Below are 144,179 nucleotides of genomic sequence, written 5' to 3'. Positions count from 1 at the left end.
TGCATCAAATGGCTGTGACAATGTAAACCTGCTCATGTGGGATTCATTTAACCAATTTAGAGAACAAATTAGAATAAAAGGGTGTCTTGCATATCCAATTGTTATGGAGGTCCAAGGCAGGGGGGAGAAATAGCTGTGAAAAATGCTCTTTCAGCAGCAGAAAAGGCAAGGTTACACTGGGTACAAAGAAGCCCCACAGAATACAAGGCTTGAGGATGCTCCACCACCATGCAGGAGGGTTATTATTTCCAAACCCAGCATCATTGATCTTCAAATTCTACCTTCTCCAATGACTTTTTAAATCTCTTTTTTTGCAGATATTTTTTTCCCCCAGTAGGATTAGCATACACATATTGTGGAAATGTTTCAATAGAGAAGCAAACTGCACCATTGTGGGACAGAGAGGATTTAAGCTGGGAGCGAGCAGCATTCCTTGGCAGAGCTTACCCATATCCACTGCAGACTGGAAAGCTGGAAGCACCCAACGTCCAAGGCAAATGGGGACTCTTCCTGCCCCAGTGCAGCCTTGCACCCAAATTAGCAAAATGTCATGGCTTAATATTCCCAAGTAATTTCTATTTTTCCGTCTTCAAAAAAAAGTCCTTCCTCCCATTCTGCTGTTCCTTTCTCAGGTCCTTGAGCCACTGCTCGTGCTGGGACTGAAAAGGCAGCTGAGGGAAAGAATTCAGCAAGCAACATGATGAAGGAACAAAAAGGGAGATTTTATTCCCATTCTTTATAAATATTGGCAATTAAAAAAAAAATAGTAAAAATTAAAGCATAGTGATGGGAATATGTATTTGAGGAGACACAGGCACCACAGTGAGGAGATTTTGTTTTTATCTCTTCTCTTTAATACCTTTCATAGTTTATTGAATGTAATCAAGCAATATGAAGTCAATTAAGGGCTTATAAAGAAGGGACAGTTCCCCTGTCTTCAGAAGTGATCGACCATCTCGCAAAATTATTTTAAAAACTTAGGTACTTTAGCAAGTCCTAAACAGAAACAGATATTTAAATTTAGGCCTGTGCTTAAAGCAGATTGCTTTGCCAGGGTCCAACATCAGAATCAAAAATCAGAAAAATAATTCAAATGCATATACACATTTGGATTCATATTCAGATTAATTAATTTCAACTGCTTTTTATAGGTTTAAATGGTAAAGAAAAAGAAGGAATACTGCTTGCCCAAGCAGATACAAAGATTAAATATATCAAGTCCAGAATCTACAAATAAAAAATAGACTCCTTTCCAGAAGTTACAGTAAGTTCTTCAACATATTTAGAGGCAGGTATTGGGAAGTAAGACTACATCAGTTATAGTCACTGTTAATTTCAAAGGACAAATACATGTGATTTTACTTCTGCACATACTATTGCAATTGTATTATTTATTTAATTAGTATTAAAATATAAGCTAATTATAACCAATTCAGTTCCTTAGCATGTGTCTACACTTCAGCCTGCTGCCCTGTGTAAATATGAGCCAGTTTGCCTGCCAAGAACAGTCTGTCTACTTCAGCCAAGAAGTGGGGCAAATAAGCTCTACTGGTACAGGTAGGCACTTTCCAGGCTCCAACCTGGCTTGCTTATAACAACTTTAGATTTTACTATATCGCACTGTTGCTGGCAGTGTTGACATACCCTCATTTTAATAACTCTGCGGACAGCAAGAAGCCATCAGCAAAACACACCGTGGTTCTCAAAAACAGCTTCAGAGCTGTGAGCTGCTAGTGAATAGCAGTCTCTGTGAGAGCAGCATGATTTATAATCGGTGTACAGAGCCCCTGTGATTAATATTCATGCTACATATCCCAGAATAAATAGGAGATGCCAGTCTGATCCAAAGCCCTCTGAAATTGATGGAAACCTTTCCATTGACTGCAATGGGCTCTGGGTCAAGCCCCAAGCGTCCAAGTGTGTTTATACCTCTTAAAAAAAGAAGGAATTCATTCTCCACATGTTTCAGTCCCTCACATTTATTGTCAGTGAACCTCTGGCAAAAGAATGCCTTCCTCTGCAATGGGACTCTCGCTGAAGCCAGTAGGAGCTATAAATACAGAGACTGAGGACATAATCTCAATGTAAAACCAATAACAAATTGGAAAGAAACTTGATTTTGAAACCACACAAGACGAAATTTAGTGAGAAAGCAAATCTGTCTTCGTAAGAAATACAAAAATAACTCAGGTTTTGTATGCCTGCAGGTTAAGAAGGAAATTTTCAATGAGGCACATTGAACCTTCGTAATATACATTAAAAAAACCACTCATGTAGATCTAATACCATTATAACCATCTTCCTTAACACTGTAATTATAGCCTCCAAGGGTAAGTACACGAATGGTAAATTAAATATGGCCATTTAAATTATTTTATGCAAAGCAAAGATTTTTTTTACTTATTAAAGGAATTTAATACTACTTACAGGTGTCCTTGTTAAATGCAGATTGACAATGAAGTTAAAGAATCAAACCTCATTTATTTTTATGCTACTTTATAAATTTTCTGAAGTCCAAGTCCTCTCACAATAGCATACAGTAATTGGATTAAAACTACTTTCAAATACTTTCCACCACATCTTTTACATGAAACCTTGCAAAACCCACAATGTCTACATAATCACTTTACAGTGATTATCAAAAAAACACTATGGAATTAAATAAAAGTGGATTGATATGGATCCTCCTCCACAAACAATAAAATCCTAGCACCATACAAAATATCATGATTTAAAAACTGAGTGCTGGCTCTCCTTCTCTCTCTTTCTTTCATTTTAATAATCAAACAAATTATTTTCCAAAGCACGACTGTTAATATGCAGATTGGTTTCCAGAGTAGTTTTCAATAATAATTTTTTTTCTTGCATTTTGCTTCAAGAAGAAAAATATGAAGTAAAAAAAAAAAAAAAAGAAAAAGAAAAAGGAAAAAGATACGGGAAATAAAGTCCTAAGGTCAATTAACAGTGAGTCCCCACGGAGGCAAAAGTGGACATTTCGCGACGGATGGTGCTGAAAGGGGAGAGCTCCAGTTCTGTGGTGTATTCATTGTCATTGTCATCACTTGTCACTGTTGAAGACTTCTGGATGCATTCATCACAGCAGCAACAGCAACACTCCATAAAGGCCCGGCTGAAAGGTTTACAGAGACAGAAAAGGAGAACTGGGGTAACACAGGACTTAAAGAACAAAAGGAACTGACTAATGAGATGGAGGAGGTCCATAGTCTGCCGAGAGACCCCTGTGGACATGTAGGCAGTCACAATGTTGCAAATGTTTTCAGGAATGATGCAAAACCCATATAAAATGGTCAAAGCCACCACTGTGCAGTTCATCTGACTTTCCAGCTGAATTTGTCGCTTGTTCCCCCTTGTGCAAGCCTTTTCTGCCCTCCTGATTTTCCTCGCTGTTACCAGCGAGCACGTAATAGTGAAAAGGGTAGGCAAACAAAAATAGCAGCCAAAATACCACCAGAGTCTTGCTCCATCGTAAGTAAGAGCTAACACGTAGATGGTGTCAGGTAGCGCGGTGGATATCTTCACCACGCATCGCTCCCCTGGTGGGCTGCCGCTGTATTCGGGGTCCTCCTTTGCCAGCTGGCGCAGCACAACCTCCGGCAGGGCCAGCAGCAGCGCGCCCACCCAGATGACGGCCAGCTTGGCAGTCGTCGAGGTGCAGTTTTCTATCATCTCGTAATACATCTGCACATTGGTGGCGGCACGAAATCTGTCGATGCAGAGGGCGCACAGTGTGAATGTGGTGACTCCGAGAGAGGCTACCTGGGGAGGAGAAAAGGGAATGCAAGTTATACAGGTGCTGTCTGGGGGGGCGGAAAAAAAAAAAGAAACAAGGGAAAAAAAAGGACAGCTATAAGGGTACAATCCATTATTCAGTGGAGAGTGGGAAAACTTCATCTCCTTCCAAAGTCTCCTGGTCCACTGTTGATGGCAGTCGTCTTAGAGATGGAAGATGAAGACCTGAACTCACTCAGGCTGAAGAGGGAATTAATTTATTTTACATTGGATGAAGGCTCTTAACATTGAGCTGTTCTCTGGAAGAGGTTTATACTCTTTCACAGTTAGAGAGCTCAATTTGTACTCTGAAACACCAGTCAATTCTAGCCCCTTGACTGACAAAGGCAAACCTAGTTTAGGGGTATCAGTGTAGGAGACAGTTAAGCACCATGATGCTGAGCACCATCAAAAAAAGCATCACAGACAGAACTTAGCTTCCAGTGTTTGCTGAACTATCATCCAGCATGCATCTCAAAAGAGTACGTCCTGTTTTTCTGCCCACAAATATTTATTTCAGCTTGGTGTCATCCTCTCCTGGAGGCCCATGCAAGCATCTGTGCAATTCTGAGTGGAAAAAAAACTGAGGAACTGACCAATATGTAAAACTAAACCCCTTCCCCCCTGCCATTTTTCTAAGGGGTGTTTTTCAGAAAGATCAGTTCCACCACAGGGGTTGGAATTTAAAGTCAAAAGGGGAGGAATGGGAGAGTCTTCCTTCAGCAGAAGTATGAACTTATGCCCATATCACATGTTCATCAAGCATGCAGGGATCGTAACATCAAAACTTTCCATATCTACAAAAATTAGGAACCTTGTGGATTAGGCATCTACTGAATGGAGCAGGGTTTTTTGTGGACTTAGACTTTTAAGTGAAATTTTGATGGTATGTAGGCACATAAAGTCATCCCATACCGTGAGTTCAAAGAGACTGTATCTGCAATCTTCAGACTTCCAGTGCCTGTGCAAAACCAACCTTCCCTATAATAATTAAGCTTTAATAATCTATCTTCAACATTTCATTTAGAAAAGAATCACAGGAAAATCTAGGCTTAATTTCACAGGAAACATCCTGTGGAAGAGTGTACTGCAGGCCAGGAGAAATGGCAGAAGTTTAGTTGTTTAAATTATTTAAAGATGGATTGGACAGACCTCTCAATTGTATACTGTAAGGAGCAAGTACAGAGCAATGCATATGTTCTCTAGCTTTAATAACCATCATTCTATGCATGACCAGAAATCTTGTACTGTCATGAAACATAATTTCCTATCATTTTATCCTGTTTATAATTAAATTTCCTAAAAAGAAATTTGCAAGAAGACTATATACATTTTGGCCTAATCCTATTTCCAATAAATTCAACTTCAATTCAAATTCAAAGCAGAACTCCCATTAACTTCAATTGGAGAAAGATTAGGTGCCCTGTTGCATTCTAATTCATTTATTTTCTTGGGTTTGCATGCTTGTGTTATGCTGAAAATGTGTTGATGAAAAAGAAACGAAACTGTTAAATAATATTCCTAATAAATGTAAAGAATGCTTACTTTTATCATGAATAAACCACATGTCTGCGCAATTAACTGGGAAATCTAGGGTAATATTAGGCAGTTCACTATAATTTTGCTTACCCAAATTTGATGTGCAATGAGATATTTAAATTTCATATAGGTAGATTTAAAAAAAAAAAAACTTTCTGATTTCCACCATAATTTTGAAATATTCTGGTTTATGCATCTCTTGTAAAGAGTTCTGCAAAGATAGATAGTACAATAATGCACAATTATATAAATGTATCATTAATTTTGGCCTTCAATATTTAATGGCCATATCAGATTGCTAAAATTGAATATCACTGAAAAATATTAGGCACTTGGGATTAGAGCTGTCAGGCATTGGCTTAGTTGGAGAATTCTTTGAAGCAGCTTCCTAAAAGATGGAATGAGTGAGATGCAATCTCTTACTAATTAACTTGCAGGAATATTTAATGATGACAAAACAGTACTGTAAACATTTTTAATAGGCAAACCTATTGATTTAGGAAGTTAAACTGTCTGACAAGATTCAAAGAAAGCTTGGTAAATACAGCAAAAAATAAAAACAATTTAAGAAAAATTACAGTTACAGGGAAATCTTAATGAACAGTGATAAACTTAGCTAATGAAAGATAATTTTCATCTACCACTGCTGGGAGTCAGGTTTTTAAATTCAAGACTACAGACTTGGTTTCTAAAACATTTAAATGTGTGTGCAGTCTTCAGATTCCTTAGAGTGACAGCAAAACCTGTAGCTAGAACATCCAACACGAATAACAAAAGGGTCAGGACTCCGCTCTCTACACTTACAGGAGACAGGGAAATAACTGAGATTCAGGAATGAATAGGGATTGAAATAAAAATCGGCAGAACAGAAGAAAATCTGAGGTTTTGTACCTTAACATTTTCCCTCTCAGCTCTTACGTGAGCCTCTCCCCCCACCCCCAACGCACACGCTTTTATTGCCCTAGCATTTCATTGCAAACAGACTGGTATACAGTGGCTAAGACATTAAAACTCTGCAGCTGTTAAGGCTGGACTAATGAAAGAAGACATGCCTACCATGAACAAACATAACCTACGGGGTTCCTGTCACATTAATTGACCAACAACTTGGAGGTTTAAGACAGTGAAACAGAGCAAGAGGAAACAACTAAGAACAGTGGAAGTCAGCTTTGAAAACTCTCCCGTGGATTTACTGATGAAACAAGCTAAACAAAGCTAGTGTTTCTCTGGAACAGGCAACGGTTTCCTATTTTCTGAAGATTAACAGAGTTAGTGATGCCATGGAAAAGCTTGCAAAAAACAAACACACACTCCCAAGCAGATGAACAGCGATTCACTCCAGCTGACTTGCTCAAAGGCAGTACAGCAATTTAAGGGTCTGATTACTTACCCCACATTGCAGGCTATGAGTAATAGCCAGCAAAATCAGTGGGTGCTGCTCACAACCTATGTGGGTGAGAACTGGGACGTGCATTCTGCATGTTCACGCAAATTCAGTTTAGGGGTGTTTCTTCATACCAGTCATACTAATAATTAGGGTTAAGCTGAAAACGTGGAAGAAGCCAGAGAAGTTTCCTTTTTAATCTGTTACATTCCCCTGAAATAACCACAGAATGAAGACAATTCATTCGATGGGGAGTAGGTAAAGGACAAATTAACAAATCCTAAAGTTGTGCAAAGCTGCATGGAGTTTAATTGTGCTCTTCTTCTTGTAACAGCTGAGTTTCTGATATGCTGATTATGCTGCTGTGGTTTTAATTCCAACAACCTGGCAGGAAATGAGGCAAGGCAAGGGAGAGTCAGGCTCAGTAGTTTTTGATCGTCACTTAGTTGATTTATTTCCATATGGTCCCTATGAAGATTCTCCTTCAGTCTCTAGACATTCAGGATGACACTAGTTTACACCTTTCTCTTACTGATGATATCAGAAAAGTCCCCAAGTTTCTAACTGAATGACCATGGATCTGCTTTGAGGAGGTGGTGACATAACCCCTGCTTTGAGGAGGTGCCCACACTATTTGGGCAGAGAACCGCTGTTGAAGGGATCACCAGCTACAGCATACACGCACAAAAGAAGACATTATTGTTACAAGAGAGTCTCTTAATACTGTTGCTCCTTTAAAAGCAGTGACAGGGATGTTAGTGGGCACTGTGATGCTCCTTTGAGACACTGCAAAACCTTTGGTCATTAGCTCACCAGCTATTAGTCAACTCTGTCAAAACTCATTTGGGGAACTGAGGCCAGAGAGAACAATGGTAAACTCATAAAATGCTCAGCTTAATTGCATCAGTTCTCTCCATCCCTCCAACATACCCATTCCCCTTTCACAAACTTTAACAATTACCCAAATGTTCCCAGGCCTTCCCTGGCCTGTCCTACTTCTTCTCCTGGCTGTGGTCCCACAGCTCTTGGCCCTGGCCTCTAGGAGCAGAGCCTCTGGCTGACCAGGAAAGCAGTGCAGATGTAGTACAGTGAGCAGTGCCAGTGGAAATAAGACTCTGAATTCTCTCTCTCACTAATATCTGCTTGACTAGACAAAGGTAATGAAACCAAAACCAGAAACGAGATCAGAAAAGGTGACTTGGGTGAAAAGGTCAATGAAGACCAAATCCTGTGAGTGAATATAAAAGAGAGGTTGGGTCACTCAATCCAGTAAGAAGACGACCAAGAAGTGATACTGCTGCTATCTACAAATAAGTCTATCTTGACACATAAAAGTTAGTTAAGCTGAAGGACAGTGAATATAACAGAATGGGAATCAACCAGCCATGAGCAACTTGAGGCTGGAAATGAGAGGGACCGTTAATCATCTCAGGCATCATGTTCTCAAACATGCCTTCTGATGGAGAAGTGAGGGGAAACAATGTAGACTGAGTTTATACGGAACAAGGTAAAATAAAGGACTTATAAGAAGTGGCTGCTTCTCCCAGCTAAAGCTGGATTTTCTAAGATGAAACATATTTTATGTTGATAACACAGAGTTTCTTAAACTACATAGCACTCTTCCTTCCTTTGTTACAAGGGAGGATGGGTACTTGAAACATTTTCCAGTTGTAATAGGAAAGCTGAACTACAGAAAAGGTTGGTGACTACCAGCCAAGCCACCTCTGAGCTCTCAGTGACACCCTGTAGACTCTTTATGTCCATTCCTGTTATATCACATAAACGACTATTTTTTTTCCCCCAAGCCATTATAGTCTATCATCTTATTATGGCTGTTCTATATCCACATCAAATTTCATAGCTTTAGAGCATGTTAATACAACACACCATGGTGGCTCTTGCAGACTTGTCAGTTTTGTCTAAGATAAATAAACAAAGTTAGTAGACTGCAATACTTTTTTTGTGCTACTCTACACTTACAGTACAGAGTCTGTTAATAAGACTGGACTACTGCAAAATAAAAGGGCATCCCAATGCAAACAATTATTTAATTGTTTAAGTTTATCTAGATTTCTGGTTTCTGTTCTTTCAATTAAAAGAAAACACCAACCCCCAAATGAAAACCCGACAGTCATTACTATAAAAGAACAAAAATAAATGAATATAATATCTCTATATTTCTTACACGAAGTGCTATTAAACATTAATGGTTTTATGCTTTAAAATAGGTAAGGGTCACTCAGTTAAAACAGTACTGTGGTGCGGCAGAAGTAATTCAGTAGCTAAGGAGTACTGGGGCCAGGGTACCTCTCTGACATTAGCAATTAGCTTAAGCATCCTGGATGAAAATCTAGTCACCTTAATTATCTAAAAGAAAGACGGTAATTCTGGAAACTACTATCATGGAAATGTCCTACACACGTGGAACAATGGATACAATATGGATGTTTCCTTTGTAGTACTATCAACATTCGTATCAGGGAGACAGAGCACCTGTGCTTTGTGTGTTTCTTATCCTTCTGTATATCCTAAGAGTAATAGGGTTCAGAATCAGAATCTACTTCCAAGAGCTGCTCCTGAATTCTGTTGGAAGCGAAAGCCAATCAGACCGTCAGGGCACTGGAAATACTCATTAGTACACCACATGCTTATCCAGAGGGTTGGAAAAATCGCAAACCACAGAAGTGTTTAATTTTTTTCATTTTCCTGTTTGCAATCTACCATGCTACCATATAAGTAAATTTAATTTACTTTTTTTTTTTTTAAATAAATAAATGAGTGCCATTCTCCACTGAGGATCAAATTCTCATCATGCTACACAAGGGACTCCTGCACTAATTCTTAATATTAGCAGCATGGAACTGCTGCTAAAAATCTGCCTCTTCCTCCTTTGCAGGAAAAATTCTGTCATATGGACAAATGACGTCCCAGTGCTCAGAGCAGAGTCAATGATGCCGGGATAGCAGATGCTGCCTTTTTCTCTCCACACGTATGTAACTTAAATATTACTGACACAAGTTTAAACCTAGTCTGACACAAGTTCATTTCCATGCTGAAACACCACAGGCAAAGTTTAAGCCAAAAGCAAATTTTTCTGGATAACTTATAAGCCCCTAAGGACAGGGTTTGCAGAGAAAAGAAAGACTGGCACAACAGCCAACATGGCAGCTACTACCATCATGCCATTAATACCTAAAGGGCAGATATATTAACACTTCTGTTTTAAATAATTATTTATTGCATGATAAGTGCTGAAGATATTCTGCTCAGTAAAAGACACATGTAGCCATTGCCCTAGAAAACTCTCAGTATGAAGCTTTGAAACTGCAAACCTCTCTGAGGATCTTTGTCTATGACCCAGAGGACTTACTGGAGGTTCAGGAGCCTAACTCTGACTAGAGTCAAAGAAGAGACATAAAGAAGACACTGCACAACAAAAGACACAGAAAAGACAGGTAATACACAGGTTTTATAAACTCCCATAAAAAATGTATTTGCTTCCCTAAAGTGAAACTTAAAATAAAGATCTCTTCTGACAGGTTTGGAACAGGCAGAGAACGGCCACTTTCTCTGCGCCTCTCACTTGCCTCTACCAAGCAAAAGAGAGAAATGGGAAAAAGCGTCACCGCAAATTGCCCTGGAGGGTCAGCTCCAGGAAAAGAGAGCAATTTGTATTCCAGGCCAAATCAATCCTTATGCTTTCTACTAAGAATACCAATTGTGATAGCTTCCCTGAGCTGGAAGTTACCCACCAGAAACAGGAGTGATGCCACAAATTGATTGCCAAAAGTACATGCAGAGACCGGGCATCAGATTTCAGAGGCTTTCACTATCATCCTGCTCCAGAGTCAAGCCAGTGCCTGTCATATGCATGATGTGGTCCAGATGAGGACACCACAAACTTTGTCTTTCTCTTCTTTGTGGGGGGTATGAAAAAGGCAGAGGGGCTCACGTTTATTAGCACTCAGCAGGGCTGAGTACCATCACTGGCCTCAGCAACTTCTTGCTCTGCACTGGACTGCACAAGACGATAAATCAGCCTCTGCAAACCCTCGTTCTAGGCACTTCCCCAGTTCTAAATCCTGACTCCACTCTAAGTAGCTTGTCTCAATCTGCCAGCATAGAAAATGCTGTTTACTTCCAACAACCTCTCTAACTCCTCAAGCTTCTAGAGTAACCTCCAAGAGCAGAACACACATAACTCAAGCAAGCTTCCTTTTAAAGCCCAAAAGATAGTTTCTAGTCCTAGTTGACACAATCCATTTGTCATCTTGAGCAAGCTGCAACTTGCTTAACCTCTTCACTATTGGCTTCCAGCATTAAAATAAAAAAATAAATATAACAGGCCTGTGAAGTAGCATTTTTAACAGATGTGAAATATATAGCAGCACAGTAAAACTACTGATTTTGTCTACATCCGCACTTCCTTCTATTGAGGCCTAGCATAAATCTGTAAGTAGGGGAACTGGAACTATAGTGTTCTGTACTCCTTTTTTTTTCCCTAGTCCTTTTGCTGAAAAGACCAAACTGTGATACAATATATGGCTGAAATGACTGCTTAATGTACTTGGTCACTGCAGATCTTTATTAGGTATGGGAAAACTGCCCTTTATACTGTGGAGACTTTCCACTGCTGGAAGCTCAACATTTACCTATACAAATGTGCTTGAAGATATCATAAAACATTTTCCCCAGACTCTGTGCATGTGTGTTATCACTGGCAACAGATGCTTTGTTGAAATTATGCACAATACCCATTAAACAGCACAAATAAAAACCAATTGTCCACAAGAGGGTAAACTAAGAAAACTCCAGGTTCCTCACTGGGATCACCTGAAACCTTCAAACACAATACAAAGCATGCTTAAGTTATGTTAAAATATTGTGATCATTGTATCACTTGCTCTGGATAATCAGACATCCCCTGTTCCTTAGTTCTGAAAGTACAAGCTGATATGACAAAGGGCTCAGTCCAATAAGGGTCTTTGATGCTTGAAAGTGAGATATTTCTGGATCTACAACTCTGGGTGAGGCACGTAGCTCCCTACACAGCATATGAGAACTGGTGTGCAAAAAAAGAGATGTAAAGCATGGAACAGAGAGACACTTAAAAAAACAAAACGCTGGGCTGCCTTACGGAAAACACGGACAACAGCTTAAAATTTGTCCATCTTCAGGAAGATGCTTCTATTTGTATCCCAGGAAGGTCTGGAAACCTCTCCTGAAGACAGCTGTCTACAGCTTTCCTCTCAAGGAGCTCAGAAGACTTCATCCTTCTCCCATTGTGTGAGAAGGGGATGAGCCCACCCAGGTGAGTTACAACGAGAGAGAAGACAGTGTTGTTCAGCTGTCAGATGAGCGCACTGCTGTGAACAATCCTTGACAGAGCATGGAGGAGCAGCTGCTCATGGGGCAGATTTCATGATTTCATCTGCATCGCTCCTGGTGACGTCAGTGTCACTGTATAACGCCTGTGAGGTTAGAACAACACTTGGAAAGTGGTGAACCTCTGCTCTAACTGCCTTCTCCATCTCAGCAGGGTCAAATCCTGATTTGCAGGACAGTGTCCTTCTTGCCAAGCTTGAGGCGAGCTGTGGAGAGTCACAGTCCACCAGTGGTGTTCAATATCTGCCACTCATGGCTACAGTTTAAAGAGGGGGAAATCCAGCCTTTTACTTACTACTCCCAGGGTGCCTAACATACTTTACATACATGAGCAGTGTATTTAACAACTACTGAATGAAAAATATACGACTCTGGGAGCAACACAGAACCCCAAGGCTATATCTTTTTAGATCTCTATCTTAGATATAAATTAATTAAATTTCCTCAGGGACAAGGAGAATGCTTCACTTTTAGACCCCAGTAATAATTAAGCCTAATACAGGCACCATGCTACTGGTCCATCATGACTGGATTGGTGCCAGTTCTTGAACTTCAACTCTAGACATCTACAGAACTTTAAAGTAAAAAATAAGGTGTCACTAAAGTATAAAGGGGGGATAGCAGGAGTTGAATGTTTTTCAAGATTACAGTTTTGAATTCCAGCAACTACATTTTGGCTAAATTACTTTCAGTTTGACAAACTCTTTAGTGCTCAAATCTGCACAGCATAAGCAACTAATTTTGAAGAACAGCATGGCCATGCAAATCATTTCAATTACTGATCTTTAATTAGAACCAACATTACAAAGAATTATTTCTATTTTGTATGTGGATGCACCAAAAAAAGGGTTAGGAAGCATGAAATGTCACTATAGGAAAGTCTTGAAAACACTTAAACTACACTACCTACTTTAACTGAAACAGTTATACTTTAAGTGAAACAGTACTACTTATTTTCTTGGTTAACAAAGTAGCCCCAGAACCCAATTCAGAAATTTTAAAAGCTCCTACTACTATCAGTTTCTCAAGAAATGTATATTTACTCCTTCATGTCTTCTTCAATGCAAACCCATTAACTGTACCCTGAGTGTTTCAAATGTAGTGGTATACTACTGGCCTTGAATTCATCTAAGCGTAGTACAGCTCCACCCTTTGTCCAATACCACCAGTAATAAAGTGTATCACATATGAAAGAAGTAGTGACAATTTAGTGGCACATCTTTCTAAACACTTCCTTAAAAATATCAGTTGACAGTTAATTACGCATTACTATGTACTAATGTGCTGTTGAAACTGATATTCTGCGTATTATTAACAAGTTGGGTTTTGTTTGTGGAGGGGGTGGGTTTTAGTTGTTTTTTTTTTCCTAATATCTCATTCTTAGGACAAGAGAATCAACAGTTATTTCTTCAGCTTTCAGTTACAGAATAATGTTGAACATAAGGTTTTGGGAATACAGCTGAGCCAGCCAGAATTACAGGTTACCACCCTACCAACAAGCCTCAGTGTTCAGTTCCAGTAAATAAATAAAGCGGACAACCTGAACGCTGCCGGCAGGACTCGGGCCAGCTGGCTGAGAGCTTCTTTGACAGAGCCTCTGAACAACTGCCAAGAAGCTGCGATTTAAATGGAGCTGTTTGGTTTTGTTTTTTTTTTTTTTAAGATAAGCTAAATAACTAAGTGTAAGATTTGAACGCTGAAGTATAAATTAAGAGTACATACATCCCATTGATGGTCCTTTTTATAATCACCTTCTTACAACCTCTCCCCAGTCACCCCCTCCATCCACTTTCCTGACTCACTTCACTTTAGGAAAACAACAAACATAAACAAAAAAACTTGAAATCTAATTCTGAGAGGATTCTTTGCCTTTCAGGATCACAAGGAGCAAGGAAAGTTTGGCAGAACTGGCGCGAGTAGAAGGGAGAGCTAGACGCGCTCAGCCTGAGGCTACAGAAATCCCGATGCTGCCGGACCTGACGCGGCCGCAACCTCCTCCTGCCACTGCGGGGCCGGGCCGGGCCCGCTCTGCCCCGGGGGTGCCGGGGAAACCCAGCCCACGCCGCACCTGGGCATCCCCGGGCCGGCAGCAATGAGAGGCCAAGGCCGGCGGCGGAGAAGGGACGGGAGGGGAGCTCGGGGGCCAGCGTCCCTCGGGCGCGCATTCCTACCCACCGCCGTTACCTCGATGTACGGGACGATTTTGCAGGAGAAGTCTTCTAGGAGCCACTTCTTGGTGAGCTCCTGGAAGATGACCAGCGGCAGGCAGAAGAAGACGATGAGGAAGTCCCAGAAGGCCAGGTTGGCCAGCAGGGAGTTGGAGATGCTCCGCATGTAGTAGTTGTGGCAGACGATGCACATCACTGCCATGTTGCCCATGATGCCGATGCCGAAGATCACCACGGAGAGGCACATGACGGCGTAGGCGCCGTACGACTCCTCGGTCAGCGGGTAGAAGGGGTTGCGGAGGCGGGCGCGGCGCCCCGTGGCGTTGCCGCGGCCCCCGGCGCTGCCCTCGCCACCGGCCGAGCCGTTCAGCGGCAGCCAGCGGGGGCCGCCCGCCGCGCCCCTCCCCGCCGCCGCGCCGGCTCCGCGCTCGCTGCTCCGCGCCCGCCGCCGCCCGGCCCCCGCCGCCCCGCGGGAAGGGCAGCTGCCGCCCGGCCCCGCCGCTCCGCCGGGCGCGGCCTCGGCCCCGCGGGGAAGGGCTCCGCGCCCGGGGAGAGCCGCGGCCGCCCGCCGGCCCGGAGCGAGGGGCGTCGGGGCTGGCGGCGAGCGGGCGCGCTGCGGGGGCGCCGGCAGCCCGGCGGCCGCGGCGGGGGCCAGCGCACAGGCGGCCCAAGCACCCAGCACCTGGCAGAGCAGGGCGAGGGGAGCGCAGAGGGGCTGCATGGCCGGGAGGCGGCGGGGCTCGCCCGCTCCCCTTCAGAGGTGGCGGCCGCCCCGCTCGGCGGGGCTGGGAGCGGGAGACATGCCCGCCCGGCCCCCGCGGACAGCCTGCCTCGCCGGGGCGGGGGCAGCCGCGACGCCGCTGCCGCCGGAGCGCGGCTCCCGCTGCCGCCGGGGTCCGCCGCGGGAAGCGGGCGGCGCTGGGAGCGCGGCGAGCGGAGCGGCGGGGAGATTCTTCCTGCCGCCTCCCGGGGCAGACCCGGAAAGTTGTGCCACCGTCCTCGACGCGCTGAGTTAATGTAGCAAGTGCGGCGCCGGGAGGACCCCCCTCCGGCGCTCCGCCCTTTCCCGGGACCGCTGCCTCCTCCCCAGCTGCCGCACCGGCCTCGTGCTGCCTACTGACATCCTCCCGCCGCTGCGGGCAGTTGGTGGCTTTATTGGTGAGGAAAGGTCCCCTGTGGAAAACGCTTCCCCGCTCCGGATAATCGCAAACACTAATTCCTCCTCTCCGGCAACCTTGGAGGAAGCAGGTTGCTGCGCGCAGCTTAGGGTGTTTAAGAGCTTTGCAAAACTCTTGCTGGGATTAATTACCGCGCCGCCTAAGCGCTCGCACCGCGGCGGAGAGCGCTGAGAACGGCCGGGGCGGCGAAGTTGCTGCCGGCGCCGGGCGGGCGCAGCGCGGGGACCGACCCCTCGGGGCTGCTCCTGCCTCCCGAGCCGCCCGGGCAGGCGGGGGCTGGGCGGGGAGCAGCGAGGCGCTCTGCGGCGGGCTCCGCTCCTGCTCCCGGCTCCCCGCGGCTCCGGCCCTGCTCAGCCCGGTGCAGCTCGGCTCGGCTCGGCTCCGCCGCGGCTCCCGGGGCCGCGACAGGGAGGCGGGCGAGGAGCGCGGCGGCCCGCAGTGCGCAAGCGCCGCCCGGCGGCGCCGCGGGGCCGAGCCCCCGCCCGGCCGAGGCCCAGGCGCCGCCCGCCCGCCCGCCCGCCGCGGGAGCCGGGCGGCGGGGTGCGGGGAGGGTGCGGGGGCCAGGCGAGCGCTGCCCTCCCCGCCCGCCCTCCTGCAGCCTCTCCCTAGGGGGATGCGCCGGCAGAAGCCGCTTCCCCGCTGCCGGCGCCCTCGCAGCCCGGGGCCCGCCGCCCCCGGGCGTCCCTGCAGCCTGCCGGCTCTCCCCATGCTGCTGCCAGCGCCCCGCTCTCACGGTCTGGCTGCCTCCCTCGGCTCGCAGGCGGCGGGGGGCCCGGGGGAGCGATGGGCGAGCCAAGCGCCTTGCTCCGGTGCGGGGAGTCTCGCACCCCGGCACGAATCCCGGGCGATGGGAGCAGAGGGAGAGAGGCGATGGGGGAAGCTGCCGGTATCTGGGTGGAAGACGGAGAGGTTTTACCAGCCCGTGAGGGCACCTTGCTGTAGGGGTCAGAGGGCACAGCTGGGGGGAGAAAGGGCTGTTCCCATATGAGAGCGCAAAATGAAGCACAAGGGTGCCGGTAAAGGAGATGGTGTTCAAAACATCACCCCCGCAGCTGAACAGCATCAGAAGCGCCTCCACAGACTTTCAGTGCCTGAAGAGGCATGTCTACGTTTCTTTTCTGTTTTGAACATTTGTGTATGGTTTTATTTATTGGCTTTGTACAGTCGGATAAACTTCACAGCTCTTTCTCCTTGTTTCTCTGATTTTTATTTAGTTCAGGTGACTTCTTAGCTTGCCAAATTTGGGTACAATAAATATTTCACTGTAAGTAGCCTTAAGGATTCTCTGTCGCCCTTGTTTCCATTTTTAAGAGTTTTAGTGTAGCTTATTCCCAACAGGTTTAAAAGTTTTAAACTTTTCCCATAAAGCAGTTTGAGAAGCATTCTTCCCCCCTCCTCAAACTTAATCCATTTGATGTAAAGATCCGAAATTTAGTCAAAACTACCAGAGCTGCCTGTTTTAGAGATTGAAATCAGGACTGTTGGTCTAATAGTCCTGTAAATTCTTTTCTTGTGGGCCAGTTTTTAAAGTCTTGAGATCCCAAGTACATGGGATGTGCTTGCAGGTTGGGGCCCTGTCTTTTTTGTATTAATGATCAACAAGGAAAACCATGTAAATCTACAGTAATAGAAAATACGCATCACATACACGCATAAAACCAATCTATCAGCTGCAATAACAAAGACAAGATTAGTACCACTTTTTCTCAGTGGAATTGAATCAAGCTGTAGTGTCAAAAGGATCCTTCCATATGAATGGTTAATTATTGTTTATATGTAAAAACACAGCTGCACAAATTCACCTAGAGGGCGGAAAGGTAGGCTTTACATGAAGGTACTCGCTAGGCTGACCTTGCCAACAACAGAGAGAGAAAAGTGCCTTCCTGAGGTCACTTATCTGATATTAATGTCCAACGTGTGTGGTATAAATTGCTGTCTGGAGGTGCCGGTCGCACACGTCTACCCTGGAAGGAGCTTAGGAAATTATTTTGGATGAAAAATGTGACCTTTCAATGGCTAAAACCAGTGAGTCCTGCCCCATTCAGATCTAAGTGTAGCAGCATTCCCCTGGCTGTGACTGTTACCCAGAAAACACACAAACAGGACAAACGGAAAGCTTTTCCTTTTCCTGAAACCGTTCTCTCACACGTGTCAGTCAGGTGTGATTGTGGGAACCTTAAGGCGTTTCTAAGCTTATGAGAACAAGTGTAGTAAGTTAGGCACTGCTGTGTTGAATGTCCCTTAATGTAAGTCAAGCCATTTTATTCTCCTTCTTCCTTAGCAATACAGCTGTCAACTCACGGAGTTAAATGATCAAGCAAATTTTAAGATTTCCTAATGAATAATAAGTTTTATCTAATAAAGATATCTATGAATGAAAAAACCCAACAAAACCTACCAGGAAAAGAAGAGAATGGTAAATATATTTAACCTTTTTTTCCTTATATTTTTCTCTCATTTGTTTCTTCTGAGCTCAGCTGGTGTATAAAAGGAGTTAATGATGATAATGAGCTTACATTTACTGCGCCTTTCTTCCTGAAGAGTCCCAAAGGGCATTACAAACAGATATGATAAATTCACTGCTTGTTCTTAAAGGATACTGAGGAATATTGCTTCTGGCTTTTATATGGAAGGAGCAGACAGCAGTCAGCAGACATATTGCCCTTCTGTATACTTCTGCAAGAAATATGGATCATGAAGAAGAAGGTTAAGCAGTGTTTGGTTTACGTCACTGATCCTTTAATGGTGAGATAAGAACCAAGTCGTGCATAGGTTTTCCAGTGTCAGCATTCCACCTGCTTTATAATAGAGAAAATTAATTTCCAAACAGAAAAATTCTCGTAAATCGTTATTCTCTGCTTACATTTTGTCACTTTTGTCTTACTTCATTAAGTATTTGGCTTGTTACAAAGAACAGCACATGCAAAAAAAAATGGATTTTGTAGCTTGTAGCCATATAACCACCCTGCCTGGAATGGAGGAGGTTGTTGTATTTATATAGGCATGATGGAAGTGTTCTTCTGGGCTTTTGTCTTGTTGAAACATTTACATCAAAAGGAATCAGAGGAATGATATTTCCTAGAGGTTTCTTATCTCACCGAGATGTAGTTTTGTGTAGAGTTAGGTGTATCTGCCCCTCATCATAATTACTTAATTCTGCCAGTCTAAAAAGGCCCTCTTTAAAAAGGCAGGCTTTAAAACCAGTTAATTTGCCGTTATGATAGTCCCCTGCTTACTGTTGCTGCCTTGTTAGATGCTAAAAGTTAGTGTCTGAAGGTTGCGTTTTCCCCGTTTCTTTGGTCTCAAATATTTAATTGAAATTTTGCTGCAGTCCATATAGTTTCTGAGTTGATTTTTTGGGGGGGAGAGGGAGGGTTTTTTTTGGGGGGTAGTGCTTATGTCCTGTGTCTTTCAAATAATTTTGGTACTTCTTATGATAAGATCTTCCTTTAGGATAAAGCTCCTACTCTGTCAGATTCTGATAGAGCCTCCAGTTCAGTCAGGCTTTCACAACTCATAGTGTGCTTCTCTTTGAAAGGAGCTGTACATGTTTTGACAGTCTTTCTACTAATTCACGCATCAGCCTAGAAATAGTCTCACAAACCACAAGCAAACATTTATATTTATAACACATTAAAAAAAAAGAAGAAAAGTGTTTTTCTTTGGTAGATGAGGGAACTAAAATTCAGAGATGTTTTTGCAGCCAAGATCTATAAAAGGAAAACCAATAAACATGTTCCTACATGAAAAAAAATATAAAATTATGGAATTTGAAAGGTTTCCAAATGCATTCATTCTTTTTTTGTTGGTGTTCTATGACATTTCAACTATGATAACGAAATCAATAGGCTTTCAATGCCTGCAGTTTGGTTTTTTGATGTCTCCAATATTCATTATCTGAATAAGTGATACTCTTAGCCTGAATACATTACTGTGTTGCAGCAAGAAGGGATTATTGCTGTCCTTTTTACCTCTCCTCCGGGATCATATTCAACAGTTCATCAATGAAGAAGAAAAAGAGTATATTTTCCAAAATAACTTCTGTTCTTTTTTGGTTTTAAACTACGGTGTGCTCAGCTACCATATACTCCGCTCTCCTTCCTCATTTAGGCAAATGTAATATGACAACTTTTTTCCTATAGAAAAAAGACTGATTTATTTACGCTGTCATCTTACGTCTCACTGGGTTTTGATGTGTATTATCTTGTCATAAAGATCTGAGTTCAGAGAGAACAAAATTTCTGTGATGTGGTATCATTGAGGTTTTTATTTCAGACTGACCAAAATCCCCTAATCAATGGAAGGACTTTTGTTGTGGAATTCAGTTGCTTATATGGCTGGGTCAGGCTCTGTACTAATAAATAAGTGTTGAAAAGTTTGAAATTGAAATTCAAAAAGGAATTCAAAGTTTAATGGTAATATTGGGAATTTCTTGTAATTACTATTCTGATTCTGCATTTATTGACATCCATTAGGAAAGCTTATGATGACTCCTGAGTATAGATTGCTATTCCTGTCTAGTTTCACATTTTAAATGGTAATACTTTTCCTTTTAACTTTCTCTTTTGCTGAAGTTTGAGTTCTGTTTAAAAGGATAAGCATCAGTGCTCGTATCACATAGTCCAAATAGATTTGTTGTTTAGGTTATCGCTGTTTTGAAAGATAAGTACCAGCAACCCTTCTATTACTATTAATAATAAAAAGACAAGTGATCTGTATTACATGGAAAACTAAAATGTGGTTGATACTTACATTGATGCTATTCTGTCCTAATTTATCCAAAAGGCAGAATGATATATAGACTATGTAACAACATCGATTGTTGGAGAGAAGTCATCGATACTTTTTTTAAGGTGAATTAGTTGGGGAATAAGTTATATTTATATCATGTGGAGCTGTGGGAAAGAGTATCTATCATTAGTGAGTATCCTTGATAGACCACAGATTAAGACAATGAGGGTGAAGCCGCATGAGTCATGTCCATCCACATCAAACCATTTTTCCTGGTTTCAGCTGGGACAGAGTTAATTTTCGTCTTGGTAGCCGGTATGGGGCTGTGTTTTGGGTTTAGGATGAGAACAATGTCGATGATACACTGATGCTTTGGTTCTTGCTAAGTAGTGCTAAGCTGTTGCTAAATAGGTGCTAAGTGGCGCTCACACTGGTCAAGGACTTCTCAGCTTCCCATGCTCTGCCAGGTGCACAAAAAGCTGGGAGGGGGCACAGCCGGGGGGGGGGGGGTGGGGGTGTGCTGACCCAGACTGGCCAAAGGGCTATTCCATACCGTATGCTGTCATGCTCAGTATATAAGCTGGGGGAAGAAGAAGGAAGGGGGGGACGGGACATTGGGTATGATAGCGTTTGTCTTCCCAAGTAACCGTTACGCGTGATGGAGCCCTGCTTTCCTGGGGATGACTGAACACCTGCCTGCCCATGGGAAGTAGTGAATGAATTCCTTGCTTTGCTTTGTTTGCGTGCACGGGTTTTTTTCTTTGCCTATTTAACTGTTCTAATTTATTTTACTTCAATTATTAAACTGTTCTTATCTCAACCGACGAGTTTTCTCCCTTTTACCCTTCCGATTCTCTTCCCCCATTCCACTGGTGGGGAGTGAGCAAGCGGCTGCGTGGTGTTTAGTTGCTGGCTGGGGTTAAACCACGACACCATTCTATTTCAGTCTCTCATATTAGCATCATCCCTTTTACCTGTGATCATCTTCACAAGTTTTTGTGCAGAAAGTGCTCAAACAGACAAAAGGTCTCAATAATCTACAATACTAGATGAGAGATGCAAAGGCTTTTTTTCTTTGTGTGGCTATGAAATTCAGATGAGGAAAAAATAATAAAACCTTTCCTTTTTAAAAGTTTATCCAAGATTTTTGCTCTGTAATCGGTAAGAAATGTAGAAGGGCAATAAGAGTCTTATGGACACAGGTTACACCTTTACAAACTTTTAAAATGGTAGCTGGTGTCAGCTTTCAACCTAACAGTGATTTTGCTAAAGTGTCCACCATGGTGAAATGCTTTTGATCATTGCATTTCAGAGAATTCTTAGATACTTTTTTGTTTGTGGTTTGGTTGTTTGGTGGTTTGGTTGTGGGGTTTTTGTTTGGTTGGTTTGTTTTTTTGCTAGCTGCTTTATACATAATATTTTTTCTGATATTTACCAGAGTCCTTTTACTTTCCCCATGCAGAAAAATGGCCTTGGTCCTTCTCTCTTTCTTGATCTCCAAGTTTGACTATTTCAGCTCATTTGGATTGGAGCCATAAACCCTAAAAAGCACAAACTAGTATTCAGAGTTTCAAGTCAGTCTGCCATTGTGATACAGATAATCACCAGGAACATTGCTCCAGTTAGTCACTACTTGCCCTAGTTTGTTATTTAATGCAAAACTGAAGTTCAGGGGAAATTAAGACCTGAAATGTGGTGACTTCTAAATTGTGGTCAATGAAGTAAGGAAGATCTGTGAGGCCATAGCAGAGGTTTCACAGCTGGTGTGGAGAATCTGATGGAAGAATGAAAGCTCCACCAGTTTCCAGTTGAAACTGCTGAGAAATTCCAACGAGTTGGCAGTAGTTCATAGATCCAAAAGGTTTTGGAAGCACTGCTGTCCTTGGGATGGCCCAGCATAGAAGCACCTTCTCCCACCCCACCTGCAGCCCTACCCAGATTGGGCGATAACATATATCTCAGAGCGGCAGAGGCAGTTGAATGATATCTCAGTTGTTGGTTTTAAGCAGCCAGTGATGCAATAAAGAGAAACGAAGAAAATGAGGGGAAAAGAAGCTGACAAAGACTCTGTGAAGGACAAAGAGGGAGAGGAGTCAAGAAGGCTGACAGAAAAAGAGTCATGAGTGAGGAAGAAGGGATTGTCTTGAGAGAATATGAGGAAAAGAAGAACAGCTTAAGGACTAAAATGGAGAGGGAGAGCCTATGGCTGCCTCATGAGGCTGCCTCATCCCTTGAAAGCATGGAGCAGACAACTTTAGATTATTTGTCCCTAGCCCCTGTTGTTATCTCCCAGTATTGTGGTCTCCGTCTCTCCCTCCTGTGTGCATCTCAAGGTTTTTCTCTAGTTTGGAATGCTAGAATGTATTTAATTGTAAACACTTAAAACCCTACGTTTCCTCCATGCATAGAGGATTTTCTTCCTTCCTGTGCCGCATTACTAAATATGCAACCCAACCATACATTAGCTTTTGTGTCCAGTGAAGTGCACTCCAAACCCTCATGTATGCTGCTCTTCATTCCGAAGGGTAAGTGTAGGCCATTGCTTTGCCTATACAAGACATTTGTTTTTCTACTGTGGGCCGTCCCTTCTCCAATGCAGTAGCTTACTGCTGTCTTTTTACTTTTTTTTTTTTTTTTTTAAAGTTAGACCTTAGTTTGTTATTTGCTGTGACTTTAACATTACTCCAACTGTAGTTTCATCTGCAGAGCTCATTTACATGCTGTTTACCTTTTCTTCCAGCTTATTAATGAAGTTATTAAAACAAGAAACAACTTTATACCTTGTAGTAGACCCACTGCATACTTCCGCACAACTTGGTGCAATCCGCTGCCATTTCTCATCAGCCAGTGTTTGTGATCCTTCAACCTGTTTTCAATTTACATGACATGCTTACGTCCAAAGCAATTTGAATTCATTTTGGGAGATTTAGTGAGACACTGTATTAAATCCTTTATTAAAATCATGCTGTGTATCTTTCATCCAGGATTTCTGCAGTTCTATCAAAAAAGCAATCACGTTTCCTTGGCACAACGAGTTCCTTATGAACCCATGCTGCTTATTGCTTATCTTTCCATTATCCTTTGAATGTTTAGAGGAGTGTTTTGGGGTTGGTTTTTTTTTCCGTTTATTTTCTTTTTCCCCTCAGCAATCGTTCTGTTCTTTTGCATTACAGAATATGCTTGAAATTAGACTCCCTGTTTAATAAACCACTCTTCTTCCCTTTATTGATGTTTGAGGCTATACTTGCTATGCTATATGACTTTTCAGAAATAATTTTTGAGGGCTTAGTATTTTCAGTGTGTACTCAGGGATGCCTTTAACCTGGAATAATTGACTGGATACAACTGTTTTTCTTACTTGTGTGCTACCAATAGCAATTTTTTATTTCTTGTTTTCTGTCAAACCTTCTGCTTTCAATAAGAACAAATAATAAATACATGTATCTGGAAATCATGAGCTTTTCCCACCTCTCTCCTACCAAAGTACCCCTACTTTTGGACTACGTTTGCGTTTATTTTATATCTTCTAACAATCCCCTTTAGTATCATTAACTTGTTCTTGGCTTTATCCTGAAAGCCATTGAGCACGTCGACCATGGTCTAACAAAATTGTAAGAATATATTTACTTTTCATCACTGAAGTCATTATGCAGCTTTTTTGGGGAATATTCCTACATTCAGGTTAAACACAAGATTTTATACTTTGCTGTTGCTCATACAAGTCGTCTTCTACGGTTCATCTTTTCCCTGAATACTAGCCCACTCTGTATATTTTGTTTGCTTTCTTCATCATAAGTAAATACATCACCGTGGGGAGAAGAGTTATTTAAAACTATGTGATATATTTCATACACATTCTCCCTTTCGTGTCATCTTTGTTCTCAGTTAGGCACAGATCCAGAGTGTGTTAAAGTTGGTGAGAATATTCCAATTCACTGCAATGAATTTGGATCACACCCTTAGTTGTCAAATCTCATATTTTGTTTTACTTTGGGGTCCTCTTTTCTATTTTTTTGTTTTGTTTTGTTTTTTCCTTCTCTTTCATTTTTTTTCCCTCTTTCCCACTTCTGTATGCCATGATAAATTGATAGCTTCTGAAGGTTAACAATGAATAGGGAGATCTACTAACTGCAGCCCACCAGCTGGAAGGTTATTTTTTGTGCACTTCCATGTTATGCCCTTGTGAGGGACATATCTGTTACTTCTTTTAGATGTAGCTTGATTTTCCGTATTAGCATAATTTTCCGTATTTCTTTTAAAGGCTGAAATTTTTGCCTCTTAGAGCATTGTTCCAGTTTGCCAGCATCTCTTAATGAGGACGTAGTATAAAGTCACTGCTAATGTCAGCAGGTCATTGAGGAGAAGAGGCAGTCAGGGATGCCAGCTCTTCTGTCACTGGTCTTATGAATCACAGATGTCCTGGACCACACAAGGCTTCTGAGGGCGTAGGTAAAAGCTGCTTGTGGTCATGTTGTATTAGGCTGTGCTTTTTTTCTACCTAAATAGGATCAACACTCATGTCTGTTTAGGTGGAAACCTCAGCTTGCTGCATGAGTTGGTATATGCTTCCCTTGAAATCATCAGTGAATACCCTAATTTAAGCAAGCACCATTGTTACCAGAATGTCTCTGTCAAATGAAATACCATGAGGAGGCACTTGTTAGCCGTGCCCATTAATAAATTCCAGGATGCTTTTTACCAGACTGGGGATATCTTGACATTGGGCGTGCAGTCATTGCCCGTACCAGAAATTTCTTCACTTGAGTGGTGGGTGAATGACTTGTACAGTGGGACAAATTTTTGGCTGTGGCTGTTCTTTGCTAATCAGGCCAGCAAAGATACAGGGACAGAGTTAAAGTAAATTGCCTTTTAGCTACTTTGATTCTAAAGCTTCTAAAAACTGCTCTGGGTTTCAGGGATGCTCACAGAAATAGTTCTCTGGACTGTTATCTGCAGCCCTCTTTCCTCCTGAGGGGTGTCACAGAGCCATCCTAGATGGCGTTTGGCAATCAGCAATTTTCTTAAATCAGGAAAGTCTGACTCTCCTTGTTTTAGCTGCTTTTTAGTATGTGTACTTGTAATGGATGCACTCAACCCCTTAACCAAACTAGTGGTAGTTTGGTACAGGCTCCAAAGGAGGCAAAGGCCTGAGCCATAGCCGGGCCAAGAACTCCTCTAGTTTCAGTCTGTTCTCTGAAAACCCACAAAGAAGCAGAGTGACACAGTGAGCATCGAGGCGTATGAGCTTGGAACACTGATCATGCAATTAACACATGAATAACGGGTGGCTTTTCCAAGACCCATTTATCAAGGAACAGAGAAAGTTGTGAGTACAAGGAGTCTCCTGCATACCTTTTCCATTGCACGTAATTTGACTATGATCCAACCACTTTATCCCATAAATATGACAGCCAAAATGAGCCTTTTTTGAACTATCCCTGCCAGGCAGTGTGGCTGCATGGTGGTGATCTCCCCTTAAGCTGAGACACCTCTCAAGGTTGCTCCTCAAGGCAGAGAGACCTTATACCAACGACAGATCTTTGGTAAGTGACTGATACTGCGCATAACCTGGTAGCACGGTAACTGATTTTGTCTTGGTAACTTTGATTGCAAGTTGAATTGATGCTAATGAAACATTACATAAATTTTGCATATATAATCCCTTCAACATAAACCATTGACCAAGTGTGAGACTAGGTTTGGACCTAGCTGCACCTAGACTCCTTTCTGAGGAGGAGTTTAGAAAGCAAGGGGGTCCACTCTGAACCTCATGACTCAATGGGAGGGTCCTCCTTTACCCTTTTGCATCCCTGGTCTCTCTGTGAATCACCCTAACTCGAGTGCAACTCAATTTTCCTTTGTGTGTTTCTTCCATACAGTAATTAATAAGGCAAACCTTGCCATCAAACTTATTGAATCTTGGCAAACCCCTGTTAAACTTTGTTAAATTCCATCGAATTCATTGGACTCTGTCAAATTATTATCTTACCTCAATAAAACATATTGCTGCTTCTCTCTTTTGAGTGAGGTGCATTCCACTCATTCGTGACAAATTGGCATAGTCAGCAGGATCCTAAATCAGGATTCATGACAGTACTTCATAGCATAGAGTCCAGAAATAAAAGGCCAAGGATCCAGTTTGGTCTCTGTAAAGAGCTTTCGAAATGCATTATTGACCTCTCAGAGAATTTAATTCTGTGGGAGCCTGAAAAACAGAGAAAGCTACATGTTCTCCAGAAGGAAAAAATATATATCACTGTCTGGAAGAGGTGTTTAAAATTGTTTTAAAAAATAATAATTCAAAATCCACCAAATACTTTGTAATTCCTTTTTAAATAACTATGGTTTGAAAGAAAGCTAATGGCATTTATTTTTCTCTCTCTATTTTTACTTACAGGCTGGAAGTTAAGAATTATTATAGTCTAATTCATGAAATGAATGTTATCTGTTTTGATATGCTTATTTTTTTTGCTCTTAGCAGCCACTGTCAAACTGTATTTCATTTGGGTGCTGGCAAAATGTTAGTTTACTGTAGAGTGAAACACATATGCATTTCATGTGAAACTCATATGCATCATATAGCCTGAGCCTGGCTAAATTGTACCTCGCTGTGAGCTAAGGTTTCTGTCACGTCCCCTCCACTGTTACAAAGGTAAGGGACAGCAAGAGTGATTTATGTGAAGAATTTTAAAACTATATTTAATTAATATTTTAAATAGGAAAGGGCTGTGCTTTTATGTTCGTGAAGATCCTTCATTCTGTTATTGAGACTGAGCCTCTCCGAAAAGCACTCATAATTTAGCTCAGGTCACCCACTTGAGCATTGCTTAAAATGAGGGGCTGCTCTTTCTAACCACTTGCAGGGAAGTCTTTAGCTGGAGCCAGGAAACAGAGCGCAACCCAAGCTGCCAGCTTGTTAGCACGAGAATCCTGCCTTCATTGAAGTCTTTGGATTAATGACTTCAGACAGACAGATGCAAGACTCTGAGGCCATGTGTGGGGGAAGGGGTTTCTTGTCAGAGGGCCCTGGAGTGTTCTTGGTGGTGAGAGTAGCTTTATTCCCTGAAAAATACAGGGTCGTGACTGAGCAACTGTGAAGGAAGGCTGGCAAAATGGAAGGAAAAATATAAATATTGCAGGTATCTTTGTGCTGGGAAGTAATGCACAGCAGCTACTCTGAGTCCATCCAAGAAAGCCCCATGCTTTCTTTATATTCGCTGTATACATCTTAAGCTAAAATCAGTTCCCAGCATCTGAATACAGTAATGTTACCAATGCATCGTTGCTAATGGAAGTGATCTGAGTTTCCCATGAGCCATCACTGCAGGAGAACTGATTTCTTTGGGGTAGAAGGTTTTATAAAACACCAGATCTGTCATAGCAAATCCATCAAGATTATTCCCTGCACACTAGCTTTCTTGCTATGCTATCAAAAATAAATAATATCAAATAAAATCTAAACATCTTCATCAAGCACTTATAAATTAGGGGATACCCTCTGGGGCACAAGTCACAGTATGTGCATTTTACAATAAAATATTTACATATTCTGTGACATCTGTATAGTACAAGAGAATATAATCTTGAGTAGCATTTGGAATGCAGTTGTGCACATAGAAGAGCAAACAGAAATGTTACACAGTATTTCATAGAGTGCTTAGAAAATTATTATGGGAATATAAAAATACATAACACTGATATCCCAAAATCCATGTAATAGATTTTTTGTACAGATTGCGTAGTCCAATTTAATATTAATTACATTTTTATAATACCGTATGTTGTAAATGCACATATGCACACATACTGTTCCACACAAACACATGCTCTGTCATACACTTACTGAAGTGTATGTCACACTTTCTGTTTTGTGTTGTATGTTAATGTTAAAGCCAAGAAAGTAGAGGCATATTTTCAGTCTAAATTCATAACACTGGGAATGGATAAATGGGAACAGATGTGATGTAGAAGGAATTTTATTCTGGGGGGCTGTCATAACAGAATTAATCTATCCAGCTGACTTCATATTCAATGGTAGAAACTTTCAACAGTGGGTGGTATATGAGCACAGAGGCACACCAGTTTAGAGCTCAGTGAGTAGCTCTTAAATATAGCCAAAGTAAAGCCTGGTGAAAGATTTAGAAATAATAAGCAGCAGCTGATGCAAAAAACTTGCTGGGTGGACATAATGTGTCACAATAGCCCATCACATTGAGATAATGTACAGCTGCAATGACGTCAACTGCCCTATCAAGAGTCCTGTGATGGGGTCTTGGAATAATGCAACTGAATAAAAATAATAAAAAAGGCTCTGTTAGCATACGCAGTATGGTGACATGCTGGGGACTTTTGGCACCCTCTTGAGGTGTGTGACCTCTGCCAAGAACACGGATCTTCTCAGGTTTGGGGATGAGTGACTCCTGATGCATTCAGTTAACAGTATCTTTCAAAATTTCCCATGGAGCAGGCCCTGCAGCTCCAAGGCCAAAAAAATATATTTTGCATCATCAGCATAATGGTAATATTCTGTCCTGTGTTTAGTAATGATCTCACCAAGAGACTTTGTATTTACAACATGGGAAATGGGAAAGGAAGAGAGCCTTGAAGGGTGCCACATTTCAAATTCCTTTACTCTGACACATAATTACCCAGCAGAGTCAGTTATCTGCCCTTTTTTAGACAGCTGGAAAAGGAAGGATGCTCTTATGGGTAAGACCTAGGGAGATACAAGCTCAATAGCTGGCTCTGAGAGAGCTCTTTTAGTGTGCCCTTGAGCAAGTGCTTAAACTGGCCACTATTTGGTACCCCTTATTTACAAGAGGATCACTATTTCTGGTCTTCTAATTGTCTTGATATGTCTAGGCCCTTGGAGATGTGACTGGGTTACAGCAAAACACCTATAAAGTGTCAAACACACGATGTTCCAATGCTGTTTGGACCTGTGTGCACTACCAAGCTGCAAATAATGAACAATGAATAAGACTACTGAAGAACAGCTTTAGAAACACCAGCCATTTCCTCTGGTTGCCAAAAAGAAATATTATGGATTAGAAATATTATTTATTTAAAAATTCCAGGAAAATCTAAACAATACTAAACGTTTTTGGGGACAGAACAAGTAATGACACCTATAATTAATGCTGCCCTTCAATTTAATTCCAGAGTTTTTTCATTTTCCTAGAAATTGGCAAAACTGAGTAGTATTATTTGCTTATGGCTGAATTTTTAGGCTATTTTATTTGAAAGTTTCTGGGTAGAGTATTAAGGAAGCAATCTATTGTTTTGATCACTATGAAATGCTGACACCTGTTTCCTTTGGAAGCTTTCAAGCAGAAGCTTGAAATGTATTGCAGAAGGGCAGAGAAAAAGGTTCCCTTTCATTATTTCCCTGAAATGTTATTCCACTCGAGCTGTGTTTTTTCTCTGCTAGATGCCTGGTGCGCATCCTGTTTTCACTGCAGATGCTCCAGCACTATGACCAAGCCATACACATGCCAGCACCAGTGTTTGTGCACTGAACATTCACCATCCCAAGGGAACAGCACCAAATCAGGACTTTGTAATTGCTCATCCCAATTGCTGGTGCTATGGAGATGTATCTGGCTGCAGAGACAGTGAAAAAAAAGGAGGGAAATTCCTTCATCTACCATTCATGTTCTTACTAATCTCCCTGCTCTAACCAGAGATCAGAAAAGAATCAGAAAAGAATCTCAGCATTGGAAAAGAAAGGAAGGAAGGCAGGAGTTTTGCACAGGAGGCACCTAAGGGGTGGGGAGCTGAGTGGAAGGGGAAAGGGGTGGGGATGAGGTTGAGGGAGTGGCAACACCTGAGTCTGGAAAAAGGGGAAATGGGGCAGGAGACTGGGAGCTGACAGATGAAAGAGGAGATGGAGAAGGCCTGAATGGGGTGGGAAGAGGCTGGGCAAAAAACTCTAGAATCTGGAGCTGAGCTCAGGAATCCCAAATTTCAGCAGCCCTTTGCGGTCCAAAACATTGCTTTTAAACCTCCTTTTAGTGGAAAAGCTTTACAGAGGATAATGGTCTTCTCTTACTGCCACCCACCCATCAAAGGCCAGAGAGTAGTATCTCCTATCAAGGGTCCATCAGGGGAATCCCTGCTCCCTACTCTGAGCATTTTAGTGTCTTAAAAATACTGTGAACAGTATTCAGAGAATTTATAAGTTGCACGCTCAGAAAATATTTGAATGAAGGCTGCTTCCCCGTCACCTACTGCCTGTGCATTATTGGGATGGTTAATGTGTTTACAGAATGGGGAGCAAAACTAACCTGGCTTATTTTGCTAGCAGCCTTCCATGTTTCTCAAACTCTCTGACCTAGAGATTTGAAAAGACTCTTTCCAAATTGGATGTAAACTTAAATGTGCACTTCCAGAAAGAGCAAACTACCTAAACGATGACTGCCCATGCATGGGTCTACTTGGCCATATATTCCAACAGTCCATTTCTTACGGTAGGTCACTTCTGGAGCTTAGAAGAAGAACCTTTCTAGAAGAGACCCACTTTGGGTATGAAGCTAGTTTATAGCACTCACATAGTCTTGCTAAAATTTACAAAACTTTCCCTGGCAACAGCCACACATGTTCATATATTTCAGACTTTTGAAGCAACATTTGAAGTGAACTTGTCTTTCAAGGATGAGCAAGATGGAGCCGAGTTTAGGATACCTAGCTTCAGCCATGTTTCGGTCAGGCAAGGGCAACATTTCTGATCAGGAAATGATGGGATGTAAATTTTTAGGCTTGCTGTTCAACTGATTTCGCTTCAGCTTTCCAGACTTTCTCACAGAGACAGACCATGCAGATCTGAAACGCCAAGGGAGCCTGAGATAAAGATCTGAGCAATGCAGGAGACAAGCTTGAACAAAAGGCACGTGTCATAGTTAACAAGAAAAATTGTTACAACACACACAGTATGGTGTAGCACAAATGCAAAATGTAGTGGAGAGGCAAACACACCTATGCGGAATGGGAATATGTTCAGAAAGAAGGTATGGTGGTGTAATTTATCTCTTGCCACTCACAGACAGGCAAATCATCAGAAGATGGCAAAGAAGTGGGGCCACGACATCACTTTCAGTCACCAACACAGGAGAAGGGAGCTGGAACACCAGGCATAGAAGAGAAGTAAGAAAAGAAAAGAAAAATCTGCTGCAATCCCATGCAAAACTTATACCAAACCACAGAAGTCAAATAGGAGCTCCAAAGTCTTAATGCATCCTGTGCCTCTGTGGTGACTCTGCATCCTCACTCTCTATTTAGGTCTCTGAATTGCTCAAGAAAGGGACAAGTATTTATGTTAAAAATGTTCACACAGTAATTGCTCCACTTAGAAATGATTCCAGCCAAAAATATTGGTTGCAGCCCTCGACAGGTACAGAAGTATTCCAGAAGCAAATCTTTTGTTGTTTTGGATTATTTACTATCAGTGTGTCAGTGGCAAGAGTCTGGGCTGGGCTTCTGCTGCACAAGAGGAAGGAGAGGAGCAAGAAGAGTTCTTGCCCCGAGAGCTTGTGGGCCGTAAATACCTGCTGCAAGCAGGCAGCGACAGATCCCCCAGGAGCGACTGGCAGCTGTCTCCAAGCACCAGGTATCCCTAGAGGATCTCAGCAGTGCTGAGGGTCTGCTCTCAGTAAAGCTGTGCACACGCTGCAGAGGCAGCCTGGGCTCTTCTCTCTTGCTGGTGTAAGGGCAGGACCTTAAGGCACTGTAGGCTCATGGCAGGCCTGCTTTTGGAGTCCTCCCCTCGCACACACACACACGCACACACACACACACACAGACACATGCTGTCTTGGGTATCCTGCCCCTGATGTACCGTCAGGAAATTACTCTGTGTGTCTGCTGGCAACAATAGCAGAAGTATCAGTCACCAAAGATAGGGGAGGCGGGGATGCAGGTGAAATCAGAAGAGGTGATGCCAGTGAGTACTGCAGCACTGGTAATGTGCAGGCTGTTCTGCATACCCTGCTGAAACTGTGAAGGCTCAATTGGTGGCTTCTCCCTCAAAGCTCCTCTAACCCCATACCTGCTGCATACAGTCAATACACACTGAAATGGCTTGTGAGTCATGTGAAATACAAGATCTTGCCCCTTCTGAGCAAAACGTCTCTCCATCTTAGCCGTATATGCTGCTAAAGATCCTCTAAAGATCTTTTTCTTGAGTCTCTGTGATTGGTATTCACAAAGTGAAAGAGAGGGGAGTGGTCTTGGCTGTCAGCATGAAGGAGAAGCAGCAGGACCTTGGCTGGAACGAGAGGTATTTAAAAATCTGAATGCTAACACCTCCTACAGCACTTCCCTGAAACAGTAGGCTGGATAAAATAATGGGAGCCCTGCTAGTATTTTACAGACCAGCCTGTTAAATGAGTGACCACCCTATCAATCTAACATATTATTGTGTCTGAGTACCGCTTTTTGATACGTTTCTATTCACATGTTCTAGAGTGCCTTTTATATCAGACTATCATGGACTAATAATAGCTTGGTAGATTATCAGAGCAAGCAGACAACAATTGAGAAAATTATTGGTGCCTATTAATATGAGAATACTTACTATTATGCTAATTGTGTATTCACAAGAGCCAGAGGGCAAATATTCGTTACCTTCACATAACAAAGTGTTTCAGCTGATGTTATTACTGATTAAATTTAAATTCATGCTTTTCAGAACACTTGTGCTTTTTTACTTTTGTGCTTGACAGCAAATTTCTAAAAATATATTTGTGATGCATCCTGGTACCAACTGTGCAGGGTTTGCAGTAATTTGTTATCCTAGAGAGTCATTGTCAAGTTGGACAACCCAGCTTGGTGTGGCAGGACTTATAGGAATGGTAACGTCATTTTATTAACATGCGCCCTAGTGCTTTATTTTTTAAGGACACTGCTGACCACACACAAATACACACACACAGCTATGAATGCTGCATGGTGGGATCTTGTCCTAAGCTGCCATGGTGGGATACCAGTAAAATATCCTCTGGGAGAATATCTCTGAGCTGGGGACTGGAGAAAGACCTTCCAAAAATCTCATTCTCCAGCAATGAAGTGGGTTAAATATGACTGTGTCCAGCAGATATTTGTGTAGTACATTTCTAAAATTCTCCAGCAAAGATCTCCCAGCCTTTGTGGGAACAGCCTCAGAAAACACAGGATTTTTACTTTACATTGAGATGTCAAAGTAACCTTTCTGGATTGCTTAAAAGTAAAGACCACATAAGGAGAACAGTCCTGAGAGAACATAATACACCTGCAGAAAACTCTTTCCACCCTACATGCATTTTTTTCTGAGGCTACAATAAGTTGAAAAGAGAGGACCTCTCTCTTAACAAGCAATCAAGGATATTCAAGGGCTACTGGAAGATGCTCCTGGAAGATGCTCCTACTTGCTGATCATGCTGTTGAATTTTCTACCTGACATGATTTGGCATGATTGAAAAAAGAAGTAAAGAAAAGAAGTCTGACATAAAATTGCTATTAAAATGTGAAAGGGCGGGGGGGCAACACATTCTTCTCTTTCCCTGGGATCACAGCAATTAATTCACAAGGGTTTTTTAAATCCCACAGCAGCTTAGTCAGAATGAGAGTGAGAGTTTTTAGCCATTTCTGCTGAGATGTGCTTTAAAAAGAGAAATGATGTTTCATGCGATACTTTGGCAGTTCTAAAAAAATACACTCACCTCATTGCAAGACTGATGAAGTTTGAGTACCATTAGCAATAACCATCTCTGAATATCCTCTAAGGATGCTACTGTTATTACCATTGAAAACTCAGCAATCCTGCTGTAGCAGCATAAAAATTAAACTGATGAACTGCAACTTAAGTATTTAACAATAAGATATCAAGTGAACTATTCAAATATGCTGCAGCTTAGCAATTCATAGCTGTAACAGAGAATGCAACAACAAGTATTAGAAGGATTAGTGAGAAGCATGCAGTGTGAATGCTGGGGAGGGCATAATGGATGGCAGAAGAAATGAAGCAGCAAAGATAGGTAATTACTGAAGGGACAAGAGATTTCAGTAGCTCTGAAGTTGACAGGTAGTAAAGCATTAAATGTCTGATCCAAACCGATTGAAGTTGATGATACTGTAGTAGGAGCAGCCAATTTTTCTGTTATATTCTAATGGTTAAGGTGCTTGGCCAGGAAGATGACTGTTTTCAGACCAATGCAGCTTTCTTTTTCTTTTGTATAGTCAGGAATGTAGGTGTTACAGGAGCAAAAAGGAAAGAAGAAAGAGCGGCTGCAGAACTGACGCTCATCTTTTGCATAACAGGTTAGTGACTGGTACCTTCCACGGGTGAACAACAACCTACATTCATTCCGTTCCCTCCTTGGAGTCATTCAGACACCTATCTCCTGCCTACTTCTCATCCTAGGGCTAGGAATTTCCTGGGAAGCAAGTGAACACAGCCCCCACCTCTGCTCCCCAGGGCATTTCTGCATGCTACATTACCTACTCACTGAGAAGTAATGCCGAGCAGCCAAGTGAAAACCTATGTGTAGAACCTGCTGGTGACCGAGCCGTAGTCGAGCAGCTTGCTGCCTATCCATCTACTAGCAGGAGAAAGCACCTCTTGAGCATTATTGGCAACAGAAATCTTAATGTGGATGGAAAAGGAAAATTATTTGGGATGAAGTGTATGAGATACTTTGTCAGCTGCACTCCAAAATGGGGACCTGAAATCCTGGCAGTCCAGAAACCCTGGGAACGATGGAGCTCTGCCAAGCTCCTGGTGTTCTCCTGAGGACCTGAAGGCTCCATTCAAAGATTCAGGTATTTGTTTCTGGCTTGTACTCAGGCCAGTACCTCTTCCCTGTAAATGTGCATTTTCCAGATCTGGGAAAACACGCAAAAACAAGAAAAGGATTTGACTGATCAGACACTTGATCTAACACTAGCTTGTTGTTGATGTTATTTTTCATTGCTTCCAGGCTATTTTTCCTGTTTTTACTCAGGCAAATAACCATGAGTGAAATCAGAGTCAAGCTGTTCAAGTTTAGCCAAAAGGATGAGGTCTTGCAATCATATTTAGTTATTTGTCCAGCTTGTGGAACCCCAAAATTGATGTATGCATATGATTATTTATCATATTGCTGTTATTGCTTTGACTGACAGGAGGGAATAAATAGAACTTCATACTGAGATCAAATAAAAAGGGTCCAGACATATGTATTAGAAGGCTTTTAAGCTCCTGAAGCTCCTTTTTCTGAGCCAGTAAAAACTACAATACAAAAGTAAAATGCAGAGGAGTTTGTTACAGTATATTTGTCATAAAACTGAGTGAATTACAGCAATACTTGCAGAAAAATACTATACCAAGAATGGCACATAAATATCACTTTTAAAATGCAAATATTGATCGTGAATCTGTCTTATAAGAATATAACCATTTTTTTTTTCTCAGTAAAGGCCTTAAAATGTAAGGCTATATCAAAATTATTTGTATATAGGTAGTAAATAGTATTAGGTGGTGAACAACATTAGGTTCCAAGGCAGAAGCAAGGGGCAGCTATTTTTCTAGCCTGAAGAACCTCTCTGTGTAATAATGAGCACAATTCTCATTTTTTCTTCAACAGCAATGTCTTCAATATAGACACAAATTGAGCTTTAAAGAGAATTTTGCAGGCAATTTATACTGGTGTTTGTAGCTGGTTTTGCAGGAGGAGAATTTGCACAGAAATTTAAAGTCTATTAACATCCGTAAGTACAATTGCCCGAGAGAGAAACAGGATAGAGAAGAAGAAGATGCCATTCAAAATTATGACAATCTAAAAATTGTTCTTTCTCCATGTTGCATAACAACCATCAGTCAGTATGAAAGTGAATCTGTTCTTCATTACAACTCTTTTCCTCCAATTTGTGTCCAAGTTGTCTTGCTGAGATAAACTGGTGGGCTTCTGGCACTCACATTTCCCCTTTGGAAGCTAAAGAGGAAAAAAAAAAAATTTAAAAAAATTTAAAATTACATTAACTTTACAGAGCAAAGATGAGAACAGAGGAAGTTACATTTCAGCCCTACTAGTTTCAACAGTGTCTCCCTAATTTGAAATTGCAGTGGTTCCATGAACTTGAGTCACGTTTGCTTTATTCGCTTGACCTTTTGTATGAAGAGGCAGGTGTGAGGGAATATTCAGTCCCCTGTGAGCATGTTATACTAATGAACACAATCTTGGGAAGGGAAGGCAGGGGTGTGGGGGATGCTATAAACCCTAAGAAGTTATTTTCCGTTCCCTTGCCTCCCATCCAGAGGGTGTTCAGTGCTTTTCAGAAAGTGTTTAGCCGATACAATCTATCCTATTGTGTTTTTCAATTTACAGTGCAAGTGATTGACTGATGTTGCTAGTTAATGTAGTGAATATGTTTCTGTATATGTTTCATCTGTGTGGTTTAGGCTGTGTTGAAATCGCATCAATTTGCAGTGTTAACTGTTATGGAGCATAAATAGAGCCTGCACGGAAATTTGAATTGGGAACTAAATGAAAGGAGGCAGAGATAATTCCAGCTGTCACTATCAATATTTCCAAATGTTTTTTTTTTCTAATGCATACTTCTCTCATTTTAAATTCTAGTTTGGAGCTACATATTGATAAAACAGGAAACCATTTTTGACTCAGATTTTGCTCCCCCAGGTACCACACAGGTGGATGAACTGATGTACACACACACAAAGCACAACGAGCATTGCCCACATTCTGACTTGCACAGAAGGCACTTGCTGTCTGCCCTGCAAGAAACACCTGCAGTTTGCTCAGAGAGTTGTGTGCTACTGATACTACAGATAAAGACATTACCAGTATACAGACTGCTTCTCCTTCAGCGTTTTGTGGCTTTCCAACTCATAGTTTAAGGGCCCTTAGTGCAGCCTCCCTGTTGGGACTGACTGGCTGAGAAGGCACAAAGCTGGCATGGAAATCTTTTGCCAGATGCCAACAAATAGCCAGGATTTGGTAGAAGAATTATATTTATTTTAACATTCTATTTCATTTATACTGGCAAAAAAAGATTGTGGCATTAACACCATCAAATGTGTGCAGACACATTTGCCAATAAACAGATCAGAAGGCTCAGCTAAGTATTCCTTCCTCCCTAGATGAGGCGGGGATGTAGAGGCAAAGCAAGTGGCTGGAACATGCTGTTAGGCTGAAGATCTGCGGGAAAGAGCATTTCCTCTGTTCTTATCATGTCTATATATCTGTTTTAATCTTGGAGACAGAACAAAACAATATATGTTTCACAGGCCTCCCTAGCCTATCCTGCATAGCTGCACTTGCTGTGTGTTTCTCTTTAGCACACTGAATGATTTTACACATCCACATCCCAAAATATGTAGGGAATAGCTCCCTCCCCTGCAAAATAGAAGGCATTGCTGCAAGCCATAGAGGACCAATCTTGTACCTATTCCTTAAGTGTTAAAGGGAAAATCAGCCTGTTTAATTGGATTGCAGTGGTAAACTATGCTTGCTGATCCATTTGTACAGTATTTCCTGCATTAAGGATGTGCAATTTGTGAATTATAATCAGACATCTAGGTTGTAGATTCATGTAAATTCATTTATGCATATAATCAGAGTCTTTAAGAAACACAATAGAAACAGCTCATTAAGGAAATTCTTCCCTAAGAATAAACAAACTTCGCATCTCTTAGACTTCTCTTCTCTGGTTGGAGGGCTTATATGTTCTTCCAATAAAAAGAAGATAAAAGAAGCATCTGTTTCATAGTCAGCATGTAGACAGCATAATAGTGTAAGAATACAAATACTACAAGAACTGCAGATGCGGGGTCAGTCCATCTACCATAATATCTTATCTGAAAAAATAGTTGATGTCCAATGCTTCAAGAACAGTGTAAGACTAGCATATACAGAAAGCAATCTTTTACTAAAAAAACCCCAAACACCAAAAAACCGCACACCCATCAAGGCCTGATGCTTTAGAGTTAATTTTCATGAATTCTAACACGTCATGTGTTTGCAAGAAAACATATGAAGCAGTTTAACAGATTATGCACCCTCTGTAAGAGGTATGGCCTAAGAAGTAAATTAATGGGTTTACCAAAGATGAGAAACCTTTCAGATATAGATAATATTTTCTGCTTGCATTTGCTTAACTGGTGTTTGGAAATATCCATACTAATTGGGACCCCTGGGTGCAACAGCAATACAAATAATAAATACAATGTGAGCATTGATCAAAGTCTCCCTCTTCCCCTAGTGCTAAGATTAGAAGTATGAAATTGCAAGAAACACTAGAATGGATTTAAAAAAAAATGTAAATAATATCTACAATAATAAACATCTATGTTGTTATCCAGCAAATTTGTAGAGGTATTTTAATGCTCAGCAAAAGGTGCCAAGGCAGATTCAGACCAGCAGCTGTGAGGAGGCTATTTTCAGAGGTTTGCTGGTCAGAATCTGGCAATTCTTTTTCTATCTGTCTCTTAGGTCACAACATATTTCCACATCTGTTTTTTTAAGGTACATCTGATCTTGGACTGCTGCTGATGTTAATAAACATAGCATGAAGAGTCCATTTCTCTTCCCACACACTTCATTACGCTGTAAGTAGCCCACAGCTAAACTCAGGTCCCTACCATGAGGTCTGAGGTGGCCAAGAAAGAGTTTGTAAGGTACTAGCCAACCGCTTACCTAAAACTATTCTAGTTCAGTTGTATTCTTGATCCAGGCTTAGTCCCTCATATCAGAGACCTTCCCAGAATTAGGAAATTAAATGAGAAGACTATAATCTTGAGCGTACTCTGCTGATACCTAGGGAATTTTTGCCATTACCTTCAAATAACACCAGGATTAAGATCCTAAACAGCCAGAGCTCTGGTGTAAATGCCTGCTCACCCCAGAATCAAAACGGTCCCCTTCTGGTGTAGAGTGGGTGGAAGGAGTGAGACACATGGATTTTGAAACTGAACAAAGAAGTTTATATGTTGACCTTTGTTAGAAATTAGTATGATATTATAAGTTTGCGAGATCCTATGTATTTTGCAGGCCCACAGTCGTGGGAAACCTGCTGAAGAGTACATTATTTTTACTCCCACTAACATGTTTCTTTTGATTCTGAAAGTATGATTGTAAAGAAGCATTTCTTTACCTTTAGAAATGTAAATGCTGGCTCTCAAAACATCCTCCTCAGAGTTACACAAGTGGGAGTTGAGTCTTCTTTATTGAAAACAACTAATAAATGCTAATTTCAGACCTTTTTGCTTGATTTTCTAAAGAGAATCTTCACAGTGTTTATACACATCATTCTCAACATATGCTTAATAACAAATAATGAGCAACCCACTACTACTAAAAAAGTAGATCCAGACATATGCTATTTTAATAAGAAGCCAGTAAAACTGTCTGTCAAATATGAATGTCAGTCATTTTCCAGCATCTGATCTGCAAAATACCAAGTCATGTTTACAGCAAGAGCAAACTGCTAAGCTGCTTAGTTTTGACCATGATATATGGCACAAGAATCCTTGTGTAATCCTCACTCTTGCAATTGGTAAAACATATACATTTATGGAGAAGTTGGCAGAAGGAAATTAACTATTTTAAGAACAATAAAAAGACGGTGATGAGCTAACAGGTTTCATGTTCTCATTTCCATGAGAACTGGCCACTAGGCAGGGTTCAGGATATAAAGCACTTTAGGTCTCCACCTGTCACTGCTGACATGTAATATTCTCTGACTTTTCTTTGCTTCCTGACAAATCTTCCCAGGTGACAAAGATGCAATAGGAATTAAGCTCTGATCACAGTCATTACCAAATTATTACCGGAATAAAAGAAGTAAACCTGGCAGAATTAGTAATATGGAGTTCTTGATGCACTTTTCTTTGTTTCTTTTTCTTTTTTCATCTAGCAAATATTTGAAACCCCACAATTACTTTTTGGTGTTGTTGGTACTATTTTGGTGGGTTGCACATCATATTTCTGGAGTCTAATTATTCAGCCACAATGAAAGGCATAACCTTACTGAGACTGATTATGCTGTCCCAGTTTCTTTCAAATGACACACTGGCCCATAGCTGAGGACAGTATGTAAATATATAAATATATATATAGCTTCCAGTGCTGCATATCTGTTCTTTCAAAGATACCCCTATAGCAAAGACAAACTGGTGAGAATAGTTACTGACACAACAAGCCAAATCCATTTTATGATACAAAGGAATGCTTTTTTAAGAAGATTGAATAGATGGATGGCCATTTAGTTTATTAACTGTTGAGTATATACACTATAGTCCTGTAAAAAAAAAGACAGTAATATCTCATTAAGAAAATTATCTTCTTTTCCATTATAAGGCCGAATGGTAAACTATAATGGAATATGCTGAGACTTATGAGGAGCAGCTGAGGCCACTTGGTTTGTTCACCTTGGAGAAGAGAAGGCTGAGGGGTGACCTCATCACAGTCTACAACTTCCTCAAGGAGGGCAGCGGAGGGAAAGGTGCTGATCTCCTCTCTCTGGTGACCAGCGATAGGACATGAGGAAATGGAATAAAGCTGCATCTGGGGAAGTTCAGATTGGACATTAGGAAAAGGTTCTTCACTGAGAGGGTGGTCAGTCACTGAAAGAGGCTCCCCAGGGAAGTGGTCATGGCACCAAGCCTGTCAGAGTTCAAGGAGCGTCCGGATGATGCTCTTTTAGTCATATGGTTTAGTTTTAGGTAGTCCTGTGAAGAGCAGGGAGTTGGACTCAATGATCCTTATGGGTCCCTTCAAACTCGAGGTATTCTATGATTCTGTGATTGTAAGCAATGTGAGTTAAAGGAACAGTTGGAACACTCATCACAAAATTACAAGGGGAACTGTAAACTCTCAGACTTTTTCAGTTTTCCTCCAGACGTAATTGAAGACAATTTCAAGTCAATTAACTGTAAAAATCTGTTAACATATAGCCCTGTCTCTCCATCTAACAAAAGCTGAGGAAGAGTGTAAGAAACAGCACTGATGAATAATGTCTTTTGATGTGCCTTAGTGGTTTAGGGATGTCCTGTGCCAGGGACTTCATATTTCTAATTAGTCAAGAATAGCCTGGAAGTAGGAACTGCTAAGCAATTAACTGTGGGCATAAATCCCATCAGGAATTATGCACAGGCAAACTTTTGGTGAAATCCAGCCCTTCTTGAAATTGAAAGCAAACTACACTTATTGATTTCAGCAGCATCAGCAATGTATTGACCGCATCATTTACCAGTTCATCAGCCATTTTGTCCTCTATTTGTTTGCTTTTCTCATCCTTAATGCATCCAGTATGAAATTCACCTCCCATTTCATGCTAGAAAGATGGCATGACCAGTGGCTTTTTCAATTCACAAGAGAAAAATTTTGAGAGTTTCAACTGATGGCCTAAAACCATGGCTAAATTCATCTAGTGTCTCCTGCAGTGAGGTGGTGTGGTTGCAGTGGGTAACACCAGCCTTGGCTGCAAAGCAATCTTCATTGCTTGTGGCCTTTGAAACTGAAAAAAAGTTAAAAATGAAAGGAACAGGGTGAACTTAAGGACAATGTCACCTCCGGTGTGTTGCCTGAGAACTCATTCCCTGTGACCGCATAGACCTTGTGCTGGGAATAAAAGGGCCGGTGGGCTTGTGTCATGACTGCATTCAACTAAAAGTTGTTGTCTTCTAGTTGTTTTGTTGATGGCAACATCCAGAAAGTCCCCAAATGTTTAAAGAAAAAGTGAAATGTGTTATAGATTTTTCACAGTCTTTACACTAAAAAGAGTTATGTGCAACATTAAGCTTAAATTGATTTTCAGTGTTTGAGCACTAGCCTAGACAGTGGGTCTAATTAGTATCTGCAGTTATTTAAATAACAGTATTGAATGCCTGGGTTGCAATGGTTCCCGTCTTGGTTTAGAATTATGTTTTGTTATGGAAACTTTTCCTGTGCTTCTAGAGAGATGAACTTACTGGGGAAATTTAAACACTGACCAGAATTTGCTTTTGTTATTTAAGCTGTGATAGGTTTGCCCAAGTACTCGCTTAGAAACAAACAATGAAAACAAGCTGAGCCACAGAGAAACCTGGCTGCCAAAAATCACATCTCATGGGAACCATAAATCTATATTTATAAAGGGCTTAAATTTGCCATGAACCTTTATTAGTAAACTTGGTCTTTGGATGTCTTTTCCACCAGCTTTGTGCAAAGCAGGCAGAAAACTGGCCTGAGTGGTACCTGTGGATCATCAGGAAATGCAAATCCACTATAGGCTAAATCACAACACCTTTCTTCATCCTCTGCAGAGAAGGTATTTTGGGACAGAAAAACTGCTAAGATGGGGCCTGGGAGGGCTGTGGGTCACTACTTTATGTACACCCAAGAAAACAGTCCCATGGGAGCTGGCACATGTTAAATGAACCAGTCGAATCAGAGAGGAAAGACACCTGTCTCACCCTGTGTTGCACTCCTTAGCTGTGCTGAGTGTTATTTGGCCACTAGTTACATTTAGAAAAAAATTGTGCGTGGCTATTATATGCTCATTTCCTTTCAGAGTGAGGAAACAAGACAGATTTATAACTAAATACGTATGACAGACTTCTCACCTAATCCTTCAGCTTCTGAGTACCCTCGGTTCCCATTGAGGGCATGTGAAGTACAGGAGTGATAGCACCTTGCAAATGCATGCAAGACAGTGTATTCAGGGGTTGCAAGTTCAACAGAAAGTGACGGAGCTTCGGTACAGGGGTAACAGCAGGGATGTCACATATTTTCCTTATGTTGTGGTTACATTTACTTTCTGAACGAGCCATATTTAGATTGTTTTTTCTGTCCACAAATTATTATGGAATTATAATGGTAAAAAAGTGTAATTTCAGCTTATATGCTTGAAGTGATGTTCCTCTAATTTGCAATCACTTAATTAAGGTCTGACATGGCTCAGCTATTCTTTACACTTATAGTGGTTGGCCATCTGGGCTTCACTAATAAATAAGCACTTTAATGGCTGAACTACTTAATAAACTTTCAGTGAGAGAAGAGGGAAATGAAGTCAATTCTTTCATTATGAAAATATGCTGTGCCATCTAATTGTTCAAAAGCAGATGTCACTCAAATTCAATTAAGCTGTTTAATGACCTGCATGCTTATTACTAACTTGACTGAAGGTTTGACACAGTTAAAGTAGATACAAATGGCTGGTAAGATTTTAGCTTCTCACAGTTCTGCTTTTTGCTACTTCCCCAAAATATCCACTTCAATCTGTGTTTTTTTCTTATGATACATGGCAAATTTGCACTGTCTGGTCTGAAATCAGGGTTTATGCAAATTGTTAACAAACATATTTTTCTTATTTTCACTTCCAAATGTGTAGTTTTGGTCTCACAAAGAATGTGTCAAGTGATTCAGATGTGAGGCAATCATGAATGTTGTTGGTTAGATAGACAGCAAAGCTCCCCAAGCAAGATCTTTGTTTAGTGATTTAGCTTTTTTTTTTGTAGTGACAGATTGGGAGAGATATTAAGGCTGCTTTTTCTCTGTAAACAATTTCTTATAATATGCCAAGTTTTAGAACATGTTAATGAAATCTATATATAAGTTACTCCTGGATTATTAAGAAAAAGACATGCAGTATTCACTGATTATTAAAATGTTATTCAGCACTTCAATTTTTATAATGTGCTTCCCTCTTCCTTGTTTCCCTCATCCTCCTGACTTTTTTAATTAACTAATTATTGCTTAGTACTTATTAGTTACACAAAATTCAGAATGGATTATCTCCATTACAAACTTAAATCCATGTTGCAGAATTCATGGCCACATATGCATTGTGAGGTGGCTCACCCAGTCTTTCCTGACAGAAATATGAAGTTGTGTTGATTGGATGTAGGTCATCCTGGCTATGCAGTGGTATAGACTGAAAGAAATTCTACAGATGCTGTGCCTCCCACAACAGCATGTACATGCTAACTGTTGCCATGCTGCAATGCATAACTTAACCTCACAGTATTCACTGTCCAAGTCCTTTTCTTGACCTTGCCATGGGCAGTAAGGTCAGTTACAGCTGGGCAAAGCAAACATTTGTAGGAAAGGTCTAGGCATAGCTAGTCCTGCCTGGGGGTGGGAGAAGGACTAGACGGCCTTTTCAGACATTCAGCTCAGGTCAAGGCTCTCTTGATTTCCAGACTCCATGATGGGAAGCAGATAACCTGGGAGCCCTGGAGGCCCAGAGCCAGCCCTAGAGCAATAGACCCTGGAAAACAAGGCTCTTCAGCATCTGGTACTGCCAGGCAGCTGGGAAGCCTCCAGCTGAGCATTGTCTGTGTTCCAGCAGAAGGGTTTGAATGGGATGCGTTTCTGCAAAATATTTGCGTTTAGACTTAGTTGTCATTTTCCATTTTACAAAGGAATTTTTAGCCTGTTTGTGCCACATCACAGCCCACGTTTTTGCCAGGTCAACAACCCACAGCAGTACTTCTTCTGTCCATTTCACTATCCTTGTGGGAATATGGGACTACCTGGAAAGCACTGCTCCACCCTCTAATTCTTAAATGTGTCCATGTGTTTCAGAAAATAGCCAAAGGTACTCTTTGAGTAAGGGCTTTGCCACATGGATTTTGAGGCCACTGAGATTGGTTTTCTTTTTAACTGTCTGTAAACAGTTTGGACTGGAACTCACCTCATTTGTGCTTTCCCATGTTCAGAAGTCATCTGTCTGTGTTAGGAAGTAGGTACGTTTATTTCCCTATCAATGTAGTAAAAGCAAACTTGTAATTGTGAGGACTTTACAGTTCAGACATGGATAAAACTTGTGATGTGGAAAATGTTTTAAGTTGCCCTGGAGGAAAATACAGATTTTTTAATTGAGAAACATAAAAAAGCATAGCCAAACCCAACTCACTTGACAACCAAGTACCAGAGATTTGCTAGAAACCCTTCTGAACAGCTAGAAAATGCAAAAAAAATCAAGAGCAACAAATCCAGTGACTCCATCACTGTATGACATTTTCTTTCACCTTCTCACCTCTGTGGCTACAGTCATCAGCTGCAATTCACAAGCTTTTTTGGAAGGTGAATCACAAGCACGTAAAATATAATGTTCTCTTTTCCTTCATCCCCTCTGTTTTCTCTATTTTGTACAGTTTGTACTTCAGTGAGCGTCTCTGACGTTTAGCCAATACAATCCTACTGGATTATTCTAGGACACAGATGCTCCTTAAGAAAGTTGCTTTTCTTTCATTGGTTATGTTTTCCTTATATGTACTCATCTGGGTAAAGTCTGACTTATATGGACTCATCTGGGTGAAATCTCACTCTGCCTACTTCAGAGTTCAACGTAACAAGGGTCTTTTCCTAGGGCAAGGCTACCCACATCTTAAAAAAGAAGATTTTATTATTTTATTTTTATTATGCTCTCTACACTAAGTACTGTAATTATTCAACAGATGAATCAGTCTTTCACTTGGGATATTTCATAGGAAAAGGTAAATGTGTCCTGCCAGTGCTCAGAGCTGGATGAAATCCACGTTGGCATGGTTAGTACAGTTCTGAGGTTGGTCTGATAATTCGCTGTACTAACATATTCCTGTGGCTTTTGGCCAGCTCAGAGTGAAGGTGGTGTATAGCCTGTGAGGCACTGTAAAATACTGTGTTTTTTCAGTCTGAAGGGAAGGACTGATATTATCTAAGAATATTATTTTTGAAAACCACTCTGAAATTAACAGAAACAATTTTCAAACTTGAACAGATCTGCAAGCTTCCTCAGATCCAACAGATTTTAAGAACTAACCAGGAGTTAAAACAGAAAATAAGTACAAATACTTTGTGGTACACTACCCAAGGATTGCCCTGTTTACTTGGTCTTTCTAGCAGTGGTTACATGTCACTATATGCGCATAAGCAAATCCAGTTTAAGAAGTTACCTCCACCATTTCTGTTACTTTTTCCCACTCCTTCTTAGTTCTGGTAACCCAACTTTTTGTGTGACTGTTTCCACAGCTGCACTTGTGCAATAACATAGACTAAAGTGATCACTTTCTAACATTTCTTTTTAAGGAAATTTTGTTTTAGGCCAAGACATTTAAAAATTGTTTGGAGAGCTGCCATGCTCAAATCCAGAGGAGATGATAAACTTTTGGAGAGGGGATGTAGGAGAACGCAGCTGGGTACAAATATAAATCTGGAAGCGGATTTGCTGCCAATAAAATAGCAGCTTGTATGGAGAGAAAGCTGCTTCCTCCTAACTAGTATTTCACTGTAATTTAAAAATTGAAAATTCTCAGTTAAGCTCTCTTTTTATCAGGTTTTGATGGGGAAATTCTCAAAATTCAGAAAGGATTTGCAGAACAGGACAGTAAGGAAGAGCTGCCAGGCTCCTAATGGCCTCTGGAAGCAAGAAATAATTCAGCAGATTCTGCTGATGAATGAACCCATGACTTATTAAAGATGAAACCTCTTTATCTGCATATTGCCAGGACAACCCTACCTAAATAAGAGTAGGTAAGGAAAAAAAAGTCACATTTTCTCTTCAAAAATGAAGGAAAGTGCACAGATCTTCTAAATGCTATTTTGTCTTTCACTGTGCAGCAAAGGAGGGAAGCAGAAGAGGTAGAAAGAAAGAAGATTCAATATGAAGAAGCTAGAAGTCAGAGGGTAAGGACTAGGCTCAGTAAAGAACTTCAGCCCCTCAGGATCAGCCCTGTATAAACACTTGCATTCCCACAATCTCAACTCAAAATGACTTGTGGGAGGTGCAGCGCTTGCAGCCAGCTGGTGAAAGCCAGATTATACGTGACCTCCTGCTCTCCTAGTGCAGGACCAAGAGGGTCCTAATCTCTGCTCTCTGGACTGTTTCTGGCTTTTATGTAATAGTTGTTCAATATAGATGCATGCATAGTACTAAACTCCTTATTGAACTTAGCTGTAAAATATTTGTTTTCCGGCCTGCAGGTTAACATCTGAATACCAATGTTTTCTCTGACATTCAGTATCAGGATGTTGAGGGAGTCTCTAGCACAGCTTTGCTTTTGGCCTACAAGAGGACTCCCTTTTTGTATTGACCAAATTTTCTCATTATATTGGCGATGATTTTCAGAAGACTGTTCTTAAGGTATATTATATATATCTTAAGACACTGTAGAAATTAATTCAGCAATTTCAGTGCTGAATCTCTTGTGGACATCTGTCATCATCAGAAGAAACACCTTAGCTGGTTATGATGTCATGAATGAGCAGCTGGGATGGTAGTAAAAGGTTTGCTGTAGGTTAAAACATTCTTTGATTTTGAAAAGTGACTGTAAAACTGGAATCTTGAAGCTGTCTGTGTACTGGGAGAGGACTTTAGGAGCACAGATGGCTTTGCAGGTAGCTGCTAAAGCCACTCCAGGACATGGAGTTACCGTGCGATAGCAAGGACTATGCAAGCAGAGTATTTTCCTGCATGTTATCCTCCAACACTTACATTCTTCTCCCTACCCCCAAAATTAGATAGATAGATAGATAGATAGACAGACAGACAGACAGACAGATAACAAAGAAAAGAAAATATCTAAACTCTGTAGTTGGGAAGCAAAAGCAAGATGAATATAAAGCAGCACAGGAATTGCTCCCTCAGTTTGCAGTGAGACAACCTGAAATAACAGTCCTGAGACACGTGAGCTGCACTCATCTTCACTATGACAAGATAATGAGAGCAATTTGTGGTCATCCTCTTAATGACTTTACTGTTGATCAAATCACAGTAAAAGGAGAAATCATGTTGCAAAGATTTGCACAGTACACTGTGAATGGCAAATCTTTCCGGCAGCAAGAGGCGGCAAATCTGAGCTTTTTCCAGGAGCTCTGGAGAGCCAACCATTAGTACTATTTCTCCTATAATGGCCTCTGGCTTGACACAGTTTCATAGGTGACTTAATTGCTTAAGAACTAAGACAGTAATGCTGCCAAAATGGATGATTGCTCCCTGCAGCTACATAGATAGTTTCTACATCTTTTCCTTCCTTTTCTCTCTCCCTGCAAAGATTAGTTTTGAGCTACATCAGGGAGCTGATGAGCCAGATCATGCAACTTTAATACTACCAGCATGAAGGAGGGCTTTGGGAACTTATGACCAGAGACAAATGCAGGACTCATCTTTTTGGTGGCATCATGCGAAGCCTGCTGACACACAGAGCCTTCCATGGAGATGTTAGAGAGGGCAGCAATTGTTTTCAGGATCCAGTGGTGATATTTCAGGATATCAGTGGTGGTGTCTGAGAGCAAAGCAGCAAGCAGGATTCACAGAAACCAGATGAAATTCGGAGGACCTACCATCTAGCATTAAGTATCAGCTAAGCGCTATCAGTGTGTGATCTGTGAAGCTGCTCTGTCCTTCCCAGACAGGGAAGTGACTGCTGCACTTCCACAAAATGAGCTCTTAAAGTACGGCAGCATTTTAGAAGGCAGGCAGGTAAACCGGACACAGAGGCAGCTCCACAGAACTTCGTATCAAGCCAAGGCTGTCAGCTCCTCTTGCATTCAGGTGCACCAATCCATCCATGTTCTTTGTTACAGATGGAGCAATTTTAAATGAATTCCTGGAGGAGCACTAAACTTACTAAATGTATACACACAAGCTCCTTTTTCTCAAAAAGGTAGAATGTAATGGATAGCTTATTTGTTAAAGGGATAAATCTGTTTGTAAGAGGAATTCTTTTCCGTGTACCAAACATGCACATAATAAACTGGAGGGTTTAAGATACAGTAATTGCTTCCTATATTGGAATTCTTTTCCGTGTACCAAACCAACACATAATAAACTAGAGGGTTTGAGATATAATAATTGCTTCCTCTATTGGAAAGAATTGAGCTCTAGCCTTTTGCCAATGAAATATGTTTCAAAGTTCTTTTGCCTGTATTGGTATAATAACTATACTTACTTTCCCATGATGGTTTTTGTAACTGTGCCACTCTAACAAGATTAACAATCATAATCATGAAAGCTTTTCTGTGTGTTCACATAAAGTTTTGTTTTTAAGGCCAAATGTCTAATTAGCAATCAGCTGGAGCAGTCTGAAGCCAACAGTAAATCTTTGCTATGAAGTGCAATGTGTTTAGGTCTTCATTCCGTTATCTAGAAAGAGCCATACACTGGGGAATCTGATTCACATAGTTCAACCTATCTGTAGTACAACTGCTTTGAAATTGCCATAATTACACAAGGGATGAATACGGCTCATTGAGTTTAAGAAAGCAACAGGAGGACTCATCTCCATATTTCCAAAGATAAAATGTTAAAGATAGTGATCACTCATCAGCATTCAAAGAAGGGCTATGTCAATCTCAACGCAGACTCTAAGAGTGCTGGCTTAAAAAGATGTTTAATTTGCTTGAAAATGAAAACCAGCACTAGATATACTGGGCAAATTTTCAAAAATTGATTCCTGCCTCACTTGGATGTGCAAAAAGAATGATCATGAAGTTGTAAAGATTCAGTTCTTAGCTACTTTTCATATCCACACAGCATTATGCACAATATCAAGACTGGTGTATAATCTCAGAAGGTAGGAGCTTTTTCTCTTTCTTTTAGAAGTATTAAGTGATGAACTTTAATCAGACTTGGTTTTCTCCATATACAATAGTTTTCCTACTATAGTTTCAACACGGAGGAAAGATCTATTTCATACTTTGTGCATGAGTTGCTTTGAGTCTGTTTCCTTAGGAAAAGGAATAATTCACTAATGTTTCAGAGCTCTGAATGAAAGTCTCTAACAAAGTCATCGGGCAAAACCCTTGCCAGCTTTTCAAGACAAGCTGAACAGCTCTCAAAAAAGTGCTTTTGAAAACCTAGTTACTTTCTCAAGTGGGAGATGAGCAGTATTTGAAACCTTGACCTGTAACAAAGCTAAGAAAGGAAACTAAATCTGTTGTACTTGGTGGACTTTAAATGGAATGACACCCCTCCGGGAAAATGGTCATGATGAGCTGGCCTGTAGCTGCTATGCGTTTGTTAATTATACTGTTATCCTGACATCCTTTCTTTTTACATCCTCCCCATTCATCTGTTTCATTTATGTGTTGCATCTGATCATAAATATGCACAATCTACAACAAGGACTATCTTTATATGCCGGTCTGTGAGGGGCATAACACACATGATTCCCAACTCTGGCTGTGGTCCCTGGCTTGACTGGCTTAAAAATGGTGTGTATTAGTCAGATGTTTTCTGTCCATGGAGATCAAATAGCAAATACTTCAGATGCATTTCTAACAAGATAACATGATTGCTCAGGCTAAGGTCTTACTCTTTTAAATAAATTACAGTGAAATATGGTTGCTATTGTGATCGCCTAAAGGCAATTTTTCTGACTAATCCTTGTTCCCTTTCAGCTTGTTGTGTCAGAATTTATTTTTTCATTCCTGTTCTGTGTTTGAATCTCACTTGATGGTCTCAGCTAAGTTTGAAGTATGACCACAGTGAATTAAAGTGCTCCTCTATCACTATGCTGATGCTGGTAAAAAAAAAGGCAAGTAAAAATCTTACCAAACAGTATTATATCTAACACATTTTTTCATTCAGAGCTGTCATTGTTTACTTCAGATACTAGCAATTACTTCAGATACTGGGGGATAGTTTCATCTGACTGCTTGTTTCATTCATCTGTCCTGAATGAATATCTGAATTTACTGGTACACCTTGAAGCTTCTTCAGTTTCACAATGCTCTTTGCGTCTCAAGTGGCTGCAAAAGATAACAGCTGAATAAATAGACTGAACTGTCCAGATGATAGCCACTGCCTCAAGAAATACTGCATAGGTTTTTACTTTGGATTTTGCCTAAGTGGACACATGGGTAGCCAAATGAATGAGCCTATGGCAAAACTTACAAAAAAGTAAGTACAAAAAAAGTACTTGTTGGACAGTACTGCAGAACTCACAAAAGGCTTACTGGGATTGCATCTATGCTTGTCTCTTCTCTTCTCTACAGCCAGCTTTCAGTCATCATCCTCAATTTGTGTATCTTTAAAGTGGGTTTCCCTTTGAAAGCATCTTTATGCAACCAGAATAATAAGGGTAAACAAGAAAAGCTTAAACATCCTCCAGATATATGCCAAAGAGATTCCCATTACAGAATAAAAGGAAGAACAAAAGGCTCACGCTAGAGGGTTTGTCATGAAGATCTTATTTACACGAAAAGTATTTTTTATACAATATCTGCAAATAAAAATAAAATCCAGATTAAGAGAAATCTGTGGAGACTTTCCCCAATTCCTTCTTTTACATGTTTATATATGAAACATTTTCTCTTAGTGAGTACGTACACCTCTGGGGCTGCAGTAGTTCCAGTACCATTAAAAGAAGAGATGTGATAATCATTTGCTCAATTATCTGAAGCCCTTTCCATTCACTTGCATGTTGCTTACTACTAGATGAGTTAATAGTGCCACCGCTTGAAGTACAGCTGGGTAGAATGGCAACAAATTGTCTGATTTCTAAGTGGTTGATTTAGCCTTAAAAATATCACTCTGGTTCTGCACTGTACAAGACAGATGGGTTATTTGTACAATCAGGCCTTAAGTGTTAAGTTCTTCTCTTGATTAAAATGCCCAAGTCCTCTATTGCTGACTACCATTTAAGTTGTGTGTATCTAATACAGGGAAGGATATACCCTTAAGTGTTTAATAATGTGTTTTTCAGATAGCTGGGGACAGGAGGGTAGAACACTGCACATTTCTGTCCCACATTATTTCTGCTCTTAATTTGGGAAATCGAGCCATTTATGGATCATAACCAAGCTTACTCGTGTTTACCAAAACCTCACATCTCATCAAGAGCCTGGCTCTGCTCCATCAGTGAACAGGCCAGAATTTTTGGATTAACAACTTTCCACATTATTTATTATGCTGTCAATTTTCATGCTGTTCTCTAATGAAAATCAGGACACCCCAGCCACCAAAGGCAAGACATCAGTGTCCTCGTGTGCATGAGACTTGCTCCTGTGCCTGCAGAGCTCAGACGCTGTGCTGGGTACAGGTGCCCAGCTGCTGGCAGCGGGGCTGCAGGGAGGCCTCTGTGAGGAGAGGCCGTGGCTGCCCCGTGCCGGACACAACGGGTTCCAGCCGGCTCCAACCGACCCAGGCCAGGGCACTGCTGAGCCCCTTGGCCATGCTGGTGGCACCTCTGGGAAAGTGTAAAATGCTACAACAACAATGAGGAGTGAGGGAAAAAAGTGTGAGAAACAGCCCTGCAAGCACCAAGATGAGAGAAGGAGGGGAAGAAGGTGCTCCAGGCGCTGGAGCAGAGATTCTCCTGCAGCCTGTGGAGGAGACCATGGTGGAGCAGGCTCCTGACAGGAACTGCAGCCCTTGGGAAGGACCCACACTGCAGCAGGTTTATCCCAAAGGACTGCAGCCACTCTGGAGCAGGGGGTAAGTGTGAGGAGGAAGGAGCAGCAGAGAGGAGCTGTTATGGACTGACCACAACCCCCATTCGCCATCTGCCTGTGCCACTCGGGAGGGGAGGAGGTTGAGGAGCCAGGAATGGAAGAGTGAAGTTGAGCCTGGGAAGAAGAGGATGGGGTGAAGGTGTTTTAGTTTTTGTCTTTGTTTCTCACCATCCAACTCTATTTTTAACTGGCAATAAATTAATTTTCCCCAAGTCTCTTTTGCCCATGGTAAGTGATCTCCCTGTCTTTATCTTGATCCATGAGCTTTTCCATCTTTTTTTCTCCCCTGTCCTGCTGAAGAGGGGGAGAGAGCAGCTGGGTGGGCCTCATGCAGCCAGCCAAAGTCAACCCACTGCAGCCAGGCAGGGAAATGGGATCTCCCATCCTGTTTCACTGTGACATCAGCACAGGTGTAAAGGTGTGGAAATTCATACAGATGCACAATTGGGGACTGTCGTGGTTTAACCCCAGCTGGCAACTAAGCACCACACAGCCGCTCGCTCACTCCCTCCTGGTGGGATGGGGGAAAGAATTGGAAGGGTAAAAGTTAGAAAACTCATGGGTTGAGATAAAGACAGTTTAATAGGTAAAGCAAAAGCCGTGCACGCAAGCAAAGCAAAACAAGGAATTCATTCACTACTTCCCATCAGCAGGCAGGTGTTCAACCATGTCCAGGAAAGCCGGGCTCCATCACGCCTAACAGTTACTTGGGAAGACAAAATGCCCTAAGTCCACGTGTCCCCTCTTTCCTTCTTCTTCCCCCAGCTTTATATGCTGAGCATGACGTCATATGGTATGGAATACCCCTTTGGTCAGTTGGGGTCAGCTGTCCCAGCTGTGTCCCCTCCCAGTTACTTGTGCACCCCCAGCCTACTCGCTGGTGGGGTGGTGTGAGAAGCGGAAAAGGCCTTGACTCTGTAAGCACTGCTCAGCAATAACGAAAACATCCCTGTATTATCAACACCGTTTCCAGCACAAATCCAAAACATAGCCCCATACTAGCTATTATGAAGAAATATAACTCTTTTCCAGCCAAAACCAGCACAGGTACTCTGCAAAGGTGAATAAATTTCTCCCTAATTTGGTTAAAAAAAAGCCTCGTCTTCAGAGTAGGGAGGCTGGGCAATCAGGAAATTCACTCTGATAAAACCTCACTGTATAAATCAAATAGCTCCATCTCTCATTTTCACCCGTCTCTCCAGTCTCCATTGAGCAATAGCACCAGTCAGACTGCTGTCCTATTTTCAGGTGCCTTTGCATTTGCTGTCAGTACTATGCCTCTATGCCTTATGCACCACTCCAACTACAAGAAGTCTGAGAAGCTTTGATAGTGGGTTTATGTTTGGTTGTTTTTTGGGGGGGGTTGGAGGGTTTTTTGGGTTTTATTTTTTTTAAATTTTAACTAAAAAGGGTAACTACAGTGTTGTGTGAGACAGTGGAGAAGTACCTATTCTTTCAGCCAGGACATCACTGTGGGAGACAGGAAGCACTGGTCCATTCCTGGCTTGAAATAAATTTGTTAAGAAAATACAATTAAGTCATAACATTTGGGCCTAAGTTTCACTTGTCTGCAGTGAGAACGCTGCATGTAGCCCATCCCCCCACTCCAGTCTGCAATGAAATATGGTGGGATGCTAGGTGGGCTTATTGAAAATATATCTATTACCACTGATCCCATCTGTTATGGAACCTAGCTCTCTACAGTCTTCTAAAAAAATAGGCTTATCAACACTCAGACAGTGCCAATTGGCAATTGTTTTCCTCTACTCCTTATGCAAAGATTAGAAACGTTATTTTTTAACCAAGGAAATTGGTCAAAAGTAATTTTTTAACCAAGAAATTTCTTTTACAACCAAATAAACCCTGGAAGTAAGCACAAATTGAAATTGAGGAATTAAGGGCTGTGTTACCACAGTACCACCTGGCATTACACACACTTGTCCATGTGTGTTTTGCAACTGTGCAGACACAACTATTGTAAACTGCTATTTAATCTGCTGCTGCTATTTCAAACTTGTCAGTGTTCTCCTTTTGATCAAGACCAACTGTTGCATTTTTTAATATTCAGCCTTCGTGAATGAATTTGAGGAAAAACAGGGCAGTACTGGTATGGTCTATGAAAAGCAATGGTGTTTTGCACTGAGGAGGTGCCAGTTCTTTTGGGGTCAATAAGAAAGGCACTGACACTCAAAGCTGGTTAGATGATTTATTAAGAATGGCAATTATAGAAAAGGTGACAGCAATCTACTTATACCCCTCTTGAAGCTGGGAAGTGCAGCTGTCACAGAATCAGACGAGCCCCTCCTCATGGGTCACGGCATGCTGCACGGCATTCTGGTCCATGGTAGGATTTGCCAGCTTTGTGCTCACTGGCACTTTTAGGTAGAGACTCATCAGTCACTGACAGCTGTCAAGTTTGGAATCTGGACTCAGCTTTGACGAGTCCCTTGAACAGTGCACTCCAATACTCTTATCTCAATAAAGGTATGGTTCCCAAAGAGGTGCATATATTATTTGAAGTGCACAAGGTAAGGCACTATACATAGAATTATGATCGAATACATATTGAATACATGCAAATTGGTTACTTATGCATTTATTACGTATACCTTGATTAATTATGCTATTGTATAAAGCAGTAGCATGGTATCCATGGTACAGAGGCACACACGTGAGTAATCATGGATTACTCTGTTGGTAAGCACTCACAGGCTATTCAGAGTGCACCTGTGTACATGAGAAGGCAGCAAGCACACATATCTCTAACTCCTCATACAATAGTCTTCCAGCTGCCTCACTACAGGTAGGAGAGACTGCATGGAGAAGTTGTTAATGAAAATTAGTGACATTTCTTATCACCTGATATGTTCAGGATAGCCTCCTAGATCCCAAAGCAATGACAGTCTCCAAGCAATGGTGTTTCTATGATGACATAGATGGTTAGACTTCAGTTCCAGTAAAATAAGCTGGAAAATCCAAAGGTAGCTTGGACTGTATTGGGAACCTAAGTATACCGACTATGAGGAGAAATGCCTAAAGAATGAAACACCCAAGGAAGACAAGTTGGACTTCAATAAAAAAAAAAAGTGCTTCTCAATACAGTGCCTCTTCTGAGGTCTCTGCTTATAGTTTCATTATGCTTTTAATCAGATTAAGTTTTCATTTATTATTTGGTTTAAGTTTCAGACCAGAATTCTTTACCAAAGCTGAATTACCAAAAGCAGAATATATCACTGTCACATTTTTACTTGTGTCAGTTTCAATTGGAATTGATTTCCAATTCTGATTTGCTCTTGACAGGACTATTTGGTTCAGCTCTATGCTTTCCTGACGCACATTAGCCACTGACCTCAATATTTAAAATGAGGCATGCGTATTTTTGCCATAGCCACTAAGAAATGAGTTAAGAATTCCCTGCCCTATCACATCAGATCAGCCACCTCTTTACCCAGATTGAAAAGCAGGCCAAAGACATTCACATTTTTCCAGGCCTTACCAAAGAGCTAAATGAGCTTTGAAAACTATTGCTATTTTTACAATGCCTTGGTAAGCTTGCTGTGAAAAGGTATAATTACAAGGTATCATTGAGTAATATAGTCCTCGCCAGAAAAAATGATCTGATGTGAGCAGGCCCTGGCACTTGAAGTGCAAGAATGCATCTAACTAATGACGAATATTGTAATTTCGCCAAGTTTTTTTTCACATGTTCAGTTTTTAAAGGAAAACCAAACTGACCTCTCTCAGTTCAGACAGAAACAATTTCCAGTAAGTGGATCCAGAGGAATTAAACTTGTTTAGAAACATAATTGTGAATTAGTAGCCTAGTTAATCACTTATGTACACATTGGAATAATATTCAAAAGGTTATTCATTATCAAACCATATAGATCATGGCATTCAACAGATTTGTATCAAGATTTTCAAGTTACGATACCTGATTTTTACAAGTGCACTGTTAGATATTTAAGGGGCACTCCTCATTCCTAAGTGTCCTTTCATGTGTAACTTCTGATCTTTCCCATCCCTTCAAAGGAAGATTTTCAAGCTTTTTTTGCTGCTTTTTGTCGGAAGAAGGACCCAAGCATCAGCACATTGCTAAAATGCATTGACTGACCTGTAGGGGAAAAGCAATTCCTCACCTTTCTCCTTACTTTTAACGCTAGTTGGTTTACCCTCAACAAAACACAGCAAACAGTAGAAGCATCAAGCAGTCGTCTCTCTTCAAGAAAACTGTAGCTTTATGTGCAGTGAGACCTTATGTACATCACTATATGTACCAGGGTACCTATGCACGATGAGAAACCAAAGGGCATGTCAAGATGACCTTTGACATCTCTTTATACTGTGGGTTTATGTCAAACTCAGTCACTGCAACTGCTTCATTTTTTTACGGGATTTTGCACCTTTAGCATAGCAAATGGGGATAGGAAAAGAGTATCCTTCAAGATGGAGTATCATATTAATGTATGCCAGAATAATAGCATTAAACACTGCTGTCTGGTACAAGCCCCTTACCCACCCCCCTGTTAAAAACAATAAAACCCCTCTGGTAATACACATCCCACCTGTGACTGATCGTATTTGTCATTTGAAACATTGCTTCAGAGGGGCTTTGAGTTGCTTAAGGGGTCATTTGTAGACAGAAGAAGAAAGAAATAGTCTGTACTTAAATCTGTCTGATCAGCAGATTTCAGTGTTCAGTTTTGCTGCTCTTTTAGTCATAAAATTCAAGCAGCATTTCTAAACTGCCATCATTCAGACATTTCCTTTCAGCGAAGTAACACCTCCATAATTCAAAGTTACCTGAAAGCCAGTCTTCAAAATGACAGTTAAATACGGACTCAGTTATAAAGATGTAGTTTGTACTTCACAAAACTATTTTTTTAATAGTGGTAGTCCACAGGCTGTACACACACAGGAGAAGGTACAGAACAAATTCATGCTCAAAGCTTTGCATGTAATAGAACAGTTATGAGACAAAAAAATTCATTTTTTCCTCTCTGGCACATATTTCCACATTAAGCATATTTCTTCCTAGTTTACTTGCAAAAATTGAAATTAAAACAAGTATCTACTAAATGTAGATTTATTCCCGGACTTTCAATTTGCTTGGTTTATGCAGACAAACGATAACATTGCAGCAATTTTATGGAGGTACCTCTGTATGCACATATCGGAGTTGTAGCAGGAAACAAGAAGGAAAACCACATTAGAGCACTGTTCTGGGGTCACGTCCATCCATAGCTTTACCACAAATATGAACGCACTAATTATAACATAATTCTGCTATACATTTTTCAAGCACTTTGGATCTGGTAATCCTTCATCAGACGGCTGTTTCCACAAACTAAGGTTCTTACTGGGAATTTCATGTATAGGAAATGCTGTGAACAGGAGCTGCAGCAAGCTGTCTCATAAAGACTCTGCTATCACTTCTTGCCTTTGCTAGTGTCCTCTGAAACGGTTCTTCCCTTCTCTCTCCATCTCCTGCTGAATTTCCTTGTTTCCAATTTTAAATATTCACTGTTCAGTACACTTGGAATAATGCTTATTTGAAGTAAATTCTTATTTGAATTTTTTTCTCCTCCACTGAAGAAAATTTTCTGCAGTGTTCCCATTCCATCTGAAGAACTTGAACATATGCATTTGCTTAATTTTTTCACACCTGCATTTCAATATTTGGTCTTGCCCCTTATTGCGGTGCCCCAGTTTCCTGCCAGTTTCATGAATGAATGCAATGGCTTTGGCCAAACGTGAATAAATTCTTGTGAAGTAAAACACTGCGGTATTGAAAAACTAAGCACTCATCCTTGTTAACACAATCAACTCTCTTCCTTCTGTTGCAAACCTCAGCTTGTTAGCCTGTGGGCTCTACTGTCTTTTTACAATCCCACTTCCTGCTGCGCAGTAGCCAAAGGACTACTATTAAGCAAAGCATTTGTCTGTAAATCGCTGGATCCCATAACAGCAAAAGCTGACGAGAAAGTTCAATCACCACTCAACAGCAGGTCACCTACCAGGAACGCCTCCTTGTTTCTGCAATACGAGTTATTTATTTACGTGCTGTCTTTCCAATTGGAGTTTCCAGAGTGTGAAGCATCCAAGAGCTTACATTCAACTGACTTTAGAGACTTCCAACCGTAAATGTTTAAAACCCCTTAAAACAAGGACTTCAGGGAGCCCAATCATACAGCCATTCCTGAAAATACTATTCCACGTTTATTTTGTTTCCTGTTGTTCGTTTTTCTTTCTGAAAACTTTTTTTTTTTTTAATTACAGTTTTACCGTTTTTATGCACTCACGTGTGAAACTGGAGGGTGGGATGGGCTCATGCTCCCTTATTATTCTTTTATACTTTATTTTCCATCATAGCTCCTCTTTTACAATCAGATATTCTTTGCCCTTGCCTGTGATGTTGCTGTATGCTATATACTTCACATTCCATGCATACTTACCATTTAGCCCACATTTCTAATAAGATGCTGATGTTTTGATGCAGTTAGCCAGTAGCATGCTGGGATGTATGCGGGTGGAGAAGATGAGACATCAGGAAGACACGCCTGGAGTTTTCATTGGTTCTGAGTGTATCAACGTTAAACTGGTCTACTATTGGTTCAACTTCTGAGTTCCTTTAAATACATTACGATCTATTTCAGTAATTTTTGTAAACTATTAAAATAGACATTTGACCTTTTATTACTGTTTTAGAAACTTAAATCACATACTTGGTTAAAAAACTGACCAGGAGAAACATGACTTTTGTTTCTGTTAAGGAGGTTGCTGGTAATGGTTGTCATGGAAGTACACCTAAACTAACCCAAACGAAGGACAAGCTCGGACGACTTTATTTCACAAAACAGCCAAAACCACACAACAGAAACCAATGAGAAAGAGGGGTAAACTGAAATCAATCAACGCTCCGGTAACACTGAACACATAACAGGCTCGGGGTGTCAGTTGGGGTATTGTTATTGCACGTCAATACACACGAGAATGATGATCCAAAGTGTGCGCACACGCTCACTCACAAGGAGGGGTTCATGGAGGGGACAGAGTGTACCGCTCACAATGGCTAGAAGTCATTGCTGCCCGAGATGCTCAGCTTTCAGAAACCGGAGTCTGTTGGTGCTCTAAGTTCAGGACACAGCAATCTCAAGATTTCCATCCATCAGTCAGCTATTCACAGGCCTCAGCACTGACCAGGATGAGTAATTAAAGGTCAGAGTCCCATCCCAGTGACTTCCATTGCTCCATATAAAGGCTACTAATGAGACACAAACATTCTCAACTGTCTGTGCACTAATTCCTTTCTATACGGTGATCTTTAGTGTTGTCAAATACATAATTTTTCACTACTAATTACAATTATTTCTATGAATTATATTTAGAAAGAGAATTAACCATGTATGTTTCAATCTAACAAACTATACAAACATTCATTTGGAGCATTTTCTTGGATGAAGGCTACTGACGACAAAGTTTTCACAGTCTCATGAACACGGAACTAAGAGTCAAATACAAAAAACCCTCAATATGTGGAAAAATCTTTATTAAACATTTTAATACAATATTATACAGTGGAAAAATCAAGAGATGTATATGCAGAGTTTTCTGGCAGGGATCTCAGACAGGGGATATGGTGAAATTGATTTAGTTTACACTGAAGTTCAAAACATAGTCTTATCTATTACATTATGAAGACTTATTTAGAAAAAATATAGAATATCAATATCTATCAGAGTTGTTAACAAAGATGTAAAAATAAAAACATTTCCTTCCAGTGTTTTCATACACTATGTACAAGAAAAGTAAAAAAGATTGCCTTCAATTTAACCCCTAACTTCTGAAATCACTTGGATATGGCCAGTGTGTAAAGCTTTATAATATCCATTTAATAACTTGCTATGACTATTTTTCGCTTATGTGTTTATTCACGGACTCAGGCAAGCTTTCATAAGCCAGTACTGCTCTTTGGTAAACTGCTTGTTCAATTCCAAAGGGTTTTTTTCCCTATTTTTTAAAGGAAATATCCACAAACCACTTCTACTATTGGTTCTTCCTATGCACCAATCAATACAGAACATAGTTTCCTGGTTTATGACATACAAACTCAGCATAATTTTTTAGAGTACCAGAAAATTATCAGACAATATTTAGATGAAATTGTAAATGACAAATTGCATAATCTACTAAACAGCCCTGAAAAATTAAAAAATAAAATGTCATCTACTATCAAAATAATAATCTACTTACAAGTATTCCATCTTGCTTCTGAACTCCCTTAAAAAACAGCTGTTGTAAATATTAAGTAATTTTGCTCTGATGGAAAGCATTTGATTTGACAGGAATTTCTACATTAATTATCGTTGGAGAAATATGTCTTGAATTTGTCCTACGTACTTCTGAATGCAAAATAAGACCACCGTGTAATTCTTCTAGTCCAGCAGTATTTTCAAGCCATGATACCACCAGTTCAGTTCTGTATCTCTAAATTTAGTCATACAATCTGATTACGTAAGACAGAAAAGGCAGATCGGGGCAGTGTAATCCGACAGTACATTTATCCAGATACATGAGAGTCTTTGAAAACACAGACCCAGCTAATAAGCGTGCTAACAACTTTTGTACCCAATTGGGCCACCTTATAAATCATTATGATCTAGCAAATGTCAATATTTATTTTACAATTTTACACTACCTTACTTTCATGGCTTGACTTTAACTTTAGTGATAATCATTACATGCTCACATTCAGAACTCCATGAAAATCTATAGTAACTGGTACACATAGCAGTTACCTTAGTATGATTAACAGGAAGAGTTCTGTCTACATGTACATATCAGTGCAAAATCAAAGAAATCTCTAAAAATGGCCAACCTCTATCAAACTGGCTTTCTGAGAACAATAATATATGCTTGCATAAAGTAGTCTGACAAAGTTTACTGATGACCTCCTTTTCCCTATCTCTGCTGAGAGATAGGGAAAATTATTTTAATACAGAAATTAACAAAGCAGCATAATTCTGACTATATTTCTAAGCAAAACTCACCAGTTTAGAGTAACCTCATCACTGCCTTTTTGAAGGAGAGATGGATACTAGATTGCTTCCATCAGCCTGAGCCAAGCAGCCTCCAGTGAAAAGCTTAGCACCTCTACTTGCACTCAGACCACAAGGCTGTATGCCAGGAAAGTAGTAAATACATCAAAGCATAATTCACATTAATATACAAACTAAAACTTCATACATACGGGCTGAATTCCTAAGAAAGAAAACCCCCAAAATTGGATTCTTACTGGATTACTTCCTATTAGCAACACATCACTATACAACATCTTCAGCAACTGTAGTGTCAAAAATTTGGTAATAAACTTGATGTTTCATCGCATCTCTGACATTATAGGACTTGATGAAGCATTCCAGCCATGGCAAATCATCTACAAACAAAACCCAAATTATTATTTAATATTCATTTCTAACTTTTATAGGAGAGAAGTATAACTTAAGCAGGATCTTAACTAGGATATCTAAATGTATACAATAGTTAATAGGAAGAAAAATGAATTACTAATTTGGAAATTCCAATTCGTATCTTAAAATTTCCCACACTATCTGAAGTGGTGTTCAGTGACAATCTTCCAAGCCTTGCCCTCCCTGCCCCAGCACCCCCCCAAAATGCTTGGTACCAGTAGCTGTAGCACAGTATAGCACATATAAAGACTTTCCAATAAGAAAATCTCATCTCCATGTGTCTCCATGAGACAATTTCATTGGTCTCAAAGGGAACATCCTTTACACCCTTTACAATGGGGCCACTTTATTTATAATTATGGTAAAGACTCCAGGGTGGTTATGGTGGTCACTGACTGCCATGTACTTAGAGGGAGTACGCTCCGGAGGTCGGAGCTGCAGCAGAGACATACAGCTACCTTGGACATGTGTAGTTTAGGCACAGCTACTTTCTGCCACAACAGAAATACTGCACAAAAACCTCTGTGACTGGATTTGGATTAAGGTTTTGCTCAATTTCCATGGGCGTTTCCTGTAGCAAGGGATGCTCTAAATCAGCACGTGCATTCAAAAGCAGAATCTCACCCAAAGTATGTGCCATATGTTGAATTCCCTTTCAGTTTTCCCTAATGTGCTGTGACATTCAGTATGAGGGTGTTCTGGTTAACTTCCATATGAATACAAATGTTAGTGCCTGCATAGACATGACTGTATTCACACATCACTGCATGCTACATGAGAATTTACTGAACCATTACTTTTGTTTCTCAAAAGGGAGTTCTACTATTAAAGAAATTTATCAAAGCAAATTAATTGGAACTCTCCTTACAGATTCCTGCTTTTCTCTGTTCTGAGTTTTGCCCATGTATAAGTTGAATTCTAAGACTTTGCATATGCAATAGCAGATTGAAAGACCCCTTCCCTTCCCATCCCCCTTTTAAAATGATGACAAGCTGACCTAATTTTCTTCCTGGAGGACAGAGCGTGTTCATGGTCATCTGCATCTTTTGCTGAAGAAAATTATTGGTTAAGATTTCGGAAGCAGGAATTTGGAAAAACTTTTCCTGGAAGAGAAGAGAAAAGTATGAGGCATGGGAAGAGGGGTAAGAAATCATTAGCCAGAACCCTGACTGCATGTTCTTTTATCATTTAAGGAACTTAAAATTATCCAGACAGGTAATACAACAGAAGAACAATATTATTTCTAAAACTGTTCAGATACAGAAAAAACCCAAACTGTCTGAAAAAATTAATAGTCTGTATTTCAGTACCCCTGAGTATTCAAGGGACTGCAGCCATCCAGAAAGCACAGATGTAGGTCTGTATATACAACTGGCAGATATTCCTCATAAACCTCCATAACCAGACAATGTTATGGCCGGAGAGGATGGTCAGTCCTCCTCAACAGTCCCTCACTGCAGTGAGCAGAACATTTTGAGAGGAACAAAGTCACTTGAAAACAAGGGGGCACTGCAACCTGGCTTCATACAAGTGGAACTCCCTTAGTTTGAGTTTCATTTTTTGACAGTTTTAGAAACTATGGAGAAAGGCTTACACTGTGAAATGTTAAATAAACTTTTTTCTGTGTATTTTTAAACCATATACAGTAAACATGACTGACAAAACTCCTGTTTTATTCTTTCCAAGTTTGTTCCATGATTTTGTATCTCTAAAGGCTCATCTTATACTTTCTCAAAATGAGCTTATTTCTCCTTTTTGTTAAAATATACAAATACAGAATAATCTGCCTTTGTATAATTTTTGTATGACACGTTTAATGGAAGTGATCAGAAGTTAACAGATAATCCAGCAGCAAAATTGACACAGATAACTACTTTTTCCTCTCACTCTTCCAATTCTTCTTTTGACCTTTTGATTTTTTTCCTTCAGTGACTTTTCCTATAAAAAGGAGAGGAAAGAAAGAACTGAGAGCGTTCCTACAGAAGCGTGACTGGAAGCTAGTGTAAAGTTGCACTTCAGAGTAGCCCAGTTCCTTCTCAGGTGGTGCTGAAGGACCTGAGTTTAGGCTTGGAAGGTATTGGCTTGTCTTTGAAGTACCACCAGCAGGAATGCTACCAGCTGGCACTTCAGAAGAAATTGTGGGTTTTTTTCGTGCAGCTAAGCTGTAGTACTGAGCAGAATCTGAGCTACCCTGAAGTAGAGATTTTTGGAATTCTGCATCAAGAGATGGTTTAAAATCTTTTCCCCCACCTTCCTTTTGCAGCTTAGTTTCTCGATATAAAACGGAACAAGGACAGCTGAAAGAAAAGATGACTAGCTGAAATAGGGATTGCAGTCTTTGACCTCCTTTGCTGCTAATACACTGTGTATTTTAAGAAAATACACTTACATTTTTTCCAATATTATTTTTACTTACAGTCTTAAAATTAAACAAGGAAGAGTATTCCCTTCAAAGTCCCATTCAAAGTCTTTTAGGACAATGGTGGAAAATATGCAGATATACACACATTGAATAGCACTGCTGTGGAGAAAAAAATTCCCACTAAATTGTTTCTCTGTCCCATTTTGGACAAAGTTATAACTCTGAAGTGCCACTACACTATTTTCCACTTGGATAGATAGATTGCTCCAAATGTGTATTGTGAGATTCTGGTATTCCCAGCTATGAACTGCTGGAATAAAAAAACACACACAAATGCACTTATAGAAGGACAAAAGGTACAATGTAATACTAACCTATTTTAGATTATAACTCTTTTCGTTACCAAGTTCTTCTCACTTTTTTATTATTTTCCCTTTTCAAAATGATTGACATACCATCTCAAAGTTTAGGGTAGTAACTAAAATGGGCGTGTGCATGTGTATGTAAAAAACAAAGCAAAAGAAAACAAACAAAAAAGCCCAAAAGATAAAACAAAAGGAAAAAACCCACAAAGTACATAGCAACAGAGATTTCTACTGCACACAAAAATACATGTAAAGGAGTAAGTTAAATACGGAGGATGCTAGACATATACAATTCATCTTCAGCCCTAAATTGGAGATGCAGGAAGCAATGACCAGCTCTTGTCAGTCAGAAATCCTCCACCTTCAGCATCACAAAAAAAAATCTTACTCAAACTGTCTTTGTGCATCAAACTGCTGATCTAATAATAAAATTTATGAATTAGAGTAAAAAGGAAAGAAATAATAAAAAAAAAATCCTGAAGAGTAATCAGCAGTTTACTGTCAACATGGGAGACGTCCAAAGTGGATTCTGCAGGGGATTGTCCTAAGACTGGTGATTTTGAGATTTTTCATTAGTGACATGCAAATAGGCCCACTATGTTTACAGACAAAACCAAGCTGGGGGAACTGCAAGTATACAGGACTAAAGAATTAGGATTAATTTTTGACAAACTTGAGACGTAGTAGAACAAAGAAAACCCACCCCCCCCCCCCCCTTTTTCCACCTGATACATGTATAAAATACTGCTTTTAAGCAAGCCAAATCAAATGCTCAAACAAAGAATGAGGAATAATTTCTTAAAGCCGAGGTTCTAGTCAGAGATGAAGGGATTATACCATGAATCAGTAAGCAAGAAATTAAGTGATCACCATACTGGTTTATACACATAGAAGCATTATCTGGCAATGCCTCATGTTACAGTACTGTTTCAAGCACTTCGAGGAAGATGTGGGCCACCTGGGAAGAGTCCAGAAGAACAACAGTGAGGATGGTCAAGAGTTTTCAAAGACCTCTGATATGGAAGAAAAAAAAAACCTCTGATATGAAAAAAACTCTTATATGGAAGAAGATAGAATGAATGATGGTTTCTTAGCCTGCAGAAGGTAAAATTACACAGTGGGTAGTGACAAGAAAACCATATGTTCTTCAGTGACTCAGGTAGCAGGAATGGTCTTAGGTTGCTTCAGAGAAAACTGAAGATAAGTTAATTCTAAGGTTAGCAAAGTAGTTGAATAAACTGCTTCTGAAATCAAAGACAAATATCTGTATAGCTATAGCTGAGTCCTGCCTAGGTTCAGGGGAAGAAAGGCCTCTTCTACCTCATAGTCATATGAAACAAAAATCAAGAATTACTGAATGGATAGATTCTACTGAGAGTTAAAAAAGGAGGTCATCAGAGTTTGAACTAATCCAGAAGTTACCTGCATAAATCCTGAAACACTCCCATCATTCACACAGCATTCAGGCTGCATAATTTAACGTTGCCAATAAAAGAGAAATTGAGCCATGGAAATGTATAAAAGTCTACGGAAATACCAAATAATCTACCTACAAGCTTCAATTTTGTCTTTATGCTTTGATACTCTATACTCTGGTATTTTACTGAAAAATTACCAAAAATTACTTTCTGTGCATCTTCATTGATGGACAGTATTAATAACATTACAGCACTTGTAACTGTCCCCACAAAACACTGCAGGTAACAGAATGAATACTTCTGTACATATATTTGCTATTTAAAAACAAATAAAATCCAAACCCACATAATCTGTAAAGTCTACCTTTACCTAGATTTACTTACATAATCAAAAAGGTATGCATTTAGTGCTCCTGTTCCATCAACCAGTGTAAACTTCATAATAAAAACATATTGGAGCAGCTCAATACCTAAAACTGAAGAAAAAAAATGTTTCCTAGAGTAAATATGCAAGACAAACCATAACAACTCAAGATGACAATATCCCTCCTTTAATAGTAACTGACTTTGAATACCATCATTAGAAGTATAAATTGACAGGCCAAAAAACAGAGGCCCTGAACAGCAAAATGTGGTTCATATTTTGAAAATGCATTGCAATTTGCCTAGAAACACTTTAATAGATGAGTCTATAAAAATGCAGAAAGATTTTTAAGTACTTATTCTCATCCTAGTAAAAGAAATCCTAATATTTGCTTAGATCTTAGATCCATCCTTGGTAGGATGCTCCTACTCCTATTCTTTTATCCATGGAAGATTAAAGGAGACTTGCTTTTAATTCAGTGATAACATAGCATTCTACCTGAAAACATATCTTCTGAGGAAAACAATTTGTTTCATATAATGTAGTAAAAGCTACCAGGCAAAGTCTTATTCAGAAAAACTTTGCTGGCAGTTCTGAAAATATTCCAGCATAAGTAAATGACTGTAGTCATTCTCTCAGTGGCAGCAGTAACTGTTATGCTGCAAAGATAAAATATCTTTTAAACATACAAAGTTACTGCAACTCTGCATCAGTCTTTTCTGGGTACATCTACTTAAATTGGCTCGTCATTTTACGTTCAAGTGATCTGATATACTTGCAGGTTATCATTTAGTCTGACAATACAGATAAAAGAATAATATACATAAAATAGTTTAAATGCCAGAAAGCATTTAACGAATATTGTTTTCATTTTGAGAATTAAATGTCAATCACAGGTGCTGTAACACTGCCAGTTATATATTACTTCACATTTATTTAATAGAACATAATTATGACAGTTTATTTACAAGAACCACTGTACTGCTCGAGTAGTTTTTTTTTCTTTTATAAAGTCTTTACCAAGTTTAGATACTGTTAGTTATTCCAACTTCATAAGTTAGAACATTAATTGATCAACATGAAAATATTCTTTTTCCTTAATGTGTTGTGAAGTTTTAAGCTCCATTTTACCTCCAACATTTGAACGTGTTGACTACATAAATTAACACAAGGAACACACAAAGCATGGAATGCACATATATGTTATGGTATAATTTCTTTCATTTGAATATTATTTCGGGCAGACTCTCTGGAATATGCTTAGCATTGATAAGGCTTACAGAAGATAAAAGTCTAACTTGTACTAGTCATTAAATAACACTCTCTTTAGTTCAGGTCAGAAGAACTATATCTCCAAAAGGAAAAGCGAGACTAACTTCTAGGACTACAAGCATGTACGCAGTTTAAAAATGACATCTGCAACCAAAAATTCATCACGTCTATACTATGATAGATGTTACTAGTGGACACCTATGGTAGAAGAAACTATTCAACATATAAAATCCTTTAGTTCATACTGTAATAGTTTCAAAAGTAAATATGTTATTTCAACTGGTAAAAGGTGAATAAATTTTACAGCTTTATACTCAAGCATAACCATAAATTACGTGCTTTCTGTATGAAACTGCAACCCAGAAACCAAACTATTTCATACAAACACTTCAGAATCAAGGCACAGTAGTATTTCAGGACAATATCGTGTCAGCTGACCTTGTGCTATTTCAGTTGGTTCCCATGATGGTCGTTGTTCTGCTGCAATGGAACTTAGACTCTTGATAGGCTTTGGAGTTGAACACTGCTTGCACCTAGCATTTAAAACAAGATACTGAGACTAACCAAACACTGATTTATTTATACTAGAAGCTTTCTGCACAGAAAAAACAAAAAAAAAAAATCTTATTTCCTTACTCAGTGCGAGTGCAAAAGTATTTATTGATGTTTAAAATAATTATTTTACTACACACACAAGCTTTAGACCACATCAAAACCCTTAATGCTGCTTTTGAGTTATCCCTGAGAAGAAATAAATAATTTTGGTCTGGAAAAGACCACCTCAGTGAATAGAAAGGAGGAAAACTCTAATTCAAGGCTGAGACACCTGGAGTTGTTCAGCCTGGAGAAGAGAAGGCTCCAGGGAGACCTTATTGCAGCCTTTCAATATATAAAGGGGGCTTACAGGAAAAACAGAGAGAGATGTTTTTACCAAGGCCTGTAGTGACAGGACAAGGGGCAGTGGTTTTAAACTGAAAGAGGGTCGATTTAGATTGTACAGAAGGAAGAAATTCTACATGATGAGGGTAGTGAAGCACTGGAACAGGTTGCCCAGAGAAGCTGTGGATACCCCATCCCTGGAAGTGTTCAAGATCAGGTTGGATGGGGCTTTGAGCAACCTGATCTAGTGGAAGGTGTCTCTGCTTATGGCAGGGGGTTGGAGTAGATGATCTTTGAAGGTCCCTTCCAGCCCAAACCATTCTATGATTCTAAGATCACTACATTGCTAAACATATATTCATATGTCACTGCTAAACATACTCATATGTCACTACTTTGTTGTTTAGCAATACAAAGAACATCTCACTTTATGAAAGCAAGAACGAATCTGAACTTGTAGCATGCTCTAAAAACACAACAGGGTTAGAGGAGAAATTTGGCTTTACCTGTGTTAAAAAATATTAACTATGAGTTATTAAAACAACCTCTTTTGTTACTGGTGTATTTACACCGGTAATTATAAATTTTACATGTGACATAGTAAGCAAATGCTGCAAGTGGACGAAAATATTGAACTGTTTTGAAAGTTGTTCTCATTTGCCTCAAGAAATAAAATTAGAGAACAACTATTTTTTCCAAATTAAGCTTCTGTGCTAGTATATTACAATTAGAACTTAAAACAGACATTATCTTTTAGAATTACAAGCAAAACATGTAATAAAAATCAATAGCACTAGTTCTGCTCAAGTGATATAAAGCCAAGCTCAATGAAGTTACTTTTCTCCTTTAAAAAACAACCCAAACTCCAATAAAGTAACTTAGCTGTGAATTTTGGTTTTTATATGGAAGTGTGTGTGTGTTTATTTTTATATATATAGATATGAATATACATGCATATGCACACACATATAAATATTTATACAGGTATTCAAGCTCATTCCTACAGCAAAAATAACTTTGCTTTTCATTCTAGTGTACAGAATCTTTAATTTTAGACTTTGCTAAGTATATGCTACTGATAAAAACAGTGCATGGAACAAAGCTCTGAAATGTCAACATCCTTATGAGGTTCCTTCCTAAATATCCTATAAACAGTCATGGAATATCTTATAGAGCGTTGGCTTTTACAATACAGCCATTTAAACAGAGAATGATGTCTGAAGGTGAGTTGTGCATAGCTGGGGAAATATATGGATTATGAAAGTGTACGAGGAAATACTTTGTACTGGTGAAGATCCAGTCCTAGCAGGAATACCCATATATTGCCTTTATTTAAAAAAGCTGTGGAGAGCCATATCTGGAAAGGTCAAAACAATATATGAAAAAAAGAAATCATTTTCTGTATTCATTTTATCAGGTCCTTATGGGAAACTTTAGGGTTCATAAGAAACATGCAATATTTCTGCACAGAATTTTTTTTACTGCCTACAGGACTGAAGTAGTGCAACACAGCGCTCTTCTTGAACTTCTTAGGACTGCTGAGAGGGAGGACTTGATAGCTTGTATGAAGTAGACTGGTACTTCTGAGCTCAGTAACTGCATGCTGCTGTGCAGTACTGGGAGAACATACTGCTGCTAGCTCTCATTGAGCAGGAACACGATATTGCATGGCATAGCACAGATACGAGACCTAGATGTGTGTACTGTATTCCACAGCCTTGAACTGTGGAATTCAGAAACCCATTGAAGATTTCTCTACAGTGACTGACATCCACAAATAGGTTTAATACAGTTTTAAAGCAAAATATGTTTTGACTTTAGTCTAACGAGACTAGAAAATGGTATTTTTATGGCCAGAAAAATGGAAGATCTGGAGTAAAAGAGGAAGATTTAGCCATTTTTGCAACCCAAAGAGTGTCGTATGTGCATTTCTGTCTCTGTAGTATACTGCCCTACCCACACACCACAGGCAAGACTGAACCTGGGGTGCGGTGTAATTAAGGGCATAGGATTTATAGAGCAAGATAAAGCCCAACTGCAGTTGAGCCCTTTGATAGGAGATAGTAGTATGGCATTTCATCCCTGATCTCAGTACTGCTGATCATCTTATGCATTTTGCATCAAAGAATCTTTGGGTAAGTTATCCCTTGAGCGCTGTGGTTTGAATTACTGAAGAAAATGATATCTATCTATTACTGCAACTATTAAAATATCAACAAATACTTTTAACCTACCCATAATATTTTATGTTCCCTTGTAAAAGAAAAGGAGCTGAAAGATCTAATAACTCAAGGTCATCTTCTGTGGATCTCACAGGAATAACACATTTAAATCTTTTTGTAAGCTTCCAGACTTCTTTTAGTGTTCCACCTATTAAAAACAGAAAAACATGTTTTTTAAACAGTAATCAAGAACAAATTGAACAACTTGCATTTTTTGGCTAATTAGGTGTTGATTTCAGGACCTTCAATAAAAATTGAGACCCACTACGGAAAACTGAAAAAGTGGTTCATAACCTTCTCACTCTTACTTAACAACAGACTCAATAAAGAATCAAAGATGGACATTTATCAGAGCAGATGCCTTAATATCTTCCTCATAGTTATCACTGTAATTATGACATTATATTTAGTTAGTATCACTTTCATATAATTTCTCCTATGATTTTACTAGCAATTTTCTTGGAGCGAAAAAAAGAATAAACTGACTTTTTGCAATCGCTCCTAAGTAACTATTTTTTCAGCATTTAAGTGGCAAAAAAATCTATTAATTTTTAACCAGCAGTTTATGAAAAAGTAGTTATTCAACCACATCATAATTGACATGAAGTAAGAAATGCAGAAACACTAAACTTCATGCTAATTTGAGTGCTACTACATCAGGGCCATGCTAGGAACACAGCAGAAATTTAACATATTACAGCTAGAACCTTGAGATATTCCAATTCCAGTGACAAGAAAAAGTTCTTTGAAATTTCTGATAAATCACGGGATAACCTGCCTTCAGCCTCTGTAGGATGGACTGCAGAACTGATTACGGAATCTTTCTGACATTTCACCAATTCAGAGGAAGTGTGGCAAATGTATTAATTTAACACACAGAGAACAGTTATTTGGAAATAGTTCAATAAAAATATATGATTTAATCAGCTCGTGAACAACAATTTAAAAAAGTGAGCAAACCGTTTTAAAATAAATATATTCTACAACTGTGTGATCTACCACTAACTATAACTAAGATGTTTCAAAGACTTTATCACAAGTAATTACGACACTGGATTGTAAAATATTTATTGCATGTATTTGTTACTTGCATTGCAGAGGTAACTACAGAAGAAAATAAAATCAATAAAATTGCATTATTACTGGTGATGAAAAAATGCACAACAACATGAAACCTCCTCAATGAACTTAACTTTAGTAAAAAAAAAAAAAAAGAAAACAGATGCACAGATATTTGAAATGGCTTCCCAAAAGGTTAGAAAACAAAGGTCATCCACGTACAATGACACAGATAAAGCTTCTCATATACATTTGAACTCTCATTCAAAGGATTAACATACAAAATTCAGGGTAGTTTTAACTGACATTGTTAAAAGGTCTCCAGAATTTCAACTTTACTGTAATATGAGGTTACATTGAGCAAATGTATTCTGGCTTCTAAGAGACTGGTGTAAAACACAGAGAATTACCAGGGCTTGACAATGATATGAATCACAGTGATTTCATGTACAAATAATGAGGATATGCAAAGAGCATTAATCTACTTGTTAACCATAGCATTTCACTCTTCAGTTCAACTAATCTGTAGCAACGGTTATGGATTCCCCTCACTCCCTATAGAGGGTCATGTAAAATTCTGTCCATTATCCAACTATTTTCTCAATTCCAGCCCAATAGATGCCAAACACTCAAAAAGAAGTCCTTCCTTCAGCATAATGATTATGGGGAAGAATATTGTGTTGTACAAGAGTAAATTGCTTGTGTTTACCAAACAAGTAGAATCTAGACCATGTCTGTCTAATAAACGTCATAATGTGTTTGGCCTTTGAGGGTTGTCTGTATCTGGAAAAGTGCTGGAAAGATTTCTAGGGAGACTTCAAAATCTCCACCTCCAAAAAATTAAAGATAAAAATTAAAACATCATGTAGCTTTGGCAAGGTTCATGATCAGTGTTCTGAAAAAAAGTGCTGAGACACTGATTATTGCCTTTTCCTTGTGCTCCGACATGAAGTACATATATCCACATACACAAATACTTAGCTGCTGGCACTTTAATATCTGAAAAAAGATTTACCAAGTTATATTCTTCAGTTATTTTAGGAAAATAGAGTAGAAATAGTTTCTTTTTTCTTTTGTTTTCACAAAGATAAGGTTAGATTGCAAAAAAAAAAAAAAAAAAATCCAGTTTGGAACATGTCAGAAGTAAAGCAGGTATCAGAACTAGTTGAATATAAAACAAAGCAGAAAACAGAAGGGGTTTTGTCATTGACCTTTACACAAAGGACCACCTCACTTACATTTGCTTATTCAGTCCACTACTTGAGCACAATTGAAGACTTTGTTTTAAACTCGGAATGGTACTATATGCAATTATTTATTACGTTTATTCTATTCAAAACATTCCTTATTAGTATTCTTGCTAAATTGCTTTGTTTAAAGTTCAGTGGCTATTTCTCTTCCCTGAGGAAATCTGATAAAAACCAAACCAAACTAAAAAAACCTCACACTGCGAGAAGCTCTATTAATCTGAAGCAACACTGACATCCAGAGGCTGACAAAGTTAATTGTAGGTTTGTATTAGAAGCCTTCCAAAACTTTTCCACATCAAGACTAAAAATAGGTTTTTTTAGAAGATTCAGCAAGTTTTCAAATCAGAACTGAAAAATCAGTAAGCACAGCTAGAAAAAAAACCCATATTCAGATGTTAATTTTAGCAGAATCAACAATAAACTTATTGGTATAGTTTTAAAATAGACAGAAGCACCTTACAAGACCTTCACAGATGACTTTTTCCTGTTTGCACAACAGTAACTTAAAGTTCCAGCTGAGTTTTTCTTTTCTTTGAAGATGCCTTTATGATCATCACTACTGAATACAACTTCATAGGATGGAGATAGGATGCAGAGTGAAGTCCCAGTTGTCGAAGAGATGGCAGTCACTGACCTGCTCGTCCACCTGGATGCGCACAAGTCCATGGGGCCAGATGTGATCCACCCCAGGATACTGAGGGAGCTGGCAGAGGAGCTGGCCAAGCCACTCTCCATTATTTATCAGCAGTCCTGGTCAACCGGGGAGGTCCCAGATGACTGGAAGCTAGCAAACGTGACGCCCCTCTACAAGAAGGGTCGGAAAGAGGATCCAGGGAACTACAGGCCTGTCAGCCTGACCTCGGTGCCGGGGAAGGTCATGGAGCAGGTCATCTTGAGTGCCATTATGCAGCAAGTGCGGGACAACCGAGGGATCAGGCCCAGCCAGCATGGGTTTATGAAAGGGAGGTCCTGCTTCACTAACCTGGTCTCCTTCTATGACAAGGTGACCCGCTTAGTGGATGAGGGGAAGGCTGTGGATGTTGTCTACTTGGACTTTAGTAAGGCCTTTGACACAGTCTCCCACAGCATTCTCCTGGAGAAGCTGGCTGCTCACGGCTTGGATGGGTGCACTCTGCGCTGGGTTAAAAACTGGCTGGACGGCCGAGCCCAGGGAGTGGTGGTGAATGGAGCCAAATCCAGTTGGCAGCCGGTCACGAGTGGTGTTCCCCAGGGCTCAGTACTGGGGCCAGTCCTGTTCAATATCTTCATTGATGATCTGGATGAGGGGATCGAGTGCACCCTCAGTAAGTTTGCAGATGACACCAAGTTGGGTGGAAGTGTCAATCTGCTGGAGGGCAGGAAGGCCCTACAGAGGGACCTGGACAGGCTGGATCGATGGGCCGGGGCCGACTGCATGAGATTCAACAAGGCTAAGTGCAGGGTCCTGCACTTCGGTCACAACAACCCCATGCAATGCTACAGGCTGGGGGAGGAGTGGCTGGAGAGCTGCCCAGCGGAAAAGGACCTGGGGGTGTTGGTTGACAGCCGCCTGAACATGAGCCAGCAGTGTGCCCAGGTGACCAAGAGGGCCAATGGCATCCTGGTCTGTATCAAGAATAGTGTGGCCAGCAGGACCAGGGAGGTGATAGTGCCTCTGTACTCGGCACTGGTGAGGCTGCACCCCCGAGTACTGGGTTCAGTTTTGGGCCCCTCACTACAAGAAGGACATTGAGGTGCTGGAGCGTGTCCAGAGGAGGGCAACGAAGCTGGTGAAGGGTCTGGAGCACAAGTCTTATGAGGAGTGGCTGAGGGAACTGGGATTGTTTAGTCTGGAGAAGAGGAGGCTGAGGGGAGACCTTCTTGCTCTCTACAACTACCTGAAAGGAGGTTGTAGCAAGGTGGGGGTCGGCCTCTTCTCCCTAGTAACGAGTGACAGAACAAGAGGAAACAGCCCCAAGCTGCGCCAGGGGAGGTTTAGATGAGACATGAGGAAAAACTTCTTCACTGAGAGGGTGGTCAAGCATTGGAACAGGCTGCCCAGGGAAGTGGTTGAGTCTCCATCCCTGGAGGTATTTAAAGAACGGATAGGTATGGTGCTCGAGGACATGGTTTAGTGGTGGACTTGGCAGTGCTAGGTTAACAGTTGGACTCGATGATCTTAAGGGTCTTTTCCAACCTTGACAATTCTATGATTCTATGATTCAACATATCTTAACTTTGTAGATACTCAGAGTGGACACTGTGCCATAAGAAGTGGTATATTTGCAGATTATCTTACCTTCTATCATAAGTAAAGTATCTTCAGGCTGTTGAAGCATTTCATCATGCTTTACAAAATGGATAGCTATTTTCCTTTGTTTCTGGTCTTGTGTAGTCCACATTGCAGAATCATACCAGGATGTATTGTGTAATTCTGGGTTTGGGGCAGTAACGGCAGAGCCTTGTAAAATAAAGTCAAAGTCATCTCCATCTGGAACTTCTTGCCTAAAACCATTTCCAAAATGAATAAGTAAATTCTAACAGCTTCTCCTTAGGCAATCTAGCAACAAGTACAACAGTACTCTGAAAAAATATTAAAATATAGTCATAAAAGTTAATGTATATACAGGAAAAATAACTGTTGTTATATCAGTTTAAACATTTAGAGTTGTATAGCAAATTATGACAAGACAATTCATTTCCATGTTAATAAATATGCAAAGTAATCTAATCTTACCTAGGAGCAGAGGCAGCCTAGCTGCTTCATCCACACATACATAAATCCATGGAAAAATGAATGTATCAGCTTTATGTGATTGCAGTTGGGCCTTAAAAGGGCCATACAACTGCATACCACTTCAGCAGAATGAAAAGACTGTATAAGCTCATACAATTTCAAGTTCTATGTTCTAGCCTATTTTACTTTGCATATTTGGGGGGGGGGATGTGTGTGTGAGAAAAAAGGGCAGAATAGCTTCACATATGTACTGTAAATGGAAAATCTGCAACTCTGCACCACACTGTTTCTCTCCTGTCCTGCTAGAGTGCACCATTCATGCGTTTCCAGTTGTCATCCACAGAGAAGTAATGCAGGCCATTCAAATTTTACCAACATTACCAACAACAGGCAAAAAGCCAGTGGCTGGCGCACAAAAATGCATTAGAATGTTTTCTCCTAAGCGAGACAGACCTGCTAGCTTCAGATGGAATATGAACCGTGACAAAAAGGACAATGAAAAAAAAAAAAAGGCAAAAGCTTGGGCTGTTTCATAAAACACTGAAAGAAAGTAGGTGCCAAGCTTCAGAGTGCAGTTAAAGAAAAAAATACTATCAACTCCTGCAGATTATTCTGACGATTTCACTTTCAAACCCAAGAGCATCTGCTTCCACCAGTGAATAGCACAATTCCTGCCTATGGAACCAAACTTTGCTATTCTTCTGCTAGGACTGTAGAACTGGCACACAAGAGGTCTTCCTGAACCTGAACTTTCATTTCATGAACACACTGCTGTTCACATGAACTCTTTCCACCTGTGTTCTTGGATTACTATTTTAAATGCAAAAGCAATGGACATAACATAACAGGTCATCTTTCCAGATATACCCATTAAACTCTTCCAGCCTCTACAGCCTGCCTGTAGATTTCCTGCAAAGGCACGAATGGAATGAATTGGTTTTGAACCAAGCTACACACGAGGGTTGAAACTTCTGTAATGTGGATACATGAATAAAACTACATCCATGTATATCGATATTTTGCTATTTACAGAGAAGCTTCCAGTCAAAGACTAAAAAACAAAAACACATCTCTCACAAGGATTTATACCTGAAGCGTTACATGCATCTTACTGCATAGAGTGTTAAAGGACCAAACTTGTATTGAACTTCGTTCAGTCAGGCTCTTCAGCATATGCTAAAACATGAAACAACAATTTCCGCCAGAGCAGAACATGTAGGAGAGAAGGATGCCCCTAAATCAGGTTTCCTTCCTGGGCCTCTTAACTCACCCAGTCCAGGCTGCAGTACAGTTTCACTATATTTCACTGATTCCTCCCACCTGATTCACACAGTTGAGATAAGAAAAGCTAAATTTCTCGGAAAGCACTGCAAGTAGTCCCATCACTGCAGCAGGATGGTGGTAGTAGTAGTAGGAAATATGCTAACTAAAGCCTCACAAATCTATCTGGTTAAAAGCCTGCACTAATTCTGTGGCAAAGAGCAGGCAGCAATATGTGAAACAGGAGGAGACTCAAATGAACAGAAATGAAGACATTAACAAGTAAGAATATATAAAAAGGCTTTAGTAGTCATGGAAAATTGTGGGATAAGGATAAAGTTCATAAGGAACAAACAAAATTCTATCAATTGTAGCTGCTTATTACTATACAGAGTTGGCAAATATATCAAAAAAAGTGACAAAAGTGGCAGAGAGAGTTGGTAATTATCTCCTTTCTATACCTGGCAATAAAGACCATGTACTTATATGTTGTGAAGATGATGAAGCACTTCCTCTCACATTAGCAACCAAGAGAATGTTATAACAACATCTGATAAGGACAAATATTGTTAAAGCTGCAAGCATGCTACTTTGCATCCAAAAGCTGTAAGAGAAGGATAGTACGGGCATTTTTTTGTCTCAGTGGCATTTGTATCTAATAAATCTTGATTGTGCAAAAAATTTCAAAAGGCTAGGAGAATGCTAACGTGCCATCATTTAAAAAAAAGCAATAGTTTACACCAGTAACAGTAAAGCTGTTTGCTTGGGACTGATGCTGGGCTAAGTCAGGCAAAAAAAAGTGATACAGGATTCAGATGATCATGAATAGCACTGTAATGCATGTCACTCAGTAGTTTAATCAAAAACAGGCCCTTTCAAAAAAAATTTCTTTCATTTTTAGATGAATATACACCAGAAATGGCGTATGATTATTGGATACAATGACAAACGGCATTAAAGTGGAAATAACAATGATAAAGTGGTCAGTGAACTAATTGAGGTCAAAAAAAAGACAAAAATACCAGGGTGAATGGTGTTTCCCTGATATTTTTGGATCCAGAAAAGATGACTTCTCTGGAAGATACACTTTAGTCAAAGATATTTTATTCATTCACTTGGAGACTATCATACCTTTTTGCATATCCTATTTTAAAACCACAATACAGAAACGAGTACTTAAATACAACTTTGGTATGGGAAAAACTGCACTGCTAAATTTGAAAATAAAGAAAAGTTATTGTTTTGAAAGAACTCAAAGGATTCTGTAAATGTAACTCATCTGATGATTACATTTTTCCTACCTATTACCAGTGAGTTTCAAATCTTTGCTCAAAATGAAATACATTTAGATTCAGCGTATTTTACACAAAAAAGAGGATGAAAATACACTGAAAATCTAAGCATCCCAAAACATATAGAACAATTCCTAATTACTTTTATTGTGTGAAACACTTACAAAGAGTTGCATTTGGAACAATGAAGTTTAATACACTGATAGAGCTTCTGGGGTTTATAAGTCCTCAGCTTTGCTCTAATGCGATACTGTTGAGGAGCCGTGCTGTTCAGAATGGTTTTCAGTTCTGTGTTATTCAAATCCTGATGATCTGTTAATACTGCAAAATAACAATACACACACACAAAAAAAGCCATGCATACCTATTAAACACCATAATATTTGGAATACAGGAGATAGCCATTGCAGGTATGCATTTTCCCTTAATTCCCAGCTTCTCTTCCCCTCCCAGTCACAGCCTCAGTTTTATCATGTTACTACAGCCTTTAAGATAAATCACAACAGGCTGTGGGTGCATGGTGTACTTCAGGGTACAGAAATTCAACATGTAGAAAAATACAAATGGAAGTAGAATATATAAATATGCTCTATTCCTTTAAATACAAAATAAACCAATGTAACATTCATAAACTTATACTCTTAGAATAGCTCTTCCTATAATAAGTAAAAGATGTTATTTCAACCTCTGAGCTGATGTCTTAGAAATATTTTTGTTCTGTAGTAAAAATAAAATTCCCCTTGAGGTCCAAATGTTTCCTACCTGTAACAGATAACTGCTGACATCTCTGTAAGTGTGATTCAAGATCTAAAATCAAGAAGAATTTCCTAATTATTTTTCTTCCTTCTGTTGTTCTTTATCATGTGGACACACAAAACCAGATAGATAGGCAAATAGATACACATACAAAACCAAAAGCTGAAAAAAGGAAAATGGAAATCCTAATAATGTATGAAAACAACACAGCAAAAGGAAAAAGCAAAGTAAGCAGGAGAGAAGCATTAGATTTCAAGAATTAATGTATTTGAGGAGAAATTAGTGTATACCTTACTTAGCAATGCTCATCAAAATGAACACTTTTCAGATCTATACTGTGAATGATACTGCTGACATAAACTGTATTCATCCCCCTGTAATCTTTCTGGACAAGAGCATAGACACATTATTCTAAAAACAACATAGACTGCCTGGTCCCTCCTCTGAACAACCTCTACTACGCAAACACAGTGCAGAAAATATGTGCAAAATTCTTTCTAAATTTGCAGTGTTATGGTCTAGACATGAAGTATTTATTCTTGACTTTTGCACCCTTTTAGAAATATCCTGTCACAGTATGTTAATAATGGCTAAGTAACATAGGATTTTAAAAGCTAGAAGCAAAGATGAAGACTACATCCAACCAGCTTTAGAGTTTAATTCACTTTTAGTTATTCTTATTCTGGGCTAAAAATACCATTCAAAGAATAATATGGGATCTGTAGAACCATCTATAAGATACTCCTTTTCCATGGCACTGCACCATGCAACTCTGCCACTGACACAACTTTCCATCCAACTGCTTTAGAAGGGTTCCTCAGCAAGCAGCTGTTTAGTAGTGTTTTCAGTGCCTGTCTCTGAGGAATCCCCCTTCAGAGGGAGGGAGTTATGTCACTTTGCTTTCTGATCTAATATAGTATGATTAAGAACACCATCTGTGTTTAATAATTTATTCACTACCTCCTATGAAAGTATTTTTCCATGTATATGAAAGCCTTCTGCTGCGAGACAGAAGGATAGGGTAATGTCAATTTCCAGTCTAATAATCCAAAATAATTCTCTAAGGCTTTGTATGTGAAAGTAACATTATACACTTAGAGAAGCAGTAACTGACCTTATCTTGACCAGATATATGTTAGAAGGGCAAATCAGCTTTCAATTGCTTACCTGTAACATTGTTAAAAGTGCCATCTAATTCCATTGAAGACATGCTTTCTATATTCTGACTGTCTGCCAGATCCACAGATTCTAAGAAACTAAAAAAAAAAAAAGACTAAATATTTTAGAACCTAGAGAAGTCTTTATATATATACACACACACACACACACACATATATATGGGACTATACATACACTTATATGAAACCTACTGTTTATACCTGTTTATACACAGATATAATGTTCAGACATAAATTTTCCAGCAGAGACATAAAACTCAGTTGAGACAGAAGTTGCAGGAGTGTATATTAATAATGCAGATGAGACACTCCTTTCCAAATCTCTCCTGGAACTTTAAAGACAATATAGTGCCAAAAGAAATCTGTACTACTGGAAACAGAATTCCTGATAAAGGAACATGGTCTTTGGTTACTTAGCCTTTCCCAAGGGAAAAAAAAAGAGAGTTTATAACCTTTGGAAGAAGTGGCAGGCCACTCAGGAGGACTACAAGGATGTCGTGAGGTTATGCAGGGAGAAGATGAGAAGGGCCAAAGCCCAACTAGAACTTAATCTGGCTACTGCTGTACAAGGCAATTAAAAATGTTTCTACAAATACATTAACAACAAAAGGAGGGCTAAGGACAACCTCCATCCTTTATTGGATGTGGGGGGAAACACAGTGACAAAGGACGAGGAAAAGGCTGAGGTACCTAATGCCTTCTTTGCCTCAGTCTTTAATACTCAGACCAGTTGTTCTTGGGGTACCCAGCCCCCTGAGCTGGAAGACAGGGACGGGGAGCAGAATGAAGCCCCCATAATCCAAGGGGAAAAGGTTAGCGACCTGCTACACCACACAGACACACACAAGTCTATGGGGACGGATGGGAGCCACCCAAGGGTACTGAAGCAGTTGGCGGAAGTGCTCACCAAGCCACTTTCCATCATCTGTCAGCAGTCCTGACTAACCAGGGAGGTCCCAGCTGACTGGAGGTTAGCAAATGTGATGCCCATCTACAAGAAGGCCCGGAAGGAGGATCCAGGGACCTACGGGCCTGTCAGCCTGACCTCGGTGCTGGGGAAGGTTATGGAGCAGATAATCTTGAGTGCCATCACGCAGCACATATGGGACAACCAGGGGATCAGGCCACATCAGCGTGGGTTTATGAAAGGCACATCCTGCTTCACTAACCTGATCTGCTTCTATGACAAGGTGACCTACTTAGTAGACCTTAGTACTTAGAAAGGCTGTGGATGTTGTCTACCTGGACTTCAGTAAAGCCTTTGACACAGTTTCCCACAGCATTCTCCTGGAGAAACGAGCTACTCATGGCTTGGATGGGCGCACGCTTCGCTGGGTAAAAAACTGGCTGGATGGCCAGGCCCAAAGAGTGGTGGTGAATGGAGTTAAATCCAGTTGGCGGCTGGTCACAAGTAGTGTTCCCCAGGGCCCCTCACTACAAGAAGGACATTGAGATGCTGGAGCGTGTCCAAAGAAGGACAACGAAGTTGGTGAAGGGTCTAGAGAACAAGTCTTATGAGGAGCAGCTGAAGAAACTGGGGTTGTTTAGTCTGGAGAAAAGGAGGCTGAGGGGAGACCTTATCACTCTCTACAACTGCCTGAAAGCAGGTTATAGTGAGGTGGGTGTTGGTCTCTTCCCCCAAGTAACAAGTGATAGGGCAAGAGGAAATGGCCTCAAGTTATGACAGGGGAGGTTTAGGCTGGATAGTAGGAAAAAATAGGAAAACCCTTCACTGAAAGGGTTGTGAAGCATTGGAACAGGCTGCCCAGGGAAGTGGTTGAGTCTCCATCCCTGGAGGTATTTGAAAGACGTGTAGATGTGGTGCTTAGGGACATGGTTTAGTGGTGGGCTTGGTAGCGTTAGGTTAACAATTGGACTCAATGATCTTAAAGGTCCTTTCAAACCTAAATGATTCTATGAATCCTTATGTATACAACGCAGGTCAGTAAAGCATTTATATTACATGCTTCATTTTGAAAATCTTTAGGTCTGACCATTTCCAAGTAACACATATGCACATTCTTAAAATGTGCTTAATGTATTTGCTTACCTATAGCTTTTATCTTTACAGGATTATATGCCATTATAAAACAGAATAAGTATGTTAATGTGGCCAGGCCTTATTATTACATCACTATAAAATAGAAATCTTAATCCCCACTGTATTTTAAGTTTGAAAAATTAGCCTTTATTTACCTATCCCCCCAAACACTTACTCTTCATCTGAGTGGTGCTAAAGACATATTCTGTCCCAGAGTTTCTGCTTCTTACACACATTTACAATTCTAAACTGTACAGTTGTTACATTAGCCTAGAGTTTTCCAGAATCTTCTAGGAAAAAAAAAAACCCTACATATGGAACTTACGCTTTCAGCTCCTTAACATCCGGGTTACTTTCTGGTAAGACTCCTATTCCTCGACCATAACACGTGCCACCATGAAGATGAAATTCTATATGTGAGACATCTTCATTGTCAGCATTTGCTTGTTTCGTATGAATACTGTAAATTCTCAGAAAACTTCCAATCTTAAAGAAAAAAAACATTGATAACACAAAGTTAGCTATTTACTTGGAAAATTCTAGGCCTCATAAAGCTTCATGCCTGTTTTCACTGAATCACAGAATAGCTGAAGTTGTCAGGGACGTCTGGAGATTGCCTAGTCCAACCCCCGTGCCCAATTAGTCAACTAGAGCAGGTTTCTTAGGGCTGTCTCCAGCTGGGTTTTGAATATTTTCAAAGATGGAGACTCCAAAACATCTCTGGGTGACCTGTTTGTTCTGCTTTATCAGACATTACTGGCAGCAAAGGCTGATTCAGAACCAGCATAAGCCTTCTTACTAAATCCGATTCTCAAGCAGACTTCACAAGACAGATCAAACGAGCCAATATATTCTTTTCCTGAGGGCACAATTTGTCTTCTATATTCACAACACAGCCCTCCAGAGACTGATGTGCTGTGATTTGTCCATGTATGATCGCACTCAGCAATTGACCTCATGTCCATCATCATGCATGGCACATTATCTATTTATGTATACACGCAAACACATCTGCTTACCCACATTTCTTCTCCTATCTTACTCTTACATTACAGATAACATTTTTTTCAGCACCAGGACAAAAGGCAACACATGTTAGAAATTCAAAGATTTTGGCACTGTTCCTTACTCTGTTAGATTTTCTCCTCAGGTACATGGACAATATCCTTCTTGTTTTGCTTAGAAATATTTTGTGTTCTCTGAAACAGTTTTGTCAAGTTACATAAATAGACTGATTAGGTATTTGTATAAGCCTAAGAAAGAAGTTATGGAGTGCTGAACATTGAACACATCTTTATAACTTTGCTTTTATTTCAAAATCCCACTCCCATTATCCCTCCTCCCCACCTCCCAAAGAAAACCAAACCAAAACCAAGGTTCTAAAGGTAGATAATCTGGAGACTTAATTATATAGTTAATTTCCCTTTGATGTGTTTTAAAGGCCTTTGAATCAAATTAACTAGCACCCAAATATTTTTTTAAAGTATAACCTAAGATCCAGCTGATAGCTGGCAAGCTACACACATTCAATAACCTGGATTTACGTTCACTCTAAGTATCTTTTAAATGGCCCTATATAAATGATAAATTATTTTAAATTGACTTCAATTAACAGTAATATTACAGCAGCCAGTCTGTTAAGTCTTATCTCAGCTTCAGTGCCTGCTTTAATCAGTAGAAACCTAAAAAGTATTCCCACTAGACTGGATTGGCCAGATCTTAGTATGACACCTATAAATGTATGTGTATATGCATAAAAGCAGATAGAGTAGCATCTTGATTCAGGAATCCTCCTCTGTATCAAGGAACAGACAATGACTATATAATGCTGGTATCAAACTGCTCTTTTAAACAATAATCACACATGAAAAAGGCAGCATATTTTCAAATTCAGGCACCAGGGACATAAAAAGTGCACTTCAGCCTGCATCTATTTTGCTTCTGGCATGGAGCTCTTACCAAGGTTTTAATTGATCTGTCCCATTAGGGGATTGCTCATTTTGTTCATTCAAAGCATATCAACAGAACAGCTTGTGCATTTAGATGGCAGCTAAGAGGCTTATCTGAAGGCTTTTTTTTTTTTTTTCTTTCCAGATGCTAAATTTCACTTAATTATGTTGAATATCCAAAAATGCAAGGGACAGTCATATTATAAAACTAAGCTAATGACTATGACAAATGCTTTTGGAGAAAGTTTTTTACAAGTTCTTAGCTAAGTTCTGCTTATCAAATAACCTTATGTCAATATAATAGAGCCAAACTAGTTGTTTTTTTTTTCCCCAAGAGTAATTTGTATATAAGCAGGAAAAAGTCGATTATAACTGAAGAATTTTTTTCATACAAAAACAATGTATGAAAAAACTAAGTATTCACTATACGTACAAACATAAAACATTAAACATAGGAGAGGAGAGCTCAGAAGCCAAGAATACAAAATGCTGGTTTTGCCTTCTAAACTTGTGTGCTGAAATTCATGCAAAAGTCAACCAAATTACGTTTTACTGCAACACTCAACTACCCAAGATTTATGATCACTATAAAAATATATATTCCTATATATGCATTTTATTAGATCACTTTTCTAAAAACGTTATTGTTCTATATATTTTAATATAACTTAGAACTATACTAAAGAGATGCATTATTATCAGCATTGCCAAATACTGAAAAAGTCCAGAAGGTTATGAATGTCAACACAGACCACCAGACCTGAATGTGCAAGACGACGTGCAATTTCCATGAATTCCTTTGGGAGGCAGCATTGCTTACTGTTAACAGCGGCGAGCAAATAGGGTTGTTACGGCTAAAAATGTTACTGTATTTTTATTGTTTACAGAATACCTGCAGACCAAGCACACTTTATATACTTGACTGAGAAGGAATTATAATCTACATTTAAGTAAACAACATGATTTACAGAGCCATCACTAAAAGCGAGTACAAAACCAATTCCTTACTTGACTTTACAGCTGTTCTGTTTATGAGCTACCTATCTCATTTAGAGCAAGTTCATTTAAAATTAAATTAAAGCAATAAGAACAGATTTCTTGCAGTAATATAAAATATACTAATACCCTACCTGCAGTCCAATTCAAACATGACTATTTTAAAAAAACATATTAAGGCTAAAAAGAATTAAAATGAAGAAGTCACATATGCAGTTCCCTGTAACTAGCCAACTAAAACAACTTTTTAGCATAGCAAATTCTTATAATTATTTGAAGACATATAGGACTGTATTCATATTTAAGACACTGATGAATTTGGAATGGTCATTTATCATGGCAGTTAAATGTTCACATTTGGCCAGAAAGACACTCATGAAAAGATGCTGTCTTTATCTACAGGAATCGCTTAACAAAATCATCTGTACTAGTTTTTATGCCTATTTTATGGCTGATGCCATTCAATGAGATTTCTTTGCCATCATTTTATCATATTGACAGTCTAATTTTACCAAGTAAACTGTTCACAACTTTTTGCAAATGACAGGAGGCATATCACAGCATTTGGGTGTGGTCCTTTGCAATAAAAAATACCAACTTAAATCCATTAAAGGATTTGAAGGACTTGCAGGTGAGATGGGGGGGGTGTTGTGGTTTGGGTTTTTTTCCCTTTAATGAGTACAAAGACAGAAGTGGGGAAAATACCACTGACAGTTCAAAGGAATGCTACCCAGGCCTGAAAAACATGAAGCTAGATATCACAGCCATGTAACTTAAATAACTTGCCGGCTGGAAATATGACTCAGACACTAGAAAAACAAGCAAGACTTCTTAGGCCAAACTACTATCAAAAAAGACATGACATTGTATACAGCGGGAGGAACAGCTGAAAATATTCAAATTCAGCATCTGAAGACACAGAACACGAAGGAAACACTGTGAAACTATGGACTAGGACTTGTCTGCATGCTCAAGGTTAATTGTTTTAATTGTACTATCCAGAAAACGCATGGCAACACAAAATTGATGGTATCAAGCCATAGGAGGAGTTGACAGTACCACATATGCAATGAATGACAGTACATAAGGAACTCTTCAGTCAGTTGTGGACAGCTGGACCCCTACTGTGCACTGCCTGACCAGTGATGCTGCCTCACCTTGATGATCACCATCTAGCAAAATGGCCCAGATGGAGAAACCCATGTCATAGACCTATTCTTGAGTTGTATGGCAAGGTCAGTGAATCCTGAGAACCTCTGGAAAAACTGGAATAAGAAAGGCTGAAGAATAACGAACTACAACCTATGGGGAGCAACTGTGCTCTGGAGAGTTAGTTGCAGGCTGGGGTTCCTAGAGTAACGAGAAAGCCTTATACACCCCAGGTAGCCAGAGGAAGAGGGAAATTTGGGAAAAAGCAGTGAACACCATTGCTTAGTTGTAGCTCTTGCTTGTGTCTTTACGCCCCAGGAAATAATCTGCTTCAGAGATGAGATTTCTGAAAATTCTGTTTGTGCTCTGCTAAGGCAGCAAATGCTGAAAAGCCACAGTCTTACCCAGCAGGAAAGGAAGATCAGTAAACAGAGGGGACAAAAAGTCTACTTATGGTATCAACTGTAGCTTACCTTCAATATTACTAAAGTTCTCTCCATTGAAAATTGTAAATATTATTTGACTGTCTCGGAAAATGGGATAAAATGCTCATATCTTCAGTGTCCTCTGGACAGACAATCCAAACAAGGAGCTTTTAAGAAACTCTTGCAGCAATATCCCTGACATTGTGCTCCAGGATTTGCTAAAAATTCACTGTAATACATTACCCACTTTCTCTAGACTGTAGTGCTTACTCAGAGCTTCCTTGTCTGAACATGTGTCTACAGATACAATTTTAAAATAAGAACCAATATTTCAGGGTTTGTTTTTTTTTTTTTTTCATCTGCCCTTCTTGGTATCGAGGCTGCGTAAAACAGATTGCTCCTACATAAAACATCATTTCAGAGCTGCAACTGTCATTGCAAATGGTACATGACAACATGGGAGAGTGTAACCTAACAATTCCATAACAATTTACATTAAAAAAGGCAATTCTAAGCTACTGTCAAATGCAGAAGAGATGGCTGAAAAATAGTGCACTTTTATTGTTTCTGAAACCATAAACTGGCAAAACATCTAGTACAGTTTCTGTCCACACTGTTCTTGTGTTCACACTCGGGAAGGTGCACATGCATACATTAAACACTCTCCAGTTTTCTACTTCTACATAAATAATTTAAAAAAAAAAAAAATCTTTGTGTAACAAGACCCTGAACTAAATAAAATATTATAATATAGAATATTTCAATTTTACTTCCTTATGATACGACATGATTTCCACTAGTATTTAAAAACAAACGTTTTATTAAACCTTCCATTTTAGGAGAAGTCCCCAAAATTTTTATTATCTTTAAATTATTCTGTGTAATAAAACTAATTGCACATATTACAACCTGAACTTAATAAACCTTCCTAAAATTTAATTGTTAGGATATCAGCACTTTTTCTTCAATAACCCACTAAGACAATCCACTAAAAAGCAGTGTTCAAAAATGACCTAACTTAAAACTTCTACAGCTTGCATGAGTGAAACTACTGCAACTTTGGACATAGCCAGGAGGAGAAAAACAGCCCGTGTTGCTCAGTAGGTCAAACCAGGTTTCTTAACAGTGTCCTTCAACATTAGAGCTTCTGCTACACAGTACAGTATCCAGCAAAGGCACAGATGCTTTAGAGAGAAGAAAGAAAGGGCGTATACGATGGAAAAAGAAAAAAAGAGAGAACTGATGAAGACATCACACGCACTACATATTCAATAGGAATTCCTGAATATAAATAGGAGAGACTAATAAAGGGAGTATCATCAGCTACTCAAGAAAATATATTTTATTAAAATATTTTTTCCCTTAATTTTCAAAACATATTGCTTCACTGGAACATCAGCAGTTAGTTATATCAATAGATTACACCAGTTAGCAAGAGAAAAATTCTGGAAGAGAACCTGTAAGTAATGAAATACTTCTGTAAGTAAGTTTTGTTATGAGTTCTTACACAAAGGCGAGTTATTTTGCTATCTGGCATTTACTTATGAACAGGAATTAATATATCAAATTGATTTCATGTCTGCTGATAGCACCAGCCTAACAAATGGCTATCACATATCTTTATTTTCTGGTAAACATTTTCTTAAAAATGATGCCTGGGTATAGAGGGCAAGGCTTAAAACGAAAGTTGTATTTTTTGCTAACACTGTATTCAGAAGCAAGATGGCAGTATTGCTGAAGATCAAATGTTTAATTATGTTTTTGCTTTCTCTGTCTAAGCATAATCAACATTACTGACCCACTAAATGAAGATTGCACTGCAAATTGCAGAAGTTTATAGAACAGAAAATCTTTTATTGACTTTAGAATTACAGGCCTATAATGGGACTACAAGTTTAACCCCACTTTATATCATTTTAAAAATAATTCTAAGGGATAGAATATATTTTCTGAGTGCATTATTTTCACAGGATTATATATGATATTACACTGTCTGAAAAGAACTGCTTAATTGGAAGAATTTTTTCATGGCAATTTTCGGGTAATGAGGCTGTTTTACACACGTTGAAGGAGTTCTGCATTCAAATAAAAGGTATGGGAAATACAGTGAAAAATAGAAAGGAACATTTGAAACTCATTAACAGCAGAACTGAAATGATACATTCTCTGAAGGGAATTCTAAGCAGAAAATAGGCCACAAAGCAAGAGTTAGAAATATCAAACTGCGCATTACCTTAAGTGATTTTGCCAGTTGTACATGGTTATCATAGACTAGAACGTCCACCGTTAGATTTCGCAGCTGATGAAGAAGAACTTTTTCTCCCTCCAGGTCTCTTGCTTCCACAGGCACCTTCCATGTTGGGTAGGGACATTTTGTGCCATCCCATACCTGCAATGCAAATGAACTATTTCAATATGTTCAGAATACTTTATATTGAGATTTTAAATAACTTTCATTTTTTTAAAACAAATTTGTTGTTTGATTAAAAATTTATGACAATAAGAAATCTTAATTGGACTCTCCAAGTCCTTTAATTACTTTAATTAGATATTATGTTTTTTTTTTTTTAAATTATTATTCCTTACAGAGTATAAAATAGAGAATATGATCAAGTGTTCAGAACTGGGATTTGTTAATTTAAAAAAAAAAAAAAAATCAGCGCTAGCAAAACCTCAACTGCTTTTCCAGCAGTTACAGCTATTAGAATTCACCACATGCAGAACTGTCTATATTTAATATTTTAATACTGCTATAGGGTTTTTTAACCACTCCAGCTACAGTATATGAAGATTGAGTACACAGCATATACTCCCTTAATTACTGATGATCTCCTACATCAGTATGCACTGCTACTTATCCAGTACATATTAGAAAAAAATCAGTATTTAACATATACTTAATAACAACAATTCTAAAAATTGTTTGCCTAAAACTAAGTTCTTGATACACTTAAGTATTGAAATAGTAATAGAGTTATTTTTGAGCTATCAAAGTTGTTGTGAAAAAGTAACATTACCAAGAGACTTAGCACTTTGGAACCAAAATCTTCCTACTTAAACCAAACATTAAAATTTCAGTGATAGCTGCTTATGATATATTCTGTAAACTATGGTTTCCTGAATTCCTGAAGATACACTCTTCTCAAAGACAACAGAAATAATGGTCTGAAATACTGACATACAAAAAGAAAAATCTAGAGGCATTTAGACTACAAGACTGAAATGCTGCATTTCACATGATTTCATGCATGTAGGTTCAACAGAAGCTAACTTTCAAACAGTCTGTGATACCAAGGCATTTTTTCCCAGGAGTTAGGCACTGCAGAGGGGGAGAAAATAGGACACCAAAGCTTAATTTTTAAAGGGTTTCTACCCCTTATGCTTAACTGCTGTGGATCAAAGGACCCACAGGAAAAGATCTAAGAATCAGCAAAGCCATGTGTAAATACTCTGAGAATAACTCATGGTTGAAATACTCATCCCAAATCAAGAGATAAAAGGGAAAACTGTTCACAGTGAAAATGATCCATAACATCAAATTAATGTTCCCAAATAAGAGTGTACTCTGAAGGACCCGGATAATGAGGTGGTACATGCTGCCACAGATTTAAAAAAAAAAAAAAAAAGCCTATTATCTTCTGATCCTGTACCATGAAATACTTAAAACCACCTTTGAAAGAGAGGTTGCCCATTGCTTGAATTATCCAACTTTGCCATCTTCACTTTACTCAAATTATGGATGAAAACGCAGAAGCCCTGGTTTCAAAAACCAACGCTGGTCTAAAAACCAACACTGATTAAATTAATTCTGGATAAGAAACAGCAAATGGTTCTATTACTAGTCATCAACAGACTGGAGCTAAGGAATAGTTAGCGACAACCTTTGATCACCATGGTCGGCAAAACACTGAAATGGGAGGAGACACAATGAAACCTGTTTCTCTCTTCAGCAGAGGATGCTAATTGTATGACATAGCTTAACGTAGACAATTTAACTGACAGACCGAAGGAAAGAAAAGAATAATAGTAAAACTCTTATAAAAGGCATAAATGACAGAATAATTTCTAGTGTGAGTTTTTTAGTCTCCATCAGTTTGAACAACAAAATCCTCAGAAAAAGGTAAGCACTAACAAGTTAGCGATACCATCTTTATGCCGTGTCAGCCTGAGGTGCTGTGCATATCCCAATTAATTTATCAAGTGTAATACTAAGAGCTATGTTATGGGTGATGCACAAAATCACTAAAATTCTTTTGAGCTGTCTTTGAAGCAATCCCCACTAGTTACATGAGCTCAATGCTTAAAATAATAATTATATTTTATAGTACAATCAACCATTAATATAACTGATATGCTTGGAAAGACATAATAAATTTAAATCATTACTATAAACATATAACCACAATAATATAACAATAATATTTAATGATCACTCCATTTGAGCTGGTATTGAATTTGTTTTTGGGTTTTTTTTTTGTTGTTGTTGTTTAGCGAATCAACAAAATAATCAGAAACCTGCCTACAATTTTTTAAAAAGGCTTCTCTTCTATCATGACCAACATTTGATATGAGAAAGGGATTTTGCCAGGCTTGAAAAATGGAGGAAATTAGCAACAGCATACCGATGTTAATCTACCATTTTTAAGCTTGTCTGATGTATTTTAATACAGATTTAAGTATTTAATATTTTATACTACTAAAAGAAATATACTGTCAAAGGAATTCCGCATCAGAAAAATTGATATATCATTATTTGATTTCAAACTTTTATCCTCCTAAGCCTATCCTAAGTCATTATATTTACTATACAAAACTGACAAAATCAACTTCAGATCTTACAACATAGAAAAGAGTGTAAAGAAATATTAATAATTTAAGAAAGCACTTGTCTCTGTCCTTGCAAAGGGTCCTTCAATGCTGAACATATACTTATTAATGAACAACTTAATTACAGTCCACAAAGTTCTGAAATTTTACTAGGTCTCATTTGACATCTGTTTCACAAGGGATAATTAAACAAATATTTCTAACAGCTGCAAAGCATATTATAGGATGACACTTAAGGTTTTTTTCTGTGTAGTGCACGCATTGTTCTGCACGAGAAAAATCTTTTCTGCTTTAATGAAGGAATAATGCAGTGTGCTGTTTCTAAAAATGTTGTAACAATACAGCTTAATACAGTAGAACCAATAAATAATTTTATGAAGTCATAAAATGGAAAATAATAGGCTGTTTATCACTCACATTTTAACAATAAACTTATAAAAGAAAGAAAAAGAAATACAGAGGAGTTTCAGAATAATACCAGACTGATACATCTGGAGCTAAAACCAGGAAAATTAATGCAGACCTCCTTTTTTATTTAGCTGATGTTAAGGATCACCCTTGGAAAGCACTCTCCTGTTGTACAGCACTTTGCATTTTGTACTTTCAGTGAGCACTGATCCCCAAAGCACTTAAGTGTAACTAAAAGAAGCTACCTAAAATCCATCAAGATAGACAACACAATACATTCATTCATTTTCTAGATAGTGCTACTTACTGCATTAATTATATCCAGCAGATCTAGAAAAATGAGAAATAATTGCTGCTAACTAAAAAACAAGGTTAAAATTTAGAACTAACAATATTTTTCAACTTTAAGAAAGCTTGCAATATTTATCTACAAATGTTTGTGAAACGATGATCCATACCAATGCCATCTTACAAAACCTCTCTAAAGAAATAAATCTGATGAACAACTTCAAAGACAACTGGGATTTCTGTTTTGTTTCCATAGAAATAAAATGGTCAAGGATCATAAATTTGCTTAACCTCGAAATATTTATCTACATAACATTATTTAAATCAATGAATATGTCTGTTTTATCAAAAACCGAACCATAGTGTCTTAATAAATAAATCTACAAAAAATAAATCTACCTTTAGAAGAAAAGAAGATCCATCCACTTTTGCTTTTCCTACCAGCTGGCAAGTGAGATCAAAGAACAGCATTGGCTGAACACCAGACAATTTTGCTGCTGGTCCAGAGATGGAAAGATTACTGGCTGCCCAAACACGTAATTCTTCTATTGTCTTTTGTTCTTCATCCATGAAAGTGTACACTTTGCTAGAAGTTCGAGGAACTATTGGTGCTCCTACAGTTCCATCAAATGTCAAGGATGCAAATCCCACACTGGTAATTCCCTGCATCTGTCCATTGTATTCCCTGATCTATAACAAAATATGAAGAAAAATAAATAAACGGTTGCACTGCATCGAAATATACATACGGTTCTGTTTTATCATGTGCATGAAGAAAGGGCCATTGATCATTTTTTGTTCTTGGTGCTATTAGGAGAACGGAGTCAAAACAAAAACAAAACAAAAAAAGGAAATTAACATTAACAAGAAAACAAAGTGAATAAGCAGAAAATATAATCTAACACAAAAAATTTTTTAAAGAGGCAGACTAATACCTACCTGTACATATACAGCATCAGTGCAAAGTATTTTATTCACAAATCTCAAAATGTTTGTGTGGGGAACACATCAGGATTGCTTTTACAAGTGGGAAAACTGAGGTGCAAGAGAAATGAAATTTTAGGGGTCACACAGCAGAGTGCTGGCAGAGCAAAGTTATTACGGATTCTTGTTTTCTGCCTCTCACAATAGCCCCGTTTCCTGATATTATGGAACTGAAAATGAACATATCAGTTCTAGGAGCTATTTTTTTTTTTTTCTATAAAGCAAACAGTGACCAGCTTTCATCCCTTGAATTATGAATACAGCTTTCACAATTACTCTTATGTCTACTGCCCTACACGTGGCAGGTTCCCTGTATCCTGCTGATTTAGCTATGTATCTGCTACCATACAAAACACAGTGTTCAAAGTCTGAAGCATTCCTTCAAGGATCTAGTCTAGTCTTCTTGTTCCCTGCACTTTATCTATCTATCTATTTATCTATCTATATCAAAGCACTGTGTGACTCATTATCCAGAAATCTCAAACCAGCTGTTTTGATCCATCCTTTTTTAATTAAAACTTGCTTACCAAAAAAGCAACAAGACTTCAGAATATAGCACTTGTGAGACGATCTAGTTCAGGATTCCCAGTGCTCAATTTTCAAATGGTTCAAAATCCTACTGATTCAAAAGTGCAGAATCTGGAGAATGTGACAGAAGTTCTAAACAGCAACATTTTTTACCAAAACATTGCCAATGATTTAGGCCTATATTTTATAAACTCACTGAAATTTAAAAAGCACACAAATCAAGTATTCCTTGGCAATTCACAAACAATGCAGTTCAATCTTGGTGACAGGAACTCCTTTAATCCCTGCTACTTTGACATAATGCATAAATGCATTAAGGATCATCTCTAGGATAAACTTTCATTTACTTAAGCATTCTCCAGATCTGACCAATGGAACACATCCATTCATGATGTAGTTTTTCTTCATTGTAACACTGGAAAGCTTTAGTCTTTTAACCTTTAGGTTTAAATATTGAAAATACAAGAAAAGCCAATGGACAAATCAGGAAAATACATAGTTTCATAATCAATTCATGCCCATTACCCATGATCTGGAAAAAAATGTTCCACTATAACACTAAGACGTTATCTAATATAAATACACAGATTTACTTTAGTTGCTTCCACTGTCATTATATTCCATAGCTTCCAGAAGAGAGGAAAACTCTCTTTCATCATTTTTCCTCATTCATGCGCTATCAAAAGGTACTTCAAGCATATTTTTAAGTATCTTGTCTGACATGTCAAATGATTCTCACAGTGTTTTAATTTCCAATTTACCTACTTATTTATTTTTTCACTAATTCTTTTAAATCGTGATCAAAATATCTTTACTTCTTTCTTACTAAAAATTCTGTCCTAGACCTCTAGCCTATTTATGAGGGCTCTAAACCTTTCAGGAAACCAGTTCAAGAAACTACTTTGTCTCCCTGGGCTTCCACTAATATTTGACCACAGACTATTTTCCCCATTTCCCAAATGCTTTATGTCATGTTTTGAGCATTCATGAGGCTGTGCTTGAACATCCTGTATTTCTGACATCTCCTAGTACCCTCATTTAGTGGATTTGAAATCAGCCTTAATGTAGGGAAAGGCAGTTATAAAATAACGAAAGAAATAAAATATTTAATAAGGTAAACCTGAAGTGTCATGGTGAGAAAATTACCAGTGATCTTGAAGCAAAACCAAATGTCCTTTAGGCATAGGTATGTGGAGAAGCCACTGAATGGTCTCAGAGGTAAAAGCGTTCAACAACATTATTTAGTGAACAACAGAACAAACAGGAAAAGTAAATGTAGAATGGGTTACAGAACAAAATATTTCATAGCTGGAAAATTACTTATGCCAGACCCACAGAACAGATGACGGTCAACAGAAATTCTCTGGGCTTGTCCTATAAAAACAAATCATTGCTAAAGTGATGAGGAATCACTGGAGTGTAAAATGAACAAAATCCATGGGCAAATGTTGTTTCGTTATGGCACTCTAAGTAGATCTCAGATCAAGTTAAGCAGTGATACACTAAACTACTTATATTTTCCACACACAAATGATTTTGAAATTGAATTAACCTTAGGGAAAAGAGTTAATCTGTGACTTTTGTATACGATGACAATTCCCCCTCAGTAGATTTTATGTTATTTCTAGAGGCCTTGGGGATTTTTTAAAAAATAAGGGGAGGAGGGGAGAACAGGGAAGGTAGGCAGATGGCTATCACTTTAAAAATTCCCTGAGAATTTTAAATAAATTCAATAAATAATGGTTGCTAAACAAAAATATATTCTGGGACAAAAACAGAGCAGATACAATGTATTTAGCTTGTTCTAAGGAGGTAAGTAAACTCCAATACATATTCTGGGAGTCTTTGGCATAATTTTTATAAACTAAAGAACAAAAGGTGAAATGTCACCTCAACAAACTGCATGAACTCTAGTTTATTACAACTCTATCCTGAATATGCTCATTGAAAAGAAGCTAATCTTGAAATATTTATAAATAGATTTCCAGCAACATAAACCACCTGAATTTTTTTTTTTTTCTGAAGCTGGTGTTATTCACCTCACTCAATGGAAGAGAAAAGCGTGATAGTAAGCAGTGTATAAAGCTGGAATAATAGCATCTCCATGGTAGTTTTCCATCAAAACTGATCGTTAAATTGCAGAAGCAAAGGACTATTATGAAACTACTGTAGTCACAGATCATCTTAGAATATAAAAAATATGCCCTGTAAAACAACATATACTAAGCTAATGTACATATTCTTACACTGAGAAGGAAGATTTCCTAAAATGAATTCCACTATTGATTTGTGGAAGGATCAGGAAATCAAGATAATATTTTGAAACATGAGTACATTAAGCTTAAAACTTGATTATTATTTATACATACAAAATTATTTCAAGACATAAAGTTTTGTTGTGGTTTGTTTGGTTTTTTTACTTAAATTATTGCATTGTCTGAAACGCACTGTCCAAACTCCTGTTCCAATTTGAGTGTACATTCAGCTGAAGACCTCATTGTAAGGTATCTTTTACCTAAGCAGAAGTAAAAAACTTATGATCCCTGTGATTCATGGTTGACAACAAAACAATAGAAGATCAAGGTTCACATGCTGCTACGTAGTCTTCTCTTAACTGCAGAAATGGAGTATATATGAGATGCTAGTAAAAAGGAAAGACAGAGTGCAAAATTGTCTACAGGCAATATATCTGCAAGAATGATAGTTACTGTGGTGAGCAATGTATTCCCCTCAGTTAAACACATGTATACAAGCACATGCCATTCTGTGTGACACAAACAGGATTCAGTTGACACAGAAGCAAGATATCTTATGCAAATAAGCAGTGACAAAAAAACCCTACACATGGATTATATTTCAAGTGAAACTCCATCCCAAAACCTATACAGGAGCTTGGGATAGTGCAAATAAAAGAACACAATATACTAGGTGCCACACACTCTTCTAATTTGTTCTTACAAATGATGGCTATGAAAAAGGATTTCTTTCTAGTAGGTGGATAAAAAAAATTTACCTTATGCTATGGGATGGGAGTTCCAAGTCAACAAGGGATGCCCTTCAATTCTTCCCATTCACTCACCACCTTACACAAAGTTTTAGAGACAGATCACTGCACTTTAACTTGAAAAATGGTCTAGAATAGCTGGAGCAGATACTTGATGGAAAAACATAAACAAATAAAACATAGGTTTTCCATTGTGTCAAGACAAAAAATAGGTCACTTAGACAATATTTAGCTTATTTCCTTGGGTTCTTTGTTTTCTATTTTTGGCTGGACAGGTAGCCAACACAGAACTGAATGGCATCTAAGAGCCACTGTCCCAAGATAGCACGGGTTTCAGACCTGACTGAACTGAACAACAAAGCCTTTGAAACTTGGAAATACCCCATAAGTATTGCTTACCATTTGCGCAGTGATGGGTTATAAACAAAGGTTGCTTTCTCCTGTTAAATGGTATTACTTTATCAGCGGTTAGAATAATAGAATCATAGAATCATCAAGGTTGGAAAAGACCCTTAAGATCATCGAGTCCAACCGTTAACCTAACACTGCCAGGTCCATCACTAAACCATGTCCTCGAGCACCATACCTACCCGTTCTTTAAATACCTCCAGGGATGGAGACTCAACCACTTCCCTGGGCAGCCTGTTCCAATGCTTGACCACCCTCTCAGTGAAGAAGATTTTCCTCATGTCTCATCTAAACCTCCCCTGGCGCAGCTTGAGGCTGTTTCCTCTTGTTCTATCACTCGTTACTAGGGAGAAGAGGCCAACCCCCACCTCACCACAACCTCCTTTCAGGTAGTTGTAGAGAGCAAGAAGGTCTCCCCTCAGCCTCCTCTTCTCCAGACTAAACAATCCCAGTTCCCTCAGCCACTCCTCATAAGACTTGTGCTCCAGACCCTTCACCAGCTTCGTTGCCCTCCTCTGGACACGCTCCAGCACCTCAATGTCCTTCTTGGAGTGAGGGGCCCAAAACTGAACCCAGTACTCGGGGGTGCAGCCTCACCAGTGCCGAGTACAGGGGCACTATCACCTCCCTGGTCCTGCTGGCCACACTATTCTTGATACAGACCAGGATGCCATTGGCCCTCTTGGTCACCTGGGCACACTGCTGGCTCATGTTCAGGCGGCTGTCAACCAACACCCCCAGGTCCTTTTCCGCTGGGCAGCTCTCCAGCCACTCCTCCCCCAGCCTGTAGCATTGCATGGGGTTGTTGTGACCCAAGTGCAGGACCCTGCACTTAGCCTTGTTGAATCTCATGCAGTCGGCCCCGGCCCATCGATCCAGCCTGTCCAGGTCCCTCTGTAGGGCCTTCCTGCCCTCCAGCAGATCGACACTTCCACCCAACTTGGTGTCATCTGCAAACTTACTGAGGGTGCACTCGATCCCCTCATCCAGATCATCAATGAAGATATTGAACAGGACTGGCCCCAGTACTGAGCCCTGGGGAACACCACTCGTGACCGGCTGCCAACTGGATTTGGCTCCATTCACCACCACTCCCTGGGCTCGGCCGTCCAGCCAGTTTTTAACCCAGCGCAGAGTGCACCCATCCAAGCCGTGAGCAGCCAGCTTCTCCAGGAGAATGCTGTGGGACACTGTGTCAAAGGCCTTACTAAAGTCCTAGTAGACAACACCCACAGCCTTCCCCTCATCCACTAAGCGGGTCACCTTGTCATAGAAGGAGACCAGGTTAGTGAAGCAGGACCTCCCTTTCATAAACCCATGCTGGCTGGCCCTGATCCCTCGGTTGTCCCGCACTTGCTGCATAATGGCACTCAAGATTATGTGCTCCATGACCTTCCCCGGCACCGAGGTCAGGTTCTGACATTTTAAATAAGAAACAAAGCAGAAGCAGGTTGAGAAGATGCCTTGTTAAGATGTTTATATATGTTTACATACATATATGTTTATATATATATAAACATATATATGTTATATATGTTTATATACCCCAAACTAGCTGAAAAAACAATCCCAAAAGAATTGTCCTGAAGTCTTTTAGGGTATGAATGGCCTCAACAATTTCATTCTGAAATGGCCTTTCTGTTAAATGGAAGTTGATCCTAAGTGCTATGGACTTAGAGAAAAATCAAAGTCCTGGATTTTTATGATTTGTCCATCTCGCACACCGTAGCCACTGAATACAATACACCGTATGTCCAGCATCACCTGGAAGGATATTAATAACTAATCCCCTTAATTTGTCCCTGTTCCACTGCTGCTGAAAGTCTTGAGCTTTATTAGGAATTGCAGAGGGGTAAGAAGAGGCTAAAAGTTAGAGTAGGACCTTTGGAGATGTTTCTCACTAGCTGTCTCCAGACTTGGCAACATGAGAATGACTTCAGTCTTACAATCTGGAAACCTACATTTTTACAACTAATCTGGAAACAGGAAATGCTTGCTTTTCATTCTGAGTGTCATGCAGTGCATGATGGGATGGAAGGCTAAAAAAAAACCAACCAAAAAACCAATCACAAACACTGAAGACATACTTCCAACATAAAACAAAGTTGCAGATCAAGCGTTTGAATGATATACACATACTATAACAGAACATGCAAGCTGACATATGCTCCAATACCAAAAAAACCTACGATTTGTTAAAATTGTTACTAATTTAGTAACTTACTGCTCAAAAATATGCTAGACAACTGAATCTGAGCCTTAACAGCACATCAGATCCAGAGATTAATTTCTTTGTAAAAGTTTGATGATTGTCATTGATGCTGTTTATATGAAAAAAGTTCCCCGTCAAAAAAAACCACCCGAATGCATTTGGTATATTTCCTTATATGTTGTAAGTATTTTCTCACATTATGTAAACTACAGGCTAAATAAGTCTGGATAATATGGTATGCTGATTATATTTTCTTGTATTTTAATAATGTAATCCTAGTGTATGTGTACCTCCAGCTGTATGAACAGAGAGGTATAATGAAACAGAGAAGAAATTTGAAGTAACTTAGTAAATAATCTCTGTCCTTATATAAATTAAATGACTTTGAACATGTTTAAATATAACAAGAAAACTGAACTACAAAAGCTATCTGCAAGCACCTTCCAAAAGAAAGTTAACAAGGCTAGTCATATGAAGTAAAATGAATTTTTATGAAGACATGAAAAATATACCTAGATATTAAGAACATGAATTATAGCTTATCCTCTACTATTCCTGAGAATTGCTGTCTGCAAAATAATCTTATCAGAAACATCTGCAGCAATGGAAATACAAATTAAAGAAGAAAATTAACAATACATTATACATTTCATTTACCAGTTCACCTGAACATATTATAACTATTTTGTCGAAAAGAAATTGTATGCAAAAAGTACACATAATTAAACTAGCTGAAATAATTTCTGTTTTGATAATAATTAAAAAAACAGCAGGCATTGCGATACTGCTTTAGCAATATTCCTCAGAGAAAGTGGCATAGCGTATTTGAGAAAATTCCAGTATAGTAAAAAATGACTGTTTTGGAGTATTTCCTACATATTTAAGACATGATCAGGTAACTTGACCAAAAGTACACAGTTGAAAATTTCAGAAAACATATGTGCAAAGTTCTAAGACTTCAAATTATGGAGAAACCTACAGTCAGTATTTCCTGACATTATTTACTATAGGACAAATACTTGTTATTAATTTAAATTCCATCAAAACTTCAAAGTGAGCTGCATGCCTTACACAATTTTTGAAGGGAAGCCAAAAGCAATAGTAATACTAATATTTCTGAGAAAAATGTTCGTTTCTCTGTGTTAAAAAAATCTTATAATTGTTTACTAAAAAAATTTTAATTGCTTCCACTTTTCAGAGCAAGAATTTGAAAACAGGGTTGCAGTGCTGCAGACAACATGTTCTTTGATATCCTTTTTAGCAAGTCTCAAACCTAACTTTGGCCAAGTTTATATATTTGGACCACATTTACTCAGAGGACACTGAGAGTCCAGCAGCTAAATTCTGCCAAAGTTTAATGTTCACTCAGTATGTTCTATATCTAAGCTCCAGACTTTCCCCTCTCATCCTTATCAACCTGACAGCTATGTCTAGAGCTGCCTAGGAATAAGAAGTGAGCAGATACTTCTCCCATGTCTCTCTCTCAGTGCCTTCCATATTGTATCAAGTAGAGAGAAAGAGCAGGAATCCACTTTCATGGGACAAACTGGATTAAACTAAAGGAGGGAATACACACAGACATGGAAACCACTAGCAAAGTGCAGAAGTAAGACTGCTCCTAGAAATAATGGCACACTGGTTTAAAGATCAGAGTAGGTAACCTAGTGCAACAAATGCTATGTTAAGTATTACTAGGTTAAGGAGAGTGATACACAAGAAGACAGACATGACAGAACTAGTAAGGATAACAAAAAAGGGAGTGTGATCAATCCGTCTATGTTTTTATGAAGCCACACTTCATATACTTGATATTCAGATTCCCGCTCCTCTGTGGACAGACAGCTTAGAAACTCACTAGCAAAACATACATCTTATACTTGTCAACTGACTGACCTACGGAGGGAATAACTATCTATATCATGGCTATAAAGTACTTTTGCTCAAAAAATCAATGTGTGTATATTGTAAATCTAAAGAGTTTGAACCAAATGGATATGCAATTGATGGTATGCAAGGAATTTGTTTTTTCTTGCTGTTTTGCTCCATTTTGTTATTCTAAAGATCTAGGATGCCACATCTAACTGCAAAGCTAAACCACTAGAATTATAAACCATAATTATTCCAAAGTTAGTAGATGACACAGTTTGTTGTATGTGCAAACACAGTTCAGCTCATGGTGCATTTATATCATGATACCCCATTCCATTACCCTATTTTTCTACGGGACATTTTCCTATGCAGTGCATAACTTGAGAAGTGCAGTGGTGATGAATTAGTGCTGTGTAACAAAGAAGCTGTCATCTTTAAGACTCCTACTTCATTTGTCACAGCAACTGGAGCCTATGTACGTAAGAAGTTAAGGCACGAAAGTAAGAGAGGAGAATAGTATCAAGATTACTACAACAAAAAGCTAGAGAATTAAGACTTTGTAATTGCTACAGGAATTGCATTATGCTGAGGAAGTCATATAAGTAAAGTTTATAATAAGAGGTCACTCCTTTGGTCTTCATTCTCCAAGTGCTCCATGAGTCACACAGCTCTATAATGTTGTATATTTGGGAAAAAGACCCACCAAAACACATCCTAGACAGTTACTGTATCAGACGACTAGAGTACACTGAACAAGATGAACACCTAAATAAGAATGTGCTTCACTTTTCTCCAATTCTCAAACATTAAAATGGAAATCAAATAACAATTCGCTTCACTGGGAGTGAGGAAATAAATTCTTGTTTGTGAATCCCTTGGAGGTAATAAGGAATACTAGAGAAAAGCCAATGAGGAAATTACTCAAACCCTGCCTTGATGATAGAATTGTTAATACAAGAAAGGCAGAATACAAGCCAAAACTCCCAAGTCAAGTGAGGATAAAATATTGCAGATTTAGTCAGTACCAGCAGGTTGCCTCTTCCCTCTCTTCAACAGCTTAAACATTAGGCATTAAGTCTAAGATATTAAGAGCACCCACAGTGAACCATAAAAAAAAGTTCCAAGAAAACTCCACTTGAGAGAACTCCTTTTCTGTGAAGATAGAGGGAGACTAGACTATTAGATCACAGGCCTAGCTTTTATATTGAGGGGTGGGGCAACTCCCCCACTGTCATCTTTGCAGAGAAGGCCCAAATTCAATTCTGCAAATCACGAAGTACTATAATTCATGAGAAATCACCATAAGAAGTCATAAAAATGCACTTCAAGAAATATTAACAGAAATGTAATTAAAACTGGGTAATCTTCCAGTTCAGTTACTAAGACACTTAAAATTTTCATTCTCTGCAACAAATACTGAGGAAATAAAATTATTCTCTACCCAGAGTAATCCCAACAGAATCCTCTCTTAAGTTCTTATTAGCTGTGAACCATCAGACCTTGCCAACACCTGTGTTACTATGAGGAGAAGTTATTCATTAGCAGCTGAGAGTGTAGCTGGGAGCAGTCATTTTTAAAATGTGTTTGCTATCAACGTCAGCTTCTTGGAAGTCTCTCAAAAGCATATCTGAGGCAGGAAAATGTGAGTACATGCTGTAAGGACTATGTATATCTGGCCTCATTGGTAAGCACAGCTCTGACAGACTGTGGCCCCTGCTACCCTCAGTTGCTTTCCATTCAGCAAGCTAAGAGAACGTGATAAGGCCTGAAGACAAAACGAGAAGAGACTGAAGGAGGAATTGCAGACAGCGTAATTAGAACTCTAATTAGAGCTGATTTCTTTTTTTAATTGAAAACTGTGTTGCACAGCAGTCACACATACTATGCTGGTTGTAGGTGAAAGAGAGGAAGAGTTCACCCCCCTCCCAGTTCACTCCCAGCAGTTGGCACCAAGCTTCTATGCCAAATTTTTACCTGCTCAGATCAGATATGAAAACTTCCAAAGTAACTGTTAGCCTGGGGTAGTAAAAACATTCCCATCCAGAAAAAGACAACTTAGTGACTTAGATCATAGAATGCTTTGGGTTGGAAGGGACCTTAAAGATCATCTGGTTCCAACCCCCTTGCCATGGGCAGAAACTCCTTCCACTAGACCAGGTTGCTCAAAGCTAAGTTAGATCACTCTAACTTAGAAAGTAATTAAACAAGCTGTCAGCTTACACATCTGAGGAGATATGGATTGTGAGCAGCTGGAGGTCAGTTAGGGCTGGAAACGACTTAGAACAGCTCAGCTGTGATTAAAAAAAAAAAAAAGTGTATGTGGGGAGGGAATTAACAGACCCTATCTTTAAATACTGAAACATCATCTTGGAGAATGATGATTCCTTACATATGCTATATTAATAGGTTTCCTTAATAAGTTTATATTAAAGATAAATAGTGGAGCTGAGACACTATTACGTTTGCATAAAAGAGGGTGCATACATAACTTCCCTGACGGTGGTCTTGTTTAGTTTTTTAAAGTGTACTTCCCACATCCCAAAAAAATCCAATATTAACCAATCACAGACATGCAACTTTTCAATTCTTTTATTTTAATCAGGCTTCCTTCTACTTTCTCCTTTTTCACACACACATTATAAAATATGTATTTTGATTTCAGAAGCAATAAACATGTTTCTACCTCCACTGAATTTCAGAGATGAGTATATCTGTGTAACACTCACCCTGCTGGATTCAGAGAGAATTTAAAATTTAGCATAAGACTTTCCCATCTGAAGTCAAATCAATGAACTTCCAAGACTAACAACACATCTCAGGTACTGATTAGCAACACAAGATTCAAAATCTAAATATAGTTTCATGCCACTCTAATTATACATAAAGATGACCTTAAGGAAGATTTATACTAACCCAGAATAGGTTAGTTAATTTCTCTCTCAACTGTAAATATTTGTAATATACATGAATAACTGAAGACTGTTTCTGAATCTTAACAAGTTCTTTCTTAATAATCTCAGTGGTAAAAATCTCAATTACTGGATAAATCTTATCAGTTTTTACATTTATTGTCACGGGTTTTTTTTCTTTGTTCTGCTACAGCATATCAAAACATACATGCTTAGTACTACTGATCTTTATCCCTTTCATCATCCTTTTGTACAATCCTAGATTTCCTAGATCTCTCAAGAGTGTTCAAATATACAAATTGGTTTTTTAACTGGCCTCTTTCAGGACATTTACTAATTTCTGCTATAATTATTTTAAGCAAAAAAAAATATGATTATGTATAGTTATCTTGCAAATTAATATGTAACATGGTAAAATCATGTCTCTGGTACTATTCTGCACCTCTTTAAGTATGGTCCAGCATTACAAGACTTCCATTCAGTCTGTGTAGTGTGATTCCTCTTCCCTATACAGTTGCAGCAGGCATAAGAAAAACATCCAGCAGAAGCAGTACCAAAGCTATAAACACTGTTTCCTTCATGGCCTTTGATACAGATAAATACAGGGTAAGGCAGGAAAACACCAAAGAAGCAGCTAGTGCATATTGCACACTAACAATCCCAGACAGATTATATTTACTTGAGTAACTCTCCAGCTGATCTAAACTGCTCCACAACAGAAGCGCTAAAGTAATCCCTCAATTCTATTAGTTCGAAGAGGAATAAATTGTGCACGTCAGTTAAATTCTGTTCATCTAGTATTACCATGTGATTTTTGTCAACTAGTTCAACAAATATTTGAAAAAATAATGCTGTTCTGGAGTTGCCATAACCACTTCTAACATTTTTTTAAAGAGAGATATCAGCTTAGTGCTCTGTTGTTTAAAAAATTTGATAGTTTATTTCCAGTTTTGGTCCACACCATAACCATAGCTGTTGTAACAATCAGCTGCTTTATCCAATGTCTCCACATGTTAATTTCGGTACGTCAAGAATTAAATTATTCCTACAGTCCTCTCACTAAAACAAAGCAAGCACATAAACCCCCCACATCCTAGTACATACCTTTATTCTATGAAATCGAACAATATCTCCAACTTTGTAAATTTTTGGTAGGGAATCTAGATTTCCATTAAAAAGAGTGCACGTTAACTTCACATTTGATGGGTCCACAAGTGTTACAACTGAGCAATAATCTGTAAAATATAAAAGTGTTTGAATAAATAATAGGCACTATGGAGTTATTAATACACAGATATTAAACTTGGGATGAACAACCATATGGCCAATTTTTTTCTGCTATGACCTGTGTAACTCTTCCAAAGTCAATTTAGTTACAGTAGCATAACAACTGAAGTGTGGCCCATCTTGCCAATAATTAGCTCAAATAACTGAAAATGAAATGGGTGATTAAGTCCAAGTCTGTGAGCCAGGAACACACAAAACTTTTTCTTCTGTCTGCAATGGGATGCTACTTTTTCATGTTTCAATTACTTCCTCTACAAAATGGGGAACATATGTATAATCTTGTACAACCCTTTTCTAAGATTTATTTTTGCACTATCTTCTGAAGAGGTAATGAGTTCTACAAGTTCTTAACGCAAATTAAAGCATAAATTGCTAATTTTTCCACTTCAACAAAATATGCAAGATGTATACTGCAGACTACAGTCACACAGTGGTAGTTAGAAAGTATAGCAAGAATCTGAAATGCGCCCTTTTGAAGTTAAACTTCATTAATAGAATTTCACTTCTATTAATGATCTAAAAAGTAAACTCAAAACGAGATACAAATATGACAGAGCAAAACAGCTCAGAATAGAGCAGTATTTGCAGATGACATAAATGAAACCTTTATTTTCCATTTGAGCTTACAGCAGCATGTGTGCTCAGGTATCTTACAAACGTAAAACGGAGCAAGAGTACACTTGCTCTTTCACAGCGTGGTAGCTGGTTAACCTGCCTGAGAACTTTTCAAATACCCAGTATCAACTTGGCTGTATGTTTAGAACCTCAAACACCCACACATCTTGTCCTAGTTGCTTTTAGTCAAGAAGACAGAGTGCTTTTGTTTTGGATACCTATTATGCTAGCATTTACCAAAACTTACAGTTCACGGCTGAATTACAACTTTTTCAGCACATCAGTAGAGCAATGACATCATAACCTATTATTTTTACCTTGATGACAACCTTGATACATTTATGTACACAACATTTTGGCTTTTAGAAAGAATTAGCAAGATCCTCAAGCAAAAAGCACAATTTTAAGGCATTAAATTAACAGTACTCAATGATTTACAATTCAAAATTTCTAAAGTTTGAACTCTTGCAATGGTGAACTCTCCGTTGCTTTTCCGTTTGTGCATACCATTCTTAAACGTCAGAATAAGGAAGTAAAAAACCAGTATTAGTAAGAGTGGAAAAAAAATTTAAATCAAATAATTTTGTACTTTTCCACACTGGTATAACACTGATTTACTATTTCTCATAGCATTTTTCTGTAGTCTGAAAAGAGTGGATGTATCTGAACTGTTTGCAATGCGCACAGTGCTTTCAGACTGGAATCATGAATGAAATGATTTTGCTATTATTCGTTCTGACTAAAAAAGTATAAATCACTAGATCTGAATTACCCAAAATGCCTGGGCACCTCTCCAATTTTCTAATGCCATCTGCTTTAACTCACGTTTTTGTTTTCACAATCCTATTTTAAGAATGTACGTTTTCATTGTAAAAGTCAGTTTATTCATACTGCAGACCTGCATATAAAATGCAGACATACCGTCTAGAAGCAGAAACAGTTACTCTATGTACAGAACCCCTTTACTTCTGCTATAATCTCACTATTGTGGACCCCCATTTAAACTAAAAGTTCTTTACCAATTTTTATGTTGCGTTTTGGTAACAGCCAACAACAGAATCTCAACACTGTAAAAAGTAAGTAGTTGTAACTCTTAGAAACAGACTTGCACGAAGACTTACATCCATTCTCTTGAGGTACCAACAATAGGAACACTGTTCAAGATATAAAACTCTCTAAACAAAGTAACACACAAAGACATGATCATAATTCAGCAAGCATCAAATCAACAGTAAAGAAGCAAAATTAACAAACAAGGAATAAACCTGTTTATGAATTCTATTGCTGATATTCGAACAAACTACAGAAACTGACTATATAAAACTCCAATTTGAAACAACTGACCAGAAGCTTCTTGTTTGACAGTGTGAGCTTTCTCAACTTCTATAATGGTGAAATTACCAGAAGACTGTAAATAAAGTTCAAGGTCGAAGCGATTATGGCTTGTGGGTAAGCCCACGCCACAGCAGATATGCCCACAAAAGGACTGGGGCCCATGGAGGAACCCACATTGGAGCAGAGGACACCATTAAGATGGAAGGTATGGAGGGAGGCGGTCACAGGGAAGAGTAAGGAACAAGTAGCAGCAGAAAGAAACTGCTCTGTACTAACCCCAATCTCCTGTGCCACCCTTTGCCCCTCTAAGAGACCCAGTGTAACCTGCAACAATAGCAAGGGGAGCGGAGACTAGGAAGGGGGAAGGAGAGGTGGCTAGAGGGAAGCTGAGCCTGGGAAAGGTGGAGAAAAGGTGTTTTCCCTAAACATTTAAATGTTTCTCTTCTTTGTTTCTCAACACCTGAATCATAGAATCATAGAATTGTTTAGGTTGGAAAAGACCTTTAAGATCATCAAGTCCAACCGTTAACCTAGCATTGCCAAGTCCACCACTAAACCATGTCCCCAAGCACCACATCTATACGTCTTTTAAATACCTCCAGGGGTGGGGACTCAACCACCTCCCTGGGCAGCCTGTTCCAATGCCTGAGAACCCTTTCAGTGAAGAAGTTTTTCCTAATATCCAACCTAAACCTGCCCTGGTGCAACTTGAGGCCATTTCCTCTTGTCCTGTCACTTGTTTGTTTCAGGTATTAAACGTTTATGTAAACTGGCAATGAATTAAATTCCACAAGTCAAATTTGTTTTGCCTGTGACACACACCTTTTCAACTCTCAAAAATAAAACCTCAAACAAAAAAGAAAAAAATCCAAACAGATCAAAACCCCCAACTTCCCTTAGCTACAATTCTACGAGGCAGTTAGTGATAATGACACTACACCAGAGTTTGCATATCTGGGAACTGAACAAAGGTGTCACTACGCTAAACCAAAGTCAATAAAGTCTCCATCATGCACTTTATAAAGATACAGACACAGAAATTGTTGCTATACAGCTTTGAATGAGAATACTATCAGTTTACTACAACTGACAGATTTGCTTTATATAAAAACTATAGGAAGGCAGTCAAGAGAAGACAATTGTCATATGTAAACTCTGTGAACAGATTTCCCAAACACGAAGACAGATATGTTAGACTGGATTAAAATACATGCTCGTACGTGTGCTGCCTATGCTTTCAAAAGAAATATTCTGCTGTTTCCAGCAAATATGCTCAAATTTTACTATAAATTTAAACTTGAAAGTTTAAATTCTGTAATGATTTGAGTGAGTGAAGTGTTGAAAGAAGAAATCCAGTGAAGGCTTACCAAGAAAAATAAAACTACTTTTCCTACAGATATAAAACCTATAGTATTTCTATAAAACCACTACTCTTCTTCCTCCCTGAGATTTTTACACAGACTCAATAACGATAAGTTCTCATCTATTGCACTCAGAAGTTACTAAGCATCATTCTTTTGCACGCTCCCACCAGAGGCACAAGGTCAAGCGTCATATAGCACGTATTCTGACATTCTGTGCTGCGGTAAGCAGACGTGAATAAAGTCTAGTCAGTGGCGGACAAAACTGCAAGTGTTTACTACTGTACTCCAAAGACGGATTGTTGTATTTCTTTGGGTATGAATTCTAGAGGTTAACTTAACAGGTCAGCTGCAAAGTGATATGAGCAAAATGAGCAATTAAGAAGAAAAAACCCATATGGTTTGTGGATTTACAGTCCTTTGAGGATAACATGCTATGGTGCATTGATATAATCCAACATAGGAATCAAGAGTGAAATAACAAAAACATTTTGCATTAAAATTGTGGTTACTCTTTGATGCTGTGATTATATACTCTAGTCAGCTTCAGCTGCCTATTTAAGGGGGAAAAAGTTAACACACTCTCCATTTTCTGTGCAATTAGCATACTCAAAAGACTAATAATCATCATACTCAAAGTAGTATAAAATATTATACTTGCTTTATATAGTCAGGGAATACCTTCTACATAATATAGGTTCTCTGTCTCTGTGAATTTAGAGTTCCATCCTTAACTATCACCTCAAAACATCACTCCTACAATAAACCTAATTACAATAGAGCGCTTCAAGAACAAAGCATAAAGACTGATTTTCTTTTAAAGAAATCCTCATCCAGCAAGTCCTTTTTGAAGGTTAAAAATAAAAAGCCACCTGTCTTCCCTTCTCCAGCTGGAATGTGAAAATTGCTTTCTACTTTCCATAGCAGCATTATAGTTCAGTGATTGAATTCACTTTTCTGCACAAATAATGAGTCAAACTCTAAACAGAACTGCTGAATTTAAACAATGTCCCAGTGTTATAGGAAACAATATAATAAATGCCATTGCTTAGACTTTTGATTTTTTCACAATATACTTTCCAATAAAGCAAAATCTCTCCGTTACCAAGCTAAAAAAAAAAAAGTTTACATATTGGAGTCAATTTTCCTTTACTAGATAAATTTACTCCATTCTCCACTGATTAACTTTTCTTAAAGAAGGGAAATTTTACCACTGGTAATTTTTACTTGTAATAATCTGGCTTAAAATTATGACACAATGGATGCACAGTTCAGCAAATTTATAGACTTTAAAAGAAAGTTTTTACTTTCATACTAGATTGACTCAGTAAAAGCACTGGTTTTAGGCTGATACTACACAGAACTCCAAACTGTGCCTTATGTTTTTTTTTAAAATATACTGAATTATTATGAAGTTATTATTATGAATTATTATTATTATTACTTAATTATTCGCACTCAGGCTTAATATCACGTGAGGGACCACCAGCAATCTGTGAGGATGCTTGTAACACCTCAAAATTGGTGTTTATGAAAACAACAAGGAGAAAGAAGTGATGTTTGGTTTAAATGGAAGTAGAGAGTGATGCATCTGTCTTACATGCTTCTTAGATCCTTTCAGACTAGTCGTTACTGTTCTTTAAAAATACAATTACTCTAACTTGTTACTTAGGTTTTTTATTTCATCTCATAAAAACCCCACAACTATTTCGTAAAGCAGCTTTTTAGAAAAGAAATTTATGCAACAAAAGTAATTCATTATTATTGCAAGGACTACCTTAAAATCAATAAAATTCCAAGGCAAGATCAGTAGAAGGTTACATTAACTATATGGAGAACAGTGACCTCCAATCTTCCGGGTCCTGACTTTAAACAGTTTGGAATACGAATGTTTTGTAGCCCTGTAACAGTCATTGAAAATCTAAAGTTTCCTTCACTGTGATGACGGTTTAGGTTCATTCTTCGCATTATAGCTTTCTTTTTATAAATGCCATAGCATTTTGACTCTTTTACGGACTGTTATGTCAGTCATTAGCATGCTCAGAGAGTCAGCATCTGTCCACAGTGTACAGACGTATAAAAAAAAGCAACAAAACCCCGAAAACCCACAGCTTCACTTACAAATTTATTTTTCAGTCATCATAAGAAAACCAGAATTGCTACAAAAGCTTTCCAGATTAGTAGTTACTGATGTTGTAGGAAGCATTTAGTACTTAGTGATCAAACATTTAGTTTAGTTTTACGGAGGACTTCAGCAGTTCCTAACAAATATGCTTGTTTAAATTTTTAAGGTAGAAAGTGTCAATCTAACTACAAATCCCCTTTTGGGCAATCATATATGTATTCCTGACTAACATTTAACTGGAAAACCCACTATCCTGAATCAATAACTTCTCCCTGCAAAGAGATAAAAAGGTTTTTGGCAATGTTGTTGGCAATGAGGGACTCATTAGAGATTGCTTTCTGTTTCTTATATTTCAATACACACAAAAAAAAAGAGAGAGAGATTATTGTAGTAAATTATTCTCTCTTCAAAACTACACCAAACATTAATACTGTTTTCAAGAATTACTGAGGCCATTCAATACACAAGTGTCTTTGTACTAAAACCAAGGAGTTGAACCAGCTAACTTACCAAATATGTTCAACAAAACACAGGACGAAAAGTAATACAAATCTACACACACTCCTATATGTGTGTGTATATATATATATGTACATACAAACACAGGTATTGCAGAAGCCCAAATCAAAACCTCTAAAGAATCAGACTGAAGATGTCTTACTACAGCTTGTTATTCCTAACATGGCGATACACTTAAGAGATACAAACATTCAGTAACTACCAGAAGCATCTGGCTAAACAGATGCTTTAATGCCATCATTTGTAAATTGTAGATCAAAGTAACTGTCTTGAGATTTCTTTCTATTAACTATTTATTCGACTGTCTTATTTTTAATTTCCTTTTTATTTTTTTTAACTTTTATTTATCTTCAATATTAGATGACAGGAAACAGTGATTATTTAAAAAAGAATAAAACATACACACCACTGTGAACAGAAGGGAAAAGAACATTACTCCCATCTTTAGGTTCCAGAAATGAAATCACTATCTTTACCTCTGCAACAGTTTTTATTCTGTTCTGCAAAATTTAAATACATCCTCAATATTTTGTTTTTGAAAAAAAAAAAAAAAAAACGGAACACAAGAATAAAACTACTGCAGGTTTAACTCTGAGTCTGCTTCCTCACAAATAGACCATCACATATCACAACAGTCCGTAAGCGGTCTGTTTTTCACTCTAAAGTTGGTTTGCTATTAGTTACTAAAAATGACTATTTTAATTGAAGTTGCCACATGCTATAGTTTAAAGTAATGTTTTTTTTAAGCTACATAGTTTTAAACAAATACTGGGCTAAGAATGTTGATGAACTTGGCTCAAGATCAAATAAAAATTGAAAATAAAAATAAAATTTAGGGCTTCAAAATACCTTTAAGAATCTGATTTATGGTTCTTAAGGTGTATTTTGGTCAGTAGAACTGCTGACCTGGAACCGTTCAAGGTTTTTAGAAGCATACTTTCTGAAATTGCTACCCTTTATTAATTTTGATTCTAAAAAATATTTCGTAAAAATAAAATAGTTACTGTCCACATGCACGTCTACGTAGGCTAAAATGAAATTTTAATTCAACACGTGACATATGAACATACTGCAAATATCTAAGAGAAGAAGCTAGGTGGAAGTTTCCCAGGAAAACAGGACATTACTCTTACGACTTATTGTTAACCAGCAGCAAGGATTCTTCTTGCCATAATTCTTCCCTGCATTATGGAAAACACTGACTAGTATCTGCAGGAAAAAAAGAGAAAGAGTTGGGGAAGCAGTAGCATCACATTGTAATGTCCCAAAAGTTTCATGGTCAAGCACATAATCTCTGTGATTGGAAACTACAAAGACAGAGGCTCTTTTTCTTTTATATTTACTGTTTTTACTGAGACTAAATATTTGAGATGTCCTTGGGTTTAAGGGAGGGGACAGAGGAGAGGATCACCTTTGTTAAAAAAATTAAAATATCTAAGACTTAAACCATTCGGGAAGGAAAGCTAAAATATAATTTTGAACACTTCTAACAGACCTTCCAGCAGACAGAAACCCATCTGCCTGCTGTACCAAGCAGTACCTGAAGTACTTCCTTGGACAGTTTTCAGAACACATAAAATTCTCATGTATAGACATTGCAAACTACACACCCTGAGCTGAAGCATACTCAGTTAAAACAACTTTCTCTGGAATAGATAATAATTTATGATCACACTGAAAAATCATTTCATTCATCAGTGTTTTAACATTCATCTAATGCAATAATGGTAATCAAAATGATTAACATTTAATTATAGATTATATAAAGTGACAAGGCTAAATTAGGTACCACTTGCTTTCAGTAGGAACACAGTGAAAAGATTCAGCCTCAAGCTTTAATATATGTAAGAAGGAGCAATATCTTATATCTAGGGGCATATTTATATAGTGAATAAAGACTCATATGGATTAAGTACAGTGGCTCCACTGCCCATGCTTCCAGCAGGTACCAGCTTAAAGCTATATGATTCTATTAACACAGTGTCAGAAAGAGAATGTATTAGTGCAGGATTGTGCCAAATCTAAAGCAACTAAAGAATTTTCTGACAAAAGCCATTTCACGCCCTGGCAATTCAGAGCAATCATTGAGCATTTTGCACCCTCTCAAGCAGACATAACTCTGGATTGTGCAAAAACCCCAGAAACGAACATTGAAATATTTAACTGTGTAGCGAATATTTTTACACTAAACCCCAAATCAATTAAAACTGTTTTAGACATTTTCATGACAAAGTAGCAAGTGAATCACAACTATCTTCATAAATAAGAAACTTTTCAAATTGTGTCCCTGATCTCCACTGATATTGTTGTGGTGGTTTTTTTTTTTTAGTATTACCAATAGAAAATAAACAGGCAAGATATACTAGGAAGTTATTAATGACATCTAGGCAAGGACTAGTTGTTAAGTAAATAACCATTTTCCCTATTAAATTTCTACTACTTATGAAACTGAAGTGATTAACTTGTTAAATAACTCAGTTGCAAAAATCTGTGCTAGTTGTTTCAGAGACATGTTACCTTGATAGTCAGTGCATTTAACTTTATTGTTTTTACATATCTGGAAAGAATAGCTGTCTTAATAATTTCCAGCAATCAGTACTTGTCTAAGTAAGATGTTCAAAGTCCTCAGGTCCCCAAAGTCTTGTTAAAACAGCTGGACAAATGACAAATCTAGACCATGTGATCATTCAAGAACTGCCCTTCCATGATTTACTGAAAGAGTAAAAGTAGTAATTTCTACATTTGATTGATTTCCTTTTTACCCTTTTTGTTGTCAGCAATGTGAACAAAGGAAACAAAGCCTTTAAAAAGATTTGTGGGGTTTATTTTGTTTGTTTCTTCGCTTTTAAGCCTGAGTTTTAAAACTACAATATTTTTCAAGAGGAAACTACCTCCATTCACCACGGCCAATATCTAGAATTATTACAGATAAAGCTAATCTTTTTGGTTCCTTATAAACACACCTAAGAAATCTATCACAATTGCAGGCTGAGAGTATCAGTGAGAGACCAACTTTTCAAATAAATATATATATACACACGTATTCTATATATCTATATACTATATAGGTATTTTAAGACTGATAACATTTGAACAATCTAGCATAAGCAAGCAATCACCAGGCATCACCAGAAAATGAAGATTTTGAGATGCTCACTACATTAACAGACAGATTTTGTTTGGCAGCCTCTGCAGAATACGCCAAACAGTAAATCAATATTGAAATAATTTATCAATCTTTTACATTAAAAACAAAATATTGTGCTCTGCTCTGTACACGTCTAGATTATACTTGCAGCTTTACAATGAAGGCTTTTACAGATTTTAGTGGCACGTCAAGCAAGAAAGAATATCAGTGATGAGATTTCCCACTCAAAGGAAGCGTTTTGTAAATTTTTTAATTTGGTCCTTCCATTTGAGAAAGCATAAAGACCATGTGTTACTATTGTTCTTCTTTTTAAGTTAATGAGATTTTTCATTCCCCTGAGATTCTTATCTTCAAAGTAAACTTGTTTCTGAAGATCCCTTCTCCAGATTTATCCTCATTTCATTATAACCCAAAGAATAGGAAAGTCTGAAAAACCTGGAGAGTCCCAGCATGTGCTGGGTTGACCTTGGGTGGCTGCCAGACCCCCACCCGGCTGCTCTCTAACTCCCACTCCTTAATAGGACAAGGGAGAAAATAAGGTGGAGAAGCTCGTGGGTTGATATAAAGACAGGGAGATCACTTGTCATGGGCAAAACAGACTTGACTTGGGGAAGACTAATTTAATTTACTACCAATAAAAACATGGTAGGATGGTGAGAAACACAGACTAAAACACCTCCCCCCCCCCCCCTTTTCCCAGGCTCAACTTCACTTCTTCATTCCCAACATATCTACCGCCCCTCCTCTTCCCTCAAGCAGCATGGAGGGGATGGGGAATGGGGGGTTGTGGTCAGTCCATAACAGCTCCTCTTCTCTCCTATTCCTTCCTTCTCATGCTTTTTTCCTGCTCCAGCAAAGGTCCTTTCACAAGCTGCAGTCCTTTGGGATAACCCTGGCTCAAGTGTGGGTCCTCCATGGGTTGCAATGTAGATCAATCTGCTCAGCTGAGGTTGCTTCCCCGGGCTACAGGGGAATCACTGCTCCAGCACCTAGAGCACCTCCTTCCCTCCTCCTTCTCTGACCTTGGTGTCACAGGGCTGTTTCTCTCACTTTTTTTCCTCACTCCTCACTGCCATGCAGCATTTTGCTGTTTCTTAAATACGCTTTCCCAGAGGTGCCATCATCTTGGCCGAGGGGCTCAGCCGTGCACTGCCCTGGGTCGGTTGGAGCCAGCTGGAACCCGCTGTGTCCGGCACGGGGCAGCCCCGGCCTCTCCTTACAGAGGCCACCTGCACCCAGCACAGTTTGCCTTCCCGTTTTCGATCCTTTTTCATGCCTGGCAGCCCCAAATCCTTCTCCTTAAGCCCCCAGCAACCTAATACCATCCATTCACTACTATCTGGGAATCTATCTCCAAGCTTTGAAGAGCTCCCTCTGGAGTCTTTCTTTGAATTAATACTTTTAAAATATTAAGTATTATTTAAGTATTCACTGTAGCTAAATCACACGACAGTTCCATAAGTATTCACCTCTAGAGGAAGAATAATTTCTATTACTATTACTTCTAAACTAGCAGTATAACATGATTTGCTATACACACAAACGCACACACACACTTAATTTAGTATTTTATGAATGTTTGCATTTCTAATGAGATGCCAGAACACTCTTCTGTTTCCAGTCTAAATGCATTGAGTTCCTGCAGATACTTTCACCTACCATTATTCCTCATTTACATCTAGGAATATCTGTTGTAACACACATAATGTAAAACAATTGGAAATTGCACTTCTCCACTTTTACTGGGCTACAGTATTACCAAAAAACAATTATTTTCTGAAACAACAGTGACATCCAACTTTTCCACAACTTTCTCTACCAACTACCATTTGCTTTTTCCTATATAAAACAACCAAAACAATACTTCATCTTAAAGATTTGCAATTTATTGTTTAGCAAAATAACTTTAGTGTATCAATGACTATGTAGAAAATTATAATATTCATTTTAATTTAGTCTCAAGAGGAAAAAAAACAAACATGCACTATATTTGCTATAGAAACAGATGGACCATTACTGGCTCAGTTTCCAACTTAATGACTACAGCTACTTTTAAATGTTAACATTTAAATTAGATTATCCCATATTCTTCAGACTTGTTTTTTGTTTATGTTTCAGAGTTATTTTGGGGAACACTACTGCTTTCTCAACACTGAGTAAGAATGTAGAGCGGAAAGATTTTCTAGGAGCAAGCCTTGTCACTGCTACAATAAACGCCAATGGGAACACATTTCAACACGTAACTGTATGGGAAGCACAGGAACTGCTCTCCTATAGGCACCAGGGCACTAAGCCCTAGCGCTGCAGATAAATTGTTTCTCCTGTTGACATGGTCAACAGCATGTAAAAATGCTGCTGAATTCCCAAAAGTTATTCATTAGCTTGTGGACACAGTTAGTCTAACACATTCTTGAAAAATCCTATGTTCCTCTGCATAACTTAACTATGACTGCTGACTGGGCCAGTGGCTGCCTTTAGTACAGCAAAGCCACACTTTAGCTACAAGTGAGAGCAAAAATTGTCTGTCAATAGGGTCTCTCATACCAGTATATCTGTTTATATAGAAGAATACTACATGCACCAAATGGAAGTAATTAAGCATGCCCACAATACAGATTATATCAGTATAGTTCAGTTGAACATACTGAAGCTAGTGTACACACATTTGGACGGACCTCCCAAACGTTCCTCCCACTCGTACACTCTAAACTGATTCAAACCAAGGCTGAAGATTGCTTAGTCTTCAAAAACTGAAGCCATTAGTTGAACCTTAGTTGGACTTGGAACTTTTTTTTGGGTGTGCCACCATGTTTGCACAGCTTTCAGCTTTTTCATTTATGTTTCAAGCTACTTAGTTGTAAGCACACCTCATTCTGGAAGCCATGGTACTGCAGGTATAGCACTGTGCTCTCAGAAAGGCATGTGCTGCCTTATCTTCAGTGCATCACCTTCAGACTGCTGTTGGCAGTTTCTGAGCAAGTAAGATCACACAGATCTGTTTGCAAAGGTTTTGCAGACAAGCCACTACCAATTAGTTCTGATCTAATGCTCACTTCTTAAATTTCTATATTTAGAATCCAAATTCATGGCTATTATGGACATTATTCAAGAAACTTGCATGCATAATTAAGACCATATAAAAAGAAACAATGGTCACCATTCATAATCTATTCTTTTTTCTTCAATTCGAAATACACTAGAAGGGAAAAAAACCCTCCAACTTTAAAATGAACAGTAAATTTATAATACACAGAAAATGCTTCGATTAATTCTGAATCAAATAAGAAATTCTATTGCTTAATTTAATTCAGCAGGGATATCACCTAGCTGTGTGCTTACTGAGCACCTAGTCCAATGGTACAATCTTGTAGCAAAACTAGCACAATCAGTAAGTGTTCACCTCACAGAGAGAAAAAGCGATTCAGTTGGTGCACAGCTTCTACAAGTAACAAATACGCTGGCACCGCATTTATAGCATATCATAACACTTATTGTCAAAATCTCAAGAAAGAATTGCACATAGTTACACAACAATCCTTTCCCACAAGGACAGGTGCAGGGCTTTTGTACTTTTTTTTTTTTTTTTATACAGGCCCTTTTCCCTGTTTTGTACTGATACTATTAGCTTGATAAATACTTTCTTCATTTGCTATCTCCACCAGTCTGCCTAAACCGACTCTGATATCCTTTACCTATTTGTTGGTCTGTTTCTTTGATGTTAGATGAGAAACATTGGTGAAAGGATCACCTGAATTTGTTGTACTGGTTAATTTTTAACAAACATAGTAAGAACAGTTCTGTTTGGAGGAGGAGATTTTAAATCTCTTGAATATAGTACATACCAGTTCCTTTGCTTACATATGGAGGCTTGAAGAATTTCACAACGCCATACAAATTCACTATAGTTCCATCTTTAAGACAATTCAGAGGAGTATACACATATTTTGGTGCAACAGACTGGAAAGGCAGGATAAAATTGGGGAACAGAAGAAAAAATTATTCCAACATTCACCCAGAATTTTGTCTTTTAACACCACCCACCTTCAGATATGATTTCATCTTAAAAAAAAAAATTAAAGGTTATCTATTTTTATCTTATTCACTTTAGACTCTTTAAAGTTAAATATATATATATATATTTATCTGCAATAAAGCACACAAGACTTATTTCCCTTTCTTTTTGTGATTGCATCTTCCTTACCATAGACTAACCAGTCAGTTCAAGTAAGTTTCAATACATGGAACACGTGAATAGAAGTCATTATAATAAAAAATTATGGAAAGTAACTTTTTACTGACTGATTTTAACATGTCCATCCAAAGGGCTTTTTAAAACACATACATAAATAATTTTGTAATTCTTATTAGCAGTGTCACTGTACAGAATCACTGTCTGGGGGGGGGGGGGCACAGTTTACCCCTCACAGCCATTGTGTAAGTCTTCCTATTAAAATAGCACACGCTGCAGGATTAAAGAAATTAAGGACTATCTTCGACTATAAGGACTACTCTCCTCTCATCTTAAGGTTACATTATATGCTGATTAGCCTCTTTTAAAGAATACAAGTTCTGCCAAACTGACTGAAAACCGTGTTTTTCAATTACTATATCAGATGGAAAAAATGAAACTCTTCATAAAATTAACGTGAAGTCAAGCTTATCGTCTTCGGTACTAAATCTTTAACCTTATGACAAAGAACAACAAAATTTCATACACCAATTTCTATGGTGTTTTATCTACTATTTCTATGGTGTTTAATATACTATTTCCTGTAGAATTTTAATTTACACACATAAAGGCTTGTTCCAAACAGTAACCAAAATAAATGTTAAGATCAGTACATGAAGTCTGATTTTAAATCAAAGGAAGATTCGTATTTCCATTTCTTTTAAAGCACAAGCATATGATCTTCTTTAGAACAGAAGTTACCCTTCTAGTCCGTATTTCCTAAACCAACATGCAGCTTATTTTGAGATCGAGATGAGAACTATACTGCAAGTATAGAAAAAGTACTACTTTTTCGTATTTTATTCTGTTTTCCAGGCATAGTATTTGCAAAATTAAAAGCTAAACAAATGACTGCTGGGATGAGAGTATGGAATTAAAACAAACAGGAAAGAAAAAGAATTCCACACATTCTTATTTACATGCAGTTAGTCTCACATGGTTTAAAAACATCCCAAATACAAACTCACCACAGATGCAGTTTCTGAAGCAGTAGGTTTTTTTGGTATAGTATAAATCTGAGGAGAAAAAAATAGCAAACTCTGATTACAAAACTGAAGGCATTGCAAATATAACAAGATTTGATAACGCTAAAGCAAATATAACACTATAAGCAAATATAAAACAGCACTATAGACACTTTTGCTATGTGAATCACCTCTGAAACTACTAAAATTTTATCATACAGGAAAAATAATATTTACTCCAATTACACTCAAAGTTGGGTACCCACATACATAAATGGCTGATCCAGCTTCTTCAGACATCTCCAGGTGGCAACCATGTCTACCATCCTCTCTCGCTGTAGGCGATTTTGCCAACTTAAATCCTGCAACTACAACGGTGTCCTGTGGGTACAGGGTAATAAACAGATGATTACATAGGCTGTATCACGTACTCTTTTTTAAGAGTACGTGCTGTGACGTTCCACCCTAAAGTCTCAAGGCATTCAAGAAACAGAAATCCTGAACAAATTCTAAACATTGTTTTTAAGTTTCTATATTTAGTTCTTCTACCCATGGAATTCATATCTCCAACCACTGTCAGCAAGCATTTTTTTTTTTTCAAATTCTGCTAAAATTTTTGCACTCTTGATGCTACTGTGACTGAGTGCTAATTTTGAAAAGGGCTAGAGGGGAAGAGTCACACTGAATAAAGCAAAAGAATCATTCCCCTTCAAATATACTGAAGACCAACTACTTTCTGGGTAAGCTTAACTAAGCTAGAAAAGGAATCATACATCAGATCAGCAGTGACAAAACACTCTTTTCTCACAGCTTATTTCTTATTGAGTTACAGCTACACTTTGAAGAGACTCTCCTTGCAGATATTTTCTGTTTTGGTTGGATTGACATCTTCCTTAAGGGCCAAATAGGTAGGTCAATCAATAGGTAGGTTTCTGGTAGCAAGAGACATTACAAATTTCTCTGCCATCACTCTTGAGATTCTGGCACAGGAAGAAATTGCATTTGCAACTGCACTTTCACTGTGGTATGAAGTTTCTCAGACACCACAAAGTGAACAAGAACAGGATGACTTAAGGGGTAAATGATTTAAGTCCCTGCAGCAGCTCACCTTTTTAGTAGCAACCTTACAAAAAAAACCAAAAACAACAAAAGCCAGGGCGGGGGGGGGAGAAGAAGATAGAAAATACATTTAGGAGATAGAGATGATAAGAAAGATATCTGACCAAACAAAGATAATGCTGGGAACTCTGATACAAATGTAAAGCTCCTTTATAGTCAGCTCCTTTGGTATCAGAACTCTATAGCAGTGTGATCTATTCCAATAAACATATTAGACTCAGAACCCTATTTCTATCCGACCTTCTACCAAAAGCACTTCCATAAACTTTTACTGAATGACTTTTGTTCATGTGTTTATTTGATTACAACAAATAAAAGAATTTTCTCATTAAAGTTCACAGTTTTAGCCAAATATTGCACTACGATGGCTCTTTTTTGCTATTTCAGCAATCTGACAATGCTACTCTAAATGATTGGTGATCCAAAACCTTAATGTTTTGTGCAAGAAAAAGAAAGGCTGCTAGCTTACATGACAGTTACATATTTAGTTATTAAAGGATTTGAAAAAAAAAATCACTGCAGAAAACATAAGTTTAATCAGACAGTTTATTACACAACAAGACTACTTAGGGCATGGTGATTTTCAGGTAGTGTCATAAATGGAAATATAATGTATACTTTGACTAAAAGATAATATGCAAGTCACCTAAGTGTAAGCTATACTCAGAGCTAAGTAAGTTAAAATGGATCAAAACAATTAGACAACTCAATATTCCTTGCATCTGGAACACACTGCCCCTGCTAACATACATTAAAGTTGTTTCACTCTTTCCCGATACAAACACACACTTCAGGAAACTCAGCTATTTTGCAGAAACCAGGTGTTAGCACGTGTCTTTCCTTTCACTGTTGCTGATGCTACTCATGGTGTTCCTTCAACAGTGGAATCATCCTTCAGCTAAAAAGCTATGCCCTGCTATACATTATTCCCACTTCAGCATTTTATTAGATTGCAGGCTGCACAACATTCTGGGACTTGGTTGCTGAGTCAGGATTGCAGGTCTGTACAGCTGACTTGACTTGTTCTCCTGTGTCAGAAGGAACTTTAGAATTACACAGAGTCAATCCAGGTTGATAATAAATGGAAACGTTTTTGTGGATAATGTTAGATCACTGGAGATTACTCTCATGTAATATGCAATGCGTAACATGACATTCTAAAAACATGTGAAAGGACTGTGTAATTTCAATGAGGAAAATAGACAGCACTAACCTCAAAATCTAGGTTTACAGGTAGAAAGAACAGGTATATTCTCAGATTTGTTACAAATTCACAGTCAACTTTGGCAGGTTATGACTTGCAGTTTCTAAACATGCAAAAAATTTACATACAGTTTGCACAGTGCTTCGAAATGTAACGCTATATTTGTTTTCAAAATAGATAAGTTTCCATTTCACCTTTAGCTAAGAGTAATTATTAGAAGTTCTTTTATAATTGGCTTGGGAATCAAAGCCAATTATCATAAATCGGTGGATTTTCATGTCAACAGAAGAGTATTATATTGCATATACATACAAACTATAAGATTTGACCAACATTTTCAAACAGCAAAAAGAAATCCTACTCCCCTCATAAAAACAAAGTGAGAAATAAAGGAAAGACAGTATTTTCCCTGATGGTTATTCTGTTACAGAACGAGAAGACTCTCAGGAGACAAAAAGAACATGGTTATTCATGTTTTTGGGAATAGCCTGTTCCTCCCTCCAGGCTAATTAGCTAAAGCTATTAAAGTATGGGAAGTACGATATGGAACTCTACAAAACTGTAAAGCTTGAAATTGTGAGCAGCAAACAAAAAGTATTGGACCTTACTGAAGTAATTCTTTAATGGCTAAAACTTTGGTTTTTAAAACATTACATCTATTTCATAACTGCTGAATTGCAACTCTGCTAGTTTCAGAAATCATTCTGTTCCCTCAGATTCAGATTATTCCAAAATTAAAATCTCGGTTGAGACATGTGGAAAGTACCATGAAGGTTGAGTTCACTGGGGAAGACCGAACAGTGGTTTTAGCGCACTCTGGCTGTCTAAGAGTTGCTGTCTGTGGGTTGTGGTTTCCTACTCAGCTCCTTAGTACTGAACTTTCTATCTTCTAATTGCTGCTCAGGGCCTTGTTCAAGATTTGTATTTTTATCAGGACAATAAAACTGATTTGTTCTTTAAATTTAAAATGATTCTGCAGCTTGTATATTTAGCAAAATAGTTCAGGAACTTCCCATCCTGGGCTCACTGTCAAAATTCTGTGGAATAGAGAAATTTGTATAAAGACTGTGTACTTCTTATTTTATACATATCTGACGGTTGTAAAAGATTCTTCTGCCATAAACAGACTGAACTGATTTTGCTGATCTTCAAGGTATGTTCCTCTCGTTAGCATGGCATATGACAAACATTAAAACAAGGCTTTGATTGACAGCAGAATCCAATGTAAAATTGAATATTCTCTGACCTGCATACCTTCCCACCCAGCCCAAAGCGCCTCCATGTTGTTCCCTCAAGCTCACACATAACAAAGGGCTGAAAAGGGCCATGCACCAATTTCAAGGTCAAATTAACAGCAGTCTCTAAATGGGTTCTACTAAAAGGATCTAGGTAAGTTTATTCCTTATGGCTAAATTAATTTGAAAGAATTCTGTGAAATCCTTCACCCACAATCACTACGTGTTACTGACTTTTCCTTCACATAACCTATGCTGGTTGGAGGAGAGATACTAGATGTAAATAGAGGAAGATATCCTATAGAATTTTTTTTGCTCTCACCCAGACTTTTATTTAGTAGACTACACACTACAGATAATGTATACTTCCCAAGACCTACCACCATACTCTGTCAGAGCAAGCACCTTTTGCTGGAAAATGTTTCTTAGACTCAGTAATTTCTTCAAAAACAAAGTTTTAACCCATTCAGTTCATGACAAAAGCTCAACTATTTGCTGATGGAAGGCATACGGTAAATGATGCCAGAAAAAAGCCCCCAAAGTACAAGGAATCACATTGCTAAGCAAGACTCAGGAAGGAATTTACACATTCATTAAAAATACAGTAAGCATTTTAAATATTTAATTATTATTCTTAATATTATTTATTATTAATATTAATTTAATATTTAAGAAAACAAATTATGTGACTGGAAATAAGGCAAGGTAAGAGTGACAAAAAGAGAAAAGGGTATACAAAGATATATGCCAGCATCTTTCATTTCCATAGGAAGTTTTCACCTATACATGATCCTGCAATTTTTTTTTTTTTTTTATATGCTGCACTAGGTTACAACCATAACTTCAAATAAATTTCTTCAACTATTCACTAAACATTTATAAAACTGGTATTTTTTTTTAGCCTTGCTTTTTACAGAGATAAATTTCACTGTCATGTCAGTCTGTCTTACATGTTCTATAACTTCTAAACCTCTTTACTGACTTTAACTAAAATTTGAAAAGTGATAAATATCTCAAAATGGTTACATGTCTGTTGAAAAAAAGAGAAACACTAAACTTTTTATTGGGCAAGATACTTTTTTACCGATCTGAAGAGGCAGCCAGTGTATGTCACCTGCTGTTTGAGGATTGTCTACATGATAAAAGCAATAATTAAACATTCAGTTCCTTCTCTCTAATCTGTAAGTATTCATCAAGTCTGTATTAAACTAGTCAGACTAACAATGTTGAAAACACAGGAATTCAAAAATTTTCAGTGTCTGAATATTTATGAGCACATAATTATATAAAAACTATAATATAGGTCACTATACATTTTATAAACACCTCAGCTCTAACTATTGTTGTAATTCTTGAAATTAGCAGCTTTGGTCCCATATATGTCATGAACTGATGCATGCATCTTTGAAGCTGATACAATTCAGGCTGTAAACTACTATCCAGAAACAGCAAGATCACGCTCAAGGACTACAAATAGATCTTTCCCTCTCTCCCCCCCAAAAAAAAAAAAGCTGGGAACTAAGCAAAAGTAATTTTTTAACCTTAGGTAGAATTCCATGAAAAGAATATGCATGTCTCCGAACTGAAATTAAAATGTTCCATAAATTCAGAGCAACTTGGACTTTAAGTGATATTTTGACATCATGCCCTAAGGTATGCTATAATTTTTACCCTTTTTCCACATACAGATCACCGAAGCTCAGGTGTACTACTCCATTTGAGCTGAAAAACCCTGATGGAATTCTAACCAAGCCATTTCTATTTCCATATTTGAGAAAGCCCTTAACTTTTGTGCATAACAAATATTTCTAAGAACATGAAAACAAAGCCCTTTTTTTTTTCACTAAATAACTTTCCATCTTTTTGAAGAAAGACTTTTTACCAAGGCCTGTAGTGACAGAACAAGGGGCAATGGTTTTAAACTGAAAGAGGGTAGGTTTAGATTGGACATAAGGAAGAAATTCTTTATGTTGAGGGTTGTATGACACTGCAATAACTTGCCCAGAGAATCTGTGGATGCCCCATCATTGGAAGTGTTCAAAGTCAGGCTGGATTGGGCTTTGGAGCAACCTGGAGTAGTGAAAGATGTCCCTGCCCATGGCAGGGGGGCTGGAACTGGATGATCTTTAAAGGTCCCTTCCAGCCCAAACCATTCTACCATTTAGTGTGAATTTATATCGTAAATGAAAAAGCACTAACATGAGCTCATAACGTATTGTACACCAATTTTAATTTGATATCTGGCTACTATTGAAATGCCAGCAAACTGACAGGCAATCTAATAAAAAATATTCAGTTGAGGTAATTGTTTTCAGCTTGTTTTCCTTCTTTAGTTGCAACACTGTCTCACAAATTCATAGGCTGTCTTGCCAATGTCCTTTACCCTGCAGCTAATCAAACCAAGCTTGTACCTCTGACGAAGCAAGACACCAGCACCCAGCCAATAAAGAAAACTGTACATAGTATTGAATTAGTTTTTTTTTTTAAAGCTTTCAGTTGAACTATCTTTTAAATCAATTTACGTCTAAAATCTATCTTATCAAATGGCAATAGACATTCAAATTATGAACATAAATGGATGACTTCTCTATCATCCATATTCATGAACCTTTACTTGCTAGGTAAACAGCACTGACAAAAAGAATTGCTTTATTTCAATATTATTGTTAGACAAAATTTACATAAGCAAATGCTTTTTTTTTTCCTAGTTCATATTTATAGATTTGAACTAACTGAACAGACTGTTTCTAATCTTGGTGATAGCTATACAAAGACAAGAAGTCAACATGCATCTAGGGAAAACAATTCCTAAAATACGAAGAAAAAAATATATTACCCCATGGCGTATAACTTTTGCACAATCCTCTGCCATTTTTCCATATATTAAAATATTGATGCTGTTGATCCGTGAACATGAGTTATCCAAATCTAGAGGAAAAAAAAAGCAGAAGCGATTGCAATCACCATACCTTCTCCAAAACAAAAGAGCAATGGGAAGAGATTTCCAAAGTAAGTTAATCTACAGTCTAACACTTTATATTCCAATTAATCTACAAACAGAAAATCCTTTCAAATAGTTATACAACTGTTTGTATGTGCTAAATATAGGTATAACAAGCAGAATATTCTTTATAAAAGGACTACTCAAAATGCACAAATGTTGTACATCAGTGCACATTAAAGAGAAATGACAAAGATTTCCACTTGGATAATTCAGTGTATAGTGTTAGAGAGGAAATATTATCCAGTCACATTTGATTTTTCACATTAACACAGACCATACTGTAGAACTTTATAACCTGGAGATATTCCAGGACATAGACAAATCAATAAATAGCCTTACAGGAAGACTGAAGCAGAAATTATGTTGTTATTTTGAAGTTTTCTACCTTTTACTGTTTCAGAAACAATGCTAATGATTTAGATGTGCAAATTTATTTTTTGAGGCTGTGGAGAATGTGCAGAAACTCTTGGCCCTCCTGAACAGCCATGTGGAATTAGCAAGACTCAAGGAAGTTTTGCATCCCTCTTTGGGAACCCTGAAGCCAGCAGGGAAACGGACTCAGGTCCTACCAACTGCATTCACCTCTGCTAACACCAGTCACAAGCAGTATCACCAGGTAGCATCTGCACCCCCCAGCCTGCTGTTCGGTCACAGTCACAAAATTTATAGAATCAGGAAGACTCAGAGGGAGCAAGTGATGATTCTCTAACCAGCATAAGGAAGGAGCTGAGAAGGAAATGGAAAGAAATGGGAAGTTCCTTGAATCCAACATAGACTCCTGACTAATAACATCCTCCTCCTTCCTGGCTGGAGAGGGTGATGAGCTTTGATTTATTACATGAGCATGATTTATTACACAATGAACAACTTACGTCTTTCAATGTGTTAATGTGTCTATTGATATTCAAATACCTGAGTAATCAGGTGAAATTCCATTTTTAACTGCTTAGATTAAAACAGAATTAAATACAAATACTTTGCTGCTAATCAACATACTGACCTATATTAAACGTGCACTTACATAGTTACCATATAATATGGTATATGGTATAGTATATGCTATGTAGTGTGCATTTTTCTCAGTCCTTCTTTATGATAAGCAGTTTAAAAATACACTATTAAAGCTGTACATATAGCTAATGCATTTCCAGGACAGTATTTTAAAAGATTCTGCAACAAGGAGTCTACTGAAATATAAAGACTATTATTTCCATGAACTTACCTGGCATAAGTTTAAAATAATCTATTTTTGTAGAGAACGAACACTTTTAGAGAGTATTTTAAATATAACATTTTACTGAACACTAAAAAAGCAAGTACTAGTGATGTAATAGCATGATGTCAAAAAAGTGCCAAGAAGTTCAATAAAATAAATATAAAATGTATACTTAAATGTAGTACCTTGAAGAACGACCTTGAAAAAGTCTGTCCCATCTCTGAGTTTTGTTAATGGGTAGGAAAGAATAACTATTCCCTAAAAAGTAAAAAAAAAAAAAAAAATACTGTGAACTAAGACTATACGCCTCTAAGTTACTGAAACACTGATAATGGCTGAAACATCTGTAAGCTAAAAAAAGGTAGAATTGAACTGATAAGTGCAAATTACCACCTGAATTGTTAAAAAAAGTTAATAAAAACTGCTAAAGACAGCATTGAAGAGCAATATTCTTGAGATATAACACAGGAAATATTACATGTCAATACTACTTAGACGCTACTGACCAGATGATAAGCTTAGACTAAACAATGAAATAGTAGCTATGAGAGTACCTTTTACTAGTTACAGTAACAGCACAAAGGCTACTGTTTTAGCACAAAACCTGAAAGGCAGCTAAAAAGGTAGGGTGATCAAAACCTTAAAAAATATAGAAATTTCTCCAAAAATATTGGCAAAGGATAAATATCAAAACAAAATCACAGTCAAGAGACAAAAGATGTATATGAAGATAAATAATCTTCTGTGAAAAATAAAAAAAATGTACAGCTGGGAGAACAGTATTACGAAGTTTTGAAACTGTAGTGACCTATTAATTTGTCAATAATACAAATGCTCTAAAAGATGCAAAGGTTCTATTAATTATGTAAAAATACTCTCTTTATAATGAAGTTGAAGTTACAATGAAGCAAAAATCACAGACCAGCAACTTCAGTAATGTTAACATCTCTTTGGAACAAATGTGTTTTGTTAGAAAGATGATATCTCATGAGAAAAGGTTCTCCTTCAACAGTAGAAAAATGCCAGTCAAATGTATTCTTCCACAGTATGGCAGGTAAAGCACTGTATCCTTCTGAAGGATAAAAATACAGAATTTGGTTCAATAAAGAAAAATACAAAAATTTGAAAAAAGACTCTAGAAAGTGTTTAAGAGAACTACAGAAACAGCATAGGAAATAAATGTAAGGAGACAGCAGGATCAATCTGTCTATAAATGCACAAAAGCAACATTAAGAGGATAGGTAAATCATAATAATTTTACAGTACACATATTGAATAGGAAGCTTGACTTAAATGTTAGTAAACAATTCTTAAACCAAATTAGGCTAAAATACACAGCAGTGAATTGTTACTGTAGAGGTTTTTCAGCATAAAATTAGTCCCACGTGTTAACTGAGGAGGAATCCAAATCAAATTCAACAATTTATTTTAGTATCTGTTTTACAAAGAAATACTAAGACTCCACAAATCATCCTTTTCCAACCCAAAGTATATTTTAATTTTATTACACTAAAAAATAGCCATATTGAATTAGATTTAACACGTACCATATTGCTTTATTGCTTTCGAGACAGTCATAATGCTTCATTTAAGACCAAAACGGAGGTCAAAAATCTGTGACCATATGTTTTTAACAGGCAAGTTCCTACTTTTCACAGGAAAGACTAATGAGTTTTGTAAGGAGACTTAAGTATTAAATACTTATTTTAACAATCAGCATCTGCAAAATAATGTTCTGAGATTTGTCCATGAATATTTACAGAAAGGTTTGCTGCTTGTTTTCAAAATTACAACTTTGTTTAAAGTTTCAAGTATTATATATAATTGCTCTTGCTGAGATTGTTTGTCTTGAACTGTACTCACAAGTAAATAAAATACTACAGAATTTTTCTTGTAATAAAGTCTTTGCAATGAAACAAAGTCACCTCAGGAACACTCTGTATTTACATATATATTTTTTTCTTACTAAAGAAATTTCAATCCGCACAAGCATGCTATTTAAAAGCAGAATACATTGATGAGATAGAGACTGCTTTCTGACCATTTTTACTTTTTATTTTTCCTTTTACATTCGGTATCTTCCAATGAGTTTTCAAATTCTGGGACCACATTCTTCTCTATAATGGTCTGGCTCCACCTCTTTCCTTTGTACCACAAAAACTACACTCTAGTTCTCTTCCTCAGCAGAAATACTACCCACTGCTTTCTCAACATGCCTGAAATTCTTGGGCTCCAAACTTCAAAAAAAAACTGCCTTAGCAAAACCTGCTCAAATTCACTCTTCCCCCACAAATCCTGCACTGCTTATTGAACCCACAGACAAACTTTTCCCAAAACTCTCCCCTGTCCATATACCACTAGACTCACTCTCAAAATGACTATGTGCAATTCCTCTGGTGAATCTGTCTCCTTCCTTGCCACAGCCTCGTTCCTCACTCTGGTCCAAGAGCTGATTTGGCAGCTGATGTTCAGGTTTGGTTCAACTTTGCCACAGCAAAATCCAGAGGATGATGAATTAACAGCAGAAGGCATCAGGTTCAGTTAATGGACATCATGACTGAGTATTTACAGACATTGCTTGTGCTGTGCTCCCACAAATGTAAATTAAAATTTGTATTGTTCAAAAGGATGCCAGAAAGCAAAAAAGCTTCAGAAGAATGAAAGGACTGAGGTACACAAGCCAGACAGAAGCATCCTGGATGTTTTTTGTTACTTTTTCCCAGAACACACGTCATAAAAATCCTCCTTTCCCCTTCCTCCATCCTCAAAACAGGTCCTGATCCCTATTTTGGCAGGTCTAGAGTGACAGTGTGCTGTGCCACTGCTAAGATAACCTAACATCCGTGCATTCCAAGGTTCGCTTCAAGCTCAGCCTGCAGAACTGGATTTTCCTACATATTTAATGCTGCATTAGCACCAGCTTTATCAGCTCTCCAGTTGCACTGTTTTTATGCCAAGCTGTTTTAGTCACCTACTAATCCATGTCGGCAGCAGCATGAAGTTCTCTTAACATAAGGCAGAAGTCTGAGAAAGAGATTCTATACGCTTTCTCTTTCAGCAATCAGCTGCATGTATGCTTTAAATCACAGTCTGGTAATAATTGTTCTGCTTCCCTAATGGAAACGTTTATTTTGGCAAAGACATTTTCTAATTTAGAATCCATTTTTGTCTGCTTCAACATTTCCTTTGTGAAGAAGAATCCCTGTTCTTCCATGTCAGAGGTGCTTGCAGACATAGCTTTTAAAAGCAGGAAAACCTATATGCCCTGCAGGTGAATGGGGACAGAAAACTACACCCTGAAGAATAAAAACCCTGTTTACTAGCAGCATTGGTTATTGATGTTTCCATTTGTTCCTTTACAAGACCTAAGGGAGGCTAGATCATTCTCAATCAAATCACCTCCTATCACACTTGACTGCTGCCTGCTTCCAAAAAGGGCAGTTTTGCTCCTTTGCTTTACCTAATTGCACTACTCCTGGCATCTCTTTGACACCATAATGAACCAGTCCAGAGAGTGAGAGCAGCAGAAAACTACCCTCTTTCCATCAATATGTATAGTCTTCTGCCAGTTTATTTCTCATGAATGGACTCAATCACAGGGTCAGATAAGCACTTAAGCTGGGAAAGAAAAAATGCTTTTCGGATACAGAAAATCATTAGGCCAGTTCAGCTCATATTTGTTCAAATATTTGTGCCATTTTTTAAGGATTCAAGCCACCTAAGGTTTTCTACAGAATTAACTTGCTCTTTTTCTCTCTCTCTTTTTTTTTTTTTTTTTTTTTGTGAGAGACTGAAGGCAAGCCTGGGATGATGTTTCCTGCCACTTTAGCGTCAGGGATGATTAAAAGGATTTTCAGAACCATTAACAAAAAAAGTCAAACAGGTTAAAAAAGAAAACCCTCAAAATTGACACTGCATTTTACAGAGTATACTTGTTTTAGGGATGAAAAAAAAATAATCTGCATTTCACTAGTACACTAGGATTGTATTTCCAATCTGAAATATATTTGGAACTACCATAAAATATAAATGCACACTTGGTAATGATAAAAAAACCTAATTGTATCTTGATGCCGGTAGTTGCTACAGAGTCCTCTTTTCATAAAACTGGATATTGCATCGCTTCATACAAGAAAGGAAAACTGCTTTAGAAGTCATTACTCTGAAATCTGATCTTCAACAGGATGGTGGTGCTTATTACTATGTTTTTTAAAACAAAATACCACTTAACCTCGCCCAATCCCTCCATTTTCAGCACAGCCTTCTGCATATTAATGTGTTTTTAAATGGGTCCAAAGTTTAGAAACTAAGAAAACCTCTTATAAAATTTAAGTCTGACAATGTAAGAGGAAGGGACAGACCTGTGAATCAATGAAGTTAGTAGCAACACGCAACAAAGTTCAATAGGGTCATAATTTTGCGTTGCTTAAAGATGCACACAGACACAAAGCTGCAGCAAGTCACCAACTGAGCTGGAATATGAAGGTCTCTTATAAACATGCCAGGAGCTATTTCAAAGTAAGCCAAAATTCTTTTATTAGTAAGTTACCTGAAAGTATTTGTTGGTATGATCAAAGCCTTCTTGCAAGTGTTTCAAATCCTCCTTCTGCAAATGGCTTGGTAGCGGAGTCTCAGATTTTCCTTTAATGATCTTCAGCAATTGAACAGGCATAGCTGCTTTACCTAAACAAACATGATAAACAGACTCCTGAAGCTACTCATCTTGTTCAAATGAAGAGTTACTAGAAGTTGCAATTTACTCAGAAGGGGAGTATTTATCTATTTCATAATAAGAAAGTTTAATTACATAAGACTAAAAATCTTCAAAGGGATTGGCCTCGTCTTTTAGCACCATCAACAGCAGGAAGAGAGAAACTAACATTTCCTTGGCAACAGACAGCCATCCAAATGACTTTATTTTGCAAACATTCCAAAACACTGCAAATGGCAACAAAGTATTAGTTATATATGAATGCAAAGGGTAATGTAAACAACGTGACTATTTTATGTACAGAAATGCACATCAAAAATGAAGCAGAGACTTTGAATGACTCTTTCCCCAGCATAGGTCATGGATAAATAGTCTCTATATTCAGCTGTTTCCCTAGAAGACAATTTGACTGCATCAAAGTAAAATACCTGTCATTTTAACTTACAATGAACAAAAAATGCTTATGTACAGATTAAAAAAAATTGATTGATGTACCAAGTAAAGAAAAAGTAATAAAAAAAAAATAAGATGGGCATCTACAAATACTAAATACTGAATGCACTGGAAAAGAGGTAAGAAACGTATGACCATGTTGTCTATCGTTTGTTCTCACTGTGCTAAAGTCAATGAAATAAATTCTTGGTGACATCAAGACTAGTTAACCTTTCACTAGCAACATCAGCTTTTTTTCCCCCTAACTTTTAAGAGTTAAAAAGCAGTAATAGCAAAAGAACCTCTGGTTTCTTAAGCTATTGTATCTAGGCTATAAGGTATGCATTTAAAAGCAAAATACATTCTAGCAAGTCTGATAAATATCATATCTCAAATAGGAAAAACATTAGTGCCTGACTTGAGGGTCTTATTTTAAATTGTAGCATAGACTTTGAAAACCAGTCCTCATCTACTCCAAAATACTAAGCAGCCCCAAGAACTCCCGAGGCTCAGGAGCAGGAGAATAACAAGGCCACACTGCCATGCATCTTCCCTGCTTACAATATATATTCCCTGACTTTACAACATAAGTCAACAAGCAACTTGTTTCTCTGTAACTTCCTCCCCAGTGTGCATGAAATAAGGAGGTCTTACAACATTCAGAAGACACAGAGGCTCCAGGAGGCACCATTACTCAAAATGCCATAGATTTTGAGCAACAGACATAGCTTACCAAATACGGATGAATAAATTTAAGAGCTTGACTACTAAGAAGAGACAACTCAAAAAGTTTATTACCTGGGATAGGTGCAGAAAGAATTTATATAGGGACAGGTAATTGGACAAGAATGAGCTACAGTTACAAATTACCAACCTTCACCTCAGTAATTATCTGTGTACAATGTTAACCTGTCCCATTTGCAAACACGTGAGCTTACACCTCAAACGAACAACCGACAAATTTAAGCCTAATTACTTAAGCTTTTGAGAGTCTTTTGCCTCATAGAGAATTTAACTCTTCTGAAAGGAACCCAGAAGACACAAGCAAAATCAACAACTACCTGGAATGGACAGCAGGGCAGGGAGCTTCAACACATCATAAAAAGAAACAAAATCTCATCTTCTACTGGGGCAATACTGAAGTATTACCAAATGTCAGTTACTTGATATGAAACAGTAGATACTAAATTCTTTCACAAATCTCTAACTGGAATCTCAATAGCCTTCTCCTTCATAACATCTGATGGCCAAGGAGCTAGAAAGACATAATATCATCCACAAAACTCACCAGTAATGGTGTTGACCAATTTTGGTTTCAATGCTGGTGCTTTTTTTTTTTTTGGGGGGGGGGGGGGGCGGGACAGGGACGGGGACGGAGACACAACATGGCCCACAACACATTAATCAAGGGTGAAGTCTCAACATGCATGACACGTTTTTCAGTCCTGCCGTAACCTCACCGGTGAGCTGTAGGAAGCATTGGACAAGAGTTCTACCTTCTGACTGTCTGTGCTGTTGTTGTTGGTTGACCCTGGCCAGCCCATAGGCACCCACAGAGCCACTCACTCATCTCTCCACAGCAGGACAGGGGATTCAATAGGAACAGTAAAAGCAAAAAAATTCATGGGTCAAGATAAAGACAGTTTAGTAAGTAAAGAGGAGGGGAAAAATAGTATCCCCAGAAAACACAAAACAAGTGATGCAAAGGCAATCACTCGCCACCTCCCACAAGCAGACCAGTGCCCTGAAGGTCTCTGTCCAACAGCTCCCTTGCAAGACCTAGGTTTTGTTGTTCAGCATGACTCTATATTGTATGGAATGTCCTTCTGGCCAATTCATGTCAGCTGTCCCAGCTGTGTTGCCTCCAAACTTCTTGTCCAACCTCAGCCTACTCATTAGGGGAAGCAGATGGAGAAAGACAGAAAGCCTCAGGCCTGCACAAGCACTGTTCAGCCACAGCTGAAGTACTGGTGTGTTATCAACACTGGTTTAGTCACAAATCCAAAACAAAGCACCATGCATGCTGCTATGAAGACAGTTAACTCCATCCCAGACAGACCCAGTATATATCTCTAAAATGCATCCAATAGGATACAGTGACTTCCACTCTGGAGCAGTTCATGAAGAACTGCAGCCCGTGGGAAGAACACACGTCAGAGAAGTTTGTGAAAGACTCTCTCGTGGGTGGGACCCCACATAGGAGCAGGGAAAGAGCATGAGGAGGAAGGATCGGCAGAGACAACGTGTGATGAACTGACAACAACCTCCATTCCCCGTGCCCCTGCACTGCGCAGGGGGAGAAGGTAGAGAAGCTGGGAGTGAAGCTAAGCCCAGGAAGATGGGAGGGGTAGGGGGAAGGGGGTTTTAGGTTTGTTTTTATTTCTCATTATCCTACTCTGATTTGATCAGCAACAAATTAAATTAATTTCCCCAAGTTCGAGTCTCTTTTGCCCGTGATGGTAACTGGTGAGTAATCTCGATCCATGAGCTTTTTGTTGTATTTTCTCCCCCTGTCCTGTTGAGGAGGGGAAGTGATAGAGTGGCTTGGTGGGCACCTGGGAGCCAGCCAAGGTCAACCCAGCACAGCACAGAACTGGGAGGTACAACACCAGACAGGTTTCTATTTCTGCTCGCGCTGAAGGAGAGGCAAAAGCCTGGTGCAGAGATGCAGATGCTGTTCCATCTCTGTTAACTGCTTTAACTAGTGACATATTAGGAGTTAGAATTTCTGTAAAATATCACTCACTGATGCTAAAAATGATGCCTTTATCTGCATGCTTTCAAACATGAACCAGGATAGCATTATCATTAGCTTACTAGGATTTCAAGCTTCTAGTGAAAAGAGCAACTAGAAGTCTTAAAAAGCTTTTCAGTTCAAAGTATCTACTTCACACTATAATCTAGCAGGCTGAGAAGCTGAAACAGCCTAGAAACACCTAGAAACAGCCAACTTCAAAGTTAATCAGCAATATTATCTTCATCCAGCAACACTATAATGAGCTAGGGAGATGTACAACATAATGGATTAACACTTTTTTTTTTTATATGTCTCTCTGTTACGGTACTTGAGTAATTAAATAGACTTTTCTGGGTTTTTTTCCCCACAAAGATGTCTAACAGCAAGATGCATTTTGTTACAATTCAAACATCATTGTTAAAAGAAAACAAAGAAAGGAACTGAGGTTTAAAAACTCCTCTCTCTCTAGTAACTAACCTCAACTTCTGCAGCTCCCTTGCTTTCATTTAAAAAGAGCCTTTGCCATTTATTTCAATGGGACAAATATTCCACTTGTGCCTTCAAGGTTACAAAGGAAAATTTCTAAAAAGGAGCCATATGTAGGCTGATGTAGTGGGACCTGCCCATATTATTTACTTACTGCAATCTAGGACATTTATGTAAATAACATCAAGTAGAAAACACTTTTTTTTTTTTTTTAGATCTTAAACTTCTGCACGTACAAAACTAAGGTCATGTATTGTAACTGCTAACCACTGAAGCTCACAGATTCTTGTTCTCTGCAATTAAAAAACAAAGACATGAGTATCCAGCTCTAAGAGCTATAAAAGTAAATTTTCAAAACCAAACTGATACAGCACTGGCTTCCCAAATCTACATGAAGATATCTTTAGTGCTGTCCTTGGTGTTCACAGCTCTCCTGAAGAGCAACTAAGTGAAAATAAGTCTGTCAAGTATCTTCGTTGTTCTCAAAAGGCTGACTTCATAACATTAACAAGAATCATTCCAACTTGAGTCTGCTGCTCAAGAAGTCTGTAAGTGGCATAAACAGAGCTATTCATAAGGATGGTTGGTTAAAAAAAAAAAGGGGGGGCTGCAAGAAAGGTAGACAGCATCATGGGACACTCCTGGAACAGGATGGATGCACAACACACACACACACACACACACACACACACACACACAGAGTAGAAGGAAGAAGGCAGTGAACTACAAACACCTTTTGCCTTCCAGTAGCTGGAAGTGACAAAAATATGGAGAGAAAGCTACCAAAAAGCTTAATAATTTTAACAAGCAAAGAATTGTATGAAAGGATGTATACTGTATGAGAACCCACAAGTAAGACCCTGGAAGAGAGAGTGATGTATATCATTTGCTTAAGCACCAAGGATGGCTATGGGCTGAACTTTTATGTGCTGCTCTGCCCTATCCTTGATTTTCTAGACCTTAAATTTCTGAGAGTGGAACAACCTACTACAACCCACTAGTTCTGTCTTAATTGCCTACAGAATATTAATACATATTTCAAAAGCATAAAAGCCATCTTAAACCACAGTACACCAGAAAACAATTGCCCAGTAGAAATGGCTTTGAGCAAGGGCTAACCTTCAAGAGAAATAAGCAGTCATTTTAGACTTTTTTTTCTTCTGGAATGAGGACATTATTCCATCAAAATACTGCAGTCACAGAATGCCTCTATCTCTAGGTCCAGAAGCAAGAGAAGAATACCTATAATATATCTGAAGGACTTTACCTCATCCTTCTCATTTGCAGCTTGAGAGTTTAAACATCCACAGACCTGAATCAGGCAGCTAGGTACGGTCTATGGTGCATGCACAAGAAACAAGAAAAGCTTTCAGGCTCACACAGTCTTTTCATCAGTTCACACAGAAAACAAAATAATTAGCATTTCATTTTAGGTGCAGCACATGCCAGATACAAGCTCTGAGAGCCTGGTAAGTTCAGTGTTTAAGACAAAGTATACACCCATTACAGAATCAGACAGTGGCTCTACAAGAGGTTTAAAGACTAATTTTTGAGCTTTGCACTGCAAAATAGGGTGGTAGGAAGAACATGACGATTTAAGTCTTTTTGTGAAAGCCTTACATCTTTTTTCTCTAGGCTTTTTAAAACTTTCATTATAATTAAAAAAAAAATAAATCTTAAATTATGTTTGGAAAAACACCAGAATTTAAACTCTCAGATTAGTTATATCACCCTTCAGTGCACACTGAAAATCATTAAGAAAACACAAGCTGCAGTTGCAAGTGAAGTTAACACCACACAGCCACAAACAATACAGAACTGTTGACATGAACACCAGCGCAACATGACTGAAAGACAGGAACAAAAGAAAAATAAGCCACATAGGAAAGGCAAAGTTGTTCTTATCATCAAGATAATTCATCATCATTTCTCCCCTTCCTCCGTGCTTCTCTAAGCAACATGAAATAGCCAAATTTTGTATGGCAATTAACACAGTAAAGCCGTACAAAGTTTCTAAAAGGTTTCAGTACAAAAAGCTGTAGGTAGCAAGCTCAGTATACAAAAATGTTCTTATACATTGTCAATGTTAAACTAAAGGTACCAACATGCTTTATAATAGTCTAAAGCTCCAGGGAACATTCTTAGCAGTGGAAAACATCTTACTAGCCATGACAGACAGATCAAGTCGACCTCCTGTTAGAAACAGGAATCACTCCATGTACATTCTGAATATCCAAGTTCCTGAATTCTTTTGAGCAAGGAGAATCTCTAGGATGCAGTGAAGATCAACTGAACTTTCACAAATCATAACAAATCAGAAGAAAACTCGTTTCACTAGTAATGGAATGATGTCCCATAGAACTCATATCTGAGGACATGAAAGGAACAAGTAATATAAGGAAAACAGGGTATTGACAGTCAGAGTTAATGTCTTGTTTTTTTCCTTCCAGATCAAGAGAAACAAGCATTTTCTGGAAGAGGACAAAGAGATCACAAAGCAAGACTTTTTCCCATTGTCTTTATTTGATGAATAAGTCCATCATACTTGTCTTCAACATCTAGTTCTCTAAAACATTATAATTCTGCTATTTCCTTCAGTAAAAATTCATCAAGACATATTTAAAAGAAGGAAAAATAAACGATCAAACTGAGCCCCTAATAGCACCCTAAATTATTTATAAAATGCAAGACAAGCTTTACCACTTTTAGTTCATACTGCCAAGAATTCAAAATATAAATGAAATATTATAGACAATAGAACTCCACTGTGAAAACTGCAAGTCCTTAATCCTGAAAAAAACAAGACTGAAAAATAAGCATATTCTGTTATGGTTTATCATCATAGTACATCGATTCAGTGCACAGGATAGCAAGTAATTAACACCTCTTTGCCTGGATTACTCAGATCCACCCAATATTAGAGCCTTTGCTCAAGCCAAACATACACACTACTGGGTCCTGATCCTAGCTCTCACTACAACAAATGGCCTATTCTTCTGTAGCCTCCTTTAGAACACAACTTTTCTTCAACTAATGAGAGATTAGCTTTGGAGCAGAAAAGCAAACAAAACACAAGAAGTGAGAGGTAAATTGGAAAGATTACTCCCTTCTCTACAACCAAGAAATAATTCAGCGATACCCGAAAATGACATAATGGGGATTAACGTCATTTTGGGAAAAGGAAGCTGTAGCAATCAGCGGCATGAGGAGATTCCTTATCTGTCAAAGCAGATGCTACCTGCAGAGACACGTAAACTCATTCTCCAAATCAGGGAGATGATTGTCCTGAGGGAACCCGAGCAACCTGGTCTAGTGGAAGGTGTCTCTGCCCAAGGCAGGGGGGTTGGAACCAAATGATCTTTAAGGTCCCCTCCAACCCAAAGCATTCTATGACTCTATGATTCAAAGTTTCATGAAGAATGAAGGAATAGCCAAGAGCATCAACATCTTATTGATGTGTTCAGTCAAAATGGTAGATATCTGAAGCCCCTGTAAACACAAATACTAGTGCAATATTTGGGCTAATTGTGCAAAAGTTAAAACAATTATGAAATAGGTAATGCCTCACTTTAAATGTGCACACATATGTAGACACAGACGTACACGTTTTACATAGTTTATGCAAAATTTTCTCATAAAAATGAACATTTACACCATTGAACAAAGCAGGCTACAGGAACTACCATAAACTCAACCTACAATCAGTCATAAGAGAAAACTTCTCTCATACAGCAGTCTTAATGAAATCAAGAGGACCATTCATGAAGAACAAAGTCTGTAGTCTAGTATTTTTGTAATAGTCTCATCTTGTAACTTGTGATTTTTCTTGAGAATTCTCAGGTGAAAACACCACATCAACTAACTAAAACAGAAGGAGAAACCAAGTCAGTAGTGTGACACATCTTGTTCCCTTAGCTGCAAGCCTTCAGCTTGCTGTTGCTGCAGATCTTCAAGCACTTATCTTCTGGAAGTAAATCCTAGGCTATTCTTACTCTTAGTAACACAGCTGGTACTTACTTTCACTAGAATACAACTAGAATTTCCCCCTCCTCCCCCCAAAAAAACCCAATCCAAACCAAAATCTCCTTTATTAATTTCATATTAAAATTTACTAATCTGATGTTATGCAAAAGAGACCATAATAAAATGTTACCTGCAGAAAATGGATTCTTACACTGCCATTTATCTCAACAATATTTCAGCTCTAGAAAGCAGCCACCCACTGCAAACCAAACAGACCTCAGCAAGACAGGGCTGTAAAGCAGATCCTTTCACGATATGAACTGTAATCGCTTCAGAGAGTCAATTCAGTAATTGCAAGAAGCTGAGACCTTTAAAACCAAGAGCTTAGATGTGTTAGCATAGGTGTATTAACAAAAACTTTTTTCAGTACACTCAGTGCCTACGAAGAGAGAACAGAACAGAAAAGAACTTCTAATCCGTAAAGCACAAAGTCAAAGCGGGGACTCAGTTGCCCGTGTGCAGGGTAGCTCGTGGGGGGAAGGATGGTGCAAGGCAACTGTAGGTCTCAAGAGTGGAAAGCAAAGCGCCAGGGCGGCACAAGGCAACGGCACGGGCTCTCTCCCGCCGGCCCAGAGGCCACGTCGAGGCGGCGGCGTCTCCGGGCTATGAGAGACCCCTGGTCCACAGCGGAGGCGCCCGCCCGCTCCCCTCAGCCCTCCGGAGGGGACAGAGCACCCCGCCACGCCTGGCTCCTGCACAGCAGCGGCACGGCACGGCCGGGGCCGGGGCCGGGGCCGGGGCCGGGGCCGGGGCCGGGGCCGGGGCCGGGGTCGGGGTGGGGAGGGCGGCCCGCAGGCCGGCCGGTACCTGTCTCCCAGCGCGGGGCGCCGAGCCCCCACCGCGGCAGCCGCCAGCCCCACTTCCGCCCGCACCGCCCGCCTGCCGCCCACCGAGCATGCCCGGGCGGGCGGCGCATGCGCAGCGGCGGCTCTGGCTGCCCCCCCCCCCCCCTCCCGGCAGAGGGCGGTGCGAGCATGCGCCGTGCGGAGGGTGCTGCCCTCACCGGCTGCGCGGGCAGGGGGCGGAGGGAGGCGGGAGCGGGCAGCGCGGGCAACGCTGGCGGAGGGGACGGCGGCGGCAGAGGGAAAGTCGGGGTAAACAAGGTGTCCCCTCGGCCGGGGCCCGCCGGCCTGGCCCTGTACCCCGCGGTGGCGGGGCGAGGCCCACCCGCGGCCGTGTCGGTGCAGGCCCGCCTGCAGGAGCTGCGCCGGCCCTGAGGGCGGCCTTCCCCCACCTCCGCCCGGCGGTGCTGCGCCATTGCCAGGCCCTCTTGGAAGGGTGTGCCCCGTGCCGGCAGGGACTGGCCCAGCGGTGGGTGGCCGGTGAACTGTGGATGCCGTGACCCGGTTCAGGTGCACTTAAAAGCTGTCACCTGCAGAAGGTTAAAAATTAGGGGGGAAAAAAACCCCTGCCGCCTGCTGATGGTTGGTTGTTTAACTGCTAGGAGGCATCAGGCCAGGCTTTGAAAACCAGTATTCATCGGTGTCAGAGGCGCAGGGTCCCTCAGGCTTGCTGATGTTTGGATGCTGCAAGTTGACACGTGCCAGGATCCTATTTGCATTGCTTGTCAATTGAAAATTGGGAGCATACATGGCTCAACATCACAGCAGCAAGGCTTCTTCCTTTAGAGATTTCAGCTTTCCCTCTCCAGTACCTCAGAGATACCTCTTCTGCCAGCCTGCACTTGCTCTTGCTTTTCTCATCTCTGCAGTCCTGGATATCTGGGACAGCTTTCCTTTTCTTGTTTCCCATCACTTAGTGACTTTAAAAAAGTCCCACTGGAAATCATTTTCTCCTTTCTCTACCTTTAAATCTTTGCCTTCACAACCCTCCCCTTATTTTGGAACTGTTTTAGTTAACTGAAGTGTTTCAGCTACGCTTCGAATTGAAATTCAATTCAAAAATTGGAACTTAAATCCATCCATGTTCAGGAAGCCTCTGGAGGGGGATTCACTAACATTTATGGTTTTTACTCATTTTCATTGTTGACAACCTTTTTTAGAACAGGTTTTTTTTCTTTGTTCTAAATAAATTTTAGTCCTGTATCTTCCACTGCGTATTAATGTTGCATGCTTGATTATAAGAAAAAATATTATTAGGACCTTGTTATACAGGCATCATAAAAATAGTCCACAGTCAGAGCTAAGATGGAGCTGGAAATTTAAGCACACCTGGTTACGTGGAGGACTAATGATCTGACCATCTGAAGAGCCAACTACAGCAGAGTAGATAGGCTTAGAAGATTGGTGTCACTTGCCCATGTCCTTTGTTTCCATCAATAGATTTGGAGAAATCAACCTTATTTTTAGACTATTAAGTTCTGTCAAGTGAGCATTTCTGGTGGAATATTGTCTGCCCTCATGACCTCTATTTTTAAATCTACATTTTGAAAACAACAGTTTTGATCACAAAAATTTATCAGCAAAAAAGTTGATAAAGCAGTAACAGATACAATCAGGAATTAAACATTTTTAGAGCCCCTTATCATTGAGTAAAAAAACCTCTGGAAAATTGAAACAGTGCAAAGTGAGGAAATTCTGCTTTAACCTGCTGATGCGCTTCTCTTTTCTGTTCTGTTTCTTTCATGTCTGTAAAGGATCTACTTAGCAATTATAATTATGGTGAAGTGAAATCATGGAAAGCTTATACATTATAGATGAATTAAATTAAAATCATTTGGAAACAGCAAGTTGCACTCCGGAGTAATTTAAATGGTTACTTGATCTTCTCATCTTACTTCTCTCATCTTTTGCTGCTTCTGTTCCCAGCTACCGTTTCTAAATTTACTATTAAATTCTTTTATAAAGTCAGCTCAAATCTAGAGTAATTTGAGTTTTGTATGTGCTGTCCTGTATATAATCAAAAGAGAAAAATGAAGGAGAAGCTATATATAAGCAGAATTTTGATAAAAGAAGATAGATCCCAGTTTTAGGTGTCGACAGAACATAAAATGCTGGGTCTGTCATAAATTTAGCCTGAAATCTGGTTTTCTTTAATTTCTAATACTGTTTTTTAATGATAGTCATCTTCCTCTTCGGTTATTAATTTTTCTTCAAGAAATTATCCAGTTTCTGCCTGTAGAATATTACAGTCAATATGAGAAGTTAGATGAACAATATATAGAATTACATTACATCAGAAGGTGATTGTTAATGTTCCAGTAAGTATGTACTGTATGTTCTCATGCTACTTGCAGTAACCTTGAAATGTGCTGCAATTTATATATATTATTTATACATAGTAGAAATTTATATATGGTAGAAAGTAATACCTCTGCAGAGGGGAAAAAAAAAAACCCCAAAACACCCAAAAGCCAGAATTCTGATCTTGACATTGGTGTGCTGTGTGACTTTCAATAAATCATGTTTAAAGCTTTCACTACTAAATGAAAGTTCATAAATAAATAACAACATCATAGCCTTATTTCTTGAACTTGTGTTTTGAAATGGGGGGTTGCAAAGAGAGTCTACAGGTAACTGTTGAAAGCCCCATATACAACTGAAATTCTGATCCCCCTGAAAATAATGAAAACTTCCCATTCACTTCAGCAAGACCAAAACTTCCCCCTGTGCATCAAAAATATATGTAACATAAGACACTGAATCAAAGCTTTCAGAAATGGAGGCCTTATGCGTTAAATCAATACCCTTACACATTAAATCAGTACCTAGTCACAGGAGCTCCTGAAGACTGTTCTCTTAATGAGGCAGGTAACTAAATAGGGGTTTGGGAAACTAGCCTCAAGCTCATGTGTTTTTCAAATTTTTGGAGCCATTTGAAAATACTGGGCAAGATTTTCAGATGTGTTTTGAAAAACACACATTGCAATGCCAGTCAAGTCCATGAGCAATATTGAAAATTCTATCTGTTTGACCTCCTCCTAGAGAATCGTCTTCTAGTAATACAGGCTATCACCATTAGCAGCTGTGTTGGTATAGTTTTCTAAGGTCAGCATGAGACATTTCATAGGCTGCTGATACAATGTTAAGTGTGAAGTATATACTCAGA

At 38.7% G+C, this 144,179-nt stretch overlaps 2 protein-coding genes across 10 annotated transcripts; both read right to left on the bottom strand.

The window, feature by feature from the left end:
• Positions 1–692: 692 nt before the first annotated feature.
• Positions 693–14,986, bottom strand: GPR37 (G protein-coupled receptor 37). The gene is made up of 2 exons (XM_009462940.2): positions 14,282–14,986; positions 693–3,777 (listed from the first exon to the last, which is right to left on the bottom strand). Exons 1-2 carry the CDS (start codon positions 14,984–14,986, stop codon positions 2,959–2,961), a joined length of 1,524 nt encoding a protein of 507 aa, XP_009461215.2. The 3' UTR covers positions 693–2,958.
• Positions 14,987–59,963: 44,977 nt separating this feature from the next.
• POT1 (protection of telomeres 1) lies at positions 59,964–141,092 on the bottom strand. Of its 9 annotated transcripts, none has more exons than XM_087766806.1 (20): positions 140,979–141,092; positions 132,332–132,465; positions 127,968–128,040; positions 126,399–126,490; positions 120,275–120,385; positions 120,008–120,055; positions 118,654–118,768; positions 105,526–105,656; positions 92,907–93,197; positions 89,218–89,373; positions 82,791–82,951; positions 80,414–80,502; positions 79,253–79,297; positions 78,655–78,811; positions 75,501–75,706; positions 70,926–71,061; positions 68,251–68,345; positions 66,561–66,652; positions 63,029–63,134; positions 59,964–61,997 (listed from the first exon to the last, which is right to left on the bottom strand). In XM_087766806.1, the coding sequence occupies exons 1-20, from the start codon at positions 141,085–141,087 to the stop codon at positions 61,885–61,887; spliced, it is 2,460 nt and encodes an 819-aa protein (XP_087622932.1). In that variant the 5' UTR covers positions 141,088–141,092; the 3' UTR covers positions 59,964–61,884. The 9 variants fall into 9 exon arrangements, with proteins under 9 accessions (XP_087622932.1, XP_087622936.1, XP_087622935.1 ...); XM_087766810.1 differs by lacking the exon at positions 140,979–141,092 and adding an exon at positions 140,302–140,806; XM_087766809.1 differs by lacking the exon at positions 140,979–141,092 and adding an exon at positions 132,590–132,681.
• Between the last annotated feature and the right edge of the window lie 3,087 nt (positions 141,093–144,179).

This window comes from Nipponia nippon, unplaced genomic scaffold, assembly GCF_047370975.1.
Source record: "Nipponia nippon isolate SJK-2023a ecotype South Korea unplaced genomic scaffold, ASM4737097v1 scaffold_3, whole genome shotgun sequence".
In the NCBI taxonomy this organism is placed as follows: domain Eukaryota; kingdom Metazoa; phylum Chordata; class Aves; order Pelecaniformes; family Threskiornithidae; genus Nipponia; species Nipponia nippon.
The sequence above is the reverse complement of the archived record's forward strand: the minus strand, read 5'-3'. Positions and strand labels throughout refer to the sequence as shown.

Bases quoted from the DNA above. Each gene is read 5' to 3' on its own strand.
- GPR37 (XM_009462940.2), bottom strand. From the start codon at position 14,986: ATGCAGCCCCTCTGCGCTCCCCTCGCCCTGCTCTGCCAGGTGCTGGGT. The intron at 3,778-14,281 runs GTAACGGCGGTG...TCTCCTCCCCAG, and splicing joins AAATCGTCCCGTACATCGAG to GTAGCCTCTCTCGGAGTCAC.
- POT1 (XM_087766806.1), bottom strand. From the start codon at position 141,087: ATGCGCCGCCCGCCCGGGCATGCTCGGTGGGCGGCAGGCGGGCGGTGC. The intron at 126,491-127,967 runs GTACTACATTTA...TTTTTCCTCTAG, and splicing joins TTTCAAGGTCGTTCTTCAAG to ATTTGGATAACTCATGTTCA. The intron at 80,503-82,790 runs GTAAGTTCCATA...TTTTTTTTTTAG, and splicing joins GATGTTAAGGAGCTGAAAGC to TTTCTTAGAATCTGTGGATC.